This window comes from Mustelus asterias, chromosome 21 (assembly GCF_964213995.1).
Source record: "Mustelus asterias chromosome 21, sMusAst1.hap1.1, whole genome shotgun sequence".
NCBI lineage: Eukaryota > Metazoa > Chordata > Chondrichthyes > Carcharhiniformes > Triakidae > Mustelus > Mustelus asterias.
This window is the reverse complement of record NC_135821.1, coordinates 795,305-939,483: the sequence shown is the minus strand read 5'-3', so window position 1 is coordinate 939,483 and position 144,179 is coordinate 795,305. Positions and strand designations below refer to the sequence as shown.

Genomic DNA, 144,179 nt, shown 5'->3' with positions numbered 1-144,179 from the left:
CAACACCCCAGTGCTGAGGCTGCACGTGTACGTATCGACCATCGCCTTCCGTCCCACTGCAAATACCTTCAGCAGCTCGCCCTCCTTCTCAAAGCACAGGACCTGTGAGCCCACGATGCTGGCGCAAGATCGAAGGGTGAAGACATTACGGATGAAGGGGTCCTTTTCACCCTGTCGCAGCACCATGTTAGCAATCTGTATCACAGGGTCCTTGTCAGCCTCTGGAAAAATACCTTAAGAAAAAGGAAAGCAAAAATTCAAAGAATGATAACTGGAGCCAGGAATAACTATTTAATTATTGCATTGATATCACATCCGTAAAGAGGGACAACAGCAAGGATCCATATCCACAAAGCAAATATTCTCGAGTAGTCATTAAAATTTCTCGTAGGATCTAACAAATCATCTGACTACATGGTTCAAGAGATAACATTCTCAGGCTTATTTATTAGTGTCACAAGTAGGCTTACATTAACACTGCAGTGAAGTTACTGTGAAAATCCCCTAGTCGTCACACTCCGACGCCTGTTTGGGTACACTGAGGGAGGATTTAGCACGGCCAATGCATCCTAACCAGCACGTCTTTCGGACTGTGGCAGGAAACCGGAGCACCCGGAGGAAACCCACGCAGACACGGGGAGAACGTGCACACTCCGGACAGACAGTGACCCAAGCCAGGAATCGAGCCCGGGTCCCTGGTGCTGCAGTGCTAACCCACTGTGCCACCGTGCCCGTGCTGCATGATGGAACCTCATGCAGCGATGTCGTAATCCACAGTGACACAGAATGCTGTGATAGAGACATTGACCTGCATTCTAAGAGTGTATGATACAGGAGCAGGAGAAGACGTCCCCTCAGGCCTGCTCCATTAGTCAAGAAGGCCATGGCAAAACTCCAACCGTACCACTTTCCTGTCATATCCCTGCATGCCTTTGATTCCCTTGGGAGTCCAAAACTAACAGAACATCATCTTTCACACTGTTCACAGAGCTGTCGAGTGACAGATCATGGATCGGTCCTGTTCATCTCTCCCACACCCCACGCAAGCACGCGCGCGAACACACACACACACGAACACACACACACACGAACACACACACACACGAACACACACACACACGAACACACACACACACACGAACACACACACGAACACACACACACACACGAACACACACACACGAACACACACACACACACGAACACACACACACACACGAACACACACACACACACGAACACACACACACCCACGACCACACACACACCCACGACCACACACACACCCACGACCACACACACACCCACGAACACACACACACACGAACACACACACACACGAACACACACACACACACACACACGAACACACACACACACGAACACACACACACACGAACACACACACACACGAACACACACACACCCACGAACACACACACACCCACGAACACACACACACCCACGAACACACACACACCCACGAACACACACACACCCACGAACACACACACACCCACGAACACACACACACCCACGACCACACACACACCCACGACCACACACACACCCACGACCACACACACACCCACGACCACACACACACCCACGACCACACACAGCAGCAGGCCATGGCAAATTGGAAATGGGGCGAGTGCGGGGGGGGGGGTCCCTTTCTAACACAAGAACCATTTTACACGTTCTTTTATCAGGCAAAACGTGCATTAGAGAGGCAGCCCAAATGCATGCAAAGAAAAACAAACTCAGTGGAACGGACTCTTTCATGCAAATCATTTTCTTTTCCCCTTCATGCTGCATAATAAAAGCCTCTGTTCTACATCTGAGCATACCTTGGTAAAGGTACAAACAGAGGTCATTCAGTCAGCATTGTCTGTTAGCTCTTTAATACAGTAATCCAAAAATTACAGGGACAAAGGCATCGATTTTATCACCTGGCCCCGCTTCTTGCCCTCATTCAAAAATATTTATTCAAAAGCACTAAATCGCACAAATCAGATTCTCTCAGTTCAACTCAAGTCTGTGCTGGGTGGGTGGATCGCTTTCAGGTTGATGCCAATGGGTGGGGGGGGGGACAACTACAATTGACACTGGAGTTGGGAAGACTGGGACTGGGAAATGGGCCAGGGTTCCCCTTTCTCATCTGTTCTGCAAACCACATTTTGGTGAACACCGGGTGAGGATAAGGGGCGGCACGGCGGCACAGTGGTTAGCACTGCTGCCTCACAGCGCCAGGGATCCGGGTTCAATTCCAGCCTTGGGTCACTATCTGTGCGGAGTCTGCACATTCTCCCCGTGTCTGCGTGGGTTTCCTCCGGGTGCTCCGGTTTCCTCCCACAGTCCGAAAGACGTGCGGGTTAGGGTGAATTGGCCGTGCTAAATTCTCCCTCAGTGTACCCGAACAGGCGCCGGAGTGTGGCAACTAGGGGGATTTTCACATTAACTTCATTGCAGTGTTAATGTAAGCCTACTTGTGACTAATAAATAAACAAACTTTAAAAAAAGATTCAGAGTGTCTGTGATTCCCCTAAAGAGACAGTGAGTCTGCTGCACGCACATGCACACACACACACACGAGAAAGAATGGCTGCATCAGCAAGGCACCTGAACACCAGTGGAGCCCACGGACAGTACCAGAGGAGGAAAGGAACTTGGAAAAAGAACTTTTTAGAAAGATGCACTGGTCTGTTTTTCTCCGCTGAAGCAGACAAAAAGGTCAGCGTGCAAGAATGGGATGAGTTAAAGTAAACTTAAAGTTTATTTATTAGTCACGAGTAAGGCTTACATTAACACTGCAATGAAGTTACTGTGAAAATCCCCCAGTCGCCACACTCTGGCGCTTGTTCGTGTCAATGCTCCCTAACCAGCACGTCTTTCAGGCTGTGGGAGGAAACCGGAGCACTCGGAGGAAACCCACGCAGACACGGGGAAAGGGTGCAAACTCCACGCAGACAGTGACCCAAGCCGGCAATCGAACCCGGGTCCCTGGTGCTGGGAGGCAGCAGTGCTAATCAATATCAGCAGCTGAAGGAAAATACACCTTGCTGATGCCACTCACTCGAAGCCTTTTAACTGAGGTTTGTAAAGAGCGAATGTTTGGCCGCTGATTTTATGTAACGTACCCTTCCTGCCGGCGCACTCTATGTCGAAGCTCAGCACTCGGAGCGGAGGGATTTTCTGCCACTCGCCTTCTGCAGGGTGGCTGATGAATTCTGTCCAGGCAACGTCCACCTCGATCTGTGCCAAAGTCATCTGCACAACGCGGAAAAATAATTGGAGACAGAGACTGTCTGGTTAGCAAATGCAATGGCCGGTGTGCAACCTTTCCTTTTCATTCATTTTCAGGGTGTGGGCATCGCTGGCGAGGTCAGCACTTACTGCCCATGCTGAAATGTCTCGAGAAGGTAGCGATGAGTCTTTGAGTTTGAGTCTTTATATGCTCTGTTTGCGAACTGAAATCCCACTTACCTGATGAAGGAGCAGCGCTCCGAAAGCTAGTGGCTTTTGCTGCCAAATAAACCCGTTGGACTTTAACCTGGTGCTGTGAGACTTCTTACAATGTTAAAGGGAGCATGCAGTGTGAGAAGCGAGCCATGTATAGAGAAGGAAATTAGAGGGAAAATTGACTGCAGCCAATAGATAGTCCCTGGGTTTGATTTTTAGTGCATGCCAATTGGGATCCGATCCATTTGTAGGTTGCTGCTGGTGTTACAAAGCCTTCCAATGCCCCTCACAGCAGAATAATTAGAGAAAAACTGACAGCAAGGAAAAAAAAACAATGGGGGTGGAATTGAAAGAAACAGCATTAGCCTGGATTGTTATTCAGATGGGAAGGGCGTATGTAAGGATGTCAGTAGAGAATTGAATGCAGTTCCATCGTGAGGCCCCACATACTTGGGGCGGCATGGTGGCACAGTGGTTAGCGCTGCTGCCTCACAGCGCCAGGGACCCGGGTTTAATTCCGGCCTCGAGTCACCATCTCTGTGGAGTTTGCACCTTCTCCCCATATCTGCGTGGGTTTCTTCCAGGTGCTCCGGTTTAATATGAACATAAGAACTAGGAGCAGGAGTAGGCCATCTGGCCCCTCGAGCCTGCTCCGCCATTCAATAACATCATGGCTGATCTTTTTGTGGACTCAGCTCCACTTACCCGCCCGCTCACCATAGCCCTTAATTCCTTTACTGTTCAAAAATTTATCCATCCTTGACTTAAAAACATTCAATGAGGTAGCCTCAACTGCTTCACTGGGCAGGGAATTCCACAGATTCACAACCCTTTGGGTGAAGAAGTTCCTCCTCAACTCAGTCCTAAACTGCTTCCCTTATTTTCAGGCTATGCCCCCTAGTTCTAGTTTCACCCACCAGTGGAAACAACTTCCCTGCTTCTATCTTATCTATTCCCTTCATAATCTTATATGTTTCTATAAGATCTCCCCTCATTCTTCAGAATTCCAATGAGTATAGCCCCAGGCTACTCAGTCTCTCCTCATCATCCAACCCTCTCAACTCCAGAATCAACCGAGTGAATCTCCTCTGCACCCCCTCCAGTGCCAGTATATCCTTTCTCAAGTAAGGAGACCAAAGCTGTACACAGTACTCCAGGTGTGGCCTCACCAGCACCTTAGACAGCTGCAACATAATCTCGCTTTTTTAAAAACTCCATCCCTCTAGCAATGAAGGACAAAATTCCATTTGCCTTCTTAATTACCAGCTGCACATGCAAACCAACCTTTTGAGATTCCTGTACAAGGACTCCCAGGTCCCTCTGTACAGCAGCATGCTGCAATTTTTTACCATTTAAATAATAGTCCATTTTGGTGTTATTCCGACCAAAATGGATGACCTCACATTTACCAACATTGTACTCCATCTGCCAGACCCTCGCCCACTCACGTACATTACCTATAACCCTTTGCAGACTTTCAGCATCCTCCGCACACTTTGCTCTGCCACCCATCTTAATGTCATCTGCGAATTTTGACACACTACACTTAGTTCCCAACTCCAAATCATCTATGTAAATCATAAACAATTGCGGTCCCAACACTGATCCCTGAGGCACACCACGAGTCACTGATCGCCAACCAGAAAAACACCCATTTACCCCCACTCTTTGCTTTCTGTTAATTAACCAATCCTCTATCCATGCTAATACATTACCCGTAACACCGTGCACCTTTATCTTATGCAGCAGTCTTTGGTGCGGCACCTTGTCAAATGCCTTCTGGAAATCCAGATACACCACATCCACAGGTTCCCCATTGTCCACTGCACATGTAATGTTCTCAAAGAATTCCACCAAATTAGTCAAACATGACCTGCCCTTCATGAACCCATGCTGCGTCTTCCCAATGGGACAATTTATATCCAGATGTCTCGCTATTTCTTCCTTGATGGTAGATTCAAGCATTTTCCCGACTACAGAAGTTAAGTTAATCAGGAAATAGTTACCCGCCTTTTGTCTACCTCCTTTTTTAAACAGTGGCGTCCCATTTGCTGTTTTCCAATCTGCGGGAACCACCCCAGAGTCCAGCGAATTTTGGTAAATTACCACTCGTGCATTTGCTATTTCTCCCGCCATCTCTTTTAGTACCCTGGGATGCATTCCATCAGGACCAGGAGACTTGTCTACCTTTAGCCCCATTAACTTACCCAACACTTCCTCTTTCGTGATAATGATAGTTTCTTGGTTCTCACCTGCCATAGCTTTCCTCCCACACTCCAAAGATGTGCGGGTTAGGTCGATTGGCCATGATAAATTGTCCCTTGTGTGCCAAGATGTGCGGGTTCGTTGGATTGGCCATGCTAAATTGCCCCTTAGTGTAAACAGACGTGAGGGTTAGGTGGATTGGCCATGCTAAATTGCCCCTTAGTGTCCACAGACGTGAGGGTTAGGTGGATTGGCCATGCTACATTGCCCCTTAGTGTCCAAAGGTGTGCAGGTTCGGTGGATTGGCCATGCTAAATTGCCCCTTATTGTCCAAAGATGTGCAGATTAGGTCGATTGGGCATGGTAAATTGCCCCTTAATGTCAGGGGAATTAGACGGGTAAATACGTGGGGTTACGGGGATGGGACCTGGGCGGGATTGTTGTCAGTGCAGGCTCGATGGGCCAAATGGCCTCCTTCAGCACTGTAGATTCTATGATAGTCAAACAGCCACCAATCACTGTCTGTACACACAGGTAAAGAATGGTCAATTACCTCGGTGAAGCTCCAGAAATCTGTTGGTACAAGAGGGCGGCACGGTGACACTGTCTGTGTGGAGTCTGCACATTCCAAAGATGTGCGGGTTAGGTTGATTGGCCAGGTTAAAAATTGCCCCTTAGAGTCCTGAGATGCATAGGTTAGAGGGATTAGCGGGTAAAATATGTGGGGGTAGGGCCTGGGTGGGATTGTGGTCAGTGCAGACTCGATGGGCCGAATGGCCTCCTTCTGCACTGTAGGGTTTCTATGATTTCTATGATTCTCCCCGTGTCTGCGAGTGTTTCGTCCGGGTGCTCCGGTTTCCTCCCACAGTCCAAAGATGTGCAGGTTAGGTTGATTGGCCATTCTTAAATTGCCCCCTATTGTCCCAGGAAGTGTAGGTTAGAGGGATTAGCGGGGTAAATGTGTGGTGTTAGGGCCTGGGGTGGGATTGTGGACGGTGCAGACTCGATGGGCTGAATGGCCTCCTTCTGCACTGGAGGGTCGCTATGATTCTCCATGACCAGCAGGAGGAGAGTGGGAAAAGGGCAAACAATATGCAACAGCCCCCCTTTGCTAGCTGTGGACTTTTGTGTTCTTGTTTTTTTTCAACTAAGGGAGATTTAAAAGGCTTGAAAGTCATAAGAGCAAATGAAACAAAATGCAAAATACTGCGGGTGCTGGAAATCTAAAATGAAGACCAGATAATTCAAGTCAGGCAGTGTCTGTGGAGAGAGAGAGAGAGAGAGAGAGAGAGAGGGTTTCTTGACTTGCTGATAGATACTGGTATCTTCTATCTTTGATGAGAGAGAATGAAATGGGCAGGCATTCCAACTACTTCAGGCACCAACCTATTTAGGGAATTAAAATGGAATAAAACCTCTTTCAACCTGTTGTTTCAATATCATAAAAGAACAAAGCACTTCCTAAAGTGCGCGCCTGGAGGCACGTGGGCTTATAACAAAGGTTTCTTTTTTGGTCACGATCTGAAGCCCAGAATTTCAATGGAGCATAAAACTAAATGACACAGAGGAGCATCTCCAAACCACTGTGGGTTTTAACCACCATCATAAACATGCAAAACTCATTAGAAGCTATGATAGTTGAACCGGCAACATGCAACTGAAGAAACAAGAGCACGAACAAGAGGCCACACACAAAAAAAGGGGAGAGCAAGGATGGAGAAAGAGCAGCATATCAGAGAATCCCGACAGTGCAGAAAGAGGCCATTCGGCCCATCGAGCCTGCACCGCCAACAATCCCACCCAGGCCCTATCCCTGTAACCCCATGTATTTACCCTGCTGCTCCCCCTAACAAGGGGCAATTTAGCACAGCCAATCCACCTAATTGGGGGGCGGCATGGTGGCACAGTGGGTTAGCACTGCTGCCTCACAGCGCCAGGGACCCAGGTTCGATTCCCGGCTTGGGTCACTGTCTGTGTGGAGTTTGCACGTTCTCCCCGTGCCTGCGTGGGTTTCCTCCGGGTGCTCCGGTTTCCTCCCACATTCTGAAAGACGTGCTGGTTAGGGTGCCTCGACCTGAACAGGTGCCGGAGTGTGGCGACCAGGGGAATTTCGCAGTAACTTCGTTGCAGTGTTAATGTAAGCCTTACTTGTGAATAATAAACAAACTTTTAATCCACACATCTTTGGACTTGTGGGAGGAGACTGGAGCACCCGGGAGGAAACCCCCCACGCAGACACGGGGAGAACGTGCAAACTCCACACAGACAGTGACCCAAGGTCGAAATTGAACCCGGGTCCCTGTGCTGTGAGACAGCAGTGTTTAACCAGTGTACCAACAGCTAATTTTCTGGTTTGGCCTCATTGAATTTTGTGAGCTTGAAAGTTTGCCAACGAGCCAATTATAACTTCAGAGCCATTAACATCAACAACTTGAGATGTACATTAATTAAAGAGAACAGGATTTTAGATGTGGTCTAACATTAGAGATAGGCGTCTCAGGAATGAAATCATGAAACCACAAAGGGAGATGGGGGGGGGAGGGGGGGGGGGGCAGAAGTTTGGAAATTACCTTTGCAAATGGCAATCGATGGGAGATGAACTATTCATTTTATACCCGAGACCGATAATAGCTTTGGTTAACAAAAATACAAAGGGATACGGGGAAGGATGTGCATGTGTAGTGTTAGGTCTCCTCGAATGGCAAACATGTTCAAGGGACTGAATGGCCGTCCGGTTCCCCTGGCCTCTAGAACTCTGTGGTATGCAGCTATGACTCTGGACATTATGGTGAATGATTATCTAAGTCAGCCCCGATCCACACATCCATATTATTTAGTGCCCAAAATAACGGATTCGATCAACTTCAGGCATGGTTCAGAGAGTAGGGCCCTCAACTCTGAGTCACGAGGTTGTGGGTTCAAGTCCCGCTGCAGAGAATTGATCCCAAAATCTGGGCTATATACATGCAAGTTCTTCTGAATATTGCGGAGAGAAAATGTTTGTTCAGTTTAGCCATAAGACTAGCAGATGCCGTATTACGTCACATTCAACACATTCCCACATTTCCCAAAGCTGTACATTAGAAGGTCTGTATTTAACCAGCTTTACCCACAGGCTCTGCAAAGACATCTCCCGAACAGAAGGACTATCCTTCCAGGAATTGGAACCTTTGACAAGGTGCCTCACGGTGCCTCACGGGAGACTGCTGAGTAAAATAAGGGCCCATGGTATTCGAGGCAAGGTACTAACATGGATTGACGATTGGCTGTCAGACAGAAGGCAGAGAGTTGGGATAAAAGGTTCTTTCTCAGAATGGCAACCGGTGACAAGTGGTGTCCCGCAGGGTTCAGTGTTGGGGCCACAGCTGTTCTCTTTATATATTAACGATCTAGATGACGGGACTGGGAGCATTCTGGCCAAGTTTGCCGATGATACAAAGATAGGTGGAGGGGCAGGTAGTATTGAGGAGGTGGGGAGGCTGCAGAAAGATTTAGACAGTTTAGGAGAGTGGTCCAAGAAGTGGCTGATGAAATTCAACGTGGGCAAGTGCGAGGTCGTACACTTTGGAAAAAAGAATAGAGGCATGGACTATTTTCTAAACGGTGACAAAATTCATAATGCTAAAGTGCAAAGGGACTTGGGAGTCCTAGTCCAGGATTCTCTAAAGGTAAACTTGCAGGTTGAGTCCGTAATTAAGAAAGCAAATGTAATGTTGTCATTTATCTCAAGAGGCTTGGAATACAAAAGCAGGGATGTACTTCTGAGGCTTTATAAAGCACTGGTTAGGCCCCATTTGGAGTACTGTGAGCAATTTTGGGCCCCACACCTCAGGAAGGACATACTGGCACTGGAGCGGGTCCAGCGGAGATTCACACGGATGATCCCAGGAATGGTAGGCCTGACATACGATGAACGTCTGAGGATCGTGGGATTATATTCATTGGAGTTTAGGAGGTTGAGGGGAGATCTGATAGAAACTTACAAGATAATGAACGGCTTAGATAGGATGGACGTAGGGAAGTTGTTTCCATTAACAGGGGAGACTAGGACGCGGGGGCACAGCCTTAGAATAAAAGGGAGTCACTTTAGAACAGAGATGAGGAGAAATTTCTTCAGCCAGAGAGTGGTGGGTCTGTGGAATTCATTGCCACAGAGGGCTGTGGAGGCCGAGACGTTGAGCGTCTTCAAGACAGAAATTGATAAATTCTTGATTTCTCGAGGAATTAAGGGCTATGGGGAGAGAGCGGGTAAATGGAGTTGAAATCAACCATGATTGAATGGTGGAGTGGACTCGATGGGCCGAATGGCCTTACTTCCGCTCCTATGTCTTATGGTCTTATGGTCTTAATTACTGCTTGAGGCAAGGAAAATACCTTGAGGGGAGGCAACAGCCTAGCGGTATTATCACTCGACTATTAATCAGCTAATGTTCTGGGAACTCGGGTTCGAATCCCGCCACAGCAGATGGTGGAATTTGAATTCAATTTTTAAAAAATTATCTGGAATTAAGAACCTACTCTACTGGTGACCGTGATACCATTGTTGATTGTCAAGAAGGGAATCTGCCATCCTTACCTGGTCTGGGCCCACACGTGATTCCAGAGCCACAGCAAAGTGGGCAATAAATCCTGGCCCAGTCAGCGACGCCCACATCCCAAGAATGAATCAAAAAAAAACCCCAATCTCACTTTAAGGGTCTGTACTTGAAGTGCATGAGCTTTATGTGACATTTGCCCCATTCTGTACCCATCCTTGTAATGTTTAGAAGGAGCAGTTTAGAAGGAGCTTCAATCAAAATCCACCAAACACATCCACACCCAACCCAGGAGCCACAGCAATGTGGTTGACTCTCAACTGACCTCGGGCAACTGGGGATGGGCAATAAATGTTGGCCCAACCCAGTGACGCCCATGTCACACTAACAAAAAAAAACACAAGGTTCTACTATCCTCTAAAAATCCAACCCAACTAGCCTTTGGTCAAACACACCTTTCTGGGATTGTCCCTTGATGCGGTAGAGTTTCCTGTTGTCTGTTCTTCCCTTAACAAGTACTTTCCAGCAGGCAATTCTATCCAGTTACAGCCAATGACATCACTGTCCACCATGAATCTATCAAAATATTGCAGGAAGGGGAGAAAAATGCAACATTTAAAGGAAAAATTATACTCAATCTTTTTTTTAAAACAGTGCCCTTCCACACACTGTGGGTTCAGGGTCTACCCGACTCAATGGAAAACCCCTTCAGGCTTGTGGAATACCAAGCGCAGTAATGGGTGCTTTTGTGTTAACACCATTTTCCCACCAAATGTGGTTAAAAGACATGCTGGTTAGGGTGCATTGGCCGTGCTAAATTCTCCCTCAGTGTACCTGAACAGGCGCCGGAGTGTGGCGACTAGGGGATTTTCACAGTAACTTCATTGCAGTGTTAATGTCAGCTTACTTGTGACTAATAAATAATCTTTACTTTTTTTTTAAACTTTAAAAAAACCAAATGGATCCAACATCTCTTCCGAAAGCAGGCATGAATGCGGCACAGTGGGGGCGGCACGGTGGCACAGTGGGTTAGCACTGCTGCCTCACAGCGCCAGGGACCCTGGTTCGATTCCCAGCTCGGGTCACTGTCTGTGTGAAGTTTGCCCATTCTCCCTCGTGTCTGCGGGGATTTCCTCCGGGTGCTCCGGTTTCCTCCCACGGTCCAAAGATGTGCGGGTTAGGTTGATTGGCCATGGTAAGTTGTCCTTTCATGTCAGGGGACTAACTAGGATAAGTGCATGGGGTTGTGGGCACAGGGCCTGGGTGGGATTGTGGTTGGTGCAGACTCGATGGGCCGAATGGCCTCCTTCTGCACTGTAGGATTCTATGGCACAGAATATCTGAAGTTCCCTCGCAGCAGTGGCCTCTACAACACTGATAAATAGCCAAATTTCAGCGAACAAGGAACACAAGAGAGGGACATCCGAACAGTTAGTCGTTTTGCGTGCAATCTCATCGCACTTCAGAGCGGAACAGTTCATGATGTTGAACTGAACAATGGCCAACAAGTAGTCAGGAGCTTGTTTCACAGAATCACAGAACTGTTACAGCACAGAAAGTGGTCATTCGGCCCATCATACCTTCAATGGTTCTCCAAATGAGCAATCCATCTTATGCCATTTCCCTACCTTCTCCCCACGACTCTGTGCATTCTTCCTTCTCACGTAACTATCTAATTCCCTTCTGAATGCCTCAGTGGAACCTGCCTCCACCACACTTCCAGGCAGTGCATTGCAGATAATCTCTTCCTCGATGTCAACAAAACGAAGGAGATTGTCATCAACTTCTGGAAGTGTAAAGGAGAACATGCCCCTGTCTACATCAACGGGGCCAAAGTAGAAAGGGTCGAGAGTTTCAAGTTTTTAGGTGTCCAGATCACCAACAACCTGTCCTGGTCCCCCCATGCCAACACTGTAGTTAAGAACATAGAACATAGAACATTACAGCACAGAACAGGCCCTTCGGCCCACGATGTGGTGCCGACCTTCATCTGAAACCAAGATCAAGCTATCCCACTCCCTACCATCCTGGTGTGCTCCATGTGCCTATCCAATAACCGCTTAAATGTTCCTAAAGTGTCTGACTCCACTATCACTGCAGGCAGTCCATTCCACACCCCAACCACTCTCTGCGTGAAGAACCTACCTCTGATATCCTTCCTATATCTCCCACCATGAACCCTATAGTTATGCCCCCTTGTAATAGCTCCATCCACCCGAGGAAATAGTCTTTGAACGTTCACTCGATCTATCCCCTTCATCATTTTATAAACCTCTATTAAGTCTCCCCTCAATCTCCTCCGCTCCAGAGAGAACAGCCCCAGCTCCCTCAACCTTTCCTCATAAGACCGACACTCCAAACCAGGCAGCATCCTGGTAAATCTCCTCTGCACTCTTTCCAGCCCACCCAGAAAGCCCACCAATGCCTCTACTTTCTCAGAAGGCTAAGGAAATTTGGCATGTCAGCTACGATTCTCAGCAACTTTTACAGATGCACCATAGAAAGCATTCTTTCTGGTTGTATCACAGCTTGGTATGGCTCCTGCTCTGCCCAAGACCACAAGGAACTACAAAAGATCGTGAATGTAGCCCAATCCATCAAGCAAACCAGCCTCCCATCCATTGACTCTGTCTACACTTCCCGCTGCCTCGGCAAAGCAGCCGGCATAATCAAGGACCCCCACACACCCCGGACATTCTCTCTTCCACCTTCTTCCATCGGGAAAAAGATACAAAGTCTGAGGTCACGTACCAACCGACTCAAGAACAGCTTCTTCCCTGCTGCTGTCAGACTTCTGAATGGGCCTACCTTGCATTAAGTTGATCTTTCTCTACACACCTAGCTATGACTGTAATACTACATTCTGCACTCGCTCCTTTCCTTCTCTATGAACGGTATGCTTTGTCTGTATAGCGTGCAAGGAACTGCTTTTCACTGTATACTAATACATGTGACAATAATAAATCAAACCAAAGATCCTAACCACTTGTTGCATCAAAATGTTTTTGTGACCCCGTTGCTTAGTTATCTAAACTCTGTACTCTTTCATTCTCATCTCTTCCACGAGTGGGAACAGTTTCACCCCCACCTATTCTGCCCAGACCTCTCACTCTTCTGGATACCTTTATCCAAACTCCTTCCAAGAAAAACAGCTAACAGAGCAGGCCAAACAGCCCAGCTAATTGTCTAAAGCCTGAAATCTTGCCTGAAATCAGCGGAGCTGCTTAGATAGATCAGTATAAATATAGGGAGTTAATGAAGTGCAAAGGCATTATTGAACTACCTGAGATAGTCAGCATTATATTATGAGCAGAGCTTCTGTCATTGATTATAGTTGTGGCACACGATTGGCGCTATTTAAACAATCTGTGCTGTGTGCAGAGGGTGTGGGTGCACTCATTTTGTCACTAGTGGGACTTGGGCCATTTCTGCGGCTCACAGACAGCCCCTATTGGCAAAAGCCCAACACTACAAGCAACAGGACATAGCGCATTTCAAACAGGCAAGCTACAACTGCAACACTATGTCCTGCACTCTCTCCTTTCCTTCTCTATGAACGGTATGTTTTGCCTGTACAGCGCACAAGAAACAATACTTTTCACTGTATGCTAATACATGTGACAATAATAAATCAAATCAGATTTAGACTATCATACTTCCTCGCTCAAATCAAAAGGTTCACGGAAGAAAGTGGAAGATGACATTTAATGTGGATAAGTGCAAAGTAGTTCATCCTACCAAACTGAATTTGGAGACGGTTTAAGATAATTTAATTTGATTTATCGTCCCATGTATCGTTCGATTCCTGGCTTGGGTCACTGTCTGTGTGGAGTTTGCACGTTCTCCCCCGTGTCTGCGTGGGTTTCCTCCGGGTGCTCTGGTTTCCTCCCACAATCCCAAAGATGTGCAGGTTAGGTTGATTGGCCATGCTAAATTGACCCTAGTGTCAGGGGGATTAGCAGGGTAAATATGTGGGGTTACGGGGATAGGGTGGGACTGTTGTCGATGGAGGCTGAATGACCTTCTGTACTGTAGGGATTCTATTGGGTTACAGTGAAAGAAGTGCTGTTTCTTGCGCGCTATACGGACAAAGCATACTGTTCATAGAGTACATAGGGGAGAAGGAAAGGAGACGGTGCAGAGTGTAGTGTTACAATCATAGCTAGTGTGTAGAGAAAGATCAACTTAATATATGATAGGTCCATTCAAAAGTCTGATGGCAGCAGGGAAGAAGCTGTCCTTGAGTCGATTGATACGTGACCTCAGACTTTTGTATCGTTTTTCCCGATGGAAAAAGGTGGAAGAGAGTGTGTCCGGGGTGCGGAGGGGGGTCCTTAATTATGCTGGCTGCTTTTCTGAGGCAGTGGGAAGTATAGGCGGAGTCAATGGATGGGAGGCTGGTAAAGGGTACAAGTAGGTGCAGGAGCAACAGGACCTGGCTATATCTGTGCATAAGGCATTGCAAGTAGCAGGGCAGGTTGACAGCACGGTTGAAAAAGCATTCCGTATCCAAGGCTTTACAAATAGGGGCATTGAGTACGAGAGCATGGAAGGGTTATGTTGGACTTGTACAAGATATTGGTTTGGCCACAACTGGAGTATTGCACCCAGTTGTGACTGCCACAACGTTTGGAAGGATTTAATGAAGACATTGCAGAGAGCGTAGAAAAGGTTCACAAGAATAGCTCTAGGAATTGAAACTTAAGTAACAAAGCCAGATTGACCAAGTTAGGTGTGATTTCCTTGGAAGGAGTTCGGATAAAGGTATCCAGAAAAGTGAAAGGTCTGGACAGAATAGATGAGGTGAAACTGTTCCCACTCATGGAAGAGATGAGAATGAAAGAGCACAGAGTGAAGATAACTGAGCAACGGGGTCACAAAGAAAAACAATTTGATGCAACAAGTGGTTAGGATCTGCAATGCGCTGCCTAGAAGTGTGGTGGAGGCAGGTTCCATTGAGGCATTCAAATGGGAATTAGATAGTTACGTGAGATGGAAGAACACGCAGAGTTGTGGGGAGAAGGTAAGGAAATGGCATAAGATGGATTGCTCATTTGGAGAGCCATTGCAGGTATGATGGGCCGAATGGCCACTTTCTGTGCTGTAACAGTTCCGTGATTCTGGGAAACAAGCTCCTGACTATTTGTTGGCCATGGTTCAGTTCAGCATCATGAACCGAGTCAGGAGATTGTGGTTTCAAGCCCCATGCCAGTGATCTGACATATAATCCAGGCTGACACTCCCAATGCCATGCTGTGTCATAGAGCCATAGTTTTACAACGCAGAAATAGACCCCTTGGCCCATCATGTTGGTGCTGGCCGTCAAACACCTATCTATTCGAATCCCATTTGCCAGCACTTGCTCCATAGCCCTGTCTGCTATGGTATTTCAAGTGCTCATCTAAATGCTTCTTAAACGTTAAGGGTTCCCACCCCCACCATCCTTTCAGACACTGAGTTTCAGATTGCCACCACCCTCTGGGTGAGCAAGTGTTTCCCCAAATCCCCTCTAAATCTCCTGCCCCGAACCTTAAATCTGTGCCCCCTGGTTATTTACAAAGGGGGAAAGATTCTACTCTATGTTCCTCATCATTTTGTACGCCACAGTCAGGTCCCCCCCCTCGGCCTTCACTGCTCTAAAGAAAACAACCCCAGCCTAACCAGCCACTCTTCATAGCTGAAACACTCCAGCCCAGACCACATCCTTGTGAATCTCCTCTGCAGCCTCTCTACTGCAATCACATCCTTCCTCTAGTGTTGACCAAAACAGCACACAGTGCTCTAGCTGTGGCCTAAAGAGCGTTTTATACAGCTCCATCTTATATGCCTCGGCTAATAAAGGCAAGTATCTCATAAGCCTTCTTAACCATCTTATCTGCCTGTCCTGCTGCCTTCAGGGATATTCGGACATGCGCAGTGGAGCACTATACTGTCGGAGGTGGCGTCTTTCAGATAAGATGTTAAACCAAGACTCATCTGCCCTCTCAAGTGCACCCAGAAAAGGCCCATGGCACTATTCAAAGAGAAGGGGAGGTCTCCCTGAAGTCCTGGGTCAACTCTGATCTTTCAACCACCACCACCTAAAAAACAAAAGCTGGTTATTTCTTTCATTGCTGTTTGTGGGATCTTGCTGTGTGCAAATTGGCTGTCATGTCATGGCCTCCCATCCATTGATTCTGTCTACACTTCCCGCTGCCTCGGGAAAGCAGCCAGCATAATTAAGGACCCCACACACCCCGGACATTCTCTCTTCCACCTTCTTCCGTCGGAAGAAAGATACAAAAGCCTAAGGTCACGTACCAACCGACTCTACAGAAACCCTACAGAGCAGGAGGCGGCCATTTGGCCCATCGAGTCTGCACCGACAACAACCCCACCCAGGCCCTATCCCTGCTTAGTTACCCTGCTAATCCCTCCAGCCTATCACATCTCGGGACATTAAGGGTTAATTTAGCATGTCCAATCAACCTAACCCGCACATCTTTGGACTGTGGGAGGAAACCGCAGCACCCGGAGAAAATCCACGCAGACACGGGGAGAATGTGCAAACTCCACACAGACGGTGACCCAAGTTGGGAATCGAACCCAGGTCCTTGGCGCTGGGAGGCAGAAGTGCCAACCACTGTGCCACCGTGCCGCCCTCAAGAACAGCTTCTTACCTGTTGCCATCAGACTTTTGGATGGACCTACCACATATCGAGCTGATCTTTCTCTTCACCCTATCTGTAACTGCAACACTACATTCTGCACTCTCTCCTTTCCTTCTCCCCTATGTACTCTATCAACGGTATGCTTTGTCTGAATCGCGCGCAAGAAGCAATGTTTTAGATTGTATCCCAATATGTGTGACAATAATAAATCAAATCAAAATGTTTCCTACATTACAACAGTGACTACACTCCAAAAGTACTTCATTGGTTGTAATGTGCTTTAGGATGTCCTGAGATTGTGAAAGATGTTACATAAATGCAAACACACTCTGCATTCTTTAATACATACATAAATAGCAGTAAATACCTGATTTCAAAGTCAATGTTGGCCTCATATGACTGATAGTTACACATTGGGGTCGATCCAAAGCGGAATCCTTGCTCGAGCAGGCGTTTAGCAGGGGCGATTAAACGAGGTAATGCCATTGTAATCTTCAGAAACGGCGTCTTAGTGTTTCCTCCATAGCCGTACATATCTGTAATTACACATCATTCACCTCCTGAAAACATGCCCTCATGAATGTCGAAACATATTGATTTTCTTTCTGCCTTTCCTCAACATAGTTAACCTTGCTCGGGACATCCCCTTTGAAGCAGCCATCTCTCCGGTGCATTGTCAAAGTGGCCTTCTGTGATGACCCCCACGAGATCCACAGTGAACGACTGATTGATCTCCCTCTGGAGATTGTTGAGTAAGAGTTCTCCTGGTAACAACGCAGTGGCTTGCCCAACTGCAACTCAATAACTAAGCCTGTTACCCACCACCGACGCTCAGTAGCAGCAGTGTGTACTATCTACAAGATGCACTGCAGCAATTCACCAAAGATCCTTAGACAACACCTTCCAATCCCACGACCACTTCCACCTAGGACAAGGGCAGCAGACACATGAGAACACCACCACCTGCAAGTTCCCCTCCAAGCCACTCACCATCCTGACTTGGGAGCATATCACCGTTCCTTCCCAATCGCTAGGTCAAGATCCTAGAATTCCCTCCCTAACGGCATTGTGGGTCAACCCACAGCACCCGGATTGCAGCAATTCCCTAGTTGCTCATCCCTAGTTGCCCTTGAGAAGGCAGCTCACCACCACCTTCTCAAGCGGCAACTAGGGATGGGCAATAAATGTTGGCCTAGCCAGCGACGCCCATGTCCCAAGAATGAATTTTTTAAAAACCCAAGACTGGGCCTGCAGAACTGCTTGTCCCAAGTAGGAACGAGTGCGTGGACACCACGGTAGTGGTGTACTTTGCATTTTGCAAATAAACTATGTTGCTTTCCAGGCGGGCTTCCTGAGTTATTTACAACTTACTTCCTTGCAAAACTAGGTAACACGCCATAATAAATGCAAGCCGTTGTAAAGTGTCCTGGGCTATTCAACTGCACGGGTCCTCATGGAGGCCAGTTATCTGATCACTTGACACCCACATATGAAAGCTTTCCAGCATTTTCCGTTTTATTTCACATCAAGCCATCTCCAACTAGAATTCATTCTTCTCGGATCTGGAAACCAAAGTACCGCACAGTCCTCTTCCTCAAACCATCCATAGCTTCTTTCTTACAAGTTCCGAAAGACTTTCTAGTTTGCCTCATGATCTATCCTACTATTTTTGACCATCACGGCATTTCTTGCTTTGGTCCTTCTCCCAGCTTTCTCCAACCATTCCATGGGAGGGAACTGCAGGAGCCACACAAATGAATTTGACACTTACTTTCCTTCAGACAGATATCAACAGCCAGAACCGCTTGAGTGATGTTGCCCTTATTCGATCTCATGTCCTTAATCACAATTACATTCAGCTCCCGTTGAAAATGATAGAGGTGCTCTGAACCAAAACCTGTTGAGAGGAATTACATTTCATGGTGAATAAAACCAAACAGTAACACAAAAGTGACTGCTCAGAGGGTCCAGAGCAGCAAGACATATCACCATGGTGGCACAGTGGTTAGCACTGCTGCCTCACAGCGCCAGGGACCCGGGTTCAATTCCGGCCTCGAGTCACTGCGTGTGTGGAGTTTGCACATTCTCCCCGTGTCTGCGTGGGTTTCCTCCAGGTGCTCCAGTTTCCTCCCACAGACCAAAGATGTGCAGGTTCGGTGGATTGGCCAGGCTAAATTGCCCCTTAATGTCCAAAGATGTATAGGTTAGGGGGAATTAGCCATGCTCAATTGTCTCTTAGTGTCCCACGTTGTGTACGTTAGGTGGATTGGCCACGGTAAATTGTGCCTTAGACATGATGTGGAGGTGCCAATGTTGGATTGGGGTGGGCACAGTAAGAAGTCTCACAACACCAGGTTAAAGTCCAAAAGGTTTATTTGGAATCACGAGCTTTCGGAGCGCTGGTCACCCTATTATAGAAAGGATATTATTAAACTAGAAAGAGTGCAGAAAAGATTTACTAGGATGCTACCGGGACTTGATGGATTGAGTTATAAGGAGAGGCTGAATAGACTGGGACTTTTTTCTCTGGAGCATAGGAGGCTGACGGGGTGACCTTATAGAGGTCTATAAAATAATGAGGGGTATAGACAAAATAGATAGTCAATATCTTTTCCCAAAGGTAGAGGAGTCTACAACTAGAGGGCATAGGTTTAAGGTGAGAGGGGAGAGATACAAAAGTGTCCAGAGGGGCAATTTTTTCACACTGAGGGTGGTGAGTGTCTGGAACAAGCTGCCAGAGGTAGTAGTAGAAGCAGGTACAATTTTATCTTTTAAAAAGCATTTAGATAGTTACATGGGTACGATGGGTATAGAGGGATATGGGCCAAATGCGGGCAGTTGGGATTAGCTTTGGGGTTTAAAAAAAAGGGCGGCATGGACAAGTTGGGCCGAAGGGCCTGTTTCCATGCTGTAAACCTCTATGACTCTATGTTCCTTCATCAGGTGAGTGACCTGATGAACGAGCAGCGCTGCGAAAGCTCTTGATTCCAAATAACCCGGTTGGACTTTAACCTGATGATGTGAGATTTCTTACTTGTCCCTTCGCGTCACAGGATGTGTGGGTGAGGGTAAATACGTGGGGTTGCGAGGATAGGGCTTGGGTGGGATGCTCTGTCATAGAGTTGATGCGTTGGCCTCCAGAGAAAAAATGAGGCAGAGAGTTGAGCAGAGTCGCTGAGCAGAAACTGATAGCCAAGTTCCGCACACATGAGGACGGCCTAAACCGGGATGTTGAGTTTATGTCACACTAACAGTAACCCCCACAGCTTGCCTCCTGGACTTGCAGAATCTCACTGGCTGTCCTATCTGGAGACAATACACATCTCTTTAACCTTTGCTTAATGCTCTCTCCACTCACATTGTCTGTATCTTTAAGACCTGGTTGGCTGTAGAGATTCGCATTCTAATCAGTATTCTGTAACTTGATTTTGTGTCTCTGTGCCCTGTTTGAGAGCAGATTTCCACTCCATCTGACGAAGGAGCAGCGCTCCGAAAGCTAATGGCATTTGCTACCAAATAAACCTGTTGGACTTTAACCTGGTGTTGTTAAAACTCTTATAGAGTTGGTGCAGCAGGTCAGAAGCCAGGAATACTGCAGCAAGTAACTCACCTCCTGAATCCCCAGAGCCTATCCACCATCTACAAGGCACAGGTCAGGAGTTGATGGAATTCTCCCCACTTGCCTGGATGGGTGCAGCTCCAACAACACTCAAGAAGCTTGACACCATCCAGGACAAAGCAGCCCCGCTTGATTGGCACCACATCTACAAACATACACTCCCTCCACCACCGACGCTCAGTAGCAGCAGTGTGTACTATCTACAAGATGCACTGCAGCAATTCACCAAAGATCCTTAGACAGCACCTTCCAAACCCATGACCACTTCCATCTAGAAGGACAAGGGTAGCAAATAAATGGGAACACTACCACCTGCAAGTTCCCCTTCAAGCCACTCACCATCCTAACTAGGAAATATATCGGCCGTTCCTTCGCAGTCGCTGGGTCAAAATCCTGGAATTCCCTCCCTAAGGGCATTGTGGGTCAAACTACAGCACATGGACTGCAGCGATTCAAGAAGGTAGCTCACCACCACCTTCTCAAGGGGCAACTAGGGATGGGCAATAAATGCTGGCCAACCAGCGACGCGCATGTCTCAGGAATGAATTTTAAAAACTCAATGGACTGAATGACCTCTTTCTGCACTGTAAGGATTCTATCATTCTATGATCACAAAATACTTTTAACTCAAGAAGCACTTAGTAGAGGCGGGTACAATTTTGTCTTTTAAAAGCATTTAGACAGTTACATGGGTAAGATGGGTACGGAGGGATATGGGCCAAACGCGGGCAATTGGGACTAGCTTAGGGGTTTAAAAAAAAAGGGCGGCATTGACAAGTTGGGCGACATGCTGTAAACCTCTATGACACTTCAAATATTTATTCACTCAAGCAGTGCCAAGTAGCACAGCCTTTGTAGCTTTGACACTGAACAACACATCCAAGTTCAAACAGAGGCTTATGCAGGGTTCAGCTCTCTCGATGTTAGTGTCTTTGCCATGTATTTGGTTCCAGCCTTCCCAGCGGGTAACAGGCTATCAATGCCTGCTAAAGTGGCCCAGGAAGCCACCATGTTCTCAGGGCAAAAAAGCAGAAAATGCTGGACGATCTCGGCAGATCTGACAGCATCAGCGCTCTAACAAAGAGTCATCCAGACTCGAAACGTTGGCTCTGTTCTCTCTCCACAGATGCTGTCAGGCCTGGTGCGATTTTCCAGCATTTTCTGTTTTTGTATCAGATTCCAGCATCCGCAATAATTTGCCTTTATCTTAATGCTCCCGGGGCAACTCGGGATGGCCAATAAATGTGGCCTTGCTAGCATCGTGAGATCAAGTGGGGAAGGAGATTGAACAGGAGCTTATAAAAGAGGAATTGAGGATTAAAAGAAATTGCAGAGATATGCAGGAAGAGCTGGGAAGAGGGATTAGCTGGACTACTCTTCAAATATTTTGGATCAGACCCAATGGGCCATATGCTGTACTATTCTATAAATACGCCTTTTTAAGTCAAATTCTCAAGCCAACAAAATGTGGCATGCTGTAGGGAAGGGGAGAGATCTGAACATGAAGAGGAGAATGAAATGTCTATATCAACGGGGTCAAAGTAGAAATGGTCAAGAGCTTCAAGGTTTTAGGTGTCTGAATCACCAACAACCTGTCCTGGTCCCCCCGTGCCAACACTATAGTTAAGAAAGCCCACCAACGCCTCTACTTTCTCAGAAGGCCAAGGAAATTTGGCATGTCAGCTACAACGCTCATCAACTTTTACAGATGCACTATAGAAAGCATTCTTTCTGGTTGTATCACAGCTTGTGCTCTGCCCAAGACCGCACGGAACTACAAAAGGTTGTGAATGTAGCCCAAACCATCACGCAAACCAGCCTCCCATCCATTGACTCTGTCTACACTTCCCGCTGCCTCGGCAAAGCAGCCAGCATAATTAAGGACGCCACACACCCCGGACATTCTCTCTTCCACCTTCTTCCGTTGGGAAAAAGATACAAAAGTCTGAGGTCACGTCCCAACTGACTCGAGAACAACTTCTTCCCTAATGCCACCAGACTTTTGAATGGACCTACCTTGCACTAAGTTGATCTGTCTTTGCACCCTAGCTATGACGGTTAATACTACATTCTGCACTCACTCGCTTCCTTCTGTGTGAACGGTATGCTTTACCTGTATAGCGCGCAAGAAACAATACTTTTCACTGTATCCCACAATTATTGTCATATGTATTGTCACAACACATGTGACAATAATAAATCAAATGAAACAGTAGAGTCAACAGAATGCGGCATGCTGTTGGGAAAGGGACAGAACCAACCCCGAAGAGGAGACCAATAGAAAATATGATTTAACCCAGGAATATCTTCCAAATGGGACATTCTTGAGGCACTGATGCATCCCAAATGTCACATTTACACCAGTCCCAAAGTAGATTAAGTGCAGGTTCCTAAAATTTAGAAGATGGGCCATCTCTTTGCCATTCTTCAGGGTGTGACCTTATTGTGCCTTTAATAGCACAAAGGCGCCTTTGTTTCTCTGCAGTTCTTTTAAGAGGGCCTGGCCTTTTGTGTTGGTTGCCGAGCTGTCTGAACTGATGTCCTTTTATTGTTGTTAGATTCATATAACAGGCTTGCTGTTTATTTTCAATTTGGGCCTAATGCACTCTCCTGGAGTTTACGACCTTTTTGAATTGTTGATTTACGACAGTTTGGCAGGTCAGGTGTTTTGGACAGTTTGTTTTTATTCACAGGGGAATCCAGAGTTACTTTCAGTTTTGGTTAGAAACGGCTGGATTCCAGACTGCGGAGAGCGTTTCGGTCTCTCTCTCTCTCCCTGGTATTAGAAACTCTGCTGGCTAGATGGAAGCAGTCTTTCTCGTCTCGCTGGAGTGAAAATGTTGCTGTTGGTGGTTTGCGAGCTGGAGGCAGTGGGTCTACCAGAGGTGTGCTAGGAGCTCAAGGACGGGGAAAGTCAGAGTTTCAATTCTCCATCCGAAGGGCTAATTCACAGCAGGTGTTGCAAAGCTGCAAGATCCAGCATCACGTGAGCATGAATTTTTTCTGTGCTAAACCCAAAATGGGGTGTATGTTGTTAAGAATGTTGTGTTGGAACAGTATTTGCAGCTGTTAAAGTTTATACAATATCACGGTTGTAATTAATAAATGGGGCAGCACGGCGGCACAGTGGTTAGCACTGCTGCGTCACAGCGCCAGGGACCCAGGTTCGATTCCCGACCTGGGGTCACTGCCTGTGTGGACTTTGCACATTCTCCCCGTGTCTGCGTGGGTTTCCTCCGTGTGCTCCCACACTCCAAAGATGTGCAGGTTAGGGTGCATTGGCCGTGCTAAATTCTCCCTCAGTGTACCCGAACAGGCGCCAGAGTGTGGCAACTCGGAGATTTTCACAGTAAGTTCATCACAGTGCGAATGCAAGCATACTTGTGACTAACAAATAAATAAACAATAAACAATTGTTATAAAAGTTATTGCTAATTTTCGATGTGTTAACTGTATTCTTAATTAGAATTTGTTTGATAAAAACTCCTTAGTGGGTCTTTTGAATCATGCCTGGAGTGAAACATCTTATGCTCACCCGTTCCAAAATTCAAAGTGCAAAACTTATGACTTGGGCTCACCTCATTAAACACCTTGGAGTTTCTGACCTGGATTATAACAAGGTAGATGCTGGGAGGGTGGTTCCCCAGAGTCGAGAGCTCGGGATCACACACCCAGAATAAGGGTCAGCTGTTTAGGACTGAGATGAGAAGAAGTCTCTTCACCTAAAGGGTGGCAAGTCTTTGGCACTTTCTACCCCATAGAGGTCTGCATTCTCAGCCACGGAGTGCATTCAAAACAGATTGGCACATCTTTGTCCATTAAAGAAATCGATGAATATGGGGAGAGCATAGTCAGGCGGAGCTGAGGTAGAGGATCAGCAATGACCTCTCGGAACGAGAGAGAAGATATGAAGCAGAAAAACCTATACCGGTCCCTATGATGTTCTCATTAAAAGCTGAATATAAGTTGGCTACAATCAACAAAATAAATAGACAATAGACTTAGAGATGGAAAAGGAATGGCTGATTTGTCCAAGATGTGCGGGTTAGGTGGATTAGCCATGCTAAACTGCCCCTTAGTGTCCAAAGATGTTTAGGTTAGGTGGATTGGCCATGCTAAATTGTCCCTTAGTGCCCAGAGGTGAGTAGATTACGTGATTGGCCGTGGTAAATGCGCGAGGTTACGGGGATCGGGCAGAGGGGTGGGCCTGGTGGGATGCTCTTAGAGAGTCGGTGCAGACTCGATGGGTTGGATGGTCTCTTTCTTCACTGTAGGGGTTCTATGGGTTTGCAAAATTCTTCTATCTTCTATGTTTCTATAGGCTATTGAGTTGGATGATCAGCCATGATCGTAATGAATGGTGCAGCAGGCCCGAAGGGCCAGATGGCCTCCTCCTGCTCCTATCTTCTACGTTTCTATTTATACTGGCACAATTTTGAGGTTCTGGTTCAAAGTGCATTTTAGGTCCAAAATAGAGTGAAATTTTATGCTATTGTGTTATATCTGATGGTGAGGTAGTCATTACCGAAACTTGACAACTAAAGTGGAATGAGAATCCACTTCATGAATAGCAAATCCTTATAAAATAATCTCCAGTATGGTAAAGGTTCACAAAGTCTCACCAGGTGGTGCCTTAACATAGAAGTAGGGCAAGAATCCATGTACGTGGCAGCAGACACTATTCCCTTCCATTGTAATTCCAAACATTCGGGTAACGGGAACCGGTCCCTGTTTATTCCCAGGCATTCCAGCAACATAGGACCCTTCAAGAAAACAGAAAAAATTCAATTATCAAGAAACAACAGGCGCTCAACTCATCTGCTGTTTGGGGGAGCTTGCTGCGCACAAATTGGCTGCTGGGTGCCCAACATTACGTACACTCCAAAAATATTTAATTGGCTGCAAAGCGCTTTGGGATGTCCAATTATCGTGAAAGAGGTAGTCGCGTGGCACAGTGGGTAGTAACCAGAAGCTCCAGATTCGAGTCCCACCCCAGGAATTGATGGCCAAGGAAGGTGCCTTCATATCGCGGCCAAACGGGTTGAGTGTCAGCCTACAAAATCCTTCCAACACGCCAAGAGCAGGTGGTAAGAGCAGTAGAGACTCCCAGTTAGCCATGTTTGATGTGGAGTGGTGCCCCTCAAGATATACAAGCCTCCAGCGACAGATTAATTCCAGGAATAACTAGCTATGAGACAGACAAAAGTCTGCCTTAGTGCACCACTGGGTACAGGAAGAGGATTGGAATTGGAATGGTTGCGAATCGCACTATGTAAACACAAACTTTTTTATACCTTATGTTTTTATGAAATGGAGTTGAAGAATAAAAGCACAGTGGACAAAGAGTGGAAGATTCACATTTAGAAGGAATATATAAGAAACTCCCGACAGGTTCAAAGAAAGACGCACAGAGGAATCTGGTAAAAGGGAAAGAAAGACGCGCAGAGGAATCTGGTAAAGGGAAAGAAAGACGCACAGAGGAATCTGGCAAAAGAAAGGCACAGTAAGAAGTCTCACAACACCAGGTTAAAGGCCAACGGGTTTATTTGGTAGCACAAGCCATAAGCCTGTTGGACTTTAACCTGGTGTTGTGAGACTTCTTAGTGTGCTTACCCCAGTCCAACGCCGGCATCTCCACATCAAAACAAAGGCGCACAGAGGAATCTGGTAAAAGGAATTCAAGCAGAAGAAATAAACCTATTATTCAGCAGAATCGATGGGCCAAAAGGATGCCTTCGTGCAGAATTTTTCTGAGATTCTCTGGCAAAAGATTAGCAAAGAGGGGAAGATAATTCTTAATGAAAGATAACATTGACACAACTGAAACCACTGAAGGGGAAATGGCAGAATTAGCGGTTCCCCAGGCAGAAAAATAATGGTTCACTGTCTAATTATCGTGAAACTAGAAGCATATGCTTTGACGTCACTGAGTGGGTAGGTGGCTGCTATGTGAAAAGTACAGAAGACTAGCAAATCCCCGAGACAGATGGCCTACGTTGAAGGAGACTACCGAGGAAATTTGCATGGCACTGCCTACAGGAATGATAACATTCAGTGGGAGTGGAAAGATAATGCTTCTATTTAAAATGGAGATCAGATCCGAGCCCGACCCAAAAGGTTTGAGCGAGAACTTAAGTGGTCAACATCAGCAAGGATATTGAATTTGATGATCGGCTATGATCACAATGAATGGCGGAGCTGGCTCAAAGGGCCGAATGACCTCTTCCTGCTTCTGGTTACGATGTTTCTATGACTTGGGAGGTGAGCATGCTGCTGGGCAAACCTCCGCAACGTTACGAATAAAATAGCCCCTAAAATACAGTTTATTTGCATGTCTATGCTTTGGGACTGGCTTTCGACAGTGATGGAGATGAAAGAAATACTTGCCCTTTCACACCCACAGGATGCCCCAGATCATTTTACAGCCAGTTAGGTCATTTTTGACGTGTAGTCACTGCTGTCATGTAAGAAACACAGTAAGGAGGGGGCGGTGGCATAGCGGTATTGTCACTGGACTGGTAATCCAGAGACCCAGGGTAATGCTCTGGGGATGCGGGTTCGAATCTCCCCACAGCAGATGGTGAAATTTGAATTAAATTTTAAAAAATCTCCGATGATAAGCATGAAACCATTGTCAGCTGTTGTAAAAACCCATCTGGTTCACTAATGTCCCTTCAGGGACGGAAATCTGCCGTCCTTACCCGCTCTGGCCTACATGTGACTCCAGAGTCATAATAATGTGGTCAACTCTTAATCTCGCTCAGAAACAGCTGGACAAATCATTCAGTTCAAGGGCAACTAGGAATGAGCAGCAAACGCTGACCCAGCCAGTGGTGCCCACAGCCCCTGAAGAAATAAAAAAAAATCCCACAAACAGCTATATGATAATGAACAGGCAGTTTACCAAAATATTATGGCATTAAATTGCACAGAGAAGATGAAGCCATGATATAGGCCCACTACATCAACAGAAGAGAATATTAAACCACAGTTACAGTACAGAAAATGGCCATTCAGCCCATCGTGTCAGTGCCGCTAAAAAAAGCTAGCCACCCGGGGACGAAGTAGAAAGGGTCGAGAGCTTCAAGTTTTTAGATGTCCAGATCACCAGACACTATAGTTAAGAAAGCCCACCAACGCCTCTACTTTCGCAGGAGATTAAGGAAATTTGGCATGTCAGCTACGACTCTCACCAACTTTTACAGATGCACCATAGAAAGCATTCTCTCTAGTTGTATCACAGCTTGGTATGGCTCCTGCTCTGCCCAAGACTGCAAGGAACTACAAAAGGTCGTGAATGTAGCCCAATCCATCACGCAAACCAGCCTCCCATCCATTGACTCCGTCTACACTTCCTGCTGCCTCAGCAAAATAGCCAGCATAATTAAGGACCCCACTCACCCCGGACATTCTTTCTTGCACCTTCTTCCGTCGGGAAAAAGATATAAAAGTCTGAGGTCACATACCAAGGACAGCTTCTTCCCTGCTGCCGTCAGACTTTTGAATGGACCTACCTCGCATTAAGTTGATCTTTCCCTACACCCTAGCTATGACTATAACACTACATTCTTCACTCTCATTCCCTTCTCTATGAACAGTATGCTTTGTCTGTATAGCACACAAGGAACAATACTTTTCACTGTATGTTAATACATGTGACAATAATAAATCAAATCATTCTCACCCCACTTTCCAGTACCCAAGCTTACAGCACTTCAGGTGAAGATCCAGATACTTAAATGAGTTGAAGGTTTTTGCCTCAACCCAGGCAGCAAAATCCAGACATATACCACCCTCTGGGCTAAAACATTTTTCCTAATGTCCCTTCTAACCCATCATCTTAAACCTGTGCCCCTGTTAACTGACCTCTCCACGAAGGGAAACAAGTGCTCCCTGTCTACTTTAACTAGGCCGCTCATTATTTTATATACCTCAATCAAGTCACCCTTCACCCTAACTGTTATGAGGAAAACACCTTAGCTTATATAATAACATAACTTCACACGCTGAAGGGATGGAGTTAAAGAGGCGAGGGGAGTGCAAGTTGGATGCTCGGCTAGTTAAACTGCAATACCACAGGGGATACACCAATTGGCCTTTTCTCCTCAACCTTTTTCTGCTAGCTGCTCTGCCCAAGACTGCGAGAAAATACAAAGGGTTGTGAATGCAGCCCAGTCCATCACGCAAACCATCCATTGACTCCATCTACATTTCCTGCTGCCTCGGAAAAGCAGTCAGCATAATCAAGGACCCCACGCACCCCGGACATTCTCTCTTCCACCTTCTTCCATCGGGAAAAAGATACAAAGATCTGAGGTCACGTACCAACCGACAGACCAACGAACAGCTTCTTCCCTGCTGCCATCAGACTTTTGAATGGTCCTATCACACATTAAGCTGATCTTTCCCCTCACCCTATCGGTAACTGCAACACTACATTCTGCACCCTCTCCTTTCCTTCTCCCCTACGTATTCTACGTACGGTATGCTTTGTCTGTTTAGCATGTAAGAAACAATGCTTTTCACTATATCCCAATACATGTGACACGGTTGCACAGTGGTTAGCACTGCTGCTTCACAGCTCCAGGGACCTGGGTTCGATTCCCGGCTTGGGTCACTGTCTGTGTGGAGTTTGCACATTCTCCTCGTGTCTGCGTGGGTTTCCTCCGGGTGCTTCGGTTTCCTCCCACAGTCCAAAGATGTGCGGGTTAGGTTGATTGGCCATGCTAAAATTGCCCCTTAGTGCCCGGAGATGCGTAGGTTAGAGGGATTAGCGGGTAAATATGTAGGGATATGGGGGTAGGGCCTGGGTGAGATTGTGGTCGGTGCAGACTTGATGGGCTGAATGGCCTGTTTCTGCATTGTAGGAATTCTATGATTTCTATGATAATAAATCAAATCAAGAAAACAGCTATTTATGATTAAACACAAGGCCATTCAACCCCTTGATCTTGATCCAGCATTCTATTAGATGATGACTGATCTGGAAATCAGCTCCTGCAACCTGCCTTGGTTCTGAAACCCTTGATATTCTTGCCCGAGAATAACACACCCACATCAGTTTTGAAATTTTCAATGCAGCATCCGGCCTCAAAGCTTTCGGGTGAAGCTTTGATGCTAAGTCACAAAGTCTAATTGGGACTGGGAGGGTTTCATTCAAGCTCCTTCAAGCCCCCTCCGAACTTTCGATTCCTCGCCTTGGTGTCACCACTTACCCACGTAGTGCTCCAGCTCCAACTGCTGAAAGGCGATAGTATCCACTTTCGGGTCGATTGTGGGCGCTGGCGGGCGTTGCCATTTGTTGTTCATAACCTTGAAAGAAAACAGGTTCCCTAAAAGCAGGGGGAAGAAAATAGCCGTCAGCACAAATCAATTGATCTGCATCTTGCCACCAGACAGGCAAAATAGCCAAGGTGAATGTAAAAGGGAAGTTATCGAAAGGTTTAGGGCAGCACGGTGACACTGTGGTTAGCACTGCTGCCTCACAGCGCCAAGGACCTGGGTTCGATTCCCGGTTTGAGTCACTGCCCGCGCGGAGTCTGCACTTTCTCCCCGTGTCTGCGTGGGTTTCCTCTGGGTGCTCTGGTTTCCTCCCACTGTCCTAAGATGTGTGGGTTAGGTGGATTGGCCATGTTAAATTGCCCCTTAGTGTCAGGGGGACTAGTTAGAGTAAATGCATGGGGTTGTGGCGATAGGGCCCGGGTGAGATTGTGGTTGGTGCAGACTCAATGGGCCAAATGGCTTCCTTCTGCACTGTAGGGATTCTATGAAGTTATCCCATTTTTATCCCTGGTATGAAATCAGAGATCCCTGGCAATCAGAAGTTCATGTGTCACTGTTCACGGCTCAGAACGGATTTCCTGCTTTCACTTCTCCCCCCTGCTCTTCTAGGTGCCACTGCTCACTCAGGTTCTAACGGCATCAGAGGCTTTTGGTTCCTTGTCCAAGTGACCATTCCACAGGCATGAGCCTTGATAATTGGGCAGCGCGGTGGCACAGTGATCAGCACTGCTGCCTCACAGCGCCAGGGACCTGGGTTCGATTCCTGGCTTGGGTCACTGTTTGTGCAGAGTTCCCCCCCCCCCCCCCCCCCACCGTGTCTACGTGAGCTTCCTCAGGGTGCTCCGGTTTCCTCCCACAGTTTGAAAGACGTGCTGGTTAGGGTGCATTGGCCATGCTAAATCCTCCCTCAGTGTACCCGAATAGGCACCAGAGTGTGGTGACTAGGGGATTTTCACAGTAGCCGAAACTGTACCACCTCGTCTGCCCGATTCTGGGGGTGAGCAAGGTTCCCAGAATGGAAATTGCTGTTGGCCTCGGGCGGGATTTTACTATTTTCCCCGAGCAAGGCTGTAAAATCCCGCCCAGTAACTTCATCGCAGTATAAGCCAACTTGTGAAACCAACTTACAATATCATGGTTTTTTTTTCTTTTTTGCGATTGGCAAAAGTTGTTAATTTTCTTTCTATGTGTTAACTATATTCTTAAGCAAACTTCATTTGATAAAGCTCCCTAGTGGATCATTTGAATCATACCTGGAGTGAAACATCTTATGCTCACACTAACCAAATCCAAAGGTTATTTATTATGGCGACTAGGGGGTTTTCACAGTAACTTCATTGCAGTGTAAGCCTACTTGTAGCACTAATAAATAAACTTACAATATTATGGTTGCTTTCTTCTTCTTTGTAATTGGTAAAAGTTATTGCTAAGTTTCTTTCCATATGTTAACTACATTCTTAAATAAACTTTGTTTGATAAAAGCTCCCCAGTGGGTCATTCGAATCATACCTGCAGTGAAGCATCTTATGCTCACGCTGGCCAAATTCAAAGGTTATTACGGCGACTAGGGGATTTTCACAGTAATTTCATTGCAGTGTTAATGCAAGCCTACTTGTGACACAAATAAACTTAAACAAAGTGCAAAACTTATGGTCTAGGTTGACTTCAGAAAATACCTTGGAGTTTCTGACCCGGCTTATAACATATAATACAGTAATAATTGATGACTAAACACAGTAATCAACCTCTTGTTAGTTAGTCAACATCACATCACGTCATTCACATCCCAAGCAATCTGTCACCTACCGATTGGAACCGTGTCGTTCAATGCCTGTATTTCCTTGACATCCATTGCCATTTCCGCCTCCACTTCATCAAGATACGCCAGCTCCTCTTCAAACTGCGACGGTCCCTCATCGTCCCAGTCTCCGCGGAGCTTCTTCGCCTGCGGACGGTTGCCGTCACCATTGCCGCCGAACGGCTTGTTTCTCACAAACTGCATGTTTATCTATGTTTTAAAAAAAGAGGAGGTTGCCAGTCAGTTTAATTGGGAGCTCCGCGGACGTCGAGTGCATTTAAAAAAAAACTTGCATTTGCATAGCATCTTTCACGTCCAATGTGTTTTACAACCAGTATTGTCACCGTTAGCGTGCATGCTTTACATCAATATTCCAGCCAGTGCATACATAGTCTTAGTATGGGCGGCACAGTGGCACAGTGATTAGCACTGCTGCCTCACAGTGCCAGGTTCCAGTGTTCAATTCCGGCCTCGGGTCACTGTCTGTGTGGAGTTTGCACATTGTCCCCGTGTGTGCGGGGGATTCCTCCGAGTGCTCCGGTTTCCTCCCACAGTCCAAAGGTTGCGCGGGTTAGGTGGATTGGCCGTGCTAAATTGACCCTAGTGTTGGGGGATTAGCAGAATAATTGGGGTTGCGGCAATAGAGCCTGGGTGGGATTGTGGTCGGTGTAGACTTGATGGGCCGAATGGTCTCCTTCTGCACTGTCGGAATTCTATGATAAGAGGCATTTTATGGCAAGAGACCTGTCGAAGCATTTTGTCTTGCACTCATCAGGACAAACACAAGAAAGCCAAACTTCAAACTATCACAACAATTTATACCCCGGGAGAAAACGATACTCATTCCTTGTAGCTCCAAAGACTACAAGATAGGCCTCATCAATCGGCACGGTGGCACAGTGGTTAGCGCTGCTGCCTCACAGCGCCAGGGACCCGGGTTCGATTCCCGGCGTGGGTCACTGTCTGTGTGGAGTTTGCACGTTCTCCCCGTGTCTGCGTGGGTTTCCTCCCACAGTCTGAAAGACGTGCAGGTTAGTTGCAGGCGCCGGAGTGTGGCAAGTAGGGGAATTTCACAGTAACTTCATTGTAGTGCCTTGTGACTAATAAATAAACTTTACTTTTAAGAACAGAAGAACATAAGAAATTGGAGCAGGAGTAGGCCATCTAGCCCCTCGAGCCTGCCCCGCCATTCAATAAGATCATGGCTGATCTGACAGTGGTTTCGTTCCACTTACCCGCCTGCTCCCCAAAACCCTTAATTCCCTTATTGATCAGAAATCTATCTACCTGTGACTTAAAATATATTTAACGAGGTAGCCTCCACTGCTTCAATGGGCAGAGAATTCCAGAGATTCACTACCCTCTGAGAGAAGAAGTTCCTCCTCAACTCTGTTCTAAACTGACTCCCCCTTATTTTGAGGCTGTGTTCTCTAGTTCTAGTTTCCTTTCTAAGTGGAAAGAATCTCTCTGCCTCTACCCTATCCAGCCCCTTCATTATCTTATATGTCTCTATAAGATCTCCCCTCAGCCTTCTAAATTCCAACGAGTACAGGCCCAATCTACTCAATCTCTCCTCATAAGCTAACCCCCTCATCTCCACTATCAACCTGGTGAACCTTCTCTGTACTCCCTCCAAGGCCAATACATCCTTCTGCAAATAAGGGGACCAAAATTGCACACAGTACTCCAGTTGCGGCCTCACCAGTGCCTTGTACAATTGCAGCAAGACCTCCCTGCTTTTATATTCTATCCCCCTCGCGATAAAGGCCAACATTCCATTCGCCTTCTTGATCACCTGCTGCACCTGCAGACTGAGTTTTTGCGATTCATGCACAAGGACCCCCAGGTCCCTCTGCACAGAATCAGCAATCCTGTAAACAGAGCCCTAGCCATTTGCTCAGCTTGTAAGCTTGATGCAGAAATAGAGCCCATCAAAGCTATCCTGCGGGACAATGGCTATCCTGATCGGATCACTGTTCACTGCATGAACAATGTTCACTCTGAAATATCCCGATTCCGATACTGAAATCCTCTCGCCATGAAGACCCACAAATGGGCAACAAATGCTGGGCTTTCCAGCAACACCCACATCCCATGAAAGAAAAGAAGAAATAAAACAATGTAGATAATCAATCAAACTCGTAACTTGGCTCAGGGGTGGCACAGTGGTTGGCGCTGGTGCCTCACAGCGCCAAGGACCTGGGTTCGATTCCCAGCTTGGGTCACTGTCTGTGCGGAGTCTGCACGTTCTCCCCATGTCTGCGTGGGTTTCCTCCGGGTGCTCCAGTTTCCTCCCACAGCCTGAAAGACGTGCGGGTTGGGGTGCATTGGCCGTGCTAAATTCTCCCTCAGTGTACCCGAACAGGCGCCGGAGTGTGGCGACTAGGGGATTTTCACAGCAACTTCATTACAGTGTTAACGTAAGCCTACTTGTGACTAATAAATAAACTTTACTTTCATTTACACTTGGCAAAGGTACGGACAAAATGAAAGGAACATTCTCGAGCATTGTGTCACTTTTGAGTTACCTGGGAGTTTGGGGAGCCAATGGTACCATTATGCTTTCACCATGGCAACACCTGAGCCAATCAAAGTTGACTTGCCAACCAATCAGCGTTTTTGGATCTTTAAAACCTACCCTAGCATTTCACAGTATAGAAGATAAACTACCATGGACCTGCCTGAACCTTGTGGGACGTGAACTGCAAACCTTCCAGAATAATGGGATCTTTCCGATGGTGAATTGGTTACACTGTGGGACGGTGGGGTGTACCTGTGATTGTCAGTGTCCATCACAACACGCACTAACAAAAGTAAAGTTTATTTATTAGTCACAAGCAAGGCTTACATTAACACTGCAATGAAGTTACTGTGAAATTCCCCCTAGTCGCCACACTCCGGCGCCTGTTCGGGTCAATGCACCCTCACCAGCACGTCTTTCAGACTGTGGGAGGAAACCGGAGCACCCAGAGGAAACCCACGCAGACATGGGGAGAATGTGGAAACTCAGACAGACTCCACACAGTCGGGAATCGAACCTGGCTGGCAGCAGTGCTAACCACAGTGCCACCGTGCCGCACTGTGACATACAGAACAACATTATGCCCAAGCACATTGCCAAATAGGATTCTAAACTTCACCAAACACATACAAAGCACAATACTGCAGATGTTGGAATCTGAAACCAAAAGAAAATGTTGGATGATGAGTTCTACCCCACCTCAACCCCTTTGTTTTCATTTTATTTAATTTTTAAACTGTTCTCTACCTTTTATTTCTTTATTGTCTTTATTTTTCTTCCCCTCTACTCTTCCCCCCCCCCCCCTCCTTACCTTCTCTCCCCCTTTGCTTCCCCTTTGTCTCAGTTTAACCTCTCTCCCACCCATTCCCCCTCTCCTCCCAAATCTTCATCTGTCACAAGGTGGAGGTGCCAGCATTGGACTGGGGTGGGCACAGTAAGGAGTCTCCAAAACACCAGGTTAAAGTCCAACAGGTTTATTTGGAATCACGAGCTTTCGGAGCGCCGCTGCTTCATCGGGTGAATGAAGCAGGAGCAGTGCTCCGAAAGCTCGTGCTACCAAATAAACCTGTTGGACTTTAACCTGGTGTTGTGAGACTTCATCTGTCACAGTTTACCCTCTGATTTCAGCTTCTCTGCTGTTTGGCCATTCACACCTTTTATTCTCTCTATGGTCTGCCCTCGAGCCTGCTCCGCCATTCAGTGAGATCATGGCTGATCTTTTCGTGGACTCAGCTCCACTTACCCGCCCGCTCACCAGAACCCTGAATTCCTTTACTGTTCAAAAATGTATCTATCCTTACCTTAAAAACATTCAATGAGGTAGCCTCAACTGCTTCACTGGGCAGGGAATTCCACAGATTCACAACCCTTTGGGTGAAGAAGTTCCTCCTCAACTCAGTCCTAAATCTGCTCCCCCTTATTTTGAGGCTATGCCCCCTAGTTCTAGTCGGCAGTCTTTGGTTTAGTCGCTTTTCCGCTTGGTTTTGTGGCAATGACTCATCTTTCATTCCTTCACCCTGCAGTATAAATATCTCCCACTTTCTAGGCCTTTTAAGCTTTGACAAAGGGTCATCTGGACTTGAAACGTCAGCTCTTTTCTCTCCTTACAGATGCTGCCAGACCTGCTGGGATTTTCCAGCATTTGCTCTGTTGGTTTCACATACAAACCACACTCTGGGATAGCATTAAAATGGTTTCATCAAGCAGTTCAAGCTTTGCTTCCAACTCATGTAAACTGGCTTGCTGCAGTACCCAGTCGGAGACAGAGCATAACATACATATAGATATAGCACTTGGGGTGAATGGGATCAAAGGTTATGGGGAGAAAGCAGGATTAGACCACTGAGTTGGACGATCAGCCATGATTGTGATGAATGGTGGAGCAGACTCGAAGGGTCAAATGGCCTCCTCCTATCTTCTATGTTTCTATTCGCCCCAAGTGCTATATCCAGCCGCCTCTTGAATACATTAAATGTTTTGGCATCAACTACTTCCTGTGGTAATGAATTCCACAGGCTCACCACTCTTTGGGTGAAGAAATGTCTCCTCACCTCCATCCTAAATGGTCTACCCAAATCCTCAGACTGTGACCCCTGGTTCTGGACTCCCCCCACCATCGGGGACATCTTCCCTGCATCTACCCTGTCTCGTCCTGTTAGAATTTTATAAGTCTCTATGAGATCCCCCCTCATTCCCCTCTCATTCAAGCGAAAACAATCCTAACCTAGTCAATCTCTCCTCATACATCAGTCCCCCCATCCCCGAAATCAGCCTGGTAAACCTTCATTGCACTCCCGCGACATCAAGACATCCTTCCTGAGAAAAGGAGACCAAAACTGCACACAATACTCTAGGTGTGGCCTCACCAAGGCCCTGTATAATTGCAACAATGATGTGGAGATGCCGGCGTTGGACTGGGGTAAACATAGTAAAAAGTTTAACAACACCAGGTTAAAGTCCAACAGGTTTATTTGGTAGCAAAAGCCACACAAGCTTTCAGAGCCTTAAGCCCCTTCTTCAGGTTCAGACTCACCTGAAGAAGGGGCTTAAGGCTCCGAAAGCTTGTGTGACTTTTGCTACCAAATAAACCTGTTGGACTTTAACCTGGTGTTGTTAAACTTCTTACTGTAATTGCAACAACACATCCCTGCTCCTGTACTCAAAACCTCTCGCAATGAAGGCCAACATGCCATTTGCCTTCTTTACCGCCTGCTGCACCTGCATGCTTACCTTCAGCGACTGGTGCACAAGGATACCCAGGTCCCTCTGCACACTCCCCTCTCCCAATTTACAGCCATTCAGGTAGTAATCTGCCTTCTTGTTTTTGCTTCCAAAGTGAATAACCTCTCATTTAACCAAATTATACTGCATCTGCCATTGATTTGCTCACTCACCCAACCTGTCCAGATCATGCTGAAGGATCTCTGCATCCTCGTCACAGTTCACCCTCCCACCCAACTTGGTATCATCTTCAAACTTTGAGATATTATGTTTTGTTCCCTCATCCAAATCATTAATATATATTGTGAATAGCTGGGGTCCCAGCACCGAGCCCTGTGGCACCCCCACTAGTTACTGCCTGCCAATTTGAAAAGGACCCATTAACTCCTACTCCCTGTTTCCTCTCTGCCAGCCAGTTTTCTATCCATCTCAATACACTTCCCCAAATCCCATGCGCTTTAATCTTGCACGATAACCTCTTATGCGGGACTTTGTCAAATGCTTTCCGAACTTGGCATACAACAGGTGCATTTGCTGCCCTAATGCAGCAACTTCTGAAACTGTTCCAAACCGGATCGAGTGCGTTCAGGGGTGGCTAAGCCACGCACAATGCCAGGCGCACAAAGCAGATGACGACTCGACACGCCACAGCATTGATTCCACAAGTCGCCAAACAAGCCAGTAAGTTTTTTGTTCATTCATTTAAAATTCTTGCGAAAGTGCTCAGACACTGCCAGTGTTCAGATAGTAGTCATGATGTGGAGATGCCGGCGTTGGACTGGGGTGAACACAGTAAGAGTTTTAACAACACCAGGTTAAAGTCCAACAGGTTTATTTGGTAGCAAATACCATTAGCTTTCGGAGCGCTGCTCCTTCGTCAGATGGAGTGGAAATGTGCTCTCAAACAGTGCACAGAGACACAAAATCAAGTTACAGAATACTGATTAGAATGCGAATCCCTACAACCAGCCAGATCTTAAAGATACAGACAATGTGGGTGGAGGGAGCATTAAGCACGGGTTAAAGAGATGTGTATTGTCTCCAGACAGGATAGCCCGCAAGTCCAGGAGGCAAGCTGTGGGGGTTACTGATAATGTGACATAAATTCAACATCCTGGTTTATTTGGTAGCAAATGGTATTTGTTGGACTTTAACCTGGTGTTGTTAAAACTCTTACAGTGTTCAGATAGCCAGATTTGAGGCACTGTAAGAGTACCGACCAAATTATAAACATACGTTCTATTGGCATTACTGCACACAAACTGCCATGTTTTGGCACTGCCAGCCCAAGTTTACATTCACCACATATTCTGCGTTGTTGCAAAACAACCACTGGCGCTCCTCATCCACAGTTCTTGCTCACTGTGGCATTTTCCTCAGATTAACAATCACTCAATCATAGAATCCCTACAGTGTAGGAGGCGGCCATTTGGCCCATCGAGCCTCCACCAACAACAACCCAGGCTCCATACCTGTGACCCCACATATTTACCCTGGTTAGGGTGCATTGGCCATGCTAAATTCTCCCTCAGCGTACCCAAACAGGCTCCGGAGTGTGGCGACTAGGGGATTTTCACAGTAACTGCATTCGAGTGTTAATGTAAGCCTACCTGTGACTAATAAATAAACTTTAACTTGCTCGTTCCCCTGACGCTAAAGGGCAATTTAGCAAGGCCAATCAACCTAAGCCACACATTTTTGGAGTGTGGGAAGAAACCGGAGCACCCGGAGGAAACCCACGCAAACATGGGGAGAATGTGCAAACTCCACACAGACAGTGACCCGATGCCAAACCCGGCTTGGGTCACTGTCTGTGTGGAGTTTGCACGTTCCCCCCCCCCCCCCCCCCCGTGTCTGCGTGGATTGCCTCCGGGTGCTCCGGTTTCCTCCCACAGTACAAAGATGTGCTGGTTAGGGTGCACTGGCTATGCTAAATTCTCCCTCAGCGTACCTGAACAGGTGCCGGAGTGTGGCGAATAGGGGATTTTCACAGTAAACTCATTGCAGTGTTAATGTAAGCCGACTTGTGACACTAATAAATAAACTTTAAAAACTGAAGAGGAAGAAAGTCATCATGATCCTGAGGGACTGACCAGGAAGAAGGATATTTGAGCATTGGGAATGATAGGTGGGAAATCAGTGCTGTTGCCACACAGCACCAGAGATCCAGGTTCAATTCCTGGCTTGAGTCACTGCTGCGTGGAGCCTGCACGTTCTCCCCGTGTCTGCGTGGGTTTCTTCCGGGTGCTCCGGTTTCCTCCCGTAGTCCAAAGATGTGCGGGTTAGGTCAGTTAAATTGACCTTTAGTGTCAGGGGGACTAGCTAGGATAAATGCATGGGGTTGTAGGGATGGGATCTGGGTGGGATTGTTGTCACTACAGGTTCCACGGGGCGGTTAGCAGGTGGTCATATATGATGACCCACAAGGACCACCAATCACGAAGCTTATTGTATCCGTTCTGCATGAATATCCCGGGGCAATATAATCTGGGATGCCAACGATTAAAGATTATTTATTAGTGTCACAAGTAGGCTTACATTAACACTGCAATGAAGTTGCTGTGAAATTCCCCTGGTCGGGTACACGGAGGGAGAATTTAGCACAGCCAATGCACCCTAACCAGCACGTCTTTCAAACTGTGTGAGGAAACCAGAGCACCCGGAGGAAACCCACGCAGACACGGGGGAGAATGTATAGACTCCGCACAGACAGTGACCCAAGCTGGGAATCAAACCCAGGTCCCTGGTGCTGTGAGGCAGCAATGCTAACCCACTGTGCGATTAGGGGGACTAGGGCTGAGTCAGTACAGGCTGGATGGGCTGAATGGCCTGGTTCTGGGCTGTGGGGATTCTATGCTGACCCAGGGAGGGATTTGGAAGCAGGTCCCCTGGGTCTAGTGACTGGGACAAGCGGGGAGGAGAGGCCCTGAGGCAGGGGGGGTTTCAGGGACACATGGGGACACCGCACAGGCCCAGGGGCCGCTCCCCCCAAGGGGGATCGGGGGGGAACAAAGAGCCTTCGAACCGCCACAGATTCTAAGCCACCCCCTCCTGCGGCCCGAACCCCGATCCGAATCCAAGCCGCTCGCAGCCAGAGCGCCCCGCGCCGCGGCCCAGGCCTCAGACTCCGGCTCCTTTACCTCAGCTGCTCCCGCCGCTTCTCCCGCCAAAGGCCTGACCGCCCGTTACCGCAGCAACGGCAGCGTGGCTCACAGGATTGGCCCAGAGCCCCTGCTCAGGCCAGTGCTGATTGGCCAAGGGGGAAATCGTGAATTCCGATTGGCTAGAAGCTGATTGACTTGCGTGGATCCTGCATTCTGATTGGCTCTAATTAGCTAATGCAGATTGGCCCGCAAGAACGCTGCATCTCCATTGGCTACGATTTGACATAGCTGATCGGCCAGCAGCAAAGCTGCGTTTTCATTGGTTGAGATGATGCCGCGTTGATTGGCTGACGAGACTACCGTCTTCTCATTGGTTGAAATCAGACAACAGTGATTGGCTGACAAGAATTTTTCCATGCTTATTGGTTGAAATTGCCTAACGCTGATTGGGCAACAGGAGAAGTGTGTTCTCATTGGTTGTAAGAAGGCCACATTGATTGGCTGATACAAAAGCTATTCTCCTATTGGCTGAAAGCAGGGAGCACTGATTGGCTGCAGGCCTTCCCCTTCCCATTTGTTTGCTCCTGAGGTTTGATGTGGGAGTCAGAGGTGCATTTGTATAGCGCCGCTCACAACCACTGACCGCCTGCAGTCAATTTGCACACAGCAAGATCCCACAAGCAGCAACGTGATGAATGACCAGACAATTAAAGTTTATTTATTCGTGTCACAAGTAGGCTTACATTAACACTGCAATGAAGTTACTGTGAAAATCCCCTAGTCGCCACACTCCAGCGCCTGTTCGGGTACACTGATGGAGAACTTAGCACGGCCAATGCACCCTAACCGGCACGTCTTTCAGACTGTGGGAGGAAACCGGAGCACCCGGGGGAAACCCACACAGACACGGGGAGAACGCACAGACAGTGACCCAAGCTGGGAATCAAACCAAGGTCCCTGTGAGGCAGCAGTGCTATCCACCGTGCATGTGGATTCAGGGAGGACGTGCTTCCTCGAAATAGTCCCATTGAATCTTTTACGTGCACCCAGGCTGGCAAGGCCTCTGTTTAATGGCTTATCCGGAAGACAGCATCTCTGACAGTGCAGCACTCCTACAGTGCAAAAGGAATCCAATCAGCCTATTGAGCCTGCACTGAAAACAGTCCCTCCCTATCCCCATAACCCCACATATTTTCATTATCACTAAAGAGACAGTGTTAGGCAAGGTAACGGGGCTAAAGGTAGACAAGTCTCCTGGCCCTGATGGAATGCATCCCAGGGTACTAAGAGAGATGGCGGGGGAAATAGCAAATGCCCTCGTGATAATTTACCAAAATTCGCTGGACTCTGGGGTGGTTCCCGCAGATTGGAAAACAGCAAATGTGACGCCACTGTTTAAAAAAGGAGATAGACAAAAGGCAGGTAACTATAGGCCGGTTAGCTTAACTTCTGTCGTAGGGAAAATGCTCAAATCGATCATCAAGGAAGAAATAGCGAGACATCTGGATATAAATTGTCCCTTTGGGAAGACGCGGCATGGATTCATGAAAGGCAGGTCATGTTTAACTAATTTACTGGAATTCTTTGAGGACATTATGAACCCAGTGGACAACAGGGACAATCGGTGGGTGTGATGTATCTGGATTTGCAGAAAGCATTCCACAAGGTGCAGCACAAAAGACTGCTGCATAAGATGAAGGTGCACGGCGTTACATGTAATGTAGCATGAATAGAGGATTGGTTAACTAACAGAAAGCAAAGAGTGGGGATAAATGGGTGTTTTTCTGGTTGACGATCAGTGACTAGTGGTGTGCCTCAGGGATCAGTGTTGGAACCGCAATTGTTTATGATTTACATAGACGATTTGGAGTTGGGAACCAAGTGTAGTGTGTCAAAATTCACGGATCACAGGAAGATGAGTGGTAGAGCAAAGTGTGCAGAGGACATTGAAAGTCTGCAGAGGGATATAGATAGTTTAAGTGAGTGGGCGAGGGTCTGCCAAATGGAGTAGAATGTTGGTAAATGTGAGGTCATCCATTTTGGTAGGAATAACAGCAAAATGGACTATTATATAAATGGTAAAAGAATTTGCAGCATGCTGCTGTGCAGAGGGACCTGGGTGTCCTTTTGCATGAATTGCAAAACGTTGGTTTGCAGGTGCAACAGGTAATTAGAGTCATAAAGGTTTACAGCATGGAAACAGGCCCTTCGGCCCAACTTGTCCATGCCGCCCCATTTTAACCCCTTAGCTAGTCCCAATTGCCCACATTTAGCCCATATCCCTCTATACCCATCTTAACCACATAACTGTCTAAACACTTTTTAAAAGACAAAATTGTACCCGCCTCTACTACTACCTCTGGCAGCTTGTTCCAGCCACTCACCACCCTCTGTGTGAAAAAATTGCCCCACTGGACACTTTTGTATCTCTCCCCTCTCACAAAGAACAAAGAACAATACAGCACAAGAACAGGCCCTTCGGCCCTCCAAGCCCGCGCCGCTCCCTGGTCCAAACTAGACCATTCTTTTGTATCCCTCCATTCCCACTCCGTTCATGTGGCTATCTAGATAAGTCTTAAACGTTTCCAGTGTGTCCGCCTCCACCACCTTGCCCGGCAGCGCATTCCAGGCCCCCACCACCCTCTGTGTAAAATACGTCCTTCTGATATCCGTGTTAAACCTCCCCCCCCTCACCTTGAACCTATGACCCCTCGTGAACGTCACCACCGATCTGGGAAAAAGCTTCCCACCGTTCACCCTATCTATGCCTTTCATAATTTTATACACCTCTATTAGGTCACCCCTCATCCTCCGTCTTTCCAGTGAGAACAACTGGAACCTTAAACCTATACCCTCTAGTTTTAGACTCCCCTAACTTTGGGAAAAGATATTGACTCTCCAGCTGATCTGTGCCCTTCATTATTTTATAGACCTCTATAAGATCACCCCTAAGCCTCTTACGCTCCAGAGAAAAAAGTCCCAATCTATCCAGCCCCTCCTTATAACTCAAACCATCAAGTCCCGGTAGCATCCTAGTAAATCTTTTCTGCACTCTTTCTAGTTTAATAATATCCTTTCTATAATAGGGTGACCAGAATTGTACACAGTATTCCAAGTGTGGCCTTATCAATGTCTTGTACAACTTCTGATGTGGAGATGCCGGCGTTGGACTGGGGTAAACACAGTAAGAAGTTTAACAACACCAGGTTAAAGTCCAACAGGTTTATTTGGTAGCAAAAGCCACACAAGCTTGTGTGGCTTTTGCTACCAAATAAACCTGTTGGACTTTAACCTGGTGTTGTTAAACTTCTTATTGTACAACTTCAACAGGAAGTCCCAACTCCTGTATTCAATATTCTGACCAATGAAACCAAACATGCCGAATGCCTTCTTCACCACTCTGTCCACCTGTGAGTCCACTTTCAAGGAGCTATGAACCTGTACCCCGAGATCTCTTTGTTCTGTAACTCTCCCTTATGCCCTATCATTAACTGAGTAAGTCCTGCCCTGGTTCGATCAACCAAAATGCATCACCTCGCATTTGTCTAAATTAAACTCCATCTGCCATTCGTCAGCCCACAGGCCCAATTGATCAAGATCCCGTTGCAATCCTAGATAACCTTCTTCACTGTCCACTATGCCACCAATCTTGGTGTCATTTGCAAACTTACTAACCATGCCTCCTAAATTCTCATCTAAATCATTAATATAAATAACAAATAACAGTGGACCCAGTTCCGATCCCTGAGGCACACCACTGGTCACAGGCCTCCAGTTTGAAAAACAATCCTCGACAACCCCCTCTGTCTTCTGTCATCAAGCCAATTTTGAATCCATTTGGCTAACTCACTATCACTCTGGATCCCTTGAGATTTAACCTTATGCAACAACCTACCATGCGGTACCTTGTCAAAGGCCTTGCTAAAGTCCATGTAGACAACATCAACTGCACTGCCCTCATCTACCTTCTTGGTTACCCCTTCAAAAAACTCAATCAAATTTGTGTGACATGATTTTCCACTCACAAAGCCATGCTGACTGTTCCTAATCAGTCCTTGCCTCTCTAAATGCCTGTAGATCCTGTCTCTCAAAATACCTTCTAATAACTTACCCACTACAGATGTGATGCTCACCGGCCTGTAATTCCCAGGCTTTTCCCTGCAGCCCTTCTTAAACAAAGGCACAACATTTGCCACCTTCCAATCTTCAGGCACCTCACCCGTGAATATCGATGATTCAAATATCTCAGCTCGGGGACTCGCAATTTCCTCCCTAACCTCCCACAGAGTCCTGGGATACACTTCATCAGGTCCCGGGGATTTATCCACCTTGATGCGGTTTAAGATTTCTAGCATCTCCTTCTCTGTTATAAGTACACTCCTCAAGACATCACTATTTATTTCCCCAAGTTCCCAACATCCATGCTTTTCTCAACAGTGAATACAGATGAGAAATATTCATTTAGGATCTCACCCATCTCTTGTGCATCCGCACAAGAAGGTAATTAAGAAAGCAAATGGAATTTTGTCCTTCATTGCTAGAAGAATGGAGTTTAAAAAAGCGAGATTATGTTGCAGCTGTATAGGGTGCTGGTGAGGCCACACCTGGAGTACTGTGTACTATTTTGGTCTCCCTCATTGAGAAAGGATATACTGGCACCGGAGGGGGTGTTGAGGAGATTCACTAGGTTGATTTCAGAGTTGAGAGGGTTGGTTTATAAGGAGAGATGGAGTAGACTGGGACTATACTCATTGGAATTTAGAAGAATGAGGGGAGATCTTATAGAAACATATAAAATTATAAAGGGAATAGATACATAAGATAGAAGCAGGGAGATTGTTTCCACTAGCAGGTGAAACTAGAACTAGGGGACATGGCCTCAAAATAAGGGGGAGCAGATTTAGGACTGAGTTGAGGAGGAACTTCTTCACACAAAGGGTTGTGAATCTGTGGAGTACCCTGCCCAGTGAAGCAGTTGAGGCTACCTCATTGAATGTTTTTAATGCAAGGATAGATAAATTTTTGAACAGTAAAGGAATTAAGGGTTATGGTGAGCGGGCGGGTAAGTGGAGCTGAGTCCAGGAAAAGATCAGCCATGATCTTATTGAATGGCGGAGCAGGCTCGAGGGGCCAGATGCCTACTCCTGCTCCTAGTTCTTATGTTCTTATATTTACCCTGCTAATCCCCCTGACACTAAGGAGCAAATTAGACTGACCAATCCATCTCAGCCGTATATCCCTGCACTGTAGGAGGAAACCGGAGCACCCGGAGGAAACCCACGCAGACGTGGGGAGAGCATGCAAATTCCACACCGACAGACAGTCATTCGTGGACGGAATTGAACCTGGGTCCCTGGCGCTGCGAGGCAGCAGTGCTAACCACTGTGCCGCCCATTTGAACTCAATGGACAAAATTGTTTTTGCTTTAGCTCTGACGAAGGGTCATCCAGACTCGAAATGTTGGCTCTATTCTCTCTCCACAGGTGCTGTCAGAGCTGCGGAGATTTTCCAGTATTTTCTGTTTTGTGTTTGAGATTCCAGCATCAGCAGTAGCTTGTCTGTTTATTGAGCAGCAATTTACTTCGCAGCATTGCTACCACTGTGTCACCCAGTGGAACATAGCCCTTAATTTTTGTACTCAAGCCCTGGAGGTGGAAGTTGAACCCAGAACCTTGTGGCTCAGAGATGAGCGTGCCACCACCTGAGCCACAGCTGACACTTGGCAGTGTAGAATGAGGCCATTCGGCCCACAGTGCTTGTGGGCACCTGACGATTCGAATATTCCAAATCATTGTAGGCCTGACACAGTCTATCATCCATTGAACCTGAGGACTTCCAAACTTCTGCTGCCCATGAGTTAACGTGCATCAAATCCCACTCAAGGGAGTCAATGGGGGACAAACAGGACGGTGGCATTGAGACCAGCAACTATCTGATTGAAAGGCAGAATTGCTCGAAGGGCTGAATGGCCTGTTCTTAGGTCCTATGTTCCCCTGTGCTTGCTGACTTACATAAGCAGCGTCTTTAAAATTCTCATGCTTGTTTCCCAACCCCTCCATGTCCTTACCCCTCCCTATCTCTGTAAGTTCCTTCAATCCCACAAACCACTGAGGGATCTGCGCCTTGCTAAGTACAGCCCCCTGTGCTCCACCAATTGGAGGTGGCTGTGGATTGAGGAAGTTGTCTAGGCCTCAAGCCCTGGAACATCCTCCCTCAATCCCTCTGCCTCTCTACCTCCATTTCCTCATTTAAGACACTCCTTAACCGATCCCTTTGATCAAGCTTTTAGTCATCTGACCTCAGTCCAAAGATGAGCAGGTTAGGTGGATTGGCCATACTAAATTGCCCCTTAGTGTCCAAAGATGTCTAGGGCACGTGGATTGGCCATGCTAAATTGTCCCTTAATGTCCAAAGATGTGCAGGTTAGGTGGACTGGTCATGCTAAATTCTCCCTTAATGTCCAAAGATATGCAAGTTAGGTGGATTGGCCACGCTAAATTGTCCCTTAGTGTCCAAAGATGTGCAAGTTAGGTGGATTGGCCATGCTAAATTGTCCCTTAGTGTCCAAAGATATGCAAGTTAGGTGGATTGGCCATGCTAAATTGTCCCTTAATGTCCAAAGATATGCAAGTTAGGTGGATTGGCCATGTTAAATTGACCCTTACTGTCCAAAGATATGCAGGTAGATGGATTAGCTATGATCAATGCACAGGCTTAAGGGAGGGGGAGTGGGCTTGGGTACAGTGCCGACTCAATGGGCCAAATGGCCTGCTTCTGCACTGAGTGGATTCTATGGATATCACTGTGCAGTGCGAGTGTAGGACCCTTTCTCCCGAGACACCAGCACTTGGAAGACCTATGGCCTATTCTGGTAGATTCTCGAGGGAGAATTGGGAAGCCCAGCCAGAGTCTTCATTTAACATCTTAAGCAACAGGCAGCACCTCCCAGCAGCTCAGCACTCCCTCGGTACTGCACTGGGTAGGTGGCCTGCTGGAGCTCTCTGGAGTAAGAATTGACTTTCAAGTTTGCTGATGACACCACCGTAGTGGGTCGGATCTCAAACAATGACGAGACAGAGTACAGGAATGAGATAGACAATCTGGTGAACTGGTGCGGCAACAATAATCTCTCCCTCAATGTCAACAAACTGAAGGAGATTGTCATTGACTTCAGGAAGCGTAGAGGAGAACATGTCCCTGTCTACATCAACGGGACGAAGTAGAAATGGTCGAGAGCTTCAAGTTTTTAGGTGTCCAGATCACCAACAACCTGTCCTGGTCCCCACCATGCCAACACTATAGTTAAGAAAGTCCACCAACGTCTCTACTTTCTCAGAAGACTAAGGAAATTTGGCATGTCAGCTACGACTCTCACCAACTTTTACAGATGCACCATAGAAAGCATTCCTTCTGGTTGTATCACAGCTTGGTATGGCTCCTGCTCTGCCCAAGACCGCAAGAAACTACAAAAAGTCATGAATGTAGCCCAATCCATCACGCAAACCAGCCTCCCATCCATTAACAATGTCTGCACTTCCCACTGCATTGGAAAAGCAACCAGCATAATTAAGGACCCCACGTACCCCGGACATTGTCTCTTCCACCTTCTTACATCGGGAAAAAGATACAAAGGTCTGAGGTCACGTACCAACCGACTCAAGAATAGCTTCTTCCCTGCTGCTGTCAGACTTTTGAATGGACCTACCTCGCATTAAGTTGATCTTTCTCTACACCCTAGCTATGACTGTAACACTACATTCTGCACTCTCTTCTTTCCTTCTCTATGAACGGTATGCTTTGTCTGTATAGCGCGCAAGAAATAATACTTTTCACTGCATACTAATACATGTGACAATAATAAATCAAATCAAATCAAATGAACCCACAACCTTTTCATTGAAAGACAAGAATGCTGCCCACGGAACCACAACAGACACCTCACCCTCTGTCAGAGATCAACTGTGGAGAACCACAGTGTGTGCAATTAGAGGCAACATTACATTCCAACACAGCAGTAAAATAATTATTTTGCTCAGTTGACACTAAGGAATGATGTGGAGATGCCGGTATTGGACTGGGGTAGGCTCAGTAAGAAGTCTCACAGCACCAGGTTAAGGTCCAACAGGTTTATTTGGTAGCACGAGCTTTCAGAGTGCTGCTCCTTCATCAGATGAGTGCCTCCTTATCTGATGAAGGAGCAGCGTTCCGAAAGCTCGTGCTACCAAATAAACCTGTTGGACTTTAACCTGGTGCTGTGAGACTTCTTACGACACTAAGGAAAGGACGCTTTAACTAAATAACGTGAGATGCATTTAAAGCCATGAGCTCAGTGCAGCTCGTGGCTGACAGCACACCAGTGTTACAGGGAATTACCTATCCAACAATAATGAACTATCTGATAACCGGTTTGGCAGGAGCAGGCGTGACCTCAGAATTCCCCTCCCACTCCCCCCAGGTATGAGTAATTTACCATTAGTGACTCAGGTTTGATGAAAGTGAGTGTGATTAATGTAGCTTTCACTACCCTGGGTGAAAGGGAGAATCAGCACTGGGTATCAGGGAGCTGGCATCGGGGCAGAGGGGCACACAGTCTGCAAAGGGAGATGGATTGGGCAAAGGGAATTGATAGATGGAGTAAAATCTGAGAAAACCAGAGACTTTCCACTTTTTGAGCAAGTTTGAGTGAGTGAGTGAGTGCGTGAGTGGATGTGTGAGAGTGAGTGAGTGAGTGCGTGCGTGCGTGCGTGCGTGAGTGGATGTCTGAGAGTGAGTGTGCATGGGAACGAGAGTGAGTGTACGTGTGGGTCAATGTGTGAGAGTGACTGTATATGAATGAGAACAAAGAACAATACAGCACAGGAACAGGCCCTTCGGCCCTCCAAGCCCGCGCCGCTCCCTGGTCCAAACTAGACCATTCTTTTGTATCCCTCCATTCCCACTCCGTTCATATGGCTGTCTAGATAAGTCTTAAATGTTCCCAGTGTGTCCGCCTCCACCACCTTGCCTGGCAGCGCATTCCAGGCCCCCAGCACCCTCTGTGTAAAATATGTCCTTCTGATATCTGTGTTAAACCTCCCCCCCTCACCTTGAACCTATGACCCCTCGTGAACGTCACCACCGACCTGGGGAAAAACTTCCCACCGTTCACCCTATCTATGCCTTTCATAATTTTATACACCTCTATTAAGTCTCCCCTCATCCTCCGTCTTTCCAGGGAGAACAACCCCAGTTTACCCAATCTCTCCTCATAACTAAGCCCCTCCATACCAGGCAACATCCTGGTAAACCTCCTCTGTACTCTCTCCAAAGCCTCCACGTCCTTCTGGTAGTGTGGCGACCAGAACTGGACGCAGTATTCCAAATGCGGCCGAACCAACGTTCTATACATCTGCAACATCAGACCCCAACTTTTATACTCTATGCCTCGTCCTATAAAGGCAAGCATGCCATATGCCTTCTTCACCACCTTCTCCACCTGTGACGTCACTTTCAAGGATCTGTGGACTTGCACACCCAGGTCCCTCTGCGTATCTACACCCTTTATGGTTCTGCCATTTATCGTATAGCTCCTCCCTACATTATTTCTACCAAAATGCATCACTTCGCATTGATTGAACTCCATCTGCCATTTCTTTGCCCAAATTTCCAGCCTATCTATATCCTTCTGTAGCTTCTGACAATGCTCCTCACTATCTGTAAGTCCTGCCAATTTTGTGTCGTCCGCAAACTTACTGATTACCCCAGTTACACCTTCTTCCAGATCATTTATATAAATCACAAACAGCAGAGGTCCCAATACAGAGCCCTGCGGAACACCACTAGTCACAGGCCTCCAGCCGGAAAAAGACCCTTCCACTACCACCCTCTGTCTTCTGTGACCAAGCCAGTTCTCCACCCATCTAGCCACCTCCCCCTTTATCCCATGAGATCCAACCTTTTTCACCAGCCTACCATGAGGGACTATGTCAAACGCTTTACTAAAGTCCATATAGACGACATCCACGGCGCTTCCCTCGTCAACCATTATGGTCACTTCTTCAAAAAACTCCACCAGGTTAGTGTGTGAGTGTGAGAGTGTGTGAGTGTGAGAGAGAAGGTGTGTGGAGTGAGACAGTGTGTGCATGTGAGAAAGAGTGAGTGAGTCTGCCTTACTCCCCCATCTCAGATCCCTCTCACTGCAAACCACATTTCCCCACAGGCACACATATACACACACACTCCCACACTCACACACCCACACTCACACACAGACCCACACCCACACTCACCCTCACCCTCCCGCACTCATATACACACACACCCCCCACTCATACACACACACCCCCCCCAACAGAAACCCACACATGCACACCCACACATTCTGACCCTCTAACCCTCTGGTTAAATTTATTAATTACTCTGATTTTACATTAACAACTTATTGCTGTGATTTTGCTTTGTTCAGCAATTCTGTCTCTTCTTCACCTCAACCTTTGTTTTGAGATTCAGTTTAAAGTTGTGCCATACCTTGTCTTTCTGAAATTTGCTCATTGACCCCTTGAGGAAGACAAAATTGGAATTGTGCGCCCCCCCCCCCCCCATACCCCCTCCCGCAAAGGTTGAACAATCCTGTTATAAACCAAGTTCTCACTATCCACGTTGAGCAGCCAGAGCATCGGGGCTGACAGACTGGCTTTCAAAATATCAGCCTGAAAGTTGTGATTTTTTTTTGATCTGGTCTATCAGGTGAATTGTGCTCGGTGCTGTGCTGCTTCTGCGGGGGTTTGGGAAATCTGGGGAGTGGGGGATTGGAGGATAAAGAGGGAAGGGGAAAGGGGTGGAGGAGGGGTTGGGGGTGGAGAAAGAGGGATGGAGGCGAAGAGGAGTGGGAGTATTGGGGAGGTGGTCGGAGAGGGTTAGCGTGAAGGGGGAAGTAGGTAGGAGAGAATGAGGGGTTTGGTGGAGGTTGTTGGAGGGAGGGGTGAGAGAGAGGCAGGTGGCAGTGACGGCACTAATATTTTTCACTTCATTGAAAAGTTTTTACGGCAGCTTTACCGACTGTGGGGGACTCTGATTAACATATAAGAAATCAACACAATAGAATATTAAATTTAAAGCATCACTAATTCAGGAACCAATATAGGTCAACGAACACAAGGGTGACGAGTGAAAACGGACCCCTATATAGTGCTATAATACATACAAACATATTGGCAGCAGGTGGCACAGTGGTTAGCACTGCTGCCTCACAGCGCCAGGGACCCAGGTTCGATTCCCGACTTGGGTCACTGTCTGTGTGGAGTCTGCACATTCTCCCCATGTCTGCGTGAGTTTCCTCCGGGTACTCCAGTTTCCTCCCACAGTCCAAAGATGTGCAGGTTAGGTGGATTGGCCATGCTAAATTGTCCCTTGGTGTCCTAAAAATGTGCAGGTTATCTGGATTGGCCATGTTAAATTGCCCCTTAGTGTCCAAAGATGTGCAGGTTAGGGGGATTGGCCATGCTAAATTGCCCCTTAGTGTCCAAAGATGTGCAGGTTAGGTGGATTGGCCATGCTAAATTGCCCCTTAGTGTCCAAAGATGTGCAGGTTAGGGGGATTGGCCATGCTAAATTGCCCCTTAGTGTCCAAAGATGTGCAGGTTAGGTGGATTGGCCATGCTAAATTGCCCCTTAGTGTCCAAAGATGTGCAGGTTAGGGGGATTGGCCATGCTAAATTGCCCTTTGTAGGTTAGGGGGAATCAGCGGGGTAAATGTGCAGGGTTACAGGAATAGGGTGGGGTGCCTGGATAATGCTCTGTTGGGGAAGTGGTGCAGACTCGATAGGCCGAATGGCCTCCTTCTGCACTGAAGGGAACCCATGATACGACTTAGGAGCAGGAGTAGGCCATTGGGCCCACGAGCCTGCTCGGCCATTCAATATGATCGTGATTGGTCAGGTTCTGGCCTTACGCCACCTTCCAGCTGACCACCCTCCCACCACTCCCCCGCCCAATACCTTTGGCTACCGTATTAGACGGAAATCCATCCACTGTTGCCTTAAAAAATATTAACTGGCCCGGTGTTCCCTGCTGTCCAGGGAAGAGAGTTCCACGGACTCCCGACCCACTGAGAGAAAGAAATCTCCTCGTCTTCACCTGCAACCTAGAACAAGAGGTCACAGGTACAGTTTGAGAGGCGGTGGATTTAAAACTGAGATGAGGAGGAACTACTTCTTGCAGAGGGGGGTGAATTTGTGGAATTCGCTGCCCCATCGCGCGGTGGAGTCTGAATCATTGAATGGTTTCAAGAAGGAGGTAAATATATTTCTAATTTTAAAAAGGCTTAAACGGATATGGGGAACAAGTATGGAGGTGGATTTGAGACCAGGGAGAGATCAGCCATGATCTGATTGAATGGCGGAGCAGGCTCGAAGGACTGAATTCTGCTCCTGATTCCTATGACCCTATCTGAATGAAGGGCATGGTCATGTTTGACTAATTTGGTGGAATTCTTTGAGAACATTACATGTGCAGTGGACAATGGGGAACCTGTGGATGTGGTGTATCTGGATTTCTAGAAGGCATTTGACAAGGTGCCGCACCAAAGACTGCTACATAAGATAAAGGTGCACGGTGTTATGGGTAATGTATTAGCATGGATAGAGGATTGGTTAATTAACAGAAAGCAAAGAGTGGGGGTAAATGGGTGTTTTTCTGGTTGATGATCAGTGACTAGTGGTGTGCCTCAGGGATCAGTGTTGGGACCAAGTGTTTAAGATTTACATAGATGATTTGGAGTTGGGGACCAAGTGTAGTGTGTCAAAATTCTCAGATGACACTAAAATGAGTGGCAGAGCAAGTGTGCAGAGGACACTGAAAGTCTGCAAAGGGATATAGATAATCTAAGTGAGTGGGCAAGGGTTTGGCAGATGGAGTACAATGTTCGTAAATGTGAGGTCATCCATTTTGGTAGGAATAACAGCAAAATGGACTATTATTTAAATGGTAAATAATTGCAGCACGCTGCTGTGCAGAGGGACCTGGGTGTCCTTGTGCAGGAATCTCAGGAGTTGGTTTGCAGGTGCAGCCGGTAATTAAGAAGGCAAATGGAATTTTGTCCTTCATTGCTAGAGGGATGGAGTTTAAAAACAGCGAGGTTATGTTGCAGCTGTTTTTGGTGCTGGTGAGGCCACATCTGGAGTACTGTGTACAGTTTTGGTCTCCTTACATGAGAAAGGATATACTGGCACTGGAGGGGGTACAGAGGAGATTCACTAGGTTGATTCCGGAGTTGAGAGGGTTGGCTTATCAGGAGAGACTGAGTAGACTGGGGCTATACTCATTGGAATTCAGAAGAATGAGGGGAGATCTTATAGAAACATATAAACTTATGAAGGGAATAGATAAGATAGAAGCAGAGAAGCTGTTTCTGCTGGCAGGTGAAACTAGAACTAGGGGGCATGGCCTCAAAATAAGGGGGGCAGATTTAGGACTGAGTTGAGTTGGAACTTCTTCACACAAAAGGTTGTGAATCTGTGGAATTCCCTGCCCAGTGAAGCGGTTGAGGCTACCTCATTGAATGTTTTTAAGACAACGATGGATAAAGTTTTGAACAGTAAAGGAATTAAGGGTTATGGTGAGCGGGCGGGTGAGCTGAGTCCACGAAAAGATCAGCCATGATCTTATTGAATGGTGGAGCAGGCTCGAGGGGCCAGATGGCCTACTCCTGCTCCTAATTCTTATGTTCTTAATGTATGGGGTTACGGGAATGGGGCCTGGGTGGGATTGTAGTTGGGACAGACTCGATGGGCCGAATGGCCTCCTTCTGTACTGTAGGGTTTCTATGACATGGGCATTGCTGGCTGGCCAGCATTTATTGCCTATCCCTAGTAGCCCAAGGGCAGTTGAGAGTCAACCACATTGCTGTGGCTCTGGAGTCACATGTAATAAGTCTCACAACACCAAGTTAAAGTCCAACAGGGTTTATTTGGTAGCACAAGCTACAAGCTTTCAGTGCGCTGCTCCTTCATCAGGTGAGTGGGAGTTGTGTTCACAAACAGGGCATATAAAGACACAAACTCAATTTACAAAATAATGGTTGGAATGCGAGTCTTAACAGGTAATCAAGTCTTAAAGGTACAGACAATGTGAGTGGAGAGAGGGTTAAGCACAGGTTAAAGAGATGTGTATTGTCTCCAGCCAGGACAGTTAGTGAGATTTTTGCAAGCCCAAGCAAGTTGTGGGGGTTACAGATAGCGTGACATGAACCCAAGATCCCGGTTGAGGCCGTTCCAACCGTTATCCATTTATATTAACCATCACATTCCAACCATTATCTTGTAAATTGAGTTTGTGTCTGTATATGCCCTGTTTGTGAACACAACTCCTCACTCACCTGATGAAGGAGCAGCGCTCCGAAAGCTCGTGGCTTGTGCTACCAAATAAACCTGTTGGACTTTAACCTGGTGTTGTGAGACTTCTTACTGTGTTTACCCCAGTCCAACGCCGGTGTCTCCACATCATGGTCACATGTAGGCCAGACCGGGTAAGAACGGCAGATCTCCCTCCCTAAAGGAACATTAGTGAACCAGATGGGTTTTTCCGACAATCGACAGTGGTTTCATGGTCATCAGTAGATCCTTAATTCCAGATTTTTTTTGTTGAATTCAAATTCCACCATCTGCCGTGGCGGGATTCGAACCCGGGTCCCCAGAACATTAGCTGAGTTGCTGGATTAACCATCTTAGCGATAATAGGGGCGGCACGGTAGCACAGTGGTTAGCACTGCTGCTTCACAGCTCCAGGGACCTGGGTTCGATTCCCGGCTTGGGTCACTGTCTGTGTGGAGTTTGCACATTCTCCTCGTGTCTGCGTGGGTTTCCTCCGGGTGCTCCGGTTTCCTCCCACAGTCCAAAGATTTGCGGGTTAGGTTGATTGGCCATGCTAAAATTGCCCCTTAGTGTCCTGAGATGTGTAGATTAGAGGGATTAGTGGGTAAAATATGTAGGGATATGGGGGTAGGGCCTGGGTGGGATTGTGGTCGGTGCAGACTCAATGGGCTGAATGGCCTCTTTCTGTACTGTAGGGTTTCTATGATTCTATGAATACCACTAGGCCATCGCCTACAATGTAATACTTTTCAATAAGATCACTCCATTCTTCTAAACTCCAATGTGAAGTAAAGTTTATTTATTATTGTCACAAGTAAGGCTTACATTAACACTGCAATGAAGTTACTGTGAAAATCCCCTTGTGGGTACATGCCCAGCTGTTCCTCATGAAATAGCCCCTCCCTCCCAGGATTTCACACGGAGGGCCTGGGGAGGATACGAATGGACGTTGAGAGGCTTGGCTTTTCTCATTGGCTTCAAGTCACTGGTTTCACAACTCTGACTGGAAACCGTGTTGAATAAAAGTGGGCTGGGAATGTGAGCTCCCGGAAAGTCCCTGTCACTCCCTGTTGCTCTAATCGTAACCATTGGAAATTTCTGAGCTTCTCGTAAACCAAACCTCCCAGATGTTGGTGCGGGGCTCGAGGCTGCAAGTGAATAGGGGCTGGCGGCAAATGAAGGCCAACCTACTTCAGGACTTCCAGATGTGCTATCAGAAAGCTCCATCTGCTGGGCAAACACAGCAATGGCGCTCACTGGGGGAAGCTTCATGGAATCCACCTGTATCCCTAAAACAGGATGTGGAGATGCCGGCATTGGACTGAAGTGTAAGAAGTCTCACAACACCAGGTTAAAGTCCAACAGGTTTATTTGGTAGCACGAGCTTTCGGGAGCGCTGCCCCTTCATCAAGTGAGTGGAGAGTTGGGTTCAGGGCATATCGACACAGACGTCAAGTTTCTGCAAAGATGCTCGCATTCCAACCATTATCTTGCAATTGAGTCTGTGTCTATGTACGCCCTGTTTGTGAACCCTACTCTCCACTCACCTGATGAAGGGGCAGCGCTCCGAAAGCTCGTGCTACCAAATAAACCTGTTGGACTTTAACCTGGTGTTGTGAGACTACTTACTGTCCCTAAAACAGATAGTTTCTTCACCATATTGTGGGAGCTTGCTGTGTACGAATTGTCTGCCAAGATTCCTACACTGCCCACGTCCACTGCACTTGGGCAACACGGTGGATGCAGTAAATACTTTGAATCATTTTTTGGAACTGTGATAGGAGCGCTTGTGCACAATTGTGAGTATCAGTGAAATATAAAATAGATTTGCTTTCTCCAACCAAGTGGTGAATAAAGATTAATCACATGTATTTTCCACTGGATTGCAAAATATCCAACGTGACTTCTGCACTGCACAAATTAGCTTCCACATAAATACTTATGAGTCGCTGCATTTCAAAAGAAATTAATTGGATGCTGAGTGTGGTTAAATATCTTCAGCACTGCTGCCTCACAGCGCCAGGGACCCGGGTTTGATTCCCGGCCTCGGGTCACTGTCTGTGCACGTTCTCCCCGTGTCTGCGTGGGTTTCCTCCGGGTGCTCCGGTTTCCTGCCACAGTCCAAAAGACGTGCTGGTGAGGGCGCACTGGCCATGCTAAATTCTCCCTCAGTTAAAGTTTATTTATTGGTCACAAGTAAGCTTTACATTAACACTGCAATGAAGTTACTGTGAAAATCCCCTAGTCGCCACACTCTGGCACCTGTTCGGGTACACCGAGGGAGAGTTTAGCACGGCCAGTGCGCCTAACCAGCACGTCTTTCAGACTGTGGGAGGAAACCAGAGCACCCGGAGGAAACCCATGCAGACACGGGGAGAACGTGCAGACTCCGCACAGACAGTGATCCAAGCTGGGAATCGAACCCAGGTCCCTGGCGCTGTGAGGCAGCAGTGCTAACCACTGTGCCACCTCAGCGTACCTGAACAGGAGTTGGAGTGTGCCGACTAGGGGATTTTCAGAGTAATTTTATTGCAGTGTTAATGTAAGCCTACTTGTGACACTAATAAATAAACCTTAAGCCTCAGTGGAGAGAGAATAGAGGCACAGACACTGTTCAAACTGCTGAGATTTTCCAGCAGCTTCTGTTTTTGTTTCAGATTCCAACATCGGCAGTATTTTGCCTTCATTTTACTGGAGGTGATCAACTTCCTTTCAGTGCGTGAAATGTCTGTTGTTTCATCCCTTGCACCATAGAAAGCATATTTCTGGTTGTACCACAGCTTGGTATGGCTCCTGCTCTGACCAAGATCGCAAAGAGCTACAAAAGGTTGTGAATGTAGCCCAATCTATCACACAAACCAGCCTCCCATCCATTGACTCTGTCAGCATAATTAAAGACCCCACACACCTCGGGCATTCTCTCTTCCACCTTCTTCCGTCGGGAAAAAGATACAAAAGTCTGAGGTCACGTACCAACCGACTCAAGAACAGTTTCTTCCCTGCTGCCATCAAACTTTTGAATGGATCGACCTCGCATTAAGTTGATCTTTCTCCACACCCTAACTGTGACTGTAACACTATATTCCACACTCTCTCCTTTCCTTCTCTATGTACGGTATGTTTTGGCTGTGTAGCACACAAGAAACAATTCTTTTCACTGTATACTAATACATAAGACCATAAGACATAGGAGCAGAATTAGGCCACTCGGCCCATCGAGTCTGCTCCGCCATTCAATCATGGCTGATATTTTTCTCATCCCCATTCTCCTGCCTTTTCCCCATAACCCCTGATCCCCTTATTAATCAAGAACCTATCTATCTCTGTTTTAAAGACACTCAATGACCTGGCCTCCACAGCCTTCTGCGGCAAAGAGGTCCACAGATTCACTACTCTCTGGCTGAAGATATTCCTCCTCATCTCTGTTTTAAAGGATCATCCCTTTAGCCTGAGGTTGTGCCCTCTGGTTCTAGTCTTTCCTACTCGTGAAAACATCCTCTCCACGTTCATTCTATCCAGGCCTCGCAGTATCCTGTAAGTTTCAATAAGATCCCCCCCTCATCCTTACATGTGACAATAATAAATCAAATCAAATCAAATCCTTCTAATCCAACTGAGGAGCATTCTCATTGGTTAACTCTTCGTGCTGGCAAAGGGTCAAAAGCATTCCCCTCTGTGCGCTCCCAGCATTTTCTGTTTTTGTTTCAGATTTCCAGCACTTGTGGTTTTCCGAATAGTTTGGTGAGCACTGCGGCCCCTAACGGTAACCAAAGAAATAGATCCTTGCATCATCATGAAAAGTCAATGTTTTCTATTTAGCAGATACCCGCAGAGGGAACCAGCCTTTCACCACTCCCCCTGCGATCTTATCCAAGGCTTACTGACAATCTTTCCCCGGTTCCGGGATAAAGATCAATTTATCGACTTGGAGGAGTTCCAAAAGCTCTGTCTCCATATGTGAGGTCATGGCAGCGAGTGGGACTTACCCAGCTTCAAGGACTTTCCAGGCAATTTCTCCAAAACAATAGTGAATTAAAGAAAATGAAATGTTCTGCAGTTGTGGCCACGCCCCAAATACATCGGCAAATTCAATGCTTCATTTCTTGAACCCCGGTTAGTTGAATTAGGAAGGAACGTGGAGGCTTTGCAGGGGGCACAGAAGAGGCTTGCCAGGATGCTGCCTGGATTGGAGGGCATGAGCTATAAGGAGAGGCTGGACAAACTGGGGTTGTTTTCTTTGGAGTGGCGGAGGCTGAGGGGAGACCTGATAGAAGTCTATAAAATTACGAGATGCAGGGATAGGGTTGACAGTCAGAATCTTTCTCCCACAGAGTTGAAATGTCAAATACTGGGGGGCATGTGCTTAAGGTGAGAGGGGGAAAGTTCAAAGGAGATGTGAGGGGCAAGTTTTTTTTACAATGAGAGTGTGGTACGTGTCTGGAATGCGCTGCCAGGGGTGCTGGTGGTGCAGATAGATTTGATAGGGGTGTTTAAGGGGCTTTTAGATAAGCACATGAATATGCAAGGAATGGAGGGATATGGACCAAGGGCAGGCAGAAGGGATTAGTAAAGAAAGTTTATTTATTAGTCACAAGTAAAGCTTATTGCAATGAAGTTACTGTGAAATTCCCCTAATCGCCACACTCCGGTGCCTGTTCGGGTCTTCTCTAAGGATGTAGTCTTTAGGTCAATGCACCTAACCGGCACAGTGGTTAGCACTGCTGCCTCACAGCGCCGGGGACCTGGGTTCGATTCCCGGCTTGGGTCACTGTCTGTGCGGAGCCTGCACATTCTCCCCGTGTCTGCGTGGGTTTCCTCCGGGTGCTCTGGTTTCCTCCCACAGTCTGAAAGACGTGCTGGTTAGGGTGCATTGGCCTGAACAGGCGCCGGAGTGTGACGACTCGGGGATTTTCACAGTAACTTCGTTGCAGTGTTAGTGTAAGCCTTACTTGTGATACTAATAAAAAAAACTTTATGTACTAAAAATCATTAAGGATTTCAAAATTAATCCATTGACAAGAACGAAGGCAGCTCAAAGCAACCCAAATGCTAGTAAGAAAATTAAACCGTCACCGGCAATGGTAGCTATCTCCCCCCCTCCGCCAAACATTTACACACCATGCCTCAGTCACCCTGTCGCTTGCGGGATCTTTTGAATCATTATCCACACACCAGGCCAAGATTCCCACAGGCTGCGGAAACGCCTCTCCTTTACCAGTAAGTTCGCACCCTCACCTTGGCACTCTGCCCAAGCATGGGAGAACAACGTTAACTCTTTGCAGACACAGATTCACCTTCCCTCAAGGCAAGTGCAGGAACGGAGAAGGGGTTACAAGTGGGTTCAAAGGCAGGCTAGATTGCACCGACCTCATCAGGAACTCTCTGTCCAGTTGTCAGTTTCACCGGAGTCATGGTTCCTCGAGGTGAAGGACGGGGGTGCTGGGTGGGGTTAGGAGTTGCAGTCGAATGTCCGAGACAAATTGCTTTCCCATCACTTCCCCCCCCTCTTGCTGGTAATACGACAGAGATATCCCACAGAATTATACCCTACCCAGAACTAACACCTTGAGGAAAGAGATACATTTTTCTTTTCCCCAATTTCCTTACCAGATGGACTTGGCTGAGGGAACTGTTGTCAAATGTTACAGAGGTGGTGATAAGTAGTTTCAGCAATGTTTTTTAAAATTCATTCATGGGATACAGGTGTCGCTGGCTGGGCCAGTATTTATTGCCCATCCCTAGCTGCCCTTGGAGGGCAGTTGAGGGTCAACCACATTGCTGCGGCTCTGGAGTCACATGCAGGCCAGACCGGGTAAGGACAGCAGATTTCCTTCCCTAAAGGACATCAGTGAACCAGGTGGATTTTTACAATAATGGGTCATCAGTAGATTTTTAATTCTAGATATTTTTTATTGAATTCAAATTCCACCATCTGCCGTGGTGGGATTCGAACCCAGGTCCCCAGAACATTATATGAGTTTCTAGATTAACAGTCTAGCGATAATACCACTAGGCCATCACCTCCCCAAAGATAGTGATGGTGTTGCTGTGACTCAGCAGGTGGCCCTTTTGCTTCTGAGACAGCAAGCAATGTCCCTTCCAGAGAGACTTGGGAGGCGATGGCCTGGTGGTATTATCGCAAAACTATTAATCCAGAAACTCTGGGGACCCGGGTTCGAATCCCGCCATGGCAGATGGTGGAATTTGAATTCAATAAAAAAATATTTGGAATTAAGAATCTACGGATGACCATGAAACCATTGTCAGAAAAACCCATCTGGTTCATTAAAGCCCATTTAGGGAAGGAAATCTACCATCCTTACCCGGTCTGGCCTACATGTGACTCCAGAGCCAGTGCATTGCAATTGACTCTCAACTGCCTTCGGGCAACTAGGGATGGGCTATAAATGCTGGCCCAGCCAGCGTCGCCCATGTCCGACGAATGAATAGAAAACATTAATTGAAGCTGATGTTCCAGTGTTGCAATATCAGAGATGCCATCTTTCAGTTAAGAAGCTCAAGCCAGGCCTTGCCAGCCCTCTCAGGTGGGCGCGAGATAACCCACAGCCGAAGGCATGTTCTCCCCAGTGACCTGGCCAACACACACCCCAAAAAAACCATCAGTGGTAGAACTGGATTATCTGGTAGTCATCAAGTTCATTGTTTGTGGGAGCTTGCTGTGCATGAATCAGCTGCCAAATTTGCCACATTACAACTGTGATTGCATTTGCCTACAGTGCAGAAGGAGGCCATTCGGCCCATCGAGTCTGCACTGATCCTCCATCAGGGCATCCCAATCAGGCCCAATTCCCATAGCCACACGTATTTACCCTGCTAATCCACTGAACCTGCACATCTTTGGATACTAAGGGGCAATTTAGCATGGCCAATTTACCTAACCTACACATCTTTGGACACTAAGGGGCAATTTAGCATGGCCAATCCACCAAACCTGCACATCTTTGGACACTAAGGATCAATTTAGAATGGTGAATCCAGCGAACCTGCACATCTTTGGACACTAAGGGGCAATTTAGCATGGCCAATCCACCTAATCCGCACATCTTTGGACGCTGGTTGAGTGCATTGACCTGAACAGGCGCCAGAGTGTGGCGACTAGGGGAATTTCACAGTAACTTCATTGCAGTGCTAATGTAAGCCTTACCTGTGATTAATAAACTTTAAACTTTAGCATGGTCAATCCACCTGACCTGCACATCTTTGGACTGTGGAAGGAAATCGGAGCACCCGGGGGAAACCCACACAGAATGTGCAAACTCCATACAAACAGTCGCCCAAGGCTAGCATTGGACCTGGGTCCCTGGTGCAGTGCTAATCACTGTGCCACCGTCATAAGTGCTTCATTGGTTATAAAATGCTTTGGGGTGATGTTGAGATCATGAAAGATGTTGTATCAAAGCAAGTCTTTTTTGAAGAATGTCTTTTATGCAGTTGGCAGGGAGGGTGAGGGTGTGCGGTAACAGAAAGAGAGAAAGAAAATTGGTTACGGGGGCGTTGGTAGCTTGTTGTGGCCAACACTGGTCTCTTATTCACACCCTCCACTTGGAGCCAGGGTGCAGAATCCTCTACAAGTCGTGGCTGTTCCTTGAAGCTTATAACTCTTATTACACAACCGTCTGGATTGGTTCCCAGTGGGAATTTCCCTGCTTCCAGGAACAACACCACAATTTCTCCATTTTGCACACACAAAGAAAATCTGAATGAAATACATTCAAGGCAAGCACATCCCACACTTCGCTTCTGAGAACTTTGTCTGGGAAGATAATTACTGATGAGAATAATTCCAGCATCGATCCAATTTGTTTCGTCAAGCTTCTGAAAAGGGAAACGGTAGTCAAAAAATTTATTGTAGTCCAAAGACTGGTACATGGTCATAATAACTGCCTTCTTTGCCCGTCTCTTTATGGGCATTGCTACATTACTTACCCATGGGTAACTGTCTAAACAAGGTCTGGACATCAAACCGGAGCACCCGGAGGAAACCCACGCAGACACAGGGAGAACGTGCAAATTCCGCACAAACAGTGACCCAAGCTGGGAATCGAGCCCGGGTCCCTGGCGCTGTGAGGCAGCAGTGCCAACCACTGTGCCACCGTGCCGCCCCAAGTGCTGCACTGTCAGAAATATCCTTAAAGCGAGGCCCGATGTAAGGTGGGCATAAAAAATCCCACATAATATCGAGAAGGACAGAATTATTTCCAGTGCCCTGGTTAGTATTTCCCCTTTCATCAATAGCATTAATCACAGAATTGTTGCAGAGGCCATTTGGCCCATCGTGTCTACATCAGCTCTGCCATTCTCCTGCCTCTTCCCCATACTTTTAAATATTCAAATCATCATCCAATGCCTTCTAGAGTGCCTCGACTGAACCTGCCTCCACTGCATTTCTAGGCAGCGCATTCCCAACCCCAAGCCACTTGTGTGAAAAAGTTTGTTCTCACATCACATTTGCTTCTCCAGCCAACCATCTTTAATCTGTGCCCTCTCGTTCTCGATCCATTTACGAGGGGGAACAGTTTCTCCCGATCCACTCTGTCCAGCCCCCTCATGACTCTGAACATCTCTATCAAATCTCCTCTCAGCCTTCTTCTCTCCAAGGAGAACAGTCACAACCTGGGGCGGCACAGTGGTTAGCACTGCTGCCTCACAGTGCCAGGAACCCGGGTTCAATTCCGGCCTTGGGTCACTGTCTGTGCGGAGTCTGCACGTTCTCCCCATGTCTGCGTGGGTTTCCTCCAGGTGCTCCGGTTTCTTCCCACAGTCCAAAGATGTGCAAATTAGATTGATTGGCCAGGCTAAATTGCCCCTCAGTGTCAGGGCGACTAGCTAGGGTAAATAGATGGGGTTACGGGGATAGGGCCTGGGTGGGATTGTGGTTGGTGCAGAACAGATGGGCCAAATGGCCTCCTTCTGCGCTGTAGGGATTCCATGATTGTCTCCAATCAATTCCCAACTCTCTCTAATCAAATCTGGCCCCCGCCAATCAGATCCCGACCCCCTCCTATGTATTGAAAACCATGATCTGGTCACTTTCACTGTTTGTGGGACCCTGCTCTGTGCAGATTAGTTGGTGTGTGTCCAACATTGCAATAGTCTCGATACTTCAAGACTTCTGCAAAGCGTTTTGGGATATCCCACAGTCATGAAGGTGCTATATAAATGCAAAGTCCCATCTTTCTCAATGCAGCAACAGCTTCCTGATTATAGAATCATGGAATCCCTGCAGTGCAGGAGGAGGCCATTCGGCCCATCAAGTCTGCACCAACAACAATCCCACCCAGGCCCTATCCCCACAACCCCGCACATTTGCCCCACTTATCCCTCTAACCTATACATCCCGGGACACTAAGGGGCAATTCAACCTAACCCACATATCTTTTTATCTCAGCAACCTCTCCATTTATTGTTCTGTCTCAGCGCGGGAAAGCAGTGAACGCCAGAAGCTGTTGACTTGGCTCGTTGCCTCTCATCCACCAACCTCTCCAGCCTGTGCGATCTTTGCTCTTGCAATCGCTGCAAACTCAGGAACAGTTGGTGGCGTCTTACTAAATAAATTTCAAATTAAGCACCTGGAACTCCCAACATAAAAAGCACCTTTTAAAAGTAGAGTTTACAATTCAGCAGTGCTATTCCCTTCTTGGGAGGAGTTATGGTAATGTCCCTGCCTCTGAGCCTAGAAGCTCCGGGTTCGAGTCTCACCCCAGGTCTTGACGGCCAAGGAAGCTGCATGCACGATGCGACGAACAGGCTGGGTATCACCTTGCAAAAATCTTCCAGCGTGTGGTAAGAGCAGGAAAGATTCCTGGTCAGCCTTGCTTGATGTGGCATGGCGCTGCTCAAGCCAAAACCTTCTGGCAACAAGTTACCAATGCCAGGAAGGCAGTGGCGTAGTGGTACTGGCACTGGACGGGTAATCCAGACACCCAGGGTAACGCTCTGGGGACCCAGGTTCGAATCCCGCCACGGCAGATGGTGAAATTAGAATTCAATAAAACAAATTCTTGAATTAAGAATCTGATTAATTTATTTAAGAATAAATTAAGATTTACATTTACTGTGAAAACCCCCTAGTCGCCACACTCCGGTGCCTGTTCGGGTACACCGAGGGAGAATTTTGCATGGCCAACGTACCCTAACCAGCACATCTTTGGATTGTGGGAGGAAAGCGGAGCACCCGGAGGAAACCCACGCAGACACAGGGAGAAGGTGCAGACTCCACGCAGACAGTGACCCAAGCCGGGATTCGAACCCAGGTCCGTGGCGCTGTGAGGCAGCAGTGCTAACCACCGTGCCACCCCAAATCTGCCTTGTGCGACACTAGGTGAGGCAAGAGGAAGAGCAACAATTTCTTCTTGGCTATTGAACTTGCAGCGCAGAATGGAACATTTCCAAGCTCCAGCGTAAGTGGATTGAGACGTCTGGTGAAGCAAGATGTACAAGAGCAACAATTGTGGAGAGGCCGGAGAGGCAGCAATTGTCATCCTCAGAACAGAACCATTATTAGAGTCACAAGTAAGGCTTACATTAACACTGCAATGAAGTTACTGTGAGAATCCCCTGGTCGCCACACTCCCGCGCCTGTTCGGGTACACTGAGGGAGAATTAAGCACGGCCAATGCACCCTAACCAGCACGTCTTTCGGACTGTGGGAGGAAACCGGAGCACCCGGAGGAAACCCACGCAGACACGGGGAGAACGTGCAGACTCCGCACAGACAGTGACCCAAGCCGGGAATTGAACCCGGGTCCCTGGCGCTGTGAGGCAGCAGCGCTAACCACTGTGCCATAGAAGAAGATTCCCAAGCTCCAAAGCTGGGAGAGGTGGGAGTATTGATTCAGGACAGCAATATGGAACAGAACTTCAGAAAAGAAAGGCAATTTGGAAATGGGAGCGGTCACTGGTGAGAAATAAAGACTTGGGGATGATCTTTTGTGGAGAAGGGTAGGGTTGGCTACAATTTCACGGATATAGGGACCATATGGCAAGCATATGGTATGCTTGCCTTTATAGGACGGGGTATAGAGTATAAAAGCTGGAGTCTGATGATGCAGCTGTATAGAACGCTGGTTAGGCCACATTTGGAGTACTGCATCCAGTTCTGGTCGCCGCACTACCAGAAGGACGTGGAGGCATTGGAGAGAGTGCAGAGAAGGTTTACCAGGATGTTGCCTGATATGGAGGGTCTTAGCTATGAGGAGAGATTGGGTAAACTGGGGTTGTTCTCCTTGGAAAGACGGAGAATGAGGGGAGATCTAATAGAGGTGTACAAGATTATGAAGGGTATAGATAGGGTGAATAGTGGGAAGCTTTTTCCCAGGTCGGAGGTGACGATCACGAGGGGTCACGGGCTCAAGGTGAGAGGGGCGAAGTATAACTCAGATATCAGAGGGACGTTTTTTACACAGAGGGTTGTGGGGGCCTGGAATGCGCTGCCAAGTAGGGTGGTGGAGGCAGGCACGCTGACATCGTTTAAGACTTACCTGGATAGTCACATGAGCAGCCTGGGAATGGAGGGATACAAACGATTGGTCTAGTTGGACCAAGGAGCGGCACAGGCTTGGAGGGCCGAAGGGCCTGTTTTCTGTGCTGTACTCTTCCTTGTTCTTTGTTCTATGTCACAGTGTACAATATGAAAACTAAAATGTACGTAATTATATTTTGGCAATTCATCAGTTTAAGGTTTATTTATTAGTGTCACAAGTAGGCTTACATTAACACTGCAATGAAGTTACTGTGAAAATCCCCGAGTCGCCACACTCCGGCGCCTGTTCGGGTACACTGAGGGAGAATTTAGCATGGCCAATGCACCCGAACCAGCGTATAGAATCATAGAATCACTACAGTGCAGAGGGAGGCCATTTGACCCAACGAGCCTGCACCAACAACGATCCCACCCAGGTCCTATTGCTATAACCCCATACATTTACCCTGCTAATCCCCGACAGTAAGGGTGAATATAGCACGGCCAATTAACCTAACCCGCACATCTTTCGACTGTGGGCGGAAACCGGAGCACCCAGAGGAAACCCACGCAGACACGAGGGAGAACGTGCAAACTCCACACAGACAGTGACCCGAGGCCGAGAATCGAACCCGGGTCCCTGGCGCCATGAGGCAGCAGCGCTAACCACTCTGCCGCCGTGTCACAGTAAAGTTCAAAGTGATTTCGATAAGGTGAGTAAGGAGAAACTGTTTGCAGTCGCAGAAGGGCGGGTAACCAGAGGAGACAGGCTGGAGATAACTGGTAAATGGACCGGAGTGAGATGAGGGTTCCTTTGAAAGCAGCAAGCTTTTGTTCGGAATGTGCTGCCTGACAGTAGAATGGAAACAGAGCAGCAGTAACATTCAAAGGGAACTGGATATGTATTTGAAAAAGGGAAAAGAAAACCGCAGCTCTACGGAGGAAGGAACAGTGTAGTGGGACAGTTTCTTCAAAGGAACAAGCACTGTGGGACAAGAGAGGGGGGAAGAGATACAAGAGGGTCCAGAGGGGCACAGGTTTTCAGTCAGAAGGTGGTGAGTGTCTGGAACGAGCTGCCAGAGGTAGTAGTAGAGTCTGGCACAATTTTGCCTTTTAAAAAGCATTTAGATAGTTATAGAGGGACATGGGCCAAACGCAGGCAACTGGGACTAGCTTCGTGGTTAAAAGAAAAAAGGGGCTGCATGGACAAGTTGGGCCGAAGGGCCTCTTTCCCTGCTGTTAAACCTCTATGACTCGATAAGTGACCGTTTGTTACGCTGTCAGCTTCTATGGATTATGCAAATGCCTCAGCTTTGACCTTATCATCCTTCTCCCAGATCGATATAATTCTGCACTCCGCCATGTTCCACAATTCTATCTTCACATTGGGATCCCCTGTACAAGAAATGTACTTCCACCATATCGTGAGCCGCAGTATAGGAGCTCGTGGGATTATCAGCAAGCCCAGTGCTCACATCTAAAATCCACCTGCCATTATTCATAATTAGGGCACATTACTGCCATAGTCTCAGGGTCAAAATATAAAATTTGTATTTACATTGTATTTACATAAACCTCTTGCAAGCTAGGGATGCCTTACAAGGAAGGACGTTGCAACTAATGAAGTATTTATTAACGGCATTGTGGGTCAACCCACAGCACTCGGACTGCAGCGATTCAAGAAGCCAGCTCACCATCACCTTCTCAAAGGGTAACTAGGGATGGGCAATAAATGCTGGCCCAGCCAGCGAGACCCGTGCCCCACGAATGATTAAAAGTGTAGCCACTGTTGTCATTTGGGAAACATGACAGTCGATTTGTGCACAGCAAGCGCATACAAACAGCAGTGTGGCATTGAGCAGACTTTATTTATTAGTGTCACAAGTAAAGCTGACACTAACACTGCAATGAAGTTACTGTGAAAATCCCCGAGTCGCCACACTCCGGCGCCTGTTCGGGTTACACCGAGGGAGAATTTAGCACGGCCAATGCACCCTAACCAGCACGTCTTTCGGACTGTGGGAGGAAACCGGAGCACCCGGAGGAAACCCGTGCAGACACGGGGAGAACGTGCAGACTCCGCACAGACAGTGACCCAAGCCGGGAATCGAACCCGGGTCCCTGGCACGGTGAGGCAGCAGCGCTAACCATTGCACCACCCCCAATTTTGATAAAGCAAATAAAGAGAAACTATTTGCAGGTGCAGAAAGGGGCGGCGGGTAATCATTAGAGACGGTTGGAGATAACCGGCAAATGGACTGGGCCGAGATGAGAATCCTTTTTAAAACAACAAGGGTGGTGATGATAATATACAAGGAATATCAACTTTCAGCTTGTGTGTTAAATGAGATTCTATTAAAAGACCAGTTGGGCTGAATGGACCTGTTTCTGAGCTGTAAGTAAGGCTGGTAATGTCAATTTTATTTCACAACAAAATTGTAAGATGCTTTAGTGGAAATACAGACCTATCTTATATTAAGTTGATCTTTCTCTACACCCTAGCTATAACTGTTTCACTACATTCTGCATCCTCTCTTTTCCTTCTCCCCGATGTATTCTATGAACGGTATGTCCTTGAGGGAAGGAAATCTGCCGTCCTTACCTGGACTGGCCTGTGTGTGACTCCAGAGCCACAGCAATGTGGTTGACTCTCAACTGCCCTCCAAGGGCAACTAGGGATGGGCAATAAATGCTGGCCAGCCAGTGACGCCCATGTCCCACGAATTAACAAAAGAAAAAGTGCAACACTAAGAAAATTGGGAAAAACATAATGGATCTCTTTCCTCAAGGCTTTAGCTCTGGGTAGGGGGTAATTCTGTGGGATATCTCCAGCAAGGGGTGGGGGGGGGGGGGGAGGGGGAGTGGTGGGAAAGCAATTTGCCTTGGACAGTCGACTGCAACTCCTAACCCCACCCAGCACCCACGTCCTTCACCTCGAGGAACCATGACTCCGGTGAAACTGACAACTGGACAGAGAGTTCCTGATGAGGTCGGTGCAATCTGGCCTGCCTTTGAACCCACTTGTAACCCCTTCTCCGTTCCTGCACTTGCCTTGAGTGAAGGTGAATCTGTGTCAGCAAAGAGTTAACGTTGTCCTCCCATACTTGGGCAGAGTGCCAAGATGCCGTCCTTACCCGGTCCGGCCTACATGTGACTCCAGAGCCACAGCAATGTGGTTGATTCTCAATTGCCCTCCAAGGGCAACTAGGGACGGGCAATAAATGCTGGCCCAGCCAGCGACACCCATGTCCCACGAATGAATTTTTTAAAAAGTACACCGTATTCATTCTTCACAACGATTATCTGCATTGTGGATTCTAGATACAGAAAGGGTCAACATCTCCATTCAGGCTGCATGCGTCAGCCTGAGCTTCCAGCTGCTTCGCATTTCAATTCTCCACCTTGCTCCCACTCTGACCTCTCTGTCCTTCGCCTGCTGCAATCAAGCTCAATCCCCATTTGAGCAACAGCGCTTCATCTTCTTCTCATGAGTTCAACTATTTGAAGTCATAATCTCTGCCCGTTTTGTGTTGTTTCCCCCCTTTCTCATTTCCATTATTTTCTTTACCTAGTTTTCGACATAATCCTGCCATTCAACCAGGTTGAGTCGGGTAGTTTTGTATTCATAGAATCCCTACAATGCAGAAGGAAGCCATTCAGCCCATCCAGCCTGCACCAACAACAATCCAAACCCAGGCTCCATCCCCCTAACCCCATGTATTTACCCTGCTAATCATCCTGACACTAAAGGGCAATTTAGCATGGCCAATGCACCTAACCCGCACATCTTTGGACTATGGGAGGAAACTGGAGCATCCAGAGGAAACCCACACAGACACGGGGAGAACGTGCAGACTCCACACAGACAGTGACCCAAGCCGGGAATTGAACCCGGGTCCCCTGCGTTGTGAGGCAGCGGTGCTAACCACTCTGCCACCATGTTACTGGAGTTCAGAAAACTGAGGGGGGATCTCATAGAAACCTATAAAATTCTAACAGGACTCGACAGGGTAGATGCAGGAAGGATGTTCCCGATGGTGAGGGTGTTCAGATCCAGGGGTCAGAGTCTCAGGATAAAGGGTGGACGATTTAGGACAGAGATGAGGAGAAATGTATCCATCCAGAGAGTCATCAGCCTGTGGCACTCGCTGCCACAGAAAACATTGAATGTTTTCAAGAAGCAGTTATAGAATCCCTACAGTGGAGAAGCAGGCCATTCAGCCCTGCACCGACAACAATCCCACCCAGGCCCTAATTTACCCCCGTATTTACCCCTGACACCAAGGTGCAATTTAGCACGGCCAATCCACTTAACTTGCACATCTTTGGACTGTGGAAGGAAACCCACGCAGACGCCGGAAGAATGTGCAAACTTCATACAGACAGTCACGCAGGGTTGGAATTGAACCTAGGTCCCTGGCGCTGTGAGGCAGCAGTGCTAACACTGTGCTTCCCTATAGCACTTGGGACAAAGGGGATCAAAGGATATCGGGGGGGGTAAGGTGGGACAGGCTATTGAGTTGGATGATCAGCCACGATTATAATGAATGGCGGAGCAGGCTCGAAGGGCAGAATGGCCTCCTCCTGCTCCTATTCTCTATGTTTCGAAACCTGCCTTGAGCCTGTTTCTCGTTGAATGATCTGCACAGTAACTCGGTCAACATAAAGCCTCGAGGTGGTGTATGAAAGGCTGTATTCATTTATTCCTTCACAAGGTGTGGAGGTGATGGCCTCGTGGTATTATAGTTAAACTATTAATCCAGAAACTTAGCTAATGTTCTGGGGACCTGGATTCGAATCCCGCCACGGCAGATGGTAGAATTTGAATTTAATAAATCAAATCTGGAATTAAGAATCTACTGATAACCATGAAACCATTGTCGATTGTTGGAAAAACCCATCTGGTTCACTAACGTCACTTTAGGAAAGGAAATCTGCTGTTCTTACCTGGTCTGGCCTACATGTGACTCCAGAGCCACAGCAATGTGGCTGATTCTCAGCTGCCCTCTGAAATGGCCTAGCAAGCCACTCAGTTGTGAAGAGGTGATGGGGTGATGCCGGCGTTGGACTGGGGTGGGCACAGTAAGAAGTCTCACAACACCAGGTGAGAGTCCAAGAGGTTATATGGAATCACGAGCTTTCGGAGCGCTGCCCCTTCCTCAGGCGAGTGGATTCCAAATAAACCCGTTGGACTCTAACGCGGCGTTGTGAGACAGTTGTCAAGGCGGCAGCTCGCCACCACCTTCTCGGGGACAATTAGGGATGGGCAACAAACGCTGGCCTCGCCAAGCAATGCCCATGTCCCATGAATGAATTTTTTAAAAATGTGGGCTGTTCTTAAGTGCCCAAAGACCGAGAACCACTGGGGAATTTGCTGAGGGTTCCTCCTGTTCCAACTGTGTGTGTGTGTGTGTGTGTGTGTGTGTGTGTAAAAATGAAGGTGCGGGGGAGGAGAGGCAAAGCAGCGAAAGCCCCCTGAGCAAATTTCATCAACTGAGGAGCAAAGACGAGAAGAAGCAAGTCAGGTGTGAAGGAAAGAACATAATATGCACACTGCAGTCCCAGTACCAATGGATCCAGGTTAATATTTTAATTGCCAACAAACAACGATTGACTGAGAAATATTTTTCCAAACCGTTACGGATCCTGTAGCCAGCTCTTCAAATGAAAACATCCATCTCCCCAGATGAATCGGGCTGAATTTCATTAGCATCGCTGAACTGTATCAGACTAGTATTGCTCGGCCATTAACTCACAGACGGATGCCCAATCTCCCAAGTGGTGATCATCACCCCTTAAGTCCTTGCACACCGTGCGTGATGTACCACTCAAACCTGTCGGCACTCACTGCCCGGACTCACGCACGTGAAGAGTGGCAGCTTGCAATACATGATGTGGAGATGCCGGCGTTGGACTGGGGTAAACGCAGCAAGGAGTCTTAACAACACCAGGTTAAAGTCCAACAGGTTTATTTGGTAGCAAACGCCACTAGCTTTCGGAGCGCTGCTCCTTCGTCAGGTGAGTGGGAGATCTGCTTTTGTCACAAGGAATCCTTCTAAGTGACAAAAAGTAGATCTCCCACTCACCTGACGAAGGAGCAGCGCTCCGAAAGCTAGTGGCGTTTGCTACCAAATAAACCTGTTGGACTTTAACCTGGTGTTGTTAAGACTTCTTACTAGTTTGCAATACAGCCAGAGACCAGGGAACCTGCCCTTCCCAGCTTGAATTAACTCCCACTACTACAGGTCCTCGCCCCCCCCCCCCCCCCCCCCAACTACCACAGGTCCCCCCCCCCCCCCCCCCACCCCACAAAAGGCTGCGGAAACCGGCAATCCCCAACTTGGAAAACTGGAGTGGGGTGGGTGGCAGACAAGACTCCTTCCCATCCCATTCTACACCATCGCCCATAGTTACAATGACCTCCAAAGTGTTCCAGAGGGAGACAGAAAGGAAAAGTATGGAAACCACCATGGCTGGCTTCGGGGCAGTGTTGGCAAAGGCCCTTTAGCAATGATCTCAGCTCCCCACAAACCTGAAAATAAAACTCAAATCCAAAGGGCAGAATCTGAACTCGAGCATGGAAAAGTGTTACGGTGCTGATTCTGCCCGCCAGCTGGGGTCGCAAGAAGGACGACCACTTGGGTCGGATGGACCAGCACCCAGCATCCTGTACCCAGCGAGACCCATCACCCTTCAAGTGAGGTGGAGAGAGCATGGAAGAAGTCTGAAGCCCAAGTAGACATTCATGGTTAAGACAAGAGTTGTGTCACTCTTTTCCATTAGTTCCTACCCCTCCTCCTGCAATCTTGCTCTTTCCCTTCTGCAAACAGTGGAAATGATCCCTTTAGCCTTTCTGTTCTGGATGCAGCAGCTGGTTCAACATTGGTCTTTGAATCAAGGGTACCTCTTGCTGGATGGAATGCCTTCTCTTTGGGTGCTCTGTGCCTCAGAATCACAACACTGCAGAACAGGTCTTGGGCTTGCACTGAATCTCCGACAGAGCATCTTTTACAAGCCCTCACCCCCGCCCTATCCCTGACATTTACCATGGCTAACCCATCTAAACCTACACATCTTTTAAAAAAAAGTTTATTTATCAGTGCCAAAAGTGGGCTTACATTAACACTGCAATGAAGTTACTGTGAAAATCCCCGAGTCACCACACTCTGCCGCCTGTTTAGGTACACTGAGGGGGAATTTAGCACGGCCAATGCACCCTAACCAGCACGTCTTTGGGACTGTGGGAGGAAACCCATGCAGACACGGGGAGAATGTGCAAACTCCACACAGACAGTCATCCAAGAGCGGAACTGAACCCGAGTCTCTGGCGCGGTGAGGCAGCAGCGCTAACCAGTGCTCTCAAGGGAAATTCATCTGGGCCACCACAGGACAAATTTGGCTTATTATTTGGGAGAGTCGGTGTGATACGGTACGCACTGGATGCCAAGGGAAGACTTCTTTGGAGTTGGTAGTGAAGCACGTTGTCTGGGAGCTCAGTAAAGGAAGCTTGGAACCGCTCTGTGAAAACTGACCCCTGAACGCCCAGCGCTGACACTGGGGCTTTTACAACGGAGGGTGCTTCATTTCTAGTCGGTGCTAACATCCCATGGCACAGTGATTGGCACAGTGGGTTAGCACTGCTGCCTCACAGCGCCAGGGACCCGGGTTCGATTCCCGGCTTGGGTCACTGTCTGTGCGGAGTCTGCACTTTCTCCCCGTGTCTGCGTGGGTTTCCTCCGGTTTCCTCCCACAGTCCGAAAGACGTGCCGGTTAGGGGTGCATTGGCCGTGCTAAATTCTCCCTCAGTGTTACCCGAACAGGCGCCGGAGTGTGGCGAGTAGGGGATTTTCACAGTAACTTCATTGCAGTGTTAGTGTAAGCCTGACTTGTGACACTAATAAACAAACATTAATCCCTGAATCGAATGAGTACAAAAGCCCCCACCTCTAAAAAGTTTCTAAAGCTTTATTGTACAATACTGCTCATTTCCCGAATTGTAATTCCGATGGCACCAACATAAGGCAGGGAGTATTAATCCCCATCGGTACCCAATAATGTGCCACAGTCCAGGCAGCAACGGACAGGTAACAAAGAGCGGTGCCAATAAAATTCAGCCCGATTCCACTCCCCCCCCCCCACCCCCCACCCCCCGTCCAACCTCCTCTCAAAATCCCACACACAGGGAGAAGGCCCATGCTTAGAGACACAGCAAACGAGGAAGCACAGTGTGTGTGTTTGAAAATTATAAAAATCAGCCCGTGGCTTTTCCTAAGTGGAGCAAAAATTATTTTTTTAATAAAAAAACGGGGCAAGCCGAAAGCCCGAGTGCAGTTAAATCAGTGGGACTGCGCAAGAGATAAGCAAGCTTTCCAGTCCACACGACGGCAAGGAGGCACATTTTTCTTATCACACAGAACTACACAGATAAGGAGGGGGAGAGAATGGAAAACCTCCAAAGGGGGAAAACCCTCAGCAGGACAAACAAATTGGCAATTTTGTACATTCAAGGTGTGTGGTGTAAGAATTCCATTCAAGGTACCAGAAAAGTCGGTGGGGGAGAATGGCGGGAGGGGGTTGTTAAAAATAAAGCAGAAGTTAAAACTCAATGCTTTTGTTTTATTCATTCTAAAGTGCTTCCCCAAATCATAAATTGAAAAAGAAAAGAAAACACAAATTACTCCTTCAATTTCCTTTTCATTCATGGGGGTGACAGGCCCTATTTACAAAAGTACAACATAGACACACAAGGTCTGGGAGCAGGTTAGCCTGCCCGCTCTCTCAGACCCGCTCGCTGCCCAATCCCACCCGCCCGCCCTCTAATCAAAAACAAACAGCGTACGATTAATTCGGGAAAAGTCTAAAATACAAATATTCGGGCTTGGAAATGAATTGGACCCCCTAACCTCTTTAGGGTAAACCTGGAAGCAGCTGAGCTGTGACAAGTGCTCCACCATCGCCGGGCAGGTTTGGCCATGAGCCTGGTCACTGTGGGCAACCTGGGAAATCGCAGGGGTCCGAGTCAGGGATGGAAGGGCAGTGGCCTCGGCTTTTGACTCCCGGCCCGTGCCGAGTTGCCCCAATCTGAGGGGATGAGGTCGCCACGATTGGCCTCAAGACTCTTTGACGAGGCAGAGGAGGAATTGGGTTTTCCGGTTAGTGCTGGGAAGTGTGCACGCTAGACAAGAAACCAGTTTGAGCTCGAGCGCCGATTCCCTTGGGAGAGCAGGCCCATCACTGCTATAGATCACCGTGTGCTGAGGGTTGTTTGAGAGGGATACCAGAAGGCGCCCCCCAATCCCCACAGTCACTAGCTGGTTCACTAATGTCCTTTAGGGATGGAAATCTGCCGTCCTTGGGCGTTCTGGCCTCCATGTGACCCAAAGAGCAAGATAGTGGACTCAACCCTGAAGCCACTCAGTTGTAGAGAAGGTGGTGGCTCGACGCCTTCAAGGCGGGAGACATTAGGAGGAGTCTGGGACACGAGAAGGCCATTCAATTCCTCATCGCGACCCGAACTCCTTTTTGAGTCAACACACCCAGAGGAGTGAAACCTGGGGAAACGTACAAAAAACAAAGCGAGGGAAGCATTTAATATGTCCTCTTGCTGTGCAAATATTGGGATGGGTCGGGGGTGGGGAAATCAATGATTCATACAAGATGGCAGTGAAAATGTTGACAATGGTCATTTGGGTGAAAAATATGGGCTGGAATTCTCCGGCCATTCACGCCAGCGGGATGCTCTGACCCCGCCGGCAGCGCACCCCCATTCGCGGGTTTCTCGCCGGCCTGGGGTGTGGTCAATGGGAATTCCCATCGACAGCGGCGGGACTGGAGAATCCCACCACGAGCAAACAACGCGCCACCTCCCGCTGGTGGGAAACACACGACTGGGTGGCCGGAGAATCTCGCCCGTGTTCTTGGTTTGCAGAATGTTTTTCGAGCGCTGGCACAGGGCAGTGGAGTGATTGCCCACTGGCTGGTTAAGGTGCAGCAGTATGCTGCCCGCCCCCAACGCGAGATGCAGAGAGAGAACCGCTTCCATAGGCTTCAGAACAAAAACACGCAGTTGCAGCAGTTCCAAACAGTCCATCCATAATCCGATGTCCAAATCAGATGAATTTCGGCTCAGGCCTTCACACGTTCATCTTTGCATATATTCCCACTGAGCACAACTTTACCTTTTTTTAATATAAAAAACATCCTCTTCATCCACTTTTCTCTCGCTGGCGGCATTTTTGCTTTCTTGCCCACTCGTGCAAACATTCTAAAGTTGGACGTCATAATCAGATGGGTCATGAGGAAGCGGTCGGTGTTTGCAGTTAAAGGATCATAGAATCCCTACAGTGCAGAAAGAGGCCATTCGGCCCATCGAGTCTGCACCAACCCGCCCAGGCCCTATTCCCGTAACCCCACATATTTACCATGCTAAACCCCTAACTCTCGGGCCAATTTAGCATGGCCAATCAACCTAACCCGTACATTTTTGGACTGTGGGAGGAAACCGGAACACCCAGGAGGAAACCCATGCAGACACGGGGCGAATGTGCAGACTCCGCAGTCAGTGACCCGAGGCTGGAATTGTGTGAGGCAGCAGTGCAGTGCCACCGTGCCGCCCCTGGGATGAAATCAGACAGAGGGATGCACACAGACACACACAGACACACACAGACACACACAGACACACACAGACACACACAGACACACACAGACACACACAGACACACACAAAATAAAAAGCAGAGAGAGAGAATAAAACACATACATACTAGATAGGGTCAGAGATGAGGTCCAGTGATAGGTAAGACACAGAGAAGATGGGATGTACAAACAGGTGGATCAACAGAATGCAAATAGGAGACATAGAGACGAGTGCATTCATTAAAGGAAGGAAAATCACTGAAGGCTTCAACCAACGCTCAAAGATAATCTTCTCCCTTCCCAAGATTGGTTGGCAGAATGCGGCCAGTTCCTCAACTCACACAGTCACTAACTGGTTCACTAATGTCCTTTAGGGATGGAAAGCTGCCGCCCTTGGGCGTTCTGGCCTCCACGTGACTCCAGACCCGAACAGCAAGATGGTGGACTTGACTCTGAAGCCACCTGGTTGTAGAGGAGGTGGTGGGCTCACCACCACCAACCCAAGGGCAATCAAGGATGGGCAATAACTGGGCCAGCGACGACAACATCCTTTTGAGTCCAAAATGTCACAGGCATCCGGGGGAGGGGGGGAGAAGAGGGACAGGGGGAGACTTTGTGCAATTCTCATCAGCAGGATCCCTGACTGAGATAATTTCCTCCGGGTGCTCCGGTTTCCTCCCACAGTCCAAAGATGTGCGGGTTAGGTTGATTGGCCAGGTTAAAAATTGCCCCTTAGAGTCCTGGGATGTGTAGGTTAGAGGGATTAGTGGGTAAAATATGTGGGGGCAGGGCCTGGGTGGGATTGTGGTCGGTGCAGACTCGATGGGCCGAATGGCCTCCTTCTGCACTGTAGGGTTTCTATGATTTCTATGATTTCAGAGACAGCAATATCGATGCCCCAATCTCATAGCCAACAGCGAGTTACAAGGTCATTGTCACAAACCTCAGTAAATCACATCAACGACCGACGATTCATTGCTTCAGAGATCAAGGTGACTGGCAAAGGGTGATGTAGTGCTTAACGCTCGTGTAAAAAAAAAATCAAAACAAGTTTCTTCTCTGCACAATGTTGCCCCATTCCGCACAGCAAGATTCATCATCCCTTCATTCGAAAGGTGACAAAAGCTTTCAGGTGAACACATGCGTAGGGTGGTCTCTGCAACGACCACCTCCCCAGTACCAGACTGCAATTCATCTCTTTGTGAAAACTGGCTCGCCACAAACCGAAAATAAATCATTCAACTTCATATCAGCGGGCCACAAAAATAAAGAAATCACTGTTAAAATCTTTTTTTTTTGGAGGGGGGGGGGGGGGGGGGGGGGGGGTTCAGTAAACAACGGTTATTAAACAACGAAGGAAGAAGTGGACTAATGGAACAAAACCACGGAGTCGGGAATAAGTAGAGACTTAAATCTCTGATTGGAGCTCAGTCCAGTAAGTGCAGTAACGCTTGTCTCCTCAACATCTAGACATCCAAGTCCTATATCCATGTAAAGTTTGATATCCGTCTCTTTATATAAATCTTCCCTCGCCCGCACGTAGGTCAGACCCAGTTGGGTCTTTCTCTCCTTTGAGTTTTAGTTTTTAATTAACAAAAACAGGCAGATTTTGTTTCTCCCCACCCCCAATTCTCTCTTCAGTTTTTGTAAAAAAAAGAGTCTACTCCACCCCGCTCCTCTCCTGCCGACGGCCTTCTCTCTCTCGTTCACTCGTGAACGTCCCAGATTTCAGAGAGCAGGGGGGGCAGCTTCTTGTCCTGAAGCCTGAGGGCAAAGACCTGCTCCGAGTGGACACTGCTCAGGGTCCGGAGGCTGACCAGCTTCATCAGCATGCGAGGGAACATCAGGTGATCCTGCAACAACAGAAAGGAAAGATGCTCTTAAAACTTATCCCGCGCAGGAGGAGGCCATACCAACCCACCAACCAAGGTCGACCAACCGACTCAAGAACAGCTTCTTCCCTGCTGCCGTCAGACTTTTGAACGGACCTACCTTGCATTAAGTTGATCTTTCTCTACACCCTAGCTATGACTGTAACACTACATTCTGCACTCTCTCCTTTCCTTCTCTATGAATGGTATGTTTTGTCTGTATAGCGCGCAAGAAACAATACTTTTCACTGTATGTTAATACATGTGACAATAATAAATCAAATCACATCAATTTCACCCATTGCACTTGTGCCAGCTCTCTGAACTCCAATTAATCGTGGGCACAGTAAGAAGTCTCACAACACCAGGTTAAAGCCCAGCAGGTTTATTTGGCAGGTCCATTCTCTGGCAGCAGGGAAGAAGCTGGTCTTGAGTCGGTTTATTTGGTATCACGAGCTTTCGGAGCTCTGCTCCTTCCTCGGGTGAGAGAAGGGGCAGCGAAGGAGCATCAGGTGACCTTCATCACCTGATGAAGGAGCAGCGCTCCAAAAGCTCGTGCTACCAAAATAAACCTGCTGGACTTTAACCTGGTATTGTGAGACTTCTTGCTGTTAACACCCCAGTCCAACACCGGCATTTCCACATCACAATCAATCGTGGTGAGCACTGCTGCCTCACAGCGCCAAGGAATTGCGTTCAATTCTGGCCTTGGGTGACTGTCTGTGTGGAGTTCGCACATTCCCCCCCACGTCTGTGTGGGTTTCCTCTGGGTGCTCCGGTTTCCTCCCACACTCCAAAGGTGTGCAGGTTAGGTGGATTGGCCATGCTATATCACCCCTCAGTGTCCAAAGATGTGCAGGTGAGGTGGATTGGCCAGGTTAAATTGCCCCTTAGTGTCTAGAGATGTGTAGGTGAGGTGGATTAGCCATGGGAAATGTGTGGGGTTACCGAGATAGGGTGGGGCAAGGGCCTGGGAAAGATACTCTGTCAGAGAGCTGGTCCTTCTGCACTGTAGGGATTCTATGATTCATATCCACTTGCCTTTTCGAAAGTTACCATTGAATCTGCTCCCACCTCTCTTTCAGGCATTGCATTGAAGGGCTTAACAATTCACTGTGCGAAAAGTAATCTCATCTTTGGATAGATTGTTGTCGGTGCAGACTCGATGGGCCGAATGGCCTCCTTCTGCACTGTAAGGATTCTACCTCCACTCTGATTCTTCCACCAGTTGACTTAAATCGATGACCTCTGGTTATCATCCAGCCAGTGGTAAATACTTCTCTCCATTACATGGACATTTGACAATTATTAGCATCCCGTAAGACAGGAGGAGGCCACTTGGCCTGTCATGTCCGTGCTGGCTCTTTGGAAGAGCAATCCAATTAGCCTCACATTGCAACCCACCCCCCCCTCCCCCCGCCCCCCCCCCCCCCCACTTGACCCATAGCCCTGCATTTTTTTTCTTTTCAATCGTAGAGCCAGTTTTAAAGTTACTGTTGAATCTGCTTCCAGATCACAACAACTCATTGAGCAAATACATTTCTTATCATCCCTCCCGTTCTTGTGTCGGGTGGTACGTGACCTCAGACTTTAGTATCTTATTCCCGACGGAAGAAGGTGGAAGAGAGAATGTCCGGGGTGCGTGGGGTCCTTAATTATGGTGGCTGCTTTGCCGAGGCAGCGGGAAGTGTAGACAGAGTCAGTGGATGGGAGGTTGGTTTGCGTGATGGATTGGGCTACATTCACGACCTTTTGTAGTTTCTTGCAGTCTTGGGCAGAGCAGGAGCCATACCAAGCTGTGATATAACCAGAAAGAATGCTTTCTAAAAGTTGGTGAGAGTTGTAGCTGACATGCCAAATTTCCTTAGTCTTCTGAGAAAGTAGAGGCGTTGGTGGGGCTTTCTTAACTAGAGTGTCGGCATGGGGAGGACCAGGACAGGTTGTTGGTGATCTGGACATCTAAAAACTTGAAGCTCTCAAACCTTTCTACTTCGCCCCCGTTGATGCAGATAGGGACATGTTCTCCACTACACTTCCTGAAGTCGATGACAATCTCCTTCATTTTGTTAACATTGAGGGGGAGATTATTGTTGCCGCACCAGTTCACCAGATTCTCTCTCATTCCTGTACTCTGTCTCATCGTTGTTTGAGATCCGACCCACTACGGTGGTGTCGTCAGCAAACTTGAAAATGGAGTTGGAAGAGAATTTGGCCACACAGTCATAGGTGTATAAGGAGTATAGCAGGAGGCTGAGAACACAGCCTTGTGGGGCGCTGGTGTTGAGGATGATCATGGAGGTGGTGTTGTTGCCTATCCTTACTGATTGCGGTCTGTGGGTTAGGAAATTCAGGATCCAGTCGCAGAGGTTGGAGCCAAGGTCCAGGCCACGGAGTTTGGAGATGAGTTTCGTAGGAATAATGGTATTGAAGGCTGAGCTGTAGTCAATAAATAGGAGTCTTACATAGGTATCCTTGTTATTTAGGTGTTCCAAAGTTGAGCGCAGGGCCAGGGAGATGGCATCTGCTGTGGACCTGTTGCAGCGGTAGGCAAACCGTAGTGGATCCAGGCAGTCTGGGAGGCTGGAATTTATTCATGCCATGGCTAGCCTTTTGAACTTTCAAGGCAGTAACAGTGGGGGTGAGGAGGGCTGTACCTTTCATAGAAACATAGAAGATAGGAGCAAGAGGAGGCCATTTGGCCCTTCGAGCCTGCTCCACCACTCATCCCGATCATGGCTGATCGTCCAACTCAATAGCCTACCCCTGCTTTCTTCCTATTACCTTTGATCCCATTTGCCCCAAGTGCTATTTCCAGCCGTCTCTTGAATACATTCAGTGAAACATTATAACCAAGGCTCTGAAAACCATCATGCGGCACTTTTTCCAAGCAAAGTAGGAGATGTTCACCCCATGGAGAGTATTTATCCCTCAACCAACACCTCCAGACCCATTGTATGGTCATTATCACAGTGCAGCTTACAGGATCTTGCTGTGCGTAATTTGGCTGCCATATCTTTTTTTAACTTTCAAGTTTATTTCTGAGTGCCACAAGTAAGGCTTACATTAACACTGCAATGAAGTGACTGTGAAAATCCCCTCGCCGCCACACTCCGGCGCCTGTTCGGGTACACGGAGGGAGAATTTAGCACGGCCAATGCACCCTAACCGACACGTCTTTCGGACTGTGGGAGGAAACCGGAGCACCCGGAGGAAACCCATGCAGACACGGGGAGAACGTGCAGACTCCGCACAGACAGTGACCCAAGCTGAGAATCGAACCCGGGGTCCCTGGCGTTGTGAGGCAGCAGTGCTAACCCACTGTGCCTCCTGGAAAATCTAGCACCGAAGGAGGCCATTGAACCCATCGGATGCTTAAACCCCTAAAATGGGTTATTTGGCACAATCCCATTTTCCTGCTCTTTGTACATCACGCTGTAGATTACTGCACTGCAATCCCACATCCATTTTTCAAAAGAAAATTGCGATGAGGGTCTCTGATTCCACCAGCCTCTTTTGTTGATGAGTTTTAATTTTAAACCATATTTAATACATTTATTTAAAAGTATGAGGGATTTTGATACGTAAACAAAGAGGGACCGTTTCCACTAGCCGAAGGGTTAATATCTAGAGGGCACAGGTTTAGGATCATTGGCAAAAACCTCAGGGAGCTGGTGATTTGATTTACTATTGTCACATGTATTGGGTTACAGTGAAAAGTATTGTTTTTCTTGCGAGCTGTACAGACAAAACATACCGTTCAGACAGTACATAGGAGAGAAGGAAAGGAGCGAGTGCAGAATGTAGTGTTACAGACATAGCTGGGGTGTAGAGAAAAAAATGTATTTGCCCACCGAGTTATTGTGATCTGGAAGCAGATGCAATAGTAACCTTAAAAAGGCTCTGTAACTGAAACACAAACCATTGCAGGACTATGGGGCAAGTGTTGGAGGGGGTGAAACGTGAGATTAATTGGATTGTTCTTTCAAAGAGCCAGCACATCGTGATGGGCCGAGTGGCCTCCTTCTTTCTCCTTCATTACAAACAGTGACAACACTTCAAAATTCATTCTGCAGAGCGTCTTGTGGAGGCCTGAGGTTGCAAGAGGCACTATACAAATGCGCGGCTTTCTGCATCACTGAGCCTACCTTTGGTCTCTTGATGCGCAAGTACGAATGAAGTGCTTCAACATACGGCTGCTGGAGCCTCTCGACTAATTGATGGTCTTGAACATTCGGGCGGTCTGTGAAGGCAGAAATTCCAAAGTCATTCAAATGAATCATAGAATCCCTTACAGAGCAGAAGGAGGCCATTTGGCCCATCGAGTCTGCACTGACTCTCCGCCAGAACATCTTACCCAGGTCCTTTCCCCACCCTATCCCCATAACTCCACACATTTTCTATGGCTAATCCATCTAACCTGCACATCTTGGGACACTAAGTGGGTTTCCTCCGGCTGTTCCAATTTCCTCCCACAGTCCGAAAGACGTGCTGGTTAAGTGCACTGGCCGTGCTAAATTTTCCCTCAGTGTGTGTACCCGAACAGGCGCCGGAGTGTGGCAACTAGGGGATTTTCACAGTGCCTTCATTGCAGTGTTAATGTAAGCTTTACTTGTGACAAATAAATAAACTTTTATCCCGAGACTACGACCCCCTAGTCTAAACTCTCCAGTCAGGGGAAACATTGTCTTAGCATCAGGTTGCACAGTGGATGATCTGTCTGTGTGGAGTTTGCACATTCGCCCCGTGTCTGCGTGGGTTTCCTCCGGTTTCCTCCCACAGTCCGAAAGGCGTGCAGCTTAGGTGCATTGGCCATACTAAATTCTCCCTCAGTGTACCTGAACAGGCGCCGGAGAGTGGCGACTAGGAGATTTTCACAGTAACTTCACTGCAGTGTGAATGAAAGCCTTACTTGTGACACTAATAAATAAACTTTACTTTATGAAGTATTTGGTACTGACACTGGTGTGCCTCAAAAGGGAAGAGGTCCCGTTTCCTCCCATTCTTGGTCAGAACAGTTTATTTCATTGAAAAAAAACTTTAAACACAAAGAAGAGGAGAAACCTGCAGAGAAGATGTTGATGGCAATCAGCAGGGCATACTCGGCATCGTCCAACTGCAGTTTCCTCATGCCCTTCGAGAACTCGAAGATCGGGTTAATGAATTCAAACTGCAGCCCTAAGCAAGGGAGAGAATGAGAGAGAGAGCGAGCGCTAGCTACAGGTTATAGAATAGAGTCTTAGAATTATAGAATCCTGACAATGCAGAAGCAGGCCATTTGGCCCATCTGCATCGACCACAATCCCACCCAGGCCCTATCCCCTTAGCCCCGTATGCCCCCGTATACTTACCCTGCTAATCCCCGATGCTAAGGGGCAATTAGGTAGAGCAGGAATGGAAAGGATGTTTCCACAAGTGGGAGAGACTAGAACTCGAGGGCACAACCTCAGAGTGAAGGGACGCTCCTTAAAAACTGCAATGAGGAGGAATTTCTTCAGCCAGAGGGTGGTGAGTCTGTGGGACTCATTGATTTGATTTGGGACGGCACGGTGGCACAGTGGTTAGCACTGCTGCTTCACAGCTCCAGGGACCTGGGTTCGATTCCCGGCTCCGGTCACTGTCTGTGCGGAGTTTGCACATTCTCCTCGTGTCTGTGTAGGTTTCCTCTGGGTGCTCCGGTTTCCTCCCACAGTCCAAAGATGTGCGGGTTAGGTTGATTGGCCATGCTAAAATTGCCCCTTGGTGTCCTCAGATGCGTAGGTTAGAGGGATTAGCGGGTAAATATGTAGGAATAAGGGGGTAGGGCCTGGGTGGGATTGTGATCGGTGCAGACTCGATGGACCAAATGGCCTCCTTCTGCACTGTAGGGTTTCTATGATTTGTCACATGTATTAGCATACAGTGAAAAGTACTGTTTCTTGCGCGCTATACAAAGCATACGGTTCATAGAGAAGGAAATGAGAGAGAGTGCAGGATGTCATGTTACAGTCATAGCTAGGGTGTAGAGAAAGATCAACATAATGCGAGGTAGGTCCATTCCAAAGTCTGATGGCAGCAGGGAAGAAGCTGTTCTTGAGTCGGTTGGGACGTGACCCAAGACTTTTGAATCTTTTTCCCGATGGAAGAAAGTGGAAGAGAGAATGTCCAGGGTGCGTGGGGTCCTTGATTATGCTGGCTGCTTTTCCGAGGCAGCGGGAAGTGTAGACAGAGCCAATGGATGGGAGGCTGGTTTGCCTGATGGATTGGGCTACATTGCCGCAGAGGGCTGTGGAGGCCAAATAATTGAGTGTCTTTAGAACCATAGAAAATTACAGCTCAGAAACAGGCCTTTTGGCCCTTCTTGTCTGTGCCGAACCATTTTATGCCTAGTCCCACTGACCTGCACTTGGACCATATCCCTCCACACCCCTCTCCTCCATGAACCCGTCCAAGTTTTTCTTAAATGTTAAAAGTGACCCCGCATTTACCACTTTATCCGGCAGCTCATTCCACACTCCCACCACTCTCTGCGTGAAGAAGCCCCCCCTAATATTCCCTTTAAACTTTTCTCCTTTCACCCTTAACCCATGCCCTCTGGTTTTTTTCTCCCCTAGCCTCAGCGGAAAAAGCCTGCTTGCATTCACTCTATCTATACCCATCAAAATCTTATACACCTCTATCAAATCTCCCCTCAATCTTCTACGCTCCAGGGAATAAAGTCCCAACCTATTCAATCTCTCTCTGTAACTCAGCTTCTCAAGTCCCGGCAACATCATTGTGAACCTTCTCTGCACTCTTTCAATCTTATTTACATCCTTCCTGTAACTAGGTGACCAAAACTGTACACAATACTCCAAATTCGGCCTCACCAATGCCTTATACAGAGATAGATAGGTTCTTGATCAATAAAGGGATCAAGGGTTACAGGGAGAAGGCAGGAGAATGGGGATGAGAATCATATCAGCCATGATTGAATGACGGAGCAGACTCGATGGGCCGAATGGCCTAATTCTGCACAGCCAACACACCTAACCAGCACGTCTTTCGGACTGTGGGAGGAAACCGGAGCACCCGGAGGAACCCCACGCAGACACGGGGAGAATGTGCAGACACCGCACAGACAGTGACCCAAGCCGGGAATCGAACCCGGGTCCCTGACGCTGTGAGGCAGCAGTGCTAACCACTGTGGTGACGGTGTGTGGAGTTTGCACATTCTCCCCATGTCTGCGTGGGTTTCCTCCGGGTGCTCCGGTTTCCTCCCACAGTCCAAAGATGTGCGGGTTCGGTGGATTGGCCGTGCTAAATTGCCCCTTAGTGTCAGGGGGACTAGCTAGGGTAAATGCATGGGGTTATGGGGATGGGGCCTGGGTGGGATTGTGGTCGGTGCAGACTCGATGGGCTGAATGGCCTTCTTCTGCGCTGTAGGGATTCTATGAAATAAATTGCCCCTTAGTGTCAGGGGGATTACCAGGGTAAATACATCAGGTTGGGGATAGGGCCTGTTGACGGTACTGGCTCGATGGGCTGAATGGCCTCTCTGCGTGTATTGGAGGGATTCTCAACCAACCTGCACCGGAGTCGAGGGCTGTGGTAAATAAAACCACACAAATGACACTGAAAGATGGTTGTGTGTGAGGTAGGAAAAAAAAAAAGTGCCACGACCCTCCAACCAGTTAACCCCGAGAACCAGGACGTAAAGACATTTTGCTCAGTTCCTCCCCATGGTTCTCCAAGTCTAGAAAGGGGACTGGGTGTGAGAGTGAGTGCGTAGGATGTAGAAGTCTCTTCTGGCTGGGCGTCTCCCGTCACTGCTCATCATTCATCTTCAGGCTATGCTGTGTCTGCCTCTTTCCCCCATTCAATTTTAGACAACTGCCTCCCCCTAGTGGCAAGAACATCGAGTGGTTAATGAGCCATTCAGAGCAGGGAACCTCTCCTACAGCTCCTGGCCTACGCTGAGCAAACCAGTCCCTGCCTGTGATAGCGAATTGGGTTGGGGGGGGGGGGGGGGGGGGGGGGGGTGCGCACGCACGCGCGCGCGGTCAGACAGGTATAGCATGCGATGGCGAATAGGCTCACACGTAATGGAGAATGGCCACTTTGTTGAGGTAACCAACAGGGGAGATGTTTGGGCCGTGTGTCGCCGTACCTCTGGTCACCTCGCTATTGGAAGGATGCGATTATGCTGGAATGGGTACAGAGGGGGTTCGCCAGGACGTTGCCTGGGATGGAGCTTGGATTGGATTATTGCTTATGACTGGGTGAGCAGGGAGCAGCTGTTCCCCCTGGTTGAAGGGTCATTCATGAGGGGGCATACTTTTAGGGCGAGGGGTAGGAGGTTCAGGGGGATTTGAGAAAAACCTTTTTCACTCAGAGGGTGGCGGGAATCTGGAATGGGCTGCCTGGGAAGGCCGGAAACCTTACAACCTTTAAAAAATATTTGGACGAGCACAAAGGCAGCACGGTGGCACAGTGGTTAGCACTGCTGCCTCACAGTGCCAGGGACCTGGGTTCGATTCCCAGCTTGGGTCACTGTCTGTGCGGAGTCTGCACGTTCTCCCCGTGTCTGCGTGGGTTTCCTCCGGGTGCTCCGGTTTCCTCCCACAATCCAAAAGACGTGCTGGTTAGGGTGCATTGGCCGTGCTAAATTTGTTAATAGTGTGACCGGTGACAACTTTGTATTGGATGTAATGTGACCAATGTTAACAAGCTGTAAGGGTCAGCTGACCCAGTCAACCATGGAACCAATTACAGAGTGATGTAATAGTCAGCTGACTGACTATAAATAAGAACCTGTTGGGAATTGTGGGGAGCTTGGATTGACCCAGGACGTGGGCCCCAAGTTTGGAGTCACGATGTTTCTTTATTAAACCCTTTCTCTGATCTATAAGTTGGGGTAAGTTTTGTTCTATTTTTATTGTCTGCATCTGAAGAGTTACTTCTGATGAAACAAAATTCTCCCTCAGTGTACCCGAACAGGTACCGGAGTGTGGCGACTAGAGGATTTTCACAGTAACTTCATTGCAGTGTTAATGTAAGCCTACTTGTGATACTAATAAGAAAATTTTTTTAAAAATCATAATATTCGAGGCTATGGTGCAGGAAAATGGGATTTGCGTGCCTTTAGTGGTAGCTATTGTTGGTGCAGGCTCGAAGGCCGAAAGGGGTTTAAAAAAAAAGAGCGACATGGTCAAGTTGGGCCGAAGGGCCTGTTTCCATGCTGTAATCCTCTAGGACTCTATTACACCATGCTTTTTTCGGAGCTGTATGACTCTTATTTCCCAGCTTTCGCTGTTTTGTCTTCCTGGGTGCGGGAGGGATTGCTGGTCTGGGGAAGCTGGGATTCAGCTCCTTCAAGGCAGGAGGGAAGATAAATTGGCACTGCTTAAAAAAAAAACTGGAAAGAAAATAGATAGAACATAGAACATAGAACATTACAGCGCAGAACAGGCCCTTCGGCCCACGATGTTGCACCGACCAGTTAAAAAAAAACTGTGACCCTCCAACCTAAACCAATTTCTTTTCGTCCATGAACCTATCTACGGATCTCTTAAACGCCCCCAAACTAGGCGCATTTACTACTGATGCTGGCAGGGCATTCCAATCCCTCACCACCCTCTGGGTAAAGAACCTACCCCTGACATCGGTTCTATAACTACCCCCCCTCAATTTAAAGCCATGCCCCCTCGTGCTGGATTTCTCCATCAGAGGAAAAAGGCTATCACTATCCACCCTATCTAAACCTCTAATCATCTTATATGTTTCAATAAGATCCCCTCTTAGCCGCCGCCTTTCCAGCGAAAACAATCCCAAATCCCTCAGCCTCTCCTCATAGGATCTCCCCTCCATACCAGGCAACATCCTGGTAAACCTCCTCTGCACCCTCTCCAAAGCCTCCACATCCTTCCTGTAATGTGGGGACCAGAACTGCACACAGTACTCCAAGTGCGGCCGCACCAGAGTTGTGTACAGTTGCAACATAACGCTACGACTCCTAAATTCAATCCCCCTACGGGATAGCGGCCAGAATCGGGAGAAGTATCGAAAATCTGACTCAAACTTACCAGCTCGTGCAAAATCATCCTTGCTGTAAGTGAAATCCTTCAGGAAGGTGATGCATTCGGTCTCGTGGTTATATCGCCGTGCTGTCTCCAACAACATTATCTGGGGAGGAACACATTTGCGAAAGAACAAAGGCCAGTTAGATCTTTGCTTCAGAATCTCGCAGGCACAGACTGGATTTTCGATTCTGCTTGTACAACTGACAGCGCCTATCCTCCAGTGCCTTGCCTTAACTGCCTCCAGCACAGCACCGGCAATACCATGGATCAAGATCCATTTTGTTCTGCAGGATTTGCACTAAACCCTAACTGTAGTCTATCCTCCATGCACAGTGCTGAGTGGGTTCTGGAGGGGTCCCCCTTTGTGTGTGATGTTAAACTGAGGCACATTGAGTTTGCACCGACTCTCGCATCCCATCCTATCCCTGTAACCCCACACATTTGTGGAGATGCCGGCGTTGGACTGGGGTAAACACAGTGAGAAGTCTCACAACACCAGGTTAAAGCCCAACAGGTTTATTTGGTAGCAAACGCCACTCACAAAGAACAATACAGCACAGGAACAGACTCTTCGGCCCTCCAAGCCTGCACCGATCATGTGCCCAACTAGACCATTCTTTTGTACCCCTCTATTCCCAGTCTGTTCATGTGGTTATCCAGATAAGTCTTAAACGATCCCAGCGTGTCCGCCTCAATTACCTTGCTTGGCAGTGCATTCCAGGCCCCCACCACCCTCTCTGTAAAATATGTCCCCCTGACATCTGTGTTGAACTTTGGCCCCTCACCTTGAACCCGTGACCCCTTGTGTTCGTCACCTCGGACCTGGGAAAAGCTTCCCACTGTTCACCCTATCAACGCCCTTCATACTTTTATACACCTCTATTAGGTCACCCCTCATCCTCCGTCTTTCCAGGGAGAACAACCCCAGTTTACCCAATCTCTCCTCATAACTAAGCCCCTCCATACCAGGCAACATCCTGGTAAACCTCCTCTGTACTCTCTCCAAAGCCTCCACGTCCTTCTGGTAGTGTGGCGACCAGAACTGGACGCAGTATTCCAAATGCGGCCGAACCAACGTTCTATACAACTGCAACATCATATGCCAACCTTTATATTCTATGCCCCGTCCAATAAAGGCAAGCATGCCATATGCCTTCTCCACCACCCTCTCCACCTGTGCTGCCACCTTTAAGGATCTGTGGACTTGTACCATCACTAGTTTTCGGAGCGCTGCTCCTTCGTCAGGTAAGGAAAATAAACCTGTTGGACTTTAACCTGGTGTTGTGAGACTTCTTACTCTGTGTTTACCCCACACATTTACCATGGCTAATCCACCTAACCTACACATCTTGGGATACAATTTGCCACTGGTAAATTCCTCTAACCTGCACATCTTTGGCCTGGCCTACATGCGACTCCAGAGCCACAGCAATGTGGTTGACACTCAACTGCCCTCTGAACAAGGGCAACTAGGGATGGGCAATAAATGCTGGGCCAGCCAGCCACACCCATGTTGCACGAATGAATACAGAAAACCATCCGGTCCTGAACTTCCCGGATGCGGGGGTCCGACACCTTCAGGTGCTACTTTAACCAACAGACAGCCAGCCAAGACTTTCTTTTGTCTTACCTCAATGGTGGACGCCTTCAACAGTGCGATCTGGTCCTCCCGTGAGAGATCGAGGAAGCCCGGGATCTGCTTGGCAAAGTCGACAATCTCTTGCACCGAGATGATGGCCAGCTCTGTGAAGTGGGCAAAGCGCTGCTGTCGTGTCTCCCGGTTGTGGGGGTCGTTACTCTGTGGCCAGGGCTGGGAACGGAGGCGATGAGAAATTAAACACGATTGACTTTGGGAGATTACTCTTGACACTGACCTGAAATCGGTTGCAAACAATCACCTCCCTTTCCTAAGCAGCAGGTTAGCGTAGCCAACAACCAATTTAAGGTAAGTGGTTAAACCAGTAATGTGGCTCATTTACACTCGTTAGAAATGACATGTGTTCACACACAGGAATCCATTTTCTACAAACAAAGGAATACTTCGGGCGGCACAATGGTTAGCAGCACTGCTGCCTCTCGGCGTCAGGGACCCGGGTTCAATTCTGGCCTTGGGTGACTGTGCAAACTCCGCACATTCTCTCCATGTCTGCGTGGATTTCCTTTGGGTGCTCTGGTTTCTTCCCACAGTCCAAAGGTGCGCGCCCATGCTAAATTGACTCTTAGTGTCCAAAGATGCATAGGCTTGGTGGATTGGCCGTGCCAAATTGCACGGGTTACGTGGATTGGCCATGATCAATGCGCAGGGTTACGGGGCGGAGGAGTGGATCTCGGTAGAGTGCTCAGAGAAGTTTGGTGCAGACGCGATGGGCTGAAAGGCCTCCTTCTGCACTGTAGGGATTCTATGGACAGCTGGGGGCGGGAGAGGGAAGGGGGAAATGCGGAGAGAAAAAAAAATATTCCACAGGTACTGCTCTGCTACACACAACAGGAGGAGGAGGCAGGGAGAAAGTGTACATGTTGGAACTTGCTCCAGAAAACTCACCGTTACTTTTGGCTGGTCGCTGAACGATCGCTTATTGCACTGCTGCTGTGCAGCCACAAGCTGCTGGATCATTTCTTCCTGTTCCACCGTGAGCCTGGCTATGTCCACCATCACCGGCGAGTCCTCTGCCCCCACCACCATGGTCTGCGCCATGTCATCCTCCCGCTTCTTCTGCTTCTTGTTGCGGATCTGCTCTTCTGACAGGACACCTGGAGACCACAACAAACAGGCTAATCAGTCCGAGATTGCATTCACTAGACATCAAAATGGATAAATATTTCGGTTGATCACTATTTAGAAAACTGTCCTTATATCTTGTTCCCTCCCCATTCATTCTTCCCCCTAGGAAGAATAAAGGCAGCATGGTGACACGATGGTTAGCACCGCTGCCTCACAGCGCCAGGAACCCAGGTTCAATTCTGGCCTTGGGTCACCGTCTGCATGGAGTTTGCACATTCTCCCCGTGTCTGCGTGGGTTTCCTCCCTCAGTCCAAAGATGTGCAGGTTAGGTGAATTGGCCCTGCTAAATTACCTCTTAATGTCAGGGGCACTAGAGTGATAGAGGTTTACAGCACGGAAACAGGCCCTTCGGCCCAACTTGTCCATGCCGCCCTTATTTTTTTTTAAAACCCCTAAGCTAATCCCAATTGCCCACATTTGGGCCATATCCCTCTATACTCATCGTACCCATGTAACTATCTAGGGTAAGCGCATGGAGTTATGGGGATAGGGTCTGGGTGGGATGGTGGTCTGATTTATTGTTACAGGAATTGGGATACAGGGGAAAGTATTGTTTCTTGCGCGCTATACAAAGCATACCGTTCATAGAGTACATAGGGGAGAATGAAAGGAGAGGGTACAGAATGTACTGTTACAGCTATAGCTAGGATATAGAAAAATATCATAATATAAGGTAGATACATTCAAAAGTCTGATTGCAGCAGGGAAGAAGTTGTTCTTGAGTCGGTTGGTACACGACCTCAGACTTTTGTATCTTTTTCCTGATGGAAGGTGGGGTCCTTGATTATGCTGGCTGCTTTTCCCGAGGCAGCGGGAAGTGCAGGTGGAGTCAATGGATGGAAAGCTGATTTGTATGATGGACTGGGCTATTATCATAACCTTTGTAGTTCCTTGCGGTCTTGGTCAAAGCAGGAGCCATACCAAGCTGTGATACACCCAGAAAGGATGTTTTCTATGGCGCATCAACACTGTCCAAGTACCTTTCATCAACCCAACATTTGTAGAGATTGTCAACTTCTTCAGAATTGGAATCCGACCACAATTTTTTAAAGCTTCCACTATCACTTTCCTATTAATAAATAAGTCCCAACCTCTTTACCTTCTCTATCCCTTACCCTATCACTCCCTCTACAACAGCGATGGGCAACCTCGGCTGGTGAGTGGGGCCAATGAATGGCCCTAGAACCATAGAACCATAGAAAATTACAGCTCAGAAACAAGCCTTTTGGCCCTTCTTGTCTGTGCCGAACCATTTTATGCCTAGTCCCACTGACCTGCACTTGGACCATATCCCTCCACACCCCTCTCATCCATGAACCCGTCCAAGTTTTTCTTAAATGTTAAAAGTGACCCCGCATTTACCACTTTATCCGGCAGCTCATTCCACACTCCCACTACTCTCTGCGTGAAGAAGCCCCCCCTAATATTCCCTTTAAACTTTTCTCCTTTCACCCTTAACCCATGCCCTCTGGTTTTTTTCTCCCCTAGCCTCAGCGGAAAAAGCCTGCTTGCATTCACTCTATCTATACCCATCAAAATCTTATACACCTCTATCAAATCTCCCCTCAATCTTCTACGCTCCAGGGAATAAAGTCCCAACCTATTCAATCTCTCTCTGTAACTCAGCTTCTCAAGTCCCGGCAACATCCTTGTGAACCTTCTCTGCACTCTTTCAATCTTATTTACATCCTTCCTGTAACTAGGTGACCAAAATTGTACACAATATTCCAAATTCGGCCTCACCAATGCCTTATATAACCTTATCGTAACACTCCAACTTTTATACTCGATACTCCGATTTATAAAGGCCAATGTACCAAAGGCACTCTTTACGACCCTATCCACCTGTGACGTCACTTTTAGGGAATTCTGTACCTGTATTCCCAGATCCCTCTGTTCAACTGCACTCTTCAGAGTCCTACCATTTACCCTGTACGTTCTTCTTTGGTTTGTCCTTCCAAAGTGCAATATCTCACACTTGTCTGCGTTAAATTCCATTTGCCATTTTTCAGCCCATTTTTCTAGTTGGTCCAAATCCCTCTGCAAGCTTTGAAAACCTTCCGCACTGTCCACTACACCTCCAATCTTTGTATCATCAGCAAACTTGCTGATCCAATTGACCACATTATCATCCAGATCATTGATATAGATGACAAACAACAACGGACCCAACACCGATCCCTGCGGCACACCACTAGTCACAGGCCTCCACTCAGAGAAGCAATCCTCCACAACCACTCTCTGGCTTCTTCCATTGAAAGAAGTTTAACAACACCAGGTTAAAGTCCAACAGGTTTATTTGGTAGCAAAAGCCACACAAAAGTGTGGCTTTTGCTACCAAATAAACCTGTTGGACTTTAACCTGGTGTTGTTAAACTTCTTACTGTGTTTACCCCAGTCCAACGCCGGCATCTCCACATCAGTTCTTCCATTGAGCCAGTGTCTTATCCAATTCACTACCTCCCCATGTATACCTAGCGACTATACCTCTTTCCTCTCAGTGGGCCACAAGGTGGGTGGCACGGTGGCGCAGTGGTTAGCACTGCTGCCTCACAGCACCAGGGGCCTGGGTTCGATTCCCGGCTCAGGTCACTGTCTGTGTGGAGTCTGCACCCTCTCCCCGTATCTGTGTGGGTTTCTTCCGGGTGCTCCGGTTTCCTCCCACATTCTGAAAGACATGCTGGTTAGGGTGCATTGACCCCCCGAACAAGTGCCGGAGTATGACGACTAGGGGAATTTCACAGTAACTTCATTGCAGTGTTAATGTAAGCCTACTTGTGACACTAATAAATAAATGAACTTTAAGATTGAAATCGGGCTTGTTCACTAACCGTGAGCCTATGAAGAAGATTAAATACATGCCGGATATTTCATAATGCATTATAGAAAATGCTTCATAATTTATATACTAATGGAACTATCAACTTCACATGATAAAAACAAAAGAAATATTGACACTTTGGACACAGAGGGAGCGCACGGCTCTCACAGTCAATGTTGTGAGCGATCAGCACCCACCTCACTTCACTCGCCCTTGCTTTATGTGCGAATCACCGAGTCACATCAGTAGGAAAAAAATCTATGCCGACAGAAATCAGCCCTGGGCATGGGCAATGGTCAATAAAATGTCTCGTGGGCCACACGCAGAACCCAGATGGGCTGCATGTGGTCCCCAAGTTGCCCACCACTCTGTACAAGGTCTTCAAACACACCAGTCTGCTTCATTCCCTTCTCTTCAAACCCAGTCTGGTTTCCATCCCATTTGAGCGCAAAGCCTACCCTGGTCCAAGCCACCCACAATAGTCTGTATGATTGTATTTGGGGCCAGGTTATTCCTCCTGAACTCCCCAAGCTGCTCCATGGCCTTTCAAGACAGTCACCCAATCCAACTCTGATCCATCTTTTAGCCATTGTCCAAATACGGTCCCAATCCTACCTATGCCATTTCTGTCAACAGTCAGTAGCCCATCACCCATAGCTCTAACAGCATCACCTATATGGCTGTGTGGCTAACTTCAGCCTGCCCCAACGAATTCTCCCTATTTTGTCCCATGTCTCACAACACTAGGTTAAAGTCCAACAGGTTTACTTGGAATCACGAGCTTTCGCAGCACCGTTCCTTTATCAGGTGAAGTATTGAGACACTTCTTACTGTGCCCACCTCAGTCCAACACCGGCATCTCCACATCATGGCTATTTTACCCCCCTTCCCTTGCCTTTTCTCCCCCTTTTTCTCAATTTTATCTCTCTCCCACTCATCCCCACCCTCCACCACATCATTCTTCCCCCCCCCCCCCACTCTTCCCTCTATTTTATCCCCCTTCCCTTACCCGTTCTCCCCTTTTTCTCAATTTTATCTCTCTCCCACCCATCTCCCTCCTCCCCACATCTTCATCTTCACACTACCAGAAGGACGTGGAGGCTTTGGAGAGAGTGCAGAAAAGGTTTACCAGGATGTTGCCTGGTATAGAGGGTATTAGCTATGAGGAGAGATTGAGTAAACTAGGGTTGTTCTCCCTGGAAAGACGGAGGTTGAGGGGCGACCTAATAGAAGTTTATAAAATTATGAAGGGCATAGATAGGGTGAACAGTTGGAAGCTTTTTCCCAGATCAGAAATGACAAACACAAGGGGTCACAAGTTCAAGGTAAGGGGGGCAAGGTTCAATACAGATATGCGGGGGATGTATTTTACACAGAGGGTGGTGGGGGCCTGGAATGCACTACCAAGCAAGGTGGTTGAGGCGGACACGCTAGGATCATTTAAGACTTATCTAGATAGCCACATGAACAGACTGGGAATAGAGGGATACAAACGGATGGTCTAGTTAGGAACACATGATCAGTGCAGGCTTGGAGGGCCGAAGGGCCTGTTCCTGTGCTGTATTGTTCTTTGTTCTTCTGTTACAGTTTACCCTCTGATTTCAGTTTATCTGCCGTTTGGCCATTCACACCCTTTATTCTCTCTATGGACTGCCATTAGCAGCCTTTCCCCGTGAAAGACTCATCTTTCATTCCCTCCCCCTGCAGTATAAATTTCTCCCAACTTTCTATGCCTTTGACAAATGGTCACCTGGACTCGAAACATCAGCTCTTTTGTATCATTAATCCCTTGCTTCTCCTGAACAGCAGGTATGCGGCCAATTTCAGAAAACGACCATCCCAACTTTGCCACTCTATCGCGATGCGTGACAATGGAGAAATCCAGGCTGTTAATTATATTGTCAAGATACACAGGTTTAACTGAGTACTTAGAGCACGTATAAAGAGAGACTGCTGGGGCACTGGGTTTGGTGGTGGGATGCAGACATATACAATGCTGCATTCTGTAAATAAACTAAATTAGGAAAAGTATGTGTGTCCAGTTTCGTACTTCACCAACTGGCTTGGTATCAAATTAACACCGGACAGCCAGTAATCTCTTCAGTTTCACAAGACAGAAACTATCCGAAGCATCTCTCCCCCAACCTTTGTGACCTGGTAACCTGTCCCATCTCCTTTCCCAACCGCTTGCTCAGACAGGATTTAAAGGTAAGAATACTCAGTTGAGAGATTTCCATGAGTTTCAAAGCTCCACTTCTAATCTGCTGAGAAGATTGCATATGTCCCAACATCACGCTCTGACCTGCACTCCTATCAAAGCACTTCACACTCCGTACACTCAAATCCTCTAACTTTCTCTTTAACTGACCTCCAAACGCCACTCTGCATAAAGTTTCAACTCATCCAGAACTCTGCGACCTGACACAAGGGGCCTGTGTTCAATTCCGGCCTTGGGTGACTACCTGTGTGGAGTCTGCATGTTCTCCCCATGTCTGCGTGGGTTTCCTCCGGGTGATCCGATTTCCTCACAGTCCAAAGATGTGCAGGTTAGGTGGATTGGCCGTGCTAAATTGCTCCCTTAGTATCCCAAGATGTGTAGGTTAGAGGGATTAGCGGGGTAAATGTGCAGGGTTACGGAGATGGGCCTGGGTAAGAAAACATAGAAACCTACAGTGCAGGAGGCCATTTGGCCCATCGGGTTGCACCGACAACAATCCCACCCAGGCCCTATCCCCGTAACCCCCACACATTTACACTCTAACCTAAGCATCCCAGGACACTGAGGGGCAATTTAGCACGGCCAATCCACCTAACCTGCACATCTTTGGACTGTGAGGAAATCGGATCACCCGGAGGAAACCCACGCAGACATGGGGAGAACATGCAGACTCCACACAGACAGTGACCTGAGCCGGGAATCGAACCCAGATCCTTGGAAGATGCTCTATTGGAGAGTTGGTGCAGACACAATGGGCAAATGGTCGCCTTCTGCACTGTAGGTATTGTATACCCTCACAACTATTTCCAGTAAAGTTTATTAGTGTTACAAGTAGGCTTACATTAACACTGCAATGAAGTAAGTTACTGTGAAAATCTCCTAGCCGCCACACTACGCTGCCTGTTCAGGTACACTGAGGGAGAATTTAGCACTGCCAATACACCTAACTTGCACATCTTTGGACAATAAGGGGCAATTTAGCATGGCCAACGCACCTAACCAACATGTCTTTCGGACTGTGGGAGGAAACCGGAGCACTTGGAGGAAACCCACGCAGACACGGGGACAACGTGCAAATTCCACACAGTGACCCAAGCCGGGATTCGAACCCGGGTCCCTGGCGCTGTGAGACAGCAGTGCTAACCCACTGTGCCACCATGACGCCCCAAATACTGAGATATTCCTGTTGAGTGTCCTGGACTAGCACCAGAGCAGCCAAAGGTAAAGTTCATCCACACTGGACTGTTAAACATCGTCGGCCCGCACGCTCCCCCCCCCCCAGCGATTTCAGAGGGAAACAAACAGGTTTAAAACGTGCTTACAATGTTCCCTCATTCCGGCCTCCCGGCACTTCCGCAGCCGGCACTCCTGGCATTTCCTGCGCATGTACATGTCCATCTCGCATTTGCCGCTGTTCTTGCAGGTGTACTGCGCGTTCTTGATGACACTGCGGCGGAAGAAGCCCTTGCAGCCCTCGCAGCTGAGCACATTGTAGTGGAAACCCGACGCCTTGTCCCCACAGACACTGCAAACCTCGTTCCCCAGCATCTTCGGGGCCGGGCCCTTCTTGCGCTTGATCATTGGCTCATCCCCTGAAAGGCAAAGCAAAGCAGTGAGGTGGAGCTGCTCGTAATTAAAGCAGCGTCGCACAACAAAGCAAATAAACACTTTAACAACAGCAATGCACACGTATACATTTGGAATACTGCGTCCAGTTCTGGTCGCCGCACTACCAGAAGGACGTGGAGGCTTTGGAGAGAGTGCAGAAAAGGTTTACCAGGATGTTGCCTGGTATGGAGGGTATTAGCTATGAGGAGAGATTGAGTAAACTAGGGTTGTTCTCCCTGGAAAGACGGAGGTTGAGGGTCAACCGAATAGAAGTTTATAAAATTATGAAGGGCATAGACAGGGTGAACAGTTGGAAGCTTTTTCCCAGGTCAGAAATGACAAACACAAGGGCTCACAAGTGCAAGGTAAGGGGGGCAAGGTTCAATACAGATATGCGGGGGACGTGTTTTACACAGAGGGTGGTGGGGGCCTGGAATGCACTACCAAGCAAGGTGGTTGAGGCAGACACGCTAGGATCATTTAAGACTCATCTAGATAGCCACATGAACAGACTGGGAATAGAGGGATACAAACGGATGGTCTAGTTAGGAACACATGATCGGTGCGGGCTTGGAGGGCCGAAGGGCCTGTTCCTGTGCTGTATTGTTCTTTGTTCTTTGTATATTACTGCACTTTTAGTTACTGCTAACCACTGCACCTGAGGTACAGTGATTAGCACCGCTGCCTCACAGCACCAGGGACCCGGGTTCGATTCCTGGCTTGGGTCATTGTCTGTGTGGAGTTTGCACGTTCTCCCCGTATCTGCATGGGTTTCCTCCCACAATCTGAAAGACGTGCTGGTTAGGGTGCATTGACCCGAACAGGCTCCGGGCTGTGGCGGCTAGGGGAATTTCACAGTAACTTCATTGCAGTGTTAATGCAAGCCTTACTTGTGACTAATAAATAAACTTTAACAGATCATCTCAAGGTGCTTTACTAGTGTATTATATATTACGGGGAGGCAATGCCTAGTGGTATAATAGCTAAACTATTAATCCAGAAACTCAGCTAACGTTCTGGGGACTCGGGTTCAAATCCCGCCACGGCAGATGGTGGAATTTGAACTCAATAAAAAAATTGAGAATCTACTGATAACCATAAAATGTCAGGGGTGGGCACAGTGCCATTGTGGTTAGCACTGCTGCCTCAACTCCAGGGACCAGGGGTTCAATTCCTGGCTTGGGTCACTGTCTGAGCGGAGTCTTCACGTTCTCCCCATGTCTGCGTGGGTTTCCTCCAGGTGCTCCGGTTTCCTCCCAGAGTCCAGAGATGTGCGTGTTAAGTGCATTGGCCATGCTAGATTGCCCCTTAGTGTCCTGGGGTGCATAGGAATTAGCGGGGTAAATATGTGGGGTTACGGAGATAGGGCCTTGGTGGGATTTGTTGTTGCAGCAGACTTGATAGGCCGAATGGCCTCTTTCTGCACTGTAGGGTTTCTATGATTCTATGATACCATTGTCGATTGTCAGACAAACACATCTGGTTCACCAATGTTCTTTAGAGAAGGAAATCTGCTGTCCTTAGCTGGTCTGGCCGATATGTGACTCCAGAGCCACAGCAATGTGGTTAACTCTCAACTGCCCTCGGGTAACTAAGGATGGGCAATAAATGCTGGCCAGCCAAAGACGCCCATGTCCCATGAATGAATTAAAAAATTTGAAACACCAAACCACATAGAATCATAGAATATTTGGAATGTGGGAGGAAATCCGAGCACCCGGAGGAAACCCACGCAGACACGGGGAAAACGTGCAGATTCCGCACAGACAGTGACCAGAGGCTGGAATTGAACCTGGGTCCCTGGCGCTGTGAGGCAGCAGTGCTAACCACTGTGCTGCCCCATATAAAGTGATATTAGGTCAGACGACCAAAAGCTTGGTCAATGAGGAAGGAGCGTCTTGAAGGAGGAGAGTGAGGTAGAGAGGTGGAGAGACGTAGAGAGGGTATTCCACAGCTTAGGCCCTAAGCAACTGACAGCACAACTCCATACTTGGAGAGGCACAAGAGCTCAGAGTTAGTTATCCCATTGGGTAGTGGGGCTGGAGGGGATGATAGAGATAAGGAGGGGCATAGACCATGGAGGGATTGGTAAACAAGGAGAACTTTAAAATCATTACACTACCTGACCGAGAGCCAATGCTGATCAGTGAGCCCAAGGGGTGATAGGTGAATGGGACTTGGTACAGGTTCAAATTTAGGGAAGGCAGAATGTGGGAGACCAACCAGGAGTGAGTTCAAATTGCCAAGTCTGTAGGTAACGAAGGCAGATATATGAGGGTTTCAGCAGTTGAGGAGCTGGGACAGACCAAAGTCAGGAGAGATCATAGAATCATAGAAACCCTACAGTGCAGAAAGAGGCCATTTGGCCCATCGAGTCTGCACCGACCACAATCCCACCCAGGCCCTATCCCATATCCCTCATATTTAACCGCTAATCCCTCTAACCTACGCATCTAAGGAGCAATTTTAGCATGGCCAATCCACCTCACCCATACATCTTTGGACTGTGAGAGGAAACCGGAGCACCCGGAGGAAACCCACGGGGAATTTCACAGTAACTTAATTGCAGTGTAAATGTAAGCCTACTTGTAACACTAATAAATAAACTTACTTTCTTAGTTTAAGAAAAGAAAGAAAAAGTAAGACCTTACCACAGATACTTAGGGAGAGTTCTGGGTCGGTGGAGAAAGACCCATTATGGAGAGTGGCGACAGAATCACCACCCTCCTCCACCTCCTCTTCCTTCACATGATGCTGTGCGCTGTCAGCACTGTCCTCAGTGAGGGTATCTGTGACACTCTTGTCATCTTCTGAAAATAAGAGTGGGAGAAAAAAAAATCAAAATTACCCCATGTCAATAAAGCTTGACAATGACATAACGCAAAACATTACAATTTCCCCGAAAACAAAACTTAAGAACATCACTGAATTGTTACAGTACAGGAGGAGGCCATTTGGCCCACCCGGTCTGGGCAAGCTCTCTGAAAGAGCAATGCACCGAGTGCCGTTCCTTCACCTTCTGCTGTAACCTTGCACAGTCTGCCTTTTCAGATAATAATCCAATTCTTTTTTGAAAGCTTTGATTGAACCCATCTCCCCACTCTCTCTCAGGCAGCGCATTCCAAACCCTAACCACTCGCTGTGTGGAGAAAGTTTCTCCTCATGTCTCCAATGGTTCTTTTATCAATGATCTTAAATCTGTGTCGCTCTCGTTCTCAATCCTTCCGCCAATGGGAACAGTTTCTCCCAAATTCGGACCTCTCGTGATTTTGAACACCTCAAATCGAATCTCCTCTCAACCGGTGGTTATCACTGCAGCTTCACAACGCTGGGGACCTGGGTTCGATTCTCGGCTTGGGCAACTGTCCATGCAGAGTCTGCAAGTTCTCCCCGTGTCTGTGGGTGCTCCGGTTTCCTTCCACGGTCCGAAAGACGTGCTGGTTCATAGAAACCTTACAGGGCAGAAGGCGGCCATTCGGCCCATCGCGTCCGCACTGATCACAATCCCACCCCAGGCTCTACCCCCACAACCCCACACATTTACTCTGTTAATCCCTCTAACCTACACATCCCGGGATACTAAGGGGCAATTTAGCATGGCCAATGCATCTAACCTGCACATCTTTGGACACTCAGGGGCAATTTAGCATGGCCAATCCGCCTAACCTGCACATCTTTGGAGTGTGGGAGGAAAGCGGAGCACCCGCTTTGTGCAAACTCCACAAAGACAGTGTCCCAAGCCGGGAATCGAACCCCGGTCCCTGGAGCTGTGAGGCAGCTGTGCTAACCACTGTGCCACCCCATAGTTAGGTGCTAAATTCTCCCTCAGTGTACCCGAACAGGAGTGTGACGACTAGGGGATCTTCACAGTAACCTCATTGTGGTGTTAATGCAAGCCTACTTGTGACACTAATAAATAAACTTTAAAACCTTGAAGAAAGAGTGGGGCAGTGGGTTGGATAGCTCTTTCCAAGGGGCAGCACCAGCATGATGGGCTGAACGGCCTCTATCTGTTCTGGATAATTCTATAAAGGGGCTTACCGTGGGCAGCGTCTAAGCCATTCACAGCTGAGAAGGACATCTTCCATCACGTGTGCCACTGCATTGCGGAAATACAATCCCAGAGGGAAGCTGAGGAAGAAAAGTACAAATGGTTAACGGAGCAGTTGTCTCTAATATTCTTCATTCACTTCTCCACCTGGAATTGCTGAGCCGCAGCTTCGACTTGCGCTGACGGCGCCACTGCCCAGTGCCGCTTTTCACAGCTGCATTTAGACGATGAGAGTCAACAGGCTATTCAGCATCAGGGGGCATCGTAGCTGTGGATCCAGAACTGGCTTGCCTGCAGAAGGCAGAGAGTGGCTGTGGAGGGGTCTTTCTCTGCATGGAGGTCAGTGACCAGTGGAGTGCCCCAGGGATCTGTTCTGGGACCCTTGCTGTTTGTCATTTTCATAAATGACCTGGATGAGGAAGTGGAGGGATGGGTTGGTAAGTTTGCTGACGACACCAAGGTAGGTGGTGTTGTGGATAGTTTGGAGGGATGTCAGAAGTTGCAGCGAGACATAGATAGAATGCAAGACTGGGCGGAGAAGTGGCAGATGGACTTCAACCCGGATAAGTGTGTAGTGATCCATTTTGGCAGATCCAATGGGATGAAGCAGCAGTATAATATGAAGGGTACCATTCTTAGCAGTGTAGAGGATCAGAAGGACCTTGGGGTCCGGGTCCATAGGACTCTTAAATCGGCCTCGCAGGTGGAGGATGCGGTCAAGAAGGCGTACGGCGTACTGGCCTTCATTAATCGAGGGATTGAGTTTAGGAGTCGGGAGATAATGCTGCAGCTTTATAGGACCCTGGTTAGACCCCACTTGGAGTACTGCGCGCAGTTCTGGTCACCTCATTACAGGAAAGATGTTGAAGCCATTGAAAGGGTGCAGAGGAGATTTACAAGGATGTTGCCTGGATTGGGGGGCATGCCTTATGAGGATAGGTTGAGGGAGCTTGGTCTCTTCTCCCTGGCGAGACGAAGGATGAGAGGTGACCTGATAGAGGTTTACAAGATGTTGAGAGGTCTGGATAGGGTAGACTCTCAGAGGCTATTTCCAAGGGCTGAAATGGTTGCTACGAGAGGACACAGGTTTAAGGTGCTGGGGGGTAGGTACAGAGGAGATGTCAGGGGTAAGTTTTTCACTCAGAGGGTGGTGGGTGAGTGGAATCGGCTGACGTCGGTGGTGGTGGAGGCAAACTCGTTGGGGTCTTTTAAGAGACTTCTGGATGAGTACATGGGATTTAATGGGATTGAGGGCTATAGATAGGCCTAGAGGTGGGGATGTGATCGGCGCAACTTGTGGGCTGAAGGGCCTGTTTGTGCTGTGGCTTTCTATGTTCTATGAAAACGGAGCTCCACAACTCTACAGCACAGAAATCTCCTCTTTCATGGGATGTGGGTGTTGCTGGCCAGGCTGCCCTTGAGAAGGTGGTGGTGAGCCGCCTTCTCAGACCTGCTGCAGTCCACGTGGTGTAGGTACACCCACTGTGCTGTTAGGGAGGGACTTCCAGGATTTTGACCCAATAACAGTCATGGAAACGTGATATATTTCCAAGTCAGGTTGGTGAGTGACTTGGAGGGGAACTTCCAGGTGATGGGGTTCCCCATGTCTCTGCTGCCCTTGTCTTTTTAGATGGATTTGTAAGGTGCTGTCCAAGGAGCCTTGGTGAGTCGCTGCAGTGTATCTTGTAATGGTGCACATGGCTTACCACTTGTGTGTCGGTGGTGGAGGGAGGTACACAGTGGTTAGCACTGCTGCCTCACAGCACCAGGAAACCAGGTTCAAATCCCAGTTTGGGTCACTGTCTGTGTGGAGTTTGCACGTTCTCCCCGTGTCTGCGTGGATTTCCTCCGGGTGCTCCATTTCCTCCCACAGTCCAAAGATGGGTGGGTTAGGTGGATTGGCCGTGCTAAATTGCCCCATAGTATTGGGGGGATTAGCAGGGTAAATGCATGGGGTTGTGGCCTGGGTGGGATCGTGGTCGATGCAAACTCGATGGGCCAAATGGCCTCCTTCTGCACTGTAGGGATTGTACGATTCTAGGTGGTGAGTTACTCGCTGCAGGATTCCCAGCCTCTGACCTGCTCTCATAGCGACAGTATTGGCCGGTCCAGTTCAGCTTCTGGTCTATGGTAACGCCTCCCCCCCCGGATGTTGATAATGCGGGGGATTCAACAATGGTAATTCACTTAGTCAATTAAACTCAGAAGTCAAAACTTCAGAACTGGAAATTCACCTCCCTGGAGTTGGGTTTCATCACACAACCTCTGACTCAGAGAGGGGAACGCCACAGCTGACACCAGATTTTCCAACCACGCTCGCCCCCAAAACGGGAAAATCTCCCCGAGGTCAATAGACCTCTGCATGGCCCGCCCCTCCCTGCTACAATTCCCGTGGTGGGCGGGATGGGAAAATTCCCCCACCCCACCTCCCAATGAAATCCTGGCTGTCGTACAGTGACCTACCCCGAAACAGCCATTATTCCGTACCTGGGCCATCATGTGGCATACCTGCATTAGCACACGTTGCCACCACTGGGCTGCCGGTGCTCACAGCTTCACAACATCACTCCCGTTCCATGCAGTCCAAACGGGCAAAGTCTCGGGCTTCCCCCACTATGGATCTTCCTCTTCCTCAAGTGCTCGTGAGGCGAGGTCCCAAGTTTGGGTCACGTTGGAGAGTGGGTTCTCACTGCCTGCCCTGAAACACAAGATAATTGATGAAACAACATCTGGAAACCATAACTAATATGTGGGAAAAGTGAGTGGAGGCGGTGGCTTTAAGTGAAGTCTTTAATTAGGTCTCCGATTTATGGAAAGTAACTGTACAAAGCTCAGAAAATAAATAAACTTTTTAACTTTAAAGTAATCAGTCACAAGTCAGGCTTACATTAACACTGCAATGAAGTTAGTGAAATTCCCCTAGTCGCCACACTCCAGCACCTGTTCGGGTCAAAGCACCTAACCAGCACACCTTTCGGACTGTGGGAGGAAACCGGAGCACCTGGAGGAGACCCACGCAGACATGGGGAGAATGTGCAAACTCCATACAGACAGTGACCTGAGGCCGGAATCAAACCCGGGTCCCTGGTGCTGTGAGGCAGCAGTGCTAACCACTGTGATGATGCTGTGTCTTTGATATATTTTGCGTCTAAGGTGGGGTTGCTTTAAAAGGTGGGGCGGCACGGTGACACAGTTTAGCACTGCTGCCTCACAGCGCCAGGGATCCGGATTCGATTCTGGCCTCGGGTGACTGTCCGTGTGCAATTTGCCTGTTCTCCCCCATGTCTGCGTGGGTTTCCTCCGGGTGCTCCGGTTTCCTCCCACAGTCCAAAGATGTGAGAGTTAGGTTGATTGGCCATGCTGAATTGACCCTGTCAGGGGGGATTAGCAGGGTAAATATGTGGGGTTTCAGGGATAGGGCCTGGGTGGGATTGTGGTTGGTACAGACTCAATGGGCCGAATGGCCTCCTTCTGTTACTATAGGGATTCTATGATTCTTTAAGAGGCAGTGTTTTGTTACAAGAATTGATTTGTCTGGGAAACACGCAGCTGATGCTAAGAATGCAGATAATAACCGGTTTTAGTTAGGAACGTGTTACTTTGTAGACTTAATGGACCTTCTGTTTATTTAAGTTCTCCTGGAATTTGAGGTATGAGTTTCTGATTGGGTTGATTGACAGATAGAGTCTTGTGCAAAATGGGAGGAGCTAAGCGTGCAGGAAAGAAATAGTAGATTTCGGTTTCATTTCATAAACAAAGGTAGTTACTGCCTGGGCTGCCTCAAGAAAACAGTGTCTCTTTCGCCAAAGGCTTTCTGAAAGCTCCAGGGCTGGTAATCTAATTCACAGCAAGTATGCCTGTGTTTTGTTAACTAATTTTAAAAAGGGGGTTTAAGTCTATAAACGGAAAATTGCTTGAATTGGAACTAATAGCGATAGATTAGCAGTTAAGAACAAAGAACAGTACAGCATAGGAAAATGCCCTTCGGTCTTCCAAGCCTGCACCGATCATGTTGTCCTGTCTAAACTAACCGCCTGTATCCCTCTATTTCCCACCTGTTCATGTGTCTATCCAGATAAGTCTTAAATGTCACTAACGTGTCTGCCTCAACCAACTCACTTGACAGTGCATTCCAGGCCCCACCACCCTCTGTGCAAAAAAACTTCCCCCGCACATCTCCACTGAACCTTTCCCACCTTACCTTGAACTTGTGCCCCCTTGTAATTGCCATTTCTGCCCTGGGAAAAAGCTTCCACCCTATCTATACCCCTCATAATTTTATAAACTTCTATCAGGTCGCCCCTCAGTCTCCATCTTTCCAGGGAGAACAATCCCAGTTTATTTAATCTCTCCTCATAGCCAACACCCTCCATGCCAGGCAACATCCTGGTAAATCTTTTCTGTACTCTCTCCAAAGCTTCCACATCCTTCTGGTAGTGTGGTGACCAGAATTGGACACAGTATTCCAAATGTGGCCTAACTAACGTTTTATACAACTGTAACATAATTTGCCAACTTTTATACTCGATGCCCCGTCTGATGAAGACAAGCATGCCGTATGCTTTCTTCACCACCTTTTCCAGCTATGCTGCCACTTTTAAGGATCTGTGGACCTGTACTCCCAGATCTCTCTGTGTGTCTATGCTCCTGATGGTTCTGCCATTTACGTTATAGCTCGCACCTGAATTGGATCTACCAAAATGCTTCACCTCGGATTTGTCCAGATTAAACTCCATCTGCCCAATTCTCCAACCTATCTATATCCTGCTGACAATCTTCATCACTATCCGCAACTCCAACAATCTTGGTATCATCCGCAAACTTGCTAATCAGACCAGCTATGTTTTCGTCCAAGTCATTTATATATATATTAGAAACAGCAGAGGTCCCAGCACTGATCCCTGCGGAACACCACCAGTAAGAGTTTTAACAACACCAGGTTAAAGTCCAACAGGTTTATTTGGTAGCAAATGCCATTAGCTTTCGGAGCGCTGCTCCTTCGTCAGATGGAGTGGAAATCTCCTTCAAGGAGCTTGAGGCTCCGAAAGCTAGTGCTGCCAAGTAAACCTGTTGGACTTTAACCTGGTGTTCTGAGACTTCTTACTGTGCCCACCCCAGTCCAACGTTAGCATCTCCACATCACCCTAACACCACACAAAGGAAAAGTACTCTCAACCTCAAAATCTGACATCTGAATGGCTACGGGCTCGGAACAGGAGTGTGAGACTAATTGGCTAGAACTTTCAAACTTAAAGTACTTCATAGGCTGTAAAATACTTTGACACTTGCTGAGGTCACATGCACACTCTTTTTATAAAAATATACAAGCAAATCATGTTTTTTATGTAGTATCATCTTGCCGGAAATGTCAGTTTTAAGGAATTGAAGTCATTGGGTTGCAAACTGACTGTTGGTGCCAGCTGCTCCCCTCAACCAAGTGAAATCACACGAACGCACACTTTTCTCTGGGTGGCACAGTGGCTAGCACTGCTGCCCCACAGCGCCAGGAACCCAGGTTCAATTCTCGGTTTGGGTCACTGTCTGTGCAGAGTCTGCACATTCTCCTCCGTGTCTGCGTGGGTTTCTTCTGGGTGCTCCGGTTTCAAAGAACAAAGAACAATACAGCACAATCATGTGCCCAACTAGACCATTCGTTTGTATCCCTCTATTCCCAGTCTGTTCATGTGGCTATCCAGATAAGTCTTAAACGATCCCAGCGTGTCCGCCTCAATCACCTTGCTTGGCAGTGCATTCCAGGCCCCCACCACCCTCTCTGTAAAATACGTCCCCCTGACATCTGTGTTGAACCTTGCCCCCCTCACCTTGAACCCGTGACCCCTTGTGTTCGTCACCTCCGACCTGGGAAAAAGCTTCCCACTGTTCACTCTATCTATGCCCTTCATAATTTTATACACCTCTATTAGGTCGCCCCTCATCCTCCGTCTTTCCAGGGAGAACAACCCCAGTTTACCCAATCTCTCCACATAGCTAAGACCCTCCATACCAGGCAACATCCTGGTAAACCTTTTCTGTACTCTCTCCAAAGCCTCCACGTCCTTCTGGTAGTGTGGCGACCAGAACTGGACGCAGTATTCCAAATGTGGCCTAACCAACGTTCTATACAACTGCAACATCATATTCCAACTTTTACAGTCTCAAGGACATACTGGATAGGTGCATTACCATGCTAAATTCTCCCTCTGTACCCGAACAAGAGTGTGGCGACTAGGGGATTTTCCACAGTAACTTCATTGCAGTGTTAATGTGAGCCTTACTTGTGACACTTATAAATAAACTTCAACTTAAACTTTTAAAAAAATTTTCCTGGAGGAAAAGAGAGTGCGTGCGGACTTTTAAGGAGAACCTTCATGTTCAACAGGAGTGAATCCCTGGAAGAGGTTTTCTCCAAGTTCGGACAGATCTCCGAGATGGGAGTGATTCAAGATGAAGACAGGGACAAATAGGTCAACTATAATCTAGCTGGGAAATGAACGGATCTCCACAGTGGCACAGCGGTTAGCACTGCTGCCCTCGCAACTCCAGGGACCTGGGTTTATTTCCTGGCCTCGGGTAACTGTCTGTGTGGAGTTTGCACGTTCTCCCCGTGTCTGCGTGGGTTTCCTCCTGGCATTCCAGTTTCCTCCCAGAGTCCAAAGATGTGTGGGCTAAGTTGATTGGCCATGCTAAATTTCCCCTTAGGTGTCCCGGATTGCGTAAGTTAGAGGGATCAGCGGGGTAAGTATGTGGGGTTACGGGGATAGGGCCTGGGAGGGATTGTTGTCGGTGCAGACTCGATGGACCGAATGGCCTCCTTTTGCACTGTAGGGATTCTATGATCAATCTCTCCCCTAAACAATAAAAAAGAATCTTTAAGTGAAAGGGAGCTTGTTAGATCTCAGAACAAGACAAGACTCAATGTCACAGGTTGCAAGAGCTGCGTTCCCTGTAGCTGCTACTTTCCCAACCACGACACTGAGGCTTGGACGTGTTCCGAGATCCAAACTCCCACTTTGTTCTGATGAAACGTCATAGACACAAAACGGTAACTCCTGTTTCTCCCTCCACAGATGCTGCCTGACCTGCTCAGTGTTTCCAGCAGTCACATGAGCAGTCTGGGAATGGAGGGATACAAACGAATGGTCTAGTTGGAACAATGAGCGGCACAGGCTTGGAGGGCCGAAGGGCCTGTTTCCTGTGCTGTACTGTTCTTTGTTTCTGTTTAGCAGGCTCAGCTGTAGTGCCCTTCCCAGTTCAATAGCCTGTTAACACACCCTTTCTAGTCTCATCGTTAACACACCCTTTCTAGTTTCACCTGCACAGGATCAGAGGCCAACAACGTGATAGCGCCCCAAAGTCTGAGCCAGCAGGTTCAGGAGAAACCGAGGGAAAACCAAATCTTCACAATGCAAAACTCTAGACAATGCACTTACACGCTTGCGCACGGACACAAATAAAAATGTGCCTTTATACAGCAGCTTCAACTTGATAAAGTGCACCAAGTCTTGTCATAGAATCCCTACAGTGCAGGAGGCGGCCATTCGACCCATCGAGTCTGCACCAACCACAATCCCACCAAGGTCATATCCCCCTAACCCCATGCATTTAGCCTAGCTAGTCCTTCTGACACTAAGGGGCAATTTAACATGGCCAACGAACCTAACCCGCACATCTTTGGAGTATGGGAGGAAACCGGATCACCCGGAGGAAACCCACGCAGACACGGGGAGAATGTGCGAACTCCACACAGACAGTGACCCGAGGCCGGAATCGAACCTGGGTCCGTGGCGCTGTGAAGCAGCAGTGCTAACCACTGTGCCACCGTGCCGCCCTGAATCAGTGAGAGCAGTGGTGCAGATTCAACGGGCTGAGTGGCCCACTTCTGATCCTATGTCTTGTGGTGTTATGAAGGTTCGCCATGACTTCCTCATTCTGCACTCACTGTCTCTATTTATAAAACTCTGGATCCCGTACGGCCTTTTAAATCACTTTCGCAATCTGACCTGCCACTGGACCAAAGAAGGAGCCATTAGGGGGGAGTTGCCCAAAACCATTGGCGAAGAGGTAGATTTTAAGGCAAATCTTAAAAGAGAGGTGGAGAGATATAAGAAAGGAAATTTCAGAGCTTGGGGGGGTCGAGGTAGCTGAGGGCACGGCCACCAACGGTACAGCAGTTTAAAGTCCTGGCTGCACAAGAGGCCAGAATTGGAGGAGCACAGATATCTACAGGTGTTTCCAGGCTGGAGGAGTTTCCAGAGACAGGGAGGGGAGAGGTGACAGAAGAATTTGAAAACAAGGTTGAGAATTTTAAAAGGCAATCTGTCAATAGGGGGAAATCCCCCCTCCCCCCAACCCCAGGAATTTCCAGGGTCATTTTCCAATTTCACAGCAGTCTGGTGGCCCAGCATTGCTAACCTCAGCTCATGATTCATCTCAAATGGCTGTTGGGGGGAGGGAAAAGAGGCAGAGAGAGAGAGAGAGAGAAATCACGTACTACAAGCTCCGAAACATCAAAATATCCTCCCGAGCATGCAAGGCTCCCCAGTGGGAAAGTAAAGTCAGAACGTTATCTAATGCTAACGTCATTGTTCAGCAGAGAGAGTCAGGGTTATGTGCGGGCAAACAGCTTTATTTCGCAATGTCAGAAAAGCACTTCCTACAGCGTTTCAACATCCTCATGGAAGCGGGGGGAAATGTTAAGCTTTTTGTTCCCATCGCCAGTCTGTCTCCTGGAGGTAGTAAGTGATAGTTGAAAGTGTAATCCCCTCAACAAGGACAGCTCTGCAAACACTCAGACAAATGCACCATAGGAAGCATTCTTTCTGGTTGAATCACAGCTTGGTATGGCTTCTGCTCTGTCCAAGACCGCAAGAAACTACAAAAGGTGGTGAATGTAGCCCAGTCCATCACGCAAAGCAGCCTCCCATTCATTGACTCTGTCTACACTTCCCGCTGCCTCGGCAAAGCAGCCAGCATAATCAAGGACCCCCACGCACCCCGGACATTCTCTCTTCCACCTTCTTCCATCAGGAAAAAGATACAAAAGTCTGAGGTCACACACCAAAGAACAAACAAAGAACAAAGAACAGTACAGCACAGGAAACAGGCCCTTCGGCCCTCCAAGCCTGTGCCGCTCCTTGGTCCAACTAGACCAATCGTTTGTATCCCTCCATTCCCAGGCTGCTCATGTGACTATCCAGGTAAGTCTTAAACGATGTCAGCGTGCCTGCCTCCACCACCCTACTTGGCAGCGCATTCCAGGCCCCCACCACCCTCTGTGTAAAAAACGTCCCTCTGATGTCTGAGTTATACTTCGCCCCTCTCAGCTTGAGCCCGTGACCCCTCGTGATCGTCACCTCCGACCTGGGAAAAAGCTTCCCACTGTTCACCCTATCTATACCCTTCATAATCTTGTATACCTCTATTAGATCTCCCCTCATTCTCCGTCTTTCCAAGGAGAACAACCCCAGTCTACCCAATCTCTCCTCATAGCTAAGACTCTCCATACCAGGCAACTCTTCTTCCCTGCTGCTGTCAGACTTTTGAATGGACCTACCTCACATTAAGTTGATCTTTCTCTACACCCTAGCTGTGACTGTAACACTACATTCTGCACCCTCTCCTTTCCTCCTCTATGAACGGTATGCTTTGTCTGTATAGCACGCAAGAAACAATATTTTTCATTGTATGTTAATACATGTGACAATAATAAATCAAATCAAATCAGATCTTACTCCAGAGATTCACCGATTTCAATTCCGGCATTGCCGCTTTCCCAACTCTAGCCACTGCTGTTTGTCATTTTTATAAATGACCTGGATGAGGGCGTAGAAGGATGGGTTAGTAAATTTGCGGATGACACTAAAGTCGGTGGAGTTGTGGACAGTGCGGAAGGTTGTTGCAGGTTACAGAGGGACATAGATAAGCTGCAGGGCTGGGCTGAGAGGTGGCAAATGGAGTTTAATGCGGAAAAGTGTGAGGTGATTCACTTTGGAAGGAGTAACAGGAATACAGAGTACTGGGCTAATGGTAAGATACTTGGTAGTGTGGATGGGCAGAGAGATCTTGGTGTCCATGTGCATAGATCCCTGAAAGTTGGCACCCAGGTTGACAGGGTTGTTAAGAAGGCGTACGGTGTGTTAGCTTTTATTGGTAGAGGGATTGAGTTTCGGAGCCAGGAGGTCATGTTGCAGCTGTACAAAACTCTGGTGCGGCCGCACTTGGAGTATTGCGTACAGTTCTGGTTGCCGCATTATAGGAAGGATGTGGAAGTGTTGGAAAGGGTGCAGAGGAGATTTACCAGGATGTTGCCTGGTATGGTGGGAAGGTCTTATGAGGAAAGGCTGAGGGACTGGAGGTTGTTTTCGTTAGAGAGAAGAAGGTTAAGGGGTGACTTAATAGAGGCATATAAGATGATCAGAGGATTAGATAGGGTGGATAGTGAGAGCCTTTTTCCTCGGATGGTGTTGGCTAGCACGAGGGGACATAGCTTTAAATTGAGGGGTGATAGATATAGGACAGATGTCAGAGGTAGGTTCTTTACTCAGAGAGTAGTAAGGGCATGGAATGCCCTGCCTGCAGCAGTAGTGGACTCGCCAACATTAAGGGCATTTAAATGGTCATTGGATAAACATATGGATGATATTGGAATAGTGTAGGTTAGAGGGGCTTTAGATTGGTTTCACTGGTCGGCGCAACATCGAGGGCCGAAGGGCCTGTACTGCGCTGTAATGTTCTATAACTCTGGAGTTTATAGCATTATCGAGCAATACAGCATGGAAACAGGTCCTTCGGCCCAACTGGTCCATGTCAACCATGGTGCCCTCCCAGCCAGTCCCAATTGCCCACGTTTGGCCCACATCCCCCTCATCCTTTCCTATCCATGTACTTATCCAAATGATTTTTAAAAGCTGCTATTATACCCACCTCAACCACTTTCTCTGGCAGCTCATTCCTCACACGCAACACCCTCTGTGTAAAGAAGTTGGCCCTCGGCTCCCTTTTAAATATTTCCCCTCTCACTTTAAACCTCTGCCCTCTAGTTTTCAATTCCCCTTCCCTGGGAAAAAGACCATGTGTTCATCCCACCTATGCCCCTCATGATTTTATGCACCTCGATTAGGTCACTCCTCATTCTCCGACGTTTCCAGGTTTATCCCATTTCCAAATGGTCTATTTTCACTCCTCTCTCTTTTGCGCCATAGCTTAATTAAATGATGGGACCAGAACTAGGCCATTCAGCCCCTCAAGCCTGCTCTGCCATTCCGTAAGATCATGGCTAGTCTTCTACCTCATGCCCTACCCCATCCAAACAAATACTGTGGCTACGGGAGCAGGTCAGAGGCTGGGAATCCTGCGGAGAGTAACTCACCTCCTGACTCCCCAAAGCCTGTCCACCAGCTACAAGGCACAAGTCAAGAGTGTGATGGAATACTCCCCACTTGCCTGGATGGGTGCAGCTCCAACAACACTCAAGCAATTGACACCATCCAGGGCAAAGCAGCCCACTTGACTGGCATTCTATCCATTACCTCCTTCACCTTAAACATTCACTCCCTCCGCCACTGGCGCACAGTGGCAGCAGTGCGTCCCATCTACAAGATGCACTGCAGCAATTCACCAAGGCTTCTTAGGCAACACCTTCCAAACCCGCAACTTCTACCACGTAGGAGGACAACGTTAGCGGACAGGTGTAAACACCACCACTTGGAAGTTCCCCTCCAAGCCACACACCATCCTGACTTGGAAATATATCAGCCATGCCTTCACTGCCACTGGGTCAAAATCTTTTAACTCCCTCTCTAATAGCACTGTGGGTGTACCTAGAGTCAGAGGTTTACAGCACTGAGTTAACCACTAAGCTAGTCCCAATTGCCGGCGTTATCCCTCTATACCCATCTTACTCATGTAACTGTCTAAACGCTTTTTAAAAAGACAAAATTGTACCCGCCTCTACTACTACCTCTGGCAGCTTGTTCCAGACACTCACCACCCTCTGTGTGAAAGAATTGCCCCTCTGGACCCTTTTGTATTTCTCCCGTCTCACCTTATACTTATGCCCTCTAGTTTTAGACTCTCCTACCTTTACCATAAGACCATAAGACATAGGAGCGGAAGTAAGGCCATTCGGCCCATCGAGTCCACTCCACCATTCAATCATGGTTGATTTCAACTCCATTTACCCGCTCTCTCCCCATAGCCCTTAATTCCTCGAGAAATCAAGAATTTATCAATTTCTGTCTTGAAGACGCTCAACGTCTCGGCCTCCACAGCCCTCTGTGGCAATGAATTCCACAGACCCACCACTCTCTGGCTGAAGAAATTTCTCCTCATCTCTGTTCTAAAGTGACTCCCTTTTATTCTAAGGCTGTGCCCCCACGTCCTAGTCTCCCCTGTTAATGGAAACAACTTCCCTACGTCCATCCTATCTAAGCCGTTCATTATCTTGTAAGTTTCTATCAGATCTCCCCTCAACCTCCTAAACTCCAATGAATATAATCCCACGATCCTCAGACGTTCATCGTATGTCAGGCCTACCATTCCTGGGATCATCCGTGTGAATCTCCGCTGGACCCGCTCCAGTGCCAGTATGTCCTTCCTGAGGTGTGGGGCCCAAAATTGCTCACAGTACTCCAAATGGGGCCTAACCAGTGCTTTATAAAGCCTCAGAAGTACATCCCTGCTTTTGTATTCCAAGCCTCTTGAGATAAATGACAACATTACATTTGCCTTCTTAATTACGGACTCAACCTGCAAGTTTACCTTTAGAGAATCCTGGACTAGGACTCCCAAGTCCCTTTGCACTTTAGCATTATGAATTTTGTCACCGTTTAGAAAATAGTCCATGCCTCTATTCTTTTTTCCAAAGTGTACGACCTCGCACTTGCCCACGTTGAATTTCATCAGCCACTTCTTGGACCACTCTCCTAAACTGTCTAAATCTTTCTGCAGCCTCCCCACCTCCTCAATACTACCTGCCCCTCCACCTATCTTTGTATCATCGGCAAACTTGGCCAGAATGCTCCCAGTCCCGTCATCTAGATCGTTAATATATAAAGAGAACAGCTGTGGCCCCAACACTGAACCCTGCGGGACACCACTTGTCACCGGTTGCCATTCTGAGAAAGAACCTTTTATCCCAACTCTCTGCCTTCTGTCTGACAGCCAATCGTCAATCCATGTTAGTACCTTGCCTCGCATACCATGGGCCCTTATTTTACTCAGCAGTCTCCCGTGAGGCACCTTGTCAAAGGCCTTTTGGAAGTCAAGATAGATAACATCCATTGGCTCTCCTTGGTCTAACCTATTTGTTATCTCTTCAAAGAACTCTAACAGGTTTGTCAGGCACGACCTCCCCTTACTAAATCCATGCTGACTTGTCCTAATCCGACCGTGCACTTCCAAGAATTTAGAAATCTCATCCTTAACGATGGATTCTAGAATTTTGCCAACAACTGAGGTTAGGCTAATTGGCCTATAATTTTCCATCTTTTTTCTTGTTCCCTTCTTGAACAGTGGGGTTACAACAGCGATTTTCCAATCCTCTGGGACTTTCCCTGACTCCAGTGACTTTGGGAAAAGATGTTGACTATCTAGCTGATCTGTGCCCCTCATTATTTTATAGACCTCTATAAGATCACCCCAGGCCTCCTACTCTCCAGAGAAAAATGTGCCAGTCTATCCAGCCTCTCCTTATAACTCAATCCATCAAGTCTCGGTAGCATTCTAGTAAATTGTTTTCTGCACTCTTTCTAGTTTAATGATATCGTGACCAGAACTGTACACAGTATTCCAAGTGTGGCCATATAGCACGAGGACCGCAGTGGTTCAAGGAGGCAGCTCACCACCACCTTCTCAAGGGCAATTAGGGATGGGCAATAAATGCTGGCCTAGCCAGCGATGCCTATAATCGTCTGAAAGATTGCTAAAAAAAAAAACCCCGTATCTCTTAATTCCTTCAGTATCCAAAAATCTATTGATCTCTGCCGAATATACTTGACAACTGAGTACCCACAGCTCTCTTGGGCACGAGGATAATAAAGACTCACAACCCTCTGAAGAGATTTCTCCTTAACCCAGTCCTAAAGAGTTGACTCCTTATGCTGAGACCCTGACCGCAAGTTCCAGATTCCCTGGGCCGCATCCTCCCTACATCTATCTTGTCAAGACCTGTCAGAATTTTATAGGTTGCAATGTAATCACCACTCAATCTCCTAATCTATAGTGAATAAATGGCTTGTCTACTCAATTCTCCTCAAAGGATACCCCCCTCATTCCCCGAATGCCTGTGATCAGTAACTAGCAGCCCCGGTATCCTATCCTTTTGTGAACATCAACAGCTCTTGGGGAACAACATGGCAAATTCTGATCCTCCACTCTATTAATGTCAACACTTGAACACTTTTTGTATAAGAGACTTGGGTTTTCTTAGTGATTAGCACTGCTGCCCCTCAGCGCCAGGGACCCGGGTTCAATTCCGGCCTCGGTGGCTGTCTGTGTGGAGTTTGTATATTCTCCCAGTGTCGGCTTGGGTTTCCTTCGGGTGCTCTGGTTCCCTCCCACAGTCTAAAGATAAATTAAAGTTTTAAAGTTTATTTATTAGTCACAAGTAGGCTTACATTAACACTGCAATGAAGCTACTGTGAAAATCTCCTTGTCGCCACACTCCAACGCCTGTTCGGGTTACACTGAGGGAGAATTTAGCATGGCCAATGCACCCTAACCAGCACGTCTTTAGGACTTTGGGAGGAAACAGGAGCACCCGGAGCAATCCCATGCAGACACGGGGAGAACATGTAGACTCCGCACAGATAGTGATCCAAGCCGGGAATCGAACCCAGGTCCCAGGCACTGTGATAGTGTGGCAGTGCTAACCACTGTGCCACCCTACATGTATTAGGCTGTACAAGATGTACAGGTTAGGTGGATTGGCCATGCTAAATTGCCCCTGAGTGTCAGAGGGATTAGCAGGGTAAATACGTGGTGTTGGGGAGATAGGGCCTGAGTGGGGTTGTGGTCAGTGCAGACTCATTGGGTCGAATGGCCTCCTTCTGCACTGTAGGATTCTATGACTTGGTGACCTGAAACAGCAACAAAGAACAGTACAGCACAGGAAACAGGCCCTTCGGCCCTCCACGCCTGTGCCACCAACTGCTGATTTTTCTCCTACCTTGACTCAAAGGGAAATTGGATGGGGATGTGAGGGAACTAAACTCACAGGGCTGCGGCGGTAAAGAAGGGGAATGGCACTGACTGGATTGCTCCACAGAAAACCAGCATGAGTCTCGGTGGGCCAAATGGCCTCCATCTGTGTCGTCTTGTCACCGTGTTTAGGGACTCCAGTTGAATGGAACTAAGGTCCGCCATGACAACATCCGGGACAGCATGGTGGCACAGTGGTCAGCACTGCTGCCTCACAGCACCAGGGACCCGGGTTCGATTCCAGCCTCGGGTCACTGTCTGCATGGAGTTTGCACGTTCTTCCAGTGTCTGCATTCCTCCGGGTGCTCCGGTTTCCTCCCACAGTCTCCAAGACGTGCTGGTTAGGGTGCATTGACCCAAACAGGCGCCGGAGTGTAACGACTAGGGGAATTTCACAGTAACTTCATTGCAGTGTTAACATAAGCCTTACTTGTGCCTAATAAAACTAACCTTTCCTCCGGGTGCTCCAGTTTCTTCCCACAGACCAAATATGTACAGGTAAGGTGGATTGGCCATGTTAAATTGAGCCTTAGCGTCAGGGGAATAGCAGGGTAAATATGTGGGGTTACGGGTGGGATTGCGCTCGGTGCAGACTCGATGGGCTGAATGGCCTCCTTCTGCACTGTGGGATTCTATCATTCTATGACCTTAATGAATGGTGGAACAGGTTCGAGGGGCTGAATGGCCACCTCCTCCTTCTATTCCGAATGTTTGTATGCAACAGCACACACCAGGGATCAAAGAGTCATTTTGATTTGATTTATTATTGTCACATGTATTAGTACACAGAGAAAAGTATTGTTTCTTGATTCCTTCAGTATCCAAAGCATATCGTACATAGAGAAGGAGAGTGTGCAGAATATAGTGTTACAGTCAAGACAAAATTCAAGAGTATTACAAACTGAATGTTTTACATTCTGAACTCATGCTGACTAAGGGCATTCCCTCAAACGCTTCTTAAACAGGACCCTCATCCCTTGCAGCCAGAGAGAAAACTTACAGCCTATCACTATGAGCTCAGGTGAAAAATCAGATGCCACAGTGCCCACTATGAAACACTCCAACAACTAACACCACTTCATAAAAGCATCACCGACCTTCAGTGGTAAATCTACAATGCAGCACCAACATGCTAAGCTCTCTATCCCTTCCCCATATTCCCAGTTCTTGCTGGGATATGCCTCCAATGATGCGTGGAGATCTCGGTGCCGTACCTGGGTGACGCTCCCTCTCGTGTAGGCTGAGACTGCACGCACTCCATTTGACTAGGGAAGGCATCACATGAACAGCCTGTTGCACCCAATACTCCTGCGCATACAGTTCCTGGGAGTCAGGGCTAACACTCCAGTGCAGTACTGGAGGGAGTGCTGCACTGCTGCAGATCACTCAGGGGGGAATCTTACCATCCCGTCACATCATAGCCTGGGGGGGGGAGAGGGGGGGGGGGGGTAATTCTCCGGTTTTGGGGCGAGCATGGCCGGAAAATCCTATCCAAAGTCTTGGGTGGGTGCGAAAGATCACACAACGCTACTGCAAAGAAGAGCAGCAGAGTTATCCCAGCATCCCGGGTAATATTTACCCCTCAATCATTAAACAAATACAGATTATCTGGTCAATAATACACTGCTGTTTGTGGGAGCTTGCTGTGCACAAACTGGCTGCCCTGTTTCCTACATTACACTCTGCAAGTACTGCATTTTGCCATTAAGTACTTGGAGACATCTGCTGGTCTATTTAAATGGGCTATAAAAAGGGCTATATAGGTGTGCTGTATAAAGAGCTATATAGGTGTGCTGTATAAAGAGCTATATAAATGCAAGTCTTTCTTTCGATAGGGAGTTCCCCTCCCAACCTGAGGAGAAACACTGGCAGAACAACTGATACTCTCCATTGCTCTGTGGTGTGGTTGGGGGGAGCACGGTGGCACACTGGCTAGCACTGCTGCCTCACAGCTCCAGGGACCCGGGTTCGATTCCCGGCTTGGGTCACTGTCTGTGTGGAGTCTGCACCTTCTCCCCCCGCGTGTCTGCGTGGGTTTCCTCCGGGTGCTCCGGTTTCCTCCCACAGTCCGAAAGACGTGCTGGTTAGGGTGCATTGGCCGTGCTAAATTCTCCCTCAGTGTACCCGAACAGGCGCCGGAGTGTGGCGACTGGGGGTTTTTCACAGTAACTTCATTGCAGTGTTAATGTAAGCCCACTTGTGACACTAATAAATAAGTTGAAACTTTAGCACTTGTGGAGAGAAAATACAGCCAGTGTTTTGAGTCTGGATGACCCTTTGTCGGGGATTCCAGACTCGAAACATTGGCTCAATTCTCTCTCCACAGATGCTGTCAGACCTGCCGAGATTTTCCAGCATTTTCTGTTTTTGTTGCAGATTACACCATCCATAGTATTTTGCCTTTATGTTAAGCAGTTGGACAGGTTCCACATGAGAAGCACTCGGAACATTACGGGCAGCAAATGGGAGAACAAAGCTCCCGACACTGGGGTACTTCAACGAGCAGTAATGTCCGATATCAAAGCACTCATCACCACAGACAGTTCAGATGGAGCAGACACGCAGTACATCTGACAGACGATTAAAAAAACTTAAGGCGGCCACATGTTCACAACTTGAACACCACCGACTGGATTGGCCGAGATAAAGGCTCAAGGACTCTTTGGACCTTGAGAAATGTGGCATGTCCACCACAAACATGGGAGTACAGAAAGGACGTGGAAGCCATAGAACGGGTGCGGAGGAGACTTACGAGGACGGAGAAGATCTGCAGAGAGATTTGGACAGGCTGAGTGAGTGGGCGAGGATATGGCAAATGGAGTATAACGTTGAGAAATGCGAGGTTATACACTTTGGAGGAAATAATAACAAATGGGATTACTATCTCAATGGAAACAAATTAAAACATGCTACCGTGCAAAGGGACCTGGGGGTCCTTGTGCATGAGACGCAAAAGCCCAGTCTGCAGGTACAACAGGTGATCAAGAAGGCAAATGGGATGTTGGCCTATATCGCGAGGGGGATAGAATATAAAAGCAGGGATGTCTTGATGCACCTGTACAGGGCATTGGTGAGGCCGCAGCTGGAATACTGTGTGCAGTATTGGTCCCCTTATATGAGGAAGGATATATTGGCATTGGAGGGAGTGCAGAGAAGGTTCACCAGGTTGATACCGGAGATGAGGAGTTTGGATTATGAGGAGAGGCTGAGGAGATTGGGTTTGTACTCGTTGGAGTTTAGAAGGATGAGAGGGGATCTTATGGAGACTTATAAGATAATGCGGGGGCTGGATAGGGTGGAGGCGGAGAGATTCTTTCCACTTAGTAAGGAAGTTAGAGCTAGAGGACACAGCCTCAAAATAAAGGGGGGTCGGTTTAAGACAGAGTTGAGGAGGAACTTCTTCTCCCAGAGGGTGGTGAATCTCTGGAATTCTCTGCCCACTGAGGTGGTGGAGGCTACCTCGCTGAATATGTTTAAAGCGCGGATGGATGGATTCCTGATCGGTAAGGGAATTAAGGGTTATGGGGATCAGGCGGGTAAGTGGTACTGATCCACGTCAGATCAGCCATGATCTTATTGAATGGCGGGGCAGGCCCGAGGGGCTAGATGGCCTACTCCTGCTCCTATTTCTTATGTTCTTATATTGCTGGGATTAAGTGGTATGCCTTATGAGGATAGGTTGAGAGAGCTAGGTCTATTCTCCTTGGAGAGGCGAAGGATGAGAGTTGACCTGATAGAGATGTGTAAGATGTTGAGGGGTATTGATAGAGTGGATTCTCAGAGGCTTTTACCCAGGGCTGAAATGGTTGTCACGAGAGGCCACAGGTTTAGGGTGCTGGGGAGTAGGCATAGAGGAGATGTTAGGGGTAAGTTTTTCACTCAGAGGGTGGTGGGTCCGTGGAATCGGCTGCCGGTAGTGGTGGTGGAAGTGGATTCGATTGAGTCTTTTAAGAGACTTTTGGATAGGTTCATGGAGGTTAGTAAGATAGAGGGTTATAGATGAGCCTAGAAGGTAAGGAAATTGTCCGGCGCAAGTTGTGGGCCGAAGGGCCTGTTTGTGCTGTAGCTTTTCTATGTTTCTATAAGCACACCAAAGAACTACTTGGAGAGCGATCTCGAGCAGTGGTTTCACTTCCTCCACACAGCACAGAATACAGACAGCTAGGGACAGAGAGGTGAGATTGAAAGACTGGGCAGTCCCAGCACTGCGGAAAGTCAGGCAGGTCTACAACGCAAAACAGGTGACCTTATGCAAGCAAGAAGTTTAAGTTTATTTGTTCATGTCACAAGTAGGCTTACATGAAAATAATAAAAGCAAATTACTGCGAATGCTGGAATCTGAAACCAAAAGAGAAAATGCTGGAAAATCTCAGCAGGTCTGGCAGCATCTGTAAGGAGAGAAAAGAGCCGACGTTTCGAGTCCAGACGACCCCACCTTACCTCCATGAGCTTTGACAAAGGATCATCTGGACTCGAAACGACAGCTCCTTTCTCTCCCCACAGATGCTGCCAGACCCGCTGAGATTTTCCAGCATTTTCTCTTTAGGCTTACATTAACACTGCAATGAAGTGACTGTGAAAATCCCCTAGTCGCCACACTCCGGCGCCTGTTCGGGTACACTGAGGGAGAACTTAGCATGGCCAATGGCACCTAACCAGCACGTCTTTCGGACTGTGGGAAGGAAACCGGAGCACCCGGAGGAAACCCACGCAGACACGGGGAGAACGTGCAGACTCCACACAATCAGTGACCCAAGCCGGGAATCGAACCCGGGTCCCTGGCGCTGTGAGGCAGCAGCGCTAACCACTGTGCCACAGAATCACGCAGACACGGGGAGAATGTACAGACTCCACACAGACAGTGACCCGAGGCTGGGAATTGAACCCGGGCCCCCGGCGCTGTGAGGCAGCAGCGCTAACCACTGTGCCATCGTGCTGTCCACACTCATCTTCAAAAACAAAGAAACTAAAAATAACACGCACTTTCTTGTGTTGTTACGCTTTCAAGTGTAAGAGAGAGACTTTGAGTGACAGTCACAAAAAGCCCACAGAGCACAATATTTCTTTTCTGGATTTTCAAGATAAACAGCATTGAATAATTTTTTAATGCCTAGAAATACAAAGCTGGCAGAAGGTCAGGTTAACAATCACTTAAGAGGGGGGTGGCCACCTTGAGGGGTGGATCATTTGAAACCATTTTCAATTCACACCCAAAAAAAATCAATTTTTAAAAAAACAAATGCATTCATTTCATGTCCTTCCACCCACTTTCCTCATATGACAGTACGTGGCATTGATTTGTTTGTGGAAGGACAGGGGGGGGGGGGTTGTATATTTTTGGGTGTCCATGGATTACAAGACCATAAGACGTTGGAGCAGAAGCAGGCCATTCGGCCCATCAATTCTGCTACACCATTCAATGAGATCATGACTGATCTGATGTGGTAATCCTCAACTCCACTTTCCCACCTTATCCCCTCGATTCCCTTACTGATTAAAAATCTGTCTATCTCAGCCTTGAACATACTGAACGACAGCTCTCTACAGTAAAGAGTTCCACAGATTCACTACCCTCCGAGACAAGACATTCCTTCTCATCTCTATCTTAAATGGGCGACCCCCCCTTACTCTGAGTTTATGCCCTCTGCTCCGAGACTCTCCCACAAGGGGAAACAACATCTCAACATCTGCCCTATCAATCTCCGAGAATCCGATATGCTTCAATAAGGTGGCCTCTCATTATTCTAAACTCTAATAAAGTGCAGACTCAACCTACCGGGGGAGGTAAGGGGGAAGATGGCCGCCTTCTGTGTTGTATTGTCACCGTGTCTAGGGACACTAGTTGAGTGCAACTAAGATCCGCCATGATGACATCCAGGGACGGCACGGTGGCGGGCACTGCTGCCTCACAGCGACCCGGGGTTCAATTCCGTCCTCGAGTCACTGTCTGTGTGGAGTTTGCACATTCTTCCCCCGTGTCTGCGTGGGTTTCCTCCGGGCGCTCCGGTTTCCTCCCACAGTCCAAAAGACGTACTGGTTGGGTGAATTGGCCGTGCTAAATTCTCCCTCAGTGTACCTGAACAGGCACCGGAGTGTGGCGACTCGGGGAATTTCATAGTGTTAATGTAAACCTACTTGTGACTAATAAACTTAAGATACAAAAGTCTGAGGTCACGTACCAACCGACTAAAGAACAGCTTCTTCCCTGCTGCCGTCAGACTTTTGAATGGACCTATCTCGCATTAAGTTGATCTTTCTCTACACCCTAGCTGCAGCACGACATTCTGCACCCTCTCCTTTCTTTCTCCCCTATGTACTCTGTGAATGGTATGTTTTGTCTGTACGGTGCGCAAGAAATCATAGAAACCCTACAGTACAGAAAGAGGCCATTCGGCCCATCGAGTCTGCACCGACCACAATCCCACCCAGGCCCTACCCCCATATTCCTACATATTTTACCCACGAATCCCTCTAACCGACGCATCTCAGGACAATTTTAGCGTGGCCAATCAACCTAACCCGCACATCTTTGGACTGTGGGCGGAAACCGGAGCACCCGGTGGAAACCCACACAGACACGAGGAGAATGTGCAAACTCCACACAGACTGTGACCCAAGCCGGGAATCGAACCCAGGTCCCTGGAGCTGTGAAGCAACAGTGCTAACCACTGTGCTACCGTGCCACCCTGTAAGCAATACTTTCCACTGTATCCCAATGCACGCGACAATAATAAACCAAATCAAATAGTACTCGCCTCTGATACCGTGCAAATTGTGGCTCCCTCGTCACAGTTTGGCAATTTATTATCCTTTTGTCGCCGAGGTAAAGATCAGAATGTCTAGAGCAGCATTCATCACTCTCTTCAACATCTGAAAACCCAGAGAGATCACGAAGGGCGTAAAGTTAAAGATCTTCAAATCTAATGTGAAGTCTCTCCCCCCTTTATGGCTCCGAATCACGCAAGAAAACACCAACCAACATTGACAAAAATGCAATCCTTCACCAACAAAAGACTCCTTAGGGTAAACTGGCAGGTACCATCAACAATATTAGGCTAAAGACCCGATGGTCCTCCATAATCAAAAGGAGCAAAATGAAATTGGATAAGCCATACTTTGAATAAGTCGGGAAAACAGTACGGCAAGCTCTCACGTGGAACCGCAAGGAAAGAAAAAGCAAGGCATGTCAAGAAACACATGGGATACAGAAAATGAGATGAGAGCCAAGGGCTCTACATGGCAACAACTGGAGAGTTTGGCCCAAAACAGGATTAGATGAACAGAATTTGTCCATGGCTTATGCTCCATCAAGGAGTGAAAAGGCTCAGAACAACTTATCCTGATGACTGCAATATGAAAAACTTAGATAGCATCTCTTTTTTCCTCCAGCAATACAAAGTAAAAAGTTTACTCATTCATTACAAGTAGGCTTACATTAACACTGCATTGAAGTTACTGTGAAAATCCCTCTAGTCGCCACACTCCGGCGCCTGTTCGGGTAACACTAAGGGAGAATTTAGCACGGCCAATGCACCCTAACCAGCACGTCTTTCGGACTGTGGGAGGAAACCGGAGCACCCGGAGGAAACCCACGCAGACACAGGGAGAACGTGCAAACTCCGCACAGACAGCGACACAAGCCGGGAATCGAACCAGAGTCCTTGGTGGTGAGGCAGCAGTGCTAACCCCTGTGCCGCCCAGCAGCTGATTTATCATTCTTCAAAAGCTCAATTTTACATTCCTCAGGTCTGCTTGGTTGAAATGCATTACACCAGACGGGGAAAGCAAACTGGACAGGTCAGTAACTGTACAGAACGCTGATTAATCCCCCCCCCACCGCCCCCCCAAACCCGGCCAAAACACTGCCTCTCGCATAGGTTACAGCAGGCAGCCCAGTATTGGCCCTGGTGCACCCGAGTCATGGGTTTGACCAATGATGCAACGTGCAAACGCTCAAAACGCGTGGAAATACAAAGCTGGTTAGCAAGCAAATAAGGTCAGATTAACAACGGCTACTGCCCTGCCAAACAGAGAGGGGGAGGGGAGGGGAGGTAGACAGACAAAACATGACAAGTTTTCAATTCACCACCAAAATGAAAAGACACAAGGGATCTTTTGGCAGCAAATGCACCAGGCAAGTCATTTAGTTTCTGTTGCCTGATGTGAAGCTAATTTGCAGCCTTTTCATACATAAAAGGATAATTTTAGCCAAGTCAGAGGTTTGGGGGAGGTGAGGAGAAGAGTGGGGCAAAAGTTTAAGGATGGTTGAGGGAAGGGGCAGAGATTGAAGGATGGTTGAGGGGGGAGTGGGAGGTTGACGGGGGCAGAGGTTTATGGGTGGCTGAGGGAGGAGGGGAGCAGAAGTTTAAGGATGTTTTGAGGGGGGCAGAGGTTTAAGGATGTTTTGAGGGGGGCAGAAGTTTAAGGATGTTTTGAGGGGGGCAGAAGTTTAAGGATGTTTTGAGGGGGGGGGCAGAGGTTTAAGGATGTTTTGAGGGGGGCAGAAGTTTAAGGATGTTTTGAGGGGGGCAGAGGTTTAAGGATGTTTTGAGGGGGGGCAGAGGTTTAAGGATGTTTTGAGGGGGGGCAGAAGTTTAAGGATGGTTGAGGGGGGCAGAAGTTTAAGGATGTTTTGAGGGGGGGCAGAAGTTTAAGGATGGTTGAGGGGGGCAGAAGTTTAAGGATGGTTGAGGGGGAGGGGGCAGAGGTTTAAGGGTGGCTGAGGGGGGAGGGGGGGCAGAAGTTTAAGGATGTTTTGAGGGGGACAGAAGTTTAAGGATGTTTTGAGGGGGGCAGAAGTTTAAGGATGGTTGAGGGGGAGGGGGCAGAGGTTTAAGGGTGGCTGAGGGGGGAGGGGGGCAGAGGTTTAAGGATGTTTTGAGGGGGGACAGAAGTTTAAGGACGGTTGGGGGGGGGAGGGGGGCAGAGGTTTAAGGATGGTTGGGAGGTCTTTATAAAGTCCCTGATGCAGACAGAGTGGATCCACTCTGGGCTTTAGACAAATAGGAAGTAAACACAGACCCCTCCCCCTTCCCTCCCTCCCTCCCTCCCCACACACACACAGCCAGGATAATGCAGCATTTAAATAGGAATACAGACATAGGGTCTAAACCCCCCCCACCCCACAAATTAACATAACATTGCTTTTTGAGGACCCAGTAAATCCTTACCAGCCTGTGTGTGATTTCTAAGTGGAGTTATGATCTTATTTGCCGCCCCAGTGGAACTTTCCCCCTTCTCCCTGTAGTTCTCTCTCTTCCCCACCCCCCTTCAGCAGCTTTGACAACTTCAGGGAAACCCACTGGCTGCAACCTAACTCTGCTCTGCCTCCCCTCCCCCACACACTCACACAAAGTCCCGCCTTCCCGCCGCCCATTGGACCGCCGCCCCACACTCTCCCCTCCCATTGGTCCATCCCGACGTCCATCACCGCCCGGCGCCATCAAGTTCGATCGGCGTGCGTCGCCAACGCAACTTCCGGTGGGAGACGGTACCGAGCGGTGATGTTTCCTTCACATTTTCTTTTTTCTCCCACCCTCGAACGCCGCCTCGGGCCGATCAGAATATTATTCAATATATTTACGATTTTAAAAAAAATTTCCTCCTCCATTGGGAATTGTCCTGTGATCTTTGCCCCGCCGCCTGTTGTGACATCGGGCGCCATCTTTGTTTGGGGTATCATTGGGCGCCATCTTTGTTTGGGGTGTCGTTGGGCGCCATCTTTGTTTGGGGTGTCATTGGACGCCATCTTTGTTTGGGGTGTCATTGGACGCCATCTTTGTTTGGGGTGTCATTGGACGCCATCTTTGTTTGGGGTGTCATTGGACGCCATCTTTGTTTGGGGTGTCATTGGACGCCATCTTTGTTTGGGGTGTCATTGGACGCCATCTTTGTTTGGGGTGTCATTGGACGCCAGCTTTGGTTTGGGGTGCCATTGGACACCATCTTTGGGGTGTCATTGGGCACCACCTTTGTTTGGGGTTTCCTTGGGCATGGTGCAATTGGAATCCAATAAAATTCTGGGACTAAAAGTCGAATGATGACCATTGTCAATTGTCGGAAAAACCCATCTGGTTCCCTAATGTCTTTTATGGAAAGGAAATCTGCCGTCCTTACCCGGTCTGGTCTACATGTGACTCCAGGTCAAGATGGTTGACTCTTAATTCTCAGCAAGCCACTCAGTTTGAGGGCAATTAGGGATGGGCAATAAATGCCCAGCCTATCTCACACATGTCCCCTGAATAAAAAATTATCACTGACATTGCTCAGCTTATAGTACATTTTTATATTATTTCATGGCTTGAGGGCCGAATAGGAAAAAAATAGATTGGGCCAGTATTCTTATTTCCCCATTTCTACTGTTTTATTTCCTCCTGAAGGAATATGAACACATGAATTAGGAGCAGTAGTAGTCGGCTACTCGATTTGTCTTATGAAGAGAGATTGAGTAGTTTAGGCCTGTACTCACCAGGATTTGGAAGAATGAGAGAGATCCAATTGAGGTATTTAAGATGATAAAGGGGATTGACTGAGTAGATGTAAAGTGGATGTTTTCCCTTGTTGGACATTCCAGAAAGAGAGGCCATAGTTTTAGGCTAAGAGGGGGCAGATTTAAAATAGAAATGAGGAGAAATTAGATATAGAATCCCTGCAGTGCAGAAGGAGGCCATTCAGCCCATTGAGTCTGCACAATCCCCCCCAAGGCCCGTAACCTCACATATTTACCCCACTAATCCCTCTAATTTATGCATCTCGGGACACTAAGGGGCAATTTAGCATAGCCAATGCACCTAACCCGCACATCTTTGAACTGTGGGAGGAAACCAGAGCACCCGGAGGAAACCCACGCAGACACGGGGGAAGCGTGCAGACTCCGCACAGACAGTGACCCCAAGCCGGGATTCGAACCTGGGTCCCTGGAGCTGTGAGGCAGTAGTGCTACCCACTGTGCCGCCATGCCACCCATAGGTTTGTGAATCTGTGAAGTTGTCTACCCCAGAGTGTACATCGGAACACTGAACAAATTTAAGGGGAGATCAATAGGTTTTAAATTAGTAGCGGAAGTAAGGCTAATGGGGAGTGAGCAGGAATGTGGAGATGAGGCCGGGACTATATCAGTCATGATCATATTGAATGGCAGAGCAGGCTCGAGGGGCTGAATGGGCTACTCCTGCTCCTATTCTTATCATAGAATGATAGAATCCCTACAGTGCAGATGGAGGCCATTCAGCCCATCGAATCTGCACCAACCACAATCCCACCCAGGCCCTATCCCATAACATAGAACAGTACAGCACAGAACAGGCCCTTCGGCCCACGATGTTGTGCCGAGCTTTATCTGAAACCAAGATCAAGCTATCCCACTCCCTTTCATCCTGGTGTGCTCCATGTGCCTATCCAATAACCGCTTAAAATAACCCTAGTTATTTACCCTAGTAACCCCCTGGCAATTTAGCATGGTCAATCCACCTAACCCACACATCTTTGGGTCTTATTGTTTTGGGTCTTACAAAGATACGTAGAGGGACAGGTAGTATTGAGGAAGCAGGGGGGCTGCAGAAGACTTGGACAGGTTAGGAGAGTGGGCAAAGAAGTGGCAGATGGAATACAATGTGGAAAAGTGTGAGGTTATGCACTTTGGAAGGAGGAATGGAGGCACAGACTATTTTCTAAATGGGAAAATGCTTAGGAAATCAGAAACACAAAGGGACTTGGGAGTCATTGTTCAAGATTCTCTTGAGGTTAACGTGCAGGTTCAGTTGGCAGTTAGGAAGGTGTGGTGAACCACAGATGGTTACCACTATGGGTACTGAACCATAGATGGTTATCACTATGGGTACTGAACCATAGATGGTTACCACGATGGGTACTTGTACATATGTTACTCTTGTTACTGTTGGGGTTAGGGTTGGGGTGTTCCACCTGTTGGTATTGTTCTGTGGTACACTCCGGTTGGCTCCGCCTTCCTATAGGAGTATAAAGGTCACTGCACTTCCTAGTGACCCTTTAGTCTGGGATAGTATTGTTAAGCAGTATGCTCTATTCTTGTTGCGAATAAAAGCCTTTATTCCTGGGTACGATCTAGCCTCGCGAGTGGATTAATCGCGCATCAATTTTATTCGCAACAAATTTTGTTCTGAAAAAAAAATGGAGCAGATGCTGAAACCCGATCGGCTAACCTTAGATCCGCGTGCCGCTGGAGCGTCGAACACTTTCGACCATTGGTTGAAGTGTTTCCAGGATTATATCGACGCCTCAACAGCAGTCCAAAACGACGCCGACAGATTGCGGGTCCTCCACGCAAGGGTAAGCGACACTGTGTATGCAACAATCCGTGATTCCCAAGACTACAAAGAGGCCATCGAATTACTCAAGAAGCTGTACCATAAACCGCCAAACAAGATTCATGCTCGTCACCTACTAGCCACTCGACGGCGGCAGCCCGGCGAAACGACGGGACAGTACCTGCGCGGACTTCAGCAGCTAGCCAGAGCCTGCAACTGCAAGGAGGTGTCGGCTACTCAATACACTAACGATCTTATCCGAGATGCGTTCGTGGCGGGAATCGGCTCATCCTATATTCGCCTGCGGCTGCTAGAGCAAGGTAACTTGGACCTAGCTAAGACGGTTGAATTGGCTGATGCGATGGAAACGGCCTCCAGAAGTCTTGAAACTTACCCCACTGACCATGTGGGAACATCGTGGCAAGTACAGCCACCGACTCAACTCTACCCAGCGGCTCCTAGGACTGCGCGATCGTGATTTCAACCTCGGACCTGACGGCTGCGGCAGCTCCAGGAGGCCCACGGTGCTATTTCTGTGGTGAAGCACCCTCGCCAGAGATGTCCGGCCAGGACGGTATTTTGCTCCGCTTGTGGAAAGAAAGGGCACTGTGCTAAAGTGTGCCGAGCGAAGCCCCCTTCGAAGCCAAGCAGTGCTGCGTGTGACTCCCCAGGATCCGTCTCCTCATCTCCAGCTTCGTCGATGTCTTCAACCACGTGCGATTCACGGGCGCCGCCATTCCTGATGACGACGACACAAGACACGTGCGACCTGCGGGTGCCGCCACTTTCAACGCCATCGACCACGTGCGATCCATGGGCGCAGCCATTTTGGTCGACACCGGCCGCAGACGACCAGCAGGGGTCCTCATCGTCGACCATCTCAGCTGCCTGCAGTTGCACTCGGGATCCAACAGTGGCGTCAATCATCCTGGACCAGGCCAAGCCTCACAGACTCGACAAGTCCATGATGGACATAGAGGTAAACGGACGCCTGATACATTGTCTGTTTGACAGCGGGAGCACGGAGAGTTTCATTCATCCGGATACCGTGAAACGGTGCACTCTCCGCGTACAAACTGTCAGGCAGACAATCTCTATGGCGTTGAGGTCCCAATCTGTTACCGTTCTTGGGAGCTGCGTGGTAACTCTAACGGTGCGGGGCACAGTTTATGAGAACTTCAGGCACCTCGTGTTACCGCACCTTTGCGCTCCGGTACTCCTGGGGCTAGACTTTATGGTCCACCTGAGGAGTGTGACCCTGCAGTACGATGGGCCACTCCCTCCACTTTCAGTGGGAGAACAGCAGCCTCCAAATTGCCCAGCGCGCTCCACATGCAGTCTCTCGACGCTCAAAATTACCCCGCCTTCTTTATTTGAAAATCTCGTGCCAGGCTGCAAGCCCATCGCAACTAAGAGCAGGCGTTACAGCGCTGAGGATCGGATCTTTATTCGATCTGAGGTTCAGCGGCTCCTCAGGGAAGGGATCATTCAACCGAGCACTAGCCCATGGAGAGCACAAGTCGTGGTGGTCAAGACTGGAGACAAGCCCCGGATGGTCATAGACTATAGTCAGACCATTAATAGGTACACGCAGCTGGACGCGTACCCTCTCCCGCGTATATCTGACATGGTCAACCAGATTGCGCAGTACCGGGTGTTCTCCACCATCAACTTGAAGTCAGCCTACCACCAGCTCCCCATTCGACCAGAGGACCGAAAATACACGGCCTTTGAGGCGGATGGCCGTCTCTACCACTTCTTAAGGGTCCCTTTTGGCGTCACTAATGGGGTCTCGGTCTTCCAGCGTGAAATGGACCGAATGGTGGACCAAAACGGGCTATGGGCTACCTTTCCGTACCTGGACAACGTCACTATCTGCGGCCATGACCAGCAGGACCACGACGCCAACCTCTTGAAGTTTTTACGCACTGCGTCTCGCCTGAATCTGACCTATAACAGGGAGAAGTGTGTATTCAGTAAGCACCGCCTAGCAATCCTCGGATACGTGGTGGAAAACGGGGTCATCGGCCCCGATCCAGACCGTATGCGTCCCCTCCTTGAACTTCCCCTACCCACTAGCATCAAAGCACTGAGAAGATGCTTAGGCTTCTTCTCGTATTACGCACAGTGGGTTCCCAATTATGCAGATAAAGCTCATAAAATCTACCTCTTTTCCCCTGACAGCAGAGGCTCGCTTAGCCATTGAAGGGATAAAAGCCGACATCGCGAAAGCCACGATGCACGCTGTCGATGAGTCCATCCCCTTCCAGGTGGAGAGTGATGCATCTGATTTCGCCCTGGCCGCCACACTTAACCAGGCGGGCAGGCCCATCGCCTTTTTCTCTCGCACCCTCCAAGGCCCTGAAATTCGGCACTCCTCTGTGGAAAAAGAGGCTCAGGCCATTGTGGAGGCCGTACGGCATTGGCGCCATTATTTGGCTGGAAAACGATTTACCCTGCTCACGGACCAGCGGTCCGTAGCATTCATGTTCAACAACACGTTAAGGGGAAAAATTAAGAATGATAAAATCTTGAGGTGGAGAAGGTTCTTTACCCAGAGGGTGGTGAGGGATTGGAATGCCCTGCCAGCATCAGTAGTAAATGCGCCTAGTTTGGGGGCGTTTAAGAGATCCGTAGATAGGTTCATGGACGAAAAGAAATTGGTTTAGGTTGGAGGGTCACAGTTTTGTTTTTTTTTAACTGGTCGGTGCAACATCGTGGGCCGAAGGGCCTGTTCTGCGCTGTAATGTTCTATGTTCTATGTTCTATGTTCTAATCGAATTCTCCACCTACAACTATGATATCATGTACCGTCCGGGGAAGCTCAATGAGCCCTCAGATGCCCTGTCGCGTGGAACATGTGCCAGTGTGCAGGAGGACCGGTTACAGGCCCTCCACAATGATCTCTGCCATCCGGGGATCACTCGGCTCTTCCATTTTGTAAAGGCCCGGAATCTGCCCTACTCCATAGAGGATGTCAGGTCGATAACTCGAAGCTACCAGGTATGTGCTGAATGCAAGCCGCACTTCTACCGACCTGACAGGGCACGCCTCATTAAAGCCACTCGCCCTTTTGAAAGACTGAGTGTTGATTTCAAGGGCCCCCTTCCTTCGACAGATCGGAATGTGTATTTCCTCAACGTGGTTGACGAGTACTCCCGATTCCCTTTTGCCATTCCCTGTTCTGACATGTCCACTGCCACGGTCATCAAAGCCCTGCAGAGTCTTTTTACCCTGTTCGGCTACCCCAGTTATATCCACAGTGATAGGGGTTCGTCGTTTATGAGCGACGACTTGAGGCAATACCTGCTCTCTAAAGGAATTGCCTCAAGTAGGACTACGAGTTACAACCCCAGGGGTAACGGGCAGGTCGAAAGAGAAAACGCTGCAGTCTGGAAGGCTGTCTTACTGGCGTTAAGGTCTAGGGGTCTTCCAGTCTCCCGTTGGCAAGAGGTACTTTCTGATGCACTCCATTCAATCCGGTCCCTCCTGTGTACGGCAACCAATGCTACCCCACATGAGCGGATGTTTACCTTCCCTAGGAAGTCTTCCTCTGGGACCTCACTGCTGTCTTGGTTGACGTACTCAGGACCTGTCCTCCTGCGGCGGCATGTTAGGACCCGCAAGTCCGACCCTTTGGTTGAACAGGTCCATCTCCTCCACGCCAACCCTCAATATGCCTATGTAGCATATCCTGACGGGCGAGAGGACACGGTCTCTTATCCGAGATCTGGCGCCTGCAGGGGACCTGGAAACCCCCGTCGCTCCTGCACCCCTGGTTAGGGTTCCTTTGCCCATTCTCCCCCCTCCGAACACGGCGCGGGCAGTATCGGGACCTCCACTTAATCCTCTTACTCCCGTGTACAGCTTGCCTGAGTCCAGGAGATTGTCGCCACCTCGAGGTCCACCCATGCGTGAGGAACTGGAGGAGTCACTGGACACCACCTCGGAGAGAGGGACACCACGGTCACCAGAACCGGCACTGGAGCCAGTGCTGCGGAGGTCGCAGAGACGGTGCGGACCTCCGATACGACTGAACTTGTGAATATATGGACAGTTCGTACTGTTTTTTTGCCCCACCGGCCTTTGTTTTTAAAGGAGGGGTGAATGTGGTGAACCATAGATGGTTACCACTATGGGTACTGAACCATAGATGGTTATCACTATGGGTACTTGTACATATGTTACTCTTGTTACTGCTGGGGTTAGGGTTGGGGTGTTCCACCTGTTGGTATTGTTCTGTGGTACACTCCGGTTGGCTCCGCCTTCCTATAGGAGTATAAAGGTCACTGCACTTCCTAGTGACCCTTTAGTCTGGGATAGTATTGTTAAGCAGTATGCTCTATTCTTGTTGCGAATAAAAACCTTTATTCCCGGGTACAATCTAGCCTCCCGAGTGGATTAATCGCGCATCAGAAGGCAAATGCAATGTTAGCATTCATGTCGAGAGGGCTAGAATACAAGAGCAGGGATGTACTTCTGAGGCTGTATAAGGCTCTGGTCAGACCCTATTTGGAGTATTGTGAGCAGTTTTGGGCCCCATATCTAAGGAAGGGTGTGCTGGCCTTGGAAAGGGCCCAGAGGAGGTTCATAAGAATGATCCTTGGAATGAAGAGCTTGTCGTATGAGGAACGGTTGAGGACTCTGGGTCTGTACTCGTTGGAGTTTAGAAGGATGAGGGGGGATCTTATTGAAACTTACAGGATACTGCGAAGCCTGGATAGAGCGGACGTGGAGAGGATGTTTCCACTAGTAGGAAAAACTAGAACCAGAGGGCACAACCTCAGGCTAAAGGGATGATCCTTTAAAACAGAGATGAGGAGGAATTTCTTCTACCAGAGAGCGGTGAATCTGTGGAACTCTTTGCCGCAGAAGGCTGTGGAGGCCAGGTCATTGAGTGTCTTTAAGACAGAGATAGATAGGTTCTTGATTAATAAGGGGATCAGGGGTTATGGGGAAAAGGCAGGAGAATGAGGATGAGAAAAATATCAGCCATGATTGAATGGCGGAGCAGACTCGATGGGCCGAGTGGCCTAATTCTGCTCCTATGTCTTATGGTCTAATGATTATTTTCTTACCCCATTAAATCATGGCTAATCTCATCATAACCTCAACATTTTCCCACTTTCACCCATTTCTTGTCAATAATCTATATATCGCTGTCTTCAAGGGCTCTGTTTCTGCCTCCTTTTGAGGAAGGGAGTTCCAAAGACCCTACACCCTCTGGGAGGGAAACATTTCTCCTCAACTCTGTCTTAAATGGGTGATCCCTTATTTTTAAACAGCGACCCCTTAGTTCTACATTCTGCCACAAGAGGAATCATCTTCTCCACTTTGTCAAGGGCCCTAAATGTCTTAAAGGTTTTAATCAACGGCGGCATTTATTGTCCATCTCTAGTTGCCCTTGAACTGAGTGTCTCGCTCGGCCATTTCAGAGGTCAGTTGAGAGACAAACTCATTGCTGTGGGTCTGGAGTCACATGTAGGCCAGACCAGGTAAGGATGGCAGATTTCCTTCCCTAAAGGGACATTAGTGAACCAGATGGCTTTTTCTGACAATGGTTTCATGGTCATCAGTAGATTCGTAATTCCAGATTTCTTTTATTGAATTCAAATTCCACAATTTGCTGTGGCGGGATTTGAACCCGGGTCTCCAGAACATTAGCTGAGTTTCTGGATTAATAGTCTAGCGATAATACCACAAGGCCATTGCCTAATTGCCCTTGAACTGAATGGCTTGCTAGCTCACTCTTGAGGGCATCAGCCATATTCCTGTGGATCTGGAGTCACAAATAGGCAAGATTTCCTTCCCTAAAGGGCATTAGTGAACCAGATGGGGTTTTTATGACAATCAATGATAGCTTCATGGTCACCGTTACTGAGACTAGCTTTAAATTCCATTTTGGATTGAATTTAAATTCCACCAGCTGCCCTGGTGGGTTTTGAACCCGTGTGCCCAGAGGCCTCTGGATTCTCAGCCCAGTGAAGTTACCACCATCTGCCCAGTAAAGTGTGCTGGATTTGATTTCTTATACAACCATGGGATTGGGCATTTTCCAGACTTCCAGACTCAACATTTGAATTCAACAATTTCATATCATAACCACTCCCATTTCTTCTGGCCTCGGTTGTTCCTGAGGATCTGCAGTTGCCATTTATAATCTCATCTCTGGTTTCCATTCTTCTTCCATTCCTAACCCCTCTGTACCTTGGACCATCACTCCTGTTGGTTGATTGCTCCTGCTTTCCATTCTAACGCTGACTTACCCTCCCATTCTTTCCTCCCCAAACCTCTTGCTCAAAATGTGCTCATGGAAAAAGGTGATCCAGGTCTTGGTGCAGACTCAATGGGCCGAGTGGCCTCCTTCTGCACTATAGGCATTCTAAAACAATTTGGGTTTTGGAATGTGGGCAGTTTAGTTCATGGGTTTTGGAGTGTGGGCAGTATGGTTCATGGGTTTTGGAGTGTGGGCAGTTTAGTTCACGGGTTTTGGAGAGTGGGCAGTTTAGTTCACGGGTTTTGGAGAGTGGGCAGTTTAGTTCATGGGTTTTGGAGTGTGGGCAGTTTAGTTCACGGGTTTTGGAGAGTGGACAGTTTAGTTCACGGGTTTTGGAGAGTGGGCAGTTTAGTTCACGGGTTTTGGAGTGTGGGCAGTTTAGTTCACGGGTTTTGGAGAGTGGACAGTTTAGTTCACGGGTTTTGGAATGTGGGCAGTTTAGTTCACGGGTTTTGGAGAGTGGACAGTTTAGTTCACGGGTTTTGGAATGTGGGCAGTTTAGTTCACAGGTTGGAAATGGGTCAGCCGTGATATTATGTAAGCCAAAGGGAAAATGCTGCAAAATCTCAGCAGGTCTGGCAGCATCTGTAAGGACAGAAAAGAGATGTTGTTTCGAGTCTCGATGACCCTTTGTCAAAGGAGATACTAACCTCTACACTAACGATTATGTAAGGTTTTAGTTTATTTGTTAGTGTCACAAGTAGGCTGACATTAACACTGCAATGAAGTTACTGTGAAAATCCCCGAGTTGCCACACTCCGGTGCCTGTTCGGGTACACTGAGGGAGAATTTAGCATGGTCAATGCACCCTAACCAGCACGTCTTTCAGACTGTGGGAGGAAACCGGAGCACCCGGAGGAAACCTACGCAGATACTGGGAGAACATACAGACTCCAGACAGACAGTGACCCAAGCCGGGAATCATCATAGAATCCCTACAGTGCAGAAGGAGGCCATTCAGCCCATCGAGTCTGCACCGAGAACAATCCCACCCAGGCCGTATCCCCGAAACCGCACACATTTACCCTGCTAATCCCTTTAACATACACATCCCGGGACACTAAGGGGCAATTTAGCATGGCCAATGCACCTAACCAGCACATCTTTCGGACTGTGGGAGGAAACCGGAGCACCCGGAGGAAACCTGTGCAGACACGGGGAGAACGTGCAGACTCCACACAGACAGTGACCCAAGCCGGGAATCGAGCTGGGTCCCTGGAGCTGTGAGGCAGCAGTGCTAACCGCCGTGCCTCCGTGCCACCCATGATGGAGGAGGCTTGTGGTGGGGGGCCAGATGGCCTACTCCTGTCATGTTCAAAACTCTCGGGGATCTGTTCAGTCTTTCATTTGTCCGTTGAGATAATATTTCAGCTTTGAGGGAGAACATTGTGTGCTGGGTCGCCTTGGGCAATCCAGGTGGTTTGGCAGCGGGAACTGAAGTCAAATTTAGAACAGCATAAACATTTGTGCCGAGATCGAGCGACTTTCTCACACCAAATTGATTCCTTTGTTTGTTGCACATTGTATATTTCAACCACCGGTTTGATCGTTTCAGCTGCGGCCTCTCATTCCATATGCAATACCTTTATTTGAAGCAGCATCTATTGGTGGAGTCAGCGTGATTTTATTAATGGCAAGGTCCTGTAAAGAACAATGAGATTGGATGAAGAGTTAATGTATCTTTACACTGCTGGTGTTGGTTAAGGAAAGGGGAATTCACTCGATTTTAAGTAATGCGGCAAGGTGGAGGTGGGGCGTTGGGGGATGGGAGGGAGTGGGTGCAGCAGTGGTTAGCACAGCTACCTCACAGCGCCAGGAACCCGGGTTCAATTCCGGCCTCAGGTCACTATCTGTGCAGAGTTTGCACGTTCTCCCCTTGTCTGCGTGAATTTCCTCCGGGTGCTCCGGTTTCCTCCCACAGTCCAAACAACGTGTTGGCTAGGTGGATTGGCCATGCTAAATTACCCCTTAGTGTCCAAAAATGTATAGGTTAGGTGGATTGGCCATGCTAAATTGCCCCTTAGTGTCCAAAGATGTGCAGGTTAGGTGGATTGGCCACGCTGAATGTGCAGGGTTACGGGGGTAGGGTGGAGTAGAGGGCTTGGGTGGGATACTCTTTTGGAGAGTCAGTATGGATTTGATGGGCCGGATGGCCTTGGGTCTACACTGTGGGGATTCTATTGTCCTTCATGAACCACATTAGGTTCATCCTTGATCTCCCGACTATTTAACACCTTACTGCACATATGGAGGTGTAAGGTTGCAGCAGAGGTCGGATTGGGAAGGATGTGCAGATTATCAAGATCTGCAGTGGTTTCACTCAGTTAGAATGTAAACCAGGTCATGGTTTATATTCTCACCTGTCCTTGCCAAGCTTTGGAGATTCAGGTTCTCAATCCCCTGGGTTCCTGGTGCTGTGCATCCTGCCTTCAGTCCTTTGCTTGCTTAGAATGTGCTGCAACAGACTCAAAGTGTTGAGGGGGTTTGGTGTGAGCAATACGAACAAAGAACCAACACTATAGCTAAGAAAACCCACTTTCTCAGGAGACTAAAGAAATTTAGCATGAAGCTAAGACTCTCATCGGCCTTTACAGTTGCAGCATAGAAAGCATTCTTTCTGGTTGTGGCTCCTGCTCTGCCCAAGACCAGTCCATCACGCAAACCATTGACTCCCATCCATTGACTCTGTCTGCATTTCCCGCTGCCTCAGAAAAGCAGCCATCATAATCAAGGATCCCACGCACCCCGGACATTCTCTCTTCCACCTTCTTCCATCGGGAAAAAGATACAACGGTCACGTACCAACCGACTCAAAAACAGCTCCTTCCCTGCTGCCGTCAGACTTTTGAATGGACCTACCTTATATTAAGCTGATCTTTCTCTACACCCTAGCTATGACTGTAACACTGCATTCTGCACCCTTTCCTTTCCTTCACGGTGGCACAATGATTAGCACTGCTGCCTCACCGAGTCGGAGACCCAGTTCCCGGCTTCGGTCACTGTCTGTGCGGAGTCTGCGTGGGTTTCCTCCGGGTGCTCCGGTTTCCTCCCACAGTCTGAAAGCCATGTTGGTTAGGGTGCATTGGCTGTGCTAAATCCTCCCTCAGTGTACCCGAACAGGTGCCGGAGTGTGGTGACTGGGGAATTTTCACAGTAACTTCGTTGCAGTGTTAATGTAAGGCTACTTGTGACGCTAATAAGTTAACTTAAACTATGAATGGTATGCTTTGTTTGTATAGCGTGCAAGGAATAATACTTTTCACTGTATATTAATACAGGGGCAGCATGGTAGCACAGTGGTTAGCACTGCTGCCTCACAGCGCCAGGGACCCAGGTTCGCTTCCCGGCTTGGGTCACTGTCTGTGTGGAGTTTGCACGTTCTCTCCCCGTGTCTGCATGGGTTTTCTCCGGGTGCTCCGGTTTCCTCCCACAGTCCGAAAGACGTGCTGGTTAGGTGCGTTGACCCAAACAGGCTCGGAATGTGGCGACAAGGGAAATTTCACAGTAACTTCATTGCCGTGTTAATGTAAGCCTTAATTGTGACTAATAAATAAACTTTAAATGTGATGACAATAAATCAAATCAAAATTTGGTCTCAACACTGCCCCTATTGCACAAGATCATGGGTGATCTGATCAAATCTGCATTCTGCCTACTCTAGATAAGCTTTTACCCTGTGGCTTTCCAAAAGTTTGCCTCAAGAATGTTCAAAGGTTCTGCTTCCACTGCCTTATGAGGCACAGAGTTCCAGGGACTTGCCACCCGCTTGCCCCATCTCTGTTTCAAATGGGCGACCACTTATTTTTAAACAGTGACCCCCTAGTTCTAGATTCTTCCTCAAGAGGAAAGACCCTCTCCACGTCCACCCTGTCAATACCCCTCAGGAATGTGTGTGTTTCAATCAAGTTGCCTCTTATTCTTCTAAACTCCGAGGCTACGAGCCTTGCCTGTCCATCCTTTCCTCACAAGACGACCCACCCGTTCCACGTATTAGTCTGGGAAACCTTCTCTGAACTGCTGCCAACACATTTCATCTTTCCTTTTGAATAAAGTGACCCATATTTTGCGTCAAACTCCAGATGTGTCCTGATGTGCGAAATTCCATTCTCAGCGTGGTGTTTATTCCCAGTTCTTGAACCCCATTGCCAGCAGATGAGTGAGGATTCCTGGGCATATTTCCAGGAGATTTCTCTACCATAACCAGCCCCCGCCATCCGCCCCCCCCCCCCCCCCCCCCCCGACCCCCCGACCCCCCGCCCCCACTGTAAATATGAACCTGAACAGCAAGAGTCCATTTGTCCAATTCTGGCACCTCGTTGGGTTGAACCATTCTGGCACCTGAAGCAATGTTTACACGTGCTATTTTGAGCTAGAAATCTCAGTGCCAAAAATAAATGGAAACTCTGGCTAAACCCTTTGCCTGGTGCTGAGGGGCCAGTTGAAAACCTGCTTAGATTTATCGATTTCTACATGACATAGCCCAGTGTCTGCGTTAGTCCAGCTTTCCAATTCTGATTCTCTGGAACAGGCGGAGACCATTCAGCCCCTTCAAGCTTTTCTCCCAGTCAACGGGAATACAACAGACCTGTGAACAAGCTTGACGTTTATAGAACGGTATAGAATCCCCACAGTACAGAAGAGGCCATTTGGCCCAGCGAGTTTGCACTGACTCGCCGAAAGAGCATTCTACCCTGACACGCAACCTTGTATATTCACCATAGCAAATTCCCCTACCTTGCATATCTTTGAACACTAAGGGGGCAATTTAGCACGGCCAATCCACCTAACCTACACATCTTTGAACACTAAGGGACAATTTACCATGGCCAATCCCCCTAACCTACACCTCTTTGTGACACTAAGGGGCAGTTTAGCATGGCCAATCCCGCTAACCAACATATCTTTGGGCACTAAGGGGGCAATTTAGCATGGCCAATCCACCTAACCTACATATCTTTGGGCACTAAGGGGCAATTTAGCATGGCCAAGCCACCTAACCTGCACATCTTTAGACACTAAGGGGCAATTTAGCATGGCCAATCCCCCCAACCTAAATATCTTTGGGCACTAAGGGGGCAATTTAGCATGGCCAATCCACCTAACGTACACATCTTTGGACACTAAGGGACAATTTACCATGGCCAATCCCCCTAACCTACACCTCTTTGTGACACTAAGGGGCAGTTTAGCATGGCCAATCCACCTAACCTACACATCTTTGGACACTAAGGGGGCAATTTAGCATGGCCAATCCACCTAACCTACATATCTTTGGGCACTAAGGGGCAATTTAGCATGGCCAAGCCACCTAACCTGCACATCTTTAGACACTAAGGGGCAATTTAGCATGGCCAATCCCCCCAACCTACATATCTTTGGGCACTAAGGGGGCAATTTAGCATGGCCAATCCACCTAACGTACACGTCTTTGGACACTAAGGGACAATTTACCATGGCCAATCCCCCTAACCTACACCTCTTTGGACACTAAGGGGAAATTTAGCATGGCCAATCCACCTAACCTGCACATCTTTAGACACTAAGGGGCAATTTAGCATGGCCAATCCCCCCAACCTAAATATCTTTGGGCACTAAGGGGGCAATTTAGCATGGCCAATCCACCTAACGTACACATCTTTGGACACTAAGGGGCAATTTAGCATGGCCAATCCACCTAACCTACATATCTTTGGGCACTAAGGGGCAATTTAGCATGGCTAATCCACTCAACCTACACATCTTTGGTCAGCGGGAGGAAACCAGAGCACCTGGAGGAAACCCACGCAAACACAGGGAGAACGTGCAAACTCCACATAGTCACCCAAGGCTGGAATTGAACCCGGGTCCCTGGCACTGTGAGGCAGCAGTGCTGATCACAGGGTAACCCTGTTTTTTTTTCTTCCGTCCACTCCCTCAAATACACCAACTCTTGCTGGTCCTGTAGTTCCAATGTCGCAAACAACTCTCCAATATCTTGTCCAAAGGGCAGCTGCTGTGAGAGGAGCTATCATCGGCAAGCTACTCAGGCAGGGCGTGCATCAAAGCCAAATAAAAAAAGGAATCCTGCCCTTACCAAACATGGATGAAGAATGATTAGGGACCACTGGCTGATGACCAAGGCAAGTTAGGACTTAGAAGCTGCACTGTGCACATCCACTTGAGACTGAGCAGCCGTCAAGCAGTAACACTGAGAAACAAAGCAAAACCCTGCTGGAAACCTTCAGCTGTTGGTATACCGGGAGCAGTAGATGGCAGCAGAGGTTTTTTTTAAACGTTTAGAAATGTATTTATCAGTGTCGCAAGTAGGCTTACATTAACACTGCAATGAAGTTACTGTGAAAATCTCCTAGTCGCCACACTCCGGCGCCTGTTCAGGTTACACTGAGGGAGAATTTAGCACGGCCAATGCACCCTAACCAGCACGTCTTTTGGACTGTGGGAGGAAACAGGAGCACCCAGAGGAAACCCACGCAGACACGGGGAGAACCTGCAGACTCCGCACAGACAGTGACCCGAGGCCGGGAATCGAACTGTGGGAGGAAACCGGAGCACCCGTAGAATCCCTACAGCGCAGAAGGAGGCCATTCGGCCCATCGAGTCTGCACTGACCACAATCACATCCGGGCCCTATCCCCGTAGCCCCATGCGTTTACCCTAGCTAGTCCCCCTGACACTAAGGGGCAATTTAGCACGGCCAATCCACCTAACCCGGACATCTTTGGAAACTCACACAGACACGGGGAGAATGTGCAGACTCCGCACAGACAGTGACCCGAGCTGGGAATTGAACCCAGGTCCCTGGCGCTGTGAGGCAGCAGTGCTAACCACTCTGCCACCATTGCCTTCGTCATTGAAAATCAAAACTTAACACTCAAAAGTGGTTCTGTATTCCTCAGAGCCCACTGGAAAAAAATCCCAAACTCGTGCGAGCTCCACCTTGCCCAGTGAAAAGGCTCCAATGAGCTTACGTAAAATCAATTGTACCTTTCCACAATAACTATCTGTTTCTACAGCACCAGAGTTAAGTCAGTGAGATCAATTCTGTGCCACTCCCTCGCCACTTTAACACACTGCTGGCTTTGTCATTGATCCCCGACTTTGAATCTCGGCTGCTGCCAGGTTTGGGCATTCTTCACATATAGCCCCACCCTCAGCAAATTCTACTGCTTCCATCCATCTGGCAGCATAATGGCAGCATAGAGTCATAGAGGTTTACAGCACGGAAACAGGTCCTTCAGCCCAACTTGTACATAACGCTCTTTTTTTTAAACCACGAAGCTAGTCCCAATTGCCCGCATTTGGCCCATATCCCTCTATACCCATCTTACTCATGTAACTGTCTAAATGCTTTTAAAAAGACAAAATTGTACCCGCCTCTACTACTACCTCTGGCAGCTTGTTCCAGACACTCGCCACCCTCTGTGTGAAAGAATTGCCCCTCTGGACCCTTTTGTATCTCTCCCCTCTCACCTTAAACCTATGCCCTCTAGTTTTAGACTCCTCTACCTTTGGGAAAAGATATTGACTATCTAGCTGATCTATGCCCCTCATTATTTTATAGACCTCTATAAGATCACCTCTCAGCCTCCTACGCTCCAGAGAAAAAAGTCCCAGTCTATGCAGCCTCTCCTTATAACTCAAAGTATCAAGTCCCGGGGGCATCCTTGTAAATCTCTTCTGCACTCTTTCGAGTTTACTAATATCCTTTCTATTAAAGGGTGATCAGAACTGTACACAGTATTCCAATTGTGGCCTTACCAATGTCTTGTACAACTTCAACAAGACATCCCAAGTCCTGTATTCAATGTTCTGACCAATGAAACCTAGCATGCTGAATGCCTTCTTCACCACTCTGTCCACTGTGACTCCACTTTCAAGGAGCTATGAATCTGTACCCCTAGATCTCTTTGTTCTTTGCAGAATACTGCTACTTGAGTCTGCAGACGTGACCCCAAACTCCCACAAGGCGCCGGTCATTTTCATTCTCGATGTGGAGATGCCAGCATTGGACTGGAGTAAGCACAGTAAGAAGTCTCACAACACCAGGTTAAAATCCAACAGGTTTATTTGGTAGCATGAGCTTTCGGAGCGCTGCTCCTTCATCAGGTGAGTGGAGAATTGGGTTCACCAAACAGGGCATATATAATATAAACTCAATTACATGATAATGGTTGGAATGCAAGTCTTTACAGGTAATCAAGTCTTTACAGGTGCAGACAATGTGAGTGGAGAGAGGGTTAAGCACAGGTTAAAGAGATGTGTATTGTCTCCAGCCAGGACAGTTAGTGAGATTTTGCAAGCCCAGGCAAGCCGTGGGGGTTGCAGATAGTGTGACAAGAACCCGAGATCCCGGTTGAGGCCGTCCTCATGCGTTCGGAACTTGGCTATCAGTCTCTGCTCAGCGATTCTGTGTTGTCGTGTGTCTTGAAGGCCGCCTTGGAGAATGCTTACCCGAAGATCAGAGGCTGAATGCCCGTGACTGCTAAGTGTTCTCCGACAGGACAGGAACACTCCTGCCTGATGATTGTCGAGCGGTGTCCATTCATCCATTGTTGTAGTGTCTGCCTGGGTTCGCTGATGGACCATGCCTCAGGACATCCTTTCCTGCAGCGTATCAGGTAGGCAGCACTCTGAAAGCTCATGCTCCAAATAAACCTGTTGGACTTT

The 144,179-nt window shown here is 48.1% G+C and overlaps 2 protein-coding genes across 3 annotated transcripts in view; both read right to left on the bottom strand.

The window, feature by feature from the left end:
* The window catches only part of pold1 (polymerase (DNA directed), delta 1, catalytic subunit), a 232,159-nt gene extending 192,143 nt beyond the window's left edge, over positions 1-40,016 (bottom strand). Inside the window, exons 1-9 of the mRNA XM_078237250.1 lie at positions 39,934-40,016; positions 31,560-31,761; positions 29,687-29,803; positions 25,094-25,234; positions 18,624-18,749; positions 17,220-17,388; positions 10,658-10,778; positions 3,141-3,270; positions 67-233 (exon numbers count right to left, since the gene is read on the bottom strand). Of these exons, the coding sequence (XP_078093376.1) occupies positions 67-233; positions 3,141-3,270; positions 10,658-10,778; positions 17,220-17,388; positions 18,624-18,749; positions 25,094-25,234; positions 29,687-29,803; positions 31,560-31,755 (1,167 nt within the window). The 5' untranslated portion in view covers positions 31,756-31,761; positions 39,934-40,016. The remainder of the gene's footprint in view (positions 1-66; positions 234-3,140; positions 3,271-10,657; positions 10,779-17,219; positions 17,389-18,623; positions 18,750-25,093; positions 25,235-29,686; positions 29,804-31,559; positions 31,762-39,933) is intronic.
* Positions 40,017-77,620: 37,604 nt separating this feature from the next.
* On the bottom strand, positions 77,621-126,276 carry LOC144509004 (oxysterols receptor LXR-beta-like). Of its 2 annotated transcripts, XM_078237238.1 has the most exons (11): positions 126,122-126,276; positions 104,262-104,451; positions 101,744-101,833; positions 100,354-100,512; positions 97,417-97,686; positions 90,816-91,024; positions 89,904-90,083; positions 88,277-88,376; positions 83,298-83,411; positions 82,382-82,476; positions 77,621-78,218 (listed from the first exon to the last, which is right to left on the bottom strand). In XM_078237238.1, exons 3-11 carry the CDS (start codon positions 101,781-101,783, stop codon positions 78,072-78,074), a joined length of 1,314 nt encoding a protein of 437 aa, XP_078093364.1. In that variant the 5' UTR covers positions 101,784-101,833; positions 104,262-104,451; positions 126,122-126,276; the 3' UTR covers positions 77,621-78,071. The 2 variants fall into 2 exon arrangements, with proteins under 2 accessions (XP_078093364.1, XP_078093365.1); XM_078237239.1 differs by lacking the exons at positions 83,298-83,411; positions 126,122-126,276 and having other exon boundaries at positions 77,929-78,218; positions 104,262-104,405.
* Positions 126,277-144,179: the final 17,903 nt, after the last annotated feature.

Excerpts from the sequence above, each read along its gene's own strand:
- LOC144509004 (XM_078237238.1), bottom strand. The coding sequence starts at position 101,783 with ATGTCCTTCTCAGCTGTGAATGGCTTAGACGCTGCCCACG. Across the intron at positions 91,025-97,416 it reads GGCCGGAATGAGGGAACATT|GTGTCCTGTCAGAAGAGCAG; the intron begins GTAAGCACGTTT and ends TGTGGTCTCCAG. Across the intron at positions 83,412-88,276 it reads GGATGATTTTGCACGAGCTG|GGCTGCAGTTTGAATTCATT; the intron begins GTAAGTTTGAGT and ends TCCCTTGCTTAG.